This window comes from Manacus candei, unplaced genomic scaffold (genome assembly GCF_025592945.1).
Source record: "Manacus candei isolate 608988 ecotype Guabito, Panama unplaced genomic scaffold, ASM2559294v1 h1tg000028l, whole genome shotgun sequence".
Lineage (NCBI taxonomy): Eukaryota > Metazoa > Chordata > Aves > Passeriformes > Pipridae > Manacus > Manacus candei.
The window spans coordinates 31704174-31848352 of NW_026138076.1; the positions used below are offsets into that span (position 1 = coordinate 31704174).

At 38.5% G+C, this 144179-nt stretch overlaps 1 protein-coding gene across 1 annotated transcript; it reads left to right on the top strand.

Annotated features, from left to right (window-relative positions):
• The first annotated feature begins 18777 nt into the window (after nucleotides 1-18777).
• On the top strand, nucleotides 18778-62504 carry DKK2 (dickkopf WNT signaling pathway inhibitor 2). Its single transcript, XM_051789704.1, has 4 exons — nucleotides 18778-19534; nucleotides 57037-57187; nucleotides 57861-58010; nucleotides 58531-62504. The coding sequence occupies exons 1-4, from the start codon at nucleotides 19277-19279 to the stop codon at nucleotides 58779-58781; spliced, it is 810 nt and encodes a 269-aa protein (XP_051645664.1). The 5' UTR covers nucleotides 18778-19276; the 3' UTR covers nucleotides 58782-62504.
• The last annotated feature ends 81675 nt before the right edge of the window (nucleotides 62505-144179 follow it).

Consider the following 144179-nt stretch of genomic DNA (forward strand, 5'->3'; position numbering starts at 1 on the left):
CTATTTGAAACAATAATGTGAAATCTGTTTTGATGCTGCACAGAGACACATACAGCTTTATTACTGGCTTTCGGTGAAGGTGGGTAGAATATGTTGACCTTGTACTTCATTAGAGCAAGAGCATGGCAGTTAAGTCTGAATGAGAGACATAGATTAGATTTATGACACAGTACAAATTTTGTGTATGTAGACTCCTTTCTTGTTCCGTCTTCAGAGCTCTGCTTAACTTCTTTTGAAGCACAGTTGATTATCCTTTATTGCCTGTGAGGGTGTTTTCAGAGATTTTCCTGTCCTACATCACCAGACTTAGGCAGGAATGCTATTGAGACCTAACATAGGAATGGCATGGGATCTGCTCTTATGATCCCTCTTATCTAGAGGGCAGCAGGTAAGCCTGTGCCAGCATCGTCTCTAATCAGCTCAACAATTCCTGAAAGAGTTTATGGAGGAGGCAAATGCTTCAACCTTGTTCATAACTTTTCAGAAAATGTCTCTTTTATGGACCAGGTGATGTTTTGTAAGACCCCCAAACCCCTCTCTGCCTTCAAGCAGTTAGAATATATAAAGACTTGAACACAGCAGGTAACATAATTTAGTCATCTTGAGAGGAGAGGGTGAGCTGTTATGTCTTCTACTGGGACTACAAATGCATACCTCAGGTTAACTACTATTATTGCTCTCCTCCAATGTGTTTATGTCAGAGCCATGGAAAGACCTTCATGAAGGCAGGGTGAGCTGCAGGATCTCAGCAGCTCTGAAACCTATATGCACAGTTCTTTAAGTCAGGGCACGAACAAAAAGAGAATTAAAACAATACCACAGTCATTCAGAGAAAACTGCCTAGTTTGGGTTTTTAGAAGTTGAATTACCTTAGTTACCGAGATGATTATGCTTAATGGGCTCAAGTTATTTTGTTAATTATCATCCCTGTAAATGTTTTAAAGCAGTAGGGAGATGGTTCTAGACCATTACAAAACACTGAATTAGTGAGAAGGGCTGGGATAAAAGGTTTCAGATGAGAAGAGATGAATGGTAATTGCTGTACTGTTTTATTTAGCAGTTTATAAATTAATTATTTTGGCATATTATGTTGCCTGTCTGCAGGTTTAGGTGAAATTTTAATAATGTGAAAATAACATTTAAGAATGTGACAATAACATTTTCACACAGAGTTAATCAACAGGGAGTGGCAAATTCCAAAACGCTGCTTCTTGCTTAGGTGGAAAGGTGAGGCAGCAGGACTGATACTAAAAATCAATAGGTATTTGTGAAAATGATGTGTGCGCACACCAGGTCAAGGCTGTCTTGTGAAGATTTCCAAATCCCTGAGTTACCTCAGGATCATGAACTTTCCAGTTTGGTAGGGATATAAGGTAGGTGGGAAAATTCAGCAAACCATTTTTAATATAGGAGAGAAGTTCTTCTTTCCTCTCAAGTAAAACGTAGTTATACTTTACCCTGAACACGTTCTGATCTCTACTTCCATGTGAAAGCTTTGGAAATAAACATTCATCTGTTATGAAACCTTCTAATGTGAATAGGAAAACTTCGTGGTTTTTTTCCCTTTGCTTATGAACCATGATGGGCTACACAAAGAAAGGAGACCATATTTGGTAAGGATCAGATTTTGTTGCTAGCAAATTTTATTCATATAAATAATGTGTTTTATTGCTATAAAGTATTGGCTAAAGAGACAGGCTAGACATTGACTAAAGAGATAGGCATCCATCAACAACAAAACTGTGAACCAGACCAACGGAATATAAGCAAAAGAATGGGGTTGTTTTCATCTCGAATCTTTAGATGGATTCCTGAGATTATTTAGTGCTCTTTTAGCCAGTTAAGTTCCCATTGGATTTGTCTTGATCTAGTCCATTCCAGACATTGTTACTTAATCTTTTACATATTCCAAGATGTCACTTGGATTACTAACCAGATTTTTTATGCTATCAACCATAATTTCCCCCAGAATAACTGCCTTGCTGTATCCAGATAACCATCTTCACATGAATAATATTTATTGTTGCCCAATGTGGAAAAATTCCAACTCCTGCTCTAGTTGGGTTGACAAGATTTTCAGACGGCAGTAGTAACTTCTATGTAAATTTCTACATAGAGGATATAGACTTATATCTTATTTAAAATCATATTTATAATCTTCAGCTATTCCCTATGGAAAGGGGATTTTAGAACTGATGCATCTCTTTAGATACGTGAGACCATAGTTTCAAGCTGAAATACGTTCAAGCCATCAGCTAAGTGCACAGCTGAATCTAACATAGCTGAAGGAGGACTTCATGGAAGTGTATGGTCACAAGTTAATGGCTGGAAAATATGACAAAGTCTAACAATTGGAAAATAAATTTGCTATGCTGCTTTTTGGTATGAAGCTGGTAACATGGCAAAGTAGGGAGTGACAGTTACTTGTGTTGCGTAACTGGATACAATAGTTCCTCATTTGTCACAAAAAAATTTAATTAACATTTCAAAAAGGCATTTTATACTTTTCAGATGAGACTGGCAATCCAAATGTAATATATAATCTGTAAGTCAGAAGTTAATTTTCCTGATGTATCATGCCATTTTCTGAGCATATCTAGGGAAACAACATTAAGACTAAATTTTCCTCTGTTTCCTTATTTGTTACTGCTTTTGGAATATTTGTACCACAATTTTTATTAATTATGGAGAATGATAAAAATTATCATAAAATAGGAATCTTATGTTCCAAGCATCTGTAACTTGTATCATGTGGATGGGATACTTTATTATTACCATTGACAATAGCAACATCAATTCTTATTCTTTTCATATGAATCAGGCTTTAATACCATCAAGCCAAATATTATGGATTATGACAGAGTAAGACTCTTTAAGGATGTGGGTAATAATGCATTGCAGGGGCATAAATGAGCAAAAAGGAACTGTGGTAAGATTTGGGTAACCCTGTGTTTTAATTCAATCCTGTAAACTTTGAAGTACATCTTAAATTTTACTCGTGAATGGTGAAGCTGCTGATTGAGACCTGAATTATCTAACTAGAATGAGAGCATTGCTTTAAAGCAGGAGCTGCCAGTCTGAGGCATAGAAGGTACATGTAACCTGTGAAATATCTCCATGTATTTAATGAGAACCCACTGGAGAGGAAGACTGAGTCCTCCAGTCAAGTGTTAGCATTGTACAAAGCTACTTGCTGCAAGCACTATTTCCTAAGCACCAGCAGGCCTCCATTTCCAAATAGCTACTGCCTAACAGGGGACAGATGATCCACCTAAAAGGACATGATACTGAAGATCCTTGCCCAGGTCCTCATTCTAGCGGGGTGATTCAGAAGGCTTGAGTTTAAAACATGCTGAGAGGAAAATAGCACATGGTAGCGTAAACAAGTGTCTCTTCAATGAGCTGACAATTCTCCACCTATCGAGATGCTGTTGTTGTGTAGCTCACTAGAGGGCATGTGACCATACTTTATAATCCAGAAGGTAAAGAAATTCGTATTAAATGGGTAGGGGAGAGGGGGGGAAGGTGAAATGAACCAGATATAGCTGCATTGCAAACAGAAAATGTTAGAATTAAACCCACTTGTTTCAATTGCTCATTCAAGTACATTGTTTGGAAAAGAAGTTTAGATTAGTCTTGCAGTATGCGTATAGTGTCTTGTCTTTACCAGGGAACAGAAACAGAGGTATGCTCTGCAATTTACTCTCAATTCATTTTATCCTATTCTTTTTTCTTACTCTTTTTTTCTTTCTGTATCTCTGGGAAAAAAATGTAGATGTCATACTGATCCCTTCTTATACAAGCTGCCAGAATAAGCAACTCAGATATTCACTATAAATATTTCAGAATATCTAACATTTCTATTTGTTACCACTTAATCTTGTACACATGTTAAAGGAAATAAATTTTAGAAAACAATTATTTTAGGTTTAAGTTTTCTGTAGGCAATAGAACCTAGAGAACCTGGTTATTTTTAATATGCCCCTACCTTGGAGCTTTAAAATAAAGAGGCATTTGGGTCAGTTGTTTTCATCTGCTGTAAAAACAAGCCCTAAATCTCCTGAATTTCCTAAGTATTTCCAGTTGCTTTCAATTTTGGGGGTAGAAAAAGGCATAACCCAAATAAGCCTAGCAAAAGCAGTTTCCTCCTCATTTTTCTGTCCTCTCTTGTATTATGCCTGAGTCCAAAGCTCTTTGTCCTTTACAACTATAGCAACTTTGCATTTGCTGAAGTAAAAGGATGCAGGTATAGTACCTATTAGTTAAGAATGGATGTAGAATGAAATATGGCAGAGGACATTGCTTTGGGAGTCCTGGACCAAATTACAGACTTAGGTTTTGTTATATTTCAAACTCTTACTGGTACAAACAGAACTTCGTTGAGCAGTAGCCTGTGTTTTTCCAAAGCATTGTTCCCCATCATCTACTAACTCCAAGAGCTAGATCTAAAAAGGAGCAAACAAAGAAAAAAAAGTCCAGCAATTCTCTTAGACTTGGCACTGAAGAGCACTGCGGAGGGACTCTATTGTTTGCTGAGGTTATTTGTTGCATCTCCCATCCATATCTAAAGAGGCAAAAGGCGAAATGTTTGTGTGGTCCATGAGTGGCCACTGGAACCTGTCACCTCCTCTGTGGCATGCAGTTCAGTGGAAATATATCTGTTATTTTTTTCTCCCTGCCCCATGTTACCTATCATGGCATTGCTCTCTGTTTTTCATTTGTGTGCTCCAGGTACCAGTGTCTGGTCAGCATCCAACCCCACCTTAGCTTCCAAAGCTCTTTAATTTGCCTTCCACCTCTAATGCGTGCACTGTTATTTCTCTGAGCTCACTCCTCTGCTCAACCACTGAGTCACCCTGGATCTGCCTTCGCACAACTCACATGGCTTTTCTCTCCTGCACTGTTAGTATTGGCTTTGTGAAGTTATAACTATATGTTTCATGGGGGAAAAACCATAGTGCATCCAAACAGAGAATATTAAAAACAGAAGGGAAATAAAAAGCTGAATTTTCCACATGTAATAGCTAAAAATTAGAATTTGTTACCCTCTTTAATAATTGCTCAAAGTTCTCTTTTGCAACAGTGCCTACAGAAAGCCTTTGAGAGATTATATGGTTGAGGCAGAGGAGAGTAGATAATACTATGGCTTTATTTCTAGTGTAAAAAGATGTAAAGCATAAGTATATGAAAGCTAAATAACAATGGTTATATATTCCTCCCATACCCTTCATATGCCATTTTAAATGGCTTACTGTTGGGGCCAGAACCTATGGCCACACCTGGACTGCAGGCTGCAGCGCAGTGTGCAGAGGTGGCTTTGGAACAGCAGGCATGAACTTCAGGCTGGTGCTGGTAGCAATCAAGGTGAGGCAGCTCTTAGCCCAGGGCAAACCACAAAACCTCTTGACTAGCAGGGCAAGTTGACCTGCTTTCTGCAACCAGCATCTAGCCAACCTGCTTACAGATAGCTCTTGTAACTCAAAAAGGTACTGCCATGTGTTCACATAGACGCATCCATCATCCAGAGAAGGGATGTGAAGCTGGATGGCTTGGCAACAGCGACATTAAATAAAAATCTACTCTGGAAGATGGGGACAGTTGTTGCAGAGCCTCTACAAAGCTTATTTGTCGTGTAACAAAAGTTCCCTGGGTGCATTCTCCATCTCATCTGCATTAAGACAGACAACAGCTGGGATTAAGCTGACACACTTCAAAATTGTATTTGAAATCAGCTTGTTACCAACCTAGCTGATACCAACCATCCCCCTACGTTACCTTACATGCTGATTCTGTAAACACAGCAAACTTGATTCTATCCAGCCATAATTAAGGAAAAAAAAAAAGTAAAAAACCCCAGCAGCTTCTTTGCTGAAGGAAACAAACTTTGCTGATTCCTTTGCTGAGGGAATCAAACTAGCAAGAAACTTTTTTTCAATATTGTTTCCCTTATTAAAGAAGAACCCCATTCTGCATCTGCCATGAAGATTTGAATGGTGGGTTGAGATCACACTGAAAGTCAGGGTGGCCTACATCAGAAAAGTTGCATTTCACAGAACATTTGCTATTGATATGTTGGGAAAGTGTCAGACTTGCGGGAGGACTGCAGAGTATTTGCATGATACATTAATAAGAAACAGTTTAATATACTAGATTACTAAAGCATGGTTAATTTTGAAGCCAAAGCCCACACATTCTTAACTTTGTTTCCCAGCTGAAGAGCCAGCAGACTCTTATGTATTGTATGGGAACCAGAGTGTTATTCTTTGAAAGCAAACCCGGTGTTTAGAAAATCCCAAACTGAGCTAACAGCACAGTACATAGGCATCACACAGGATGTTTCTTTAAGCTGTAATGGAGAAATGTCAGTACACATGATATCTCTATTTGCAGCATGTGTGTTTTTTAAAAAGCAGGTTACATACGTTCTTGCTTTACAAGTCCTGCAAAACTGAGATAGTTTCATTTGTCTTGGGAAGCTTGGCATCTGACAGACTGATGGGAGGTTTACTCAACAATTCCAAGAGGCTTTAAAAGATGTAGGGAGATATGCTCCTCTCCTTCAGTTTTGACTGGGAGCTGCTTTTTGAAACTACTTTCCTCATTCTAGGAGCATTTGGAAAAAAAAAATTCTGAACTGCAGAGTTTGACCGAATTTAACCACGTTTGCTGTATAACATCCCTAGCTACTGTACTTGCATTGCTCATCTTTCCCACCTTGAGAAAAACAATGCACCAATAGGAATGTAGGTACTCTAGAGTTAATTTCAAATATAGTATTGACAAAGCAGTCCTGTTTCCTAAAATCATATGAAGAATTAGGACTAGAATATAAGTATATTTTCAGTTTAACCAATGCAATCAAGAAATAATACGACCTCCAAGTCAAAACCAGAATTGGCATTGTTGCTGGATAATGAAAAAGCTATCAAAAGCTGATGTGATTAGCTGGTCACCTGTAAATTCAATGTTTAGGAACTGAGAGGTAATTTTTATAATATTGAAGTCAGAGCGAAAAAGAGTTTGCATATAAGTAAACTTTTAATCATCTTGGTTTGGGTTTTTTTGGTGGTTTTTTTGTCTGGTTTTGTTTTGAGTTTTTGTTTGGGGTTTTTTGTTTGTTTGGTCTTGTATTGGGGTTTTTTTGTGGGTTTTTTTTTGTTTGTTTGTTTTTGAGGGAACTTTCTCTCTTTGATAGTGACTGCATGGTAACAGGTAACAGCTTTCACTGAAGCAGCAGAGCTCCACTGCCCAGACACTTTGTGCTGAGCTGTTGTCTCACAGTTAACGTCATTGTTGCTCTTGAGTTGTATATGGTGTCCTCTGAAAAGTGCCCTAGATTCTTGCTCCTTTTTTTTTTTGTTTGTGCTTTTTAAATCCCTTTTAAAAAACTACCCTCTCTCATAGTAACCACCTGGATTGCTTTGATGATTTGTTACTGCCCATTAATTGGGTCGCAAAATACTATCATGCAATTTGGAAGGGGGTTATACTCCCTGTTCCTGCCCCAGAAATACTAAGTTTGTGATCATCTGTAAAGCAGTAGGGACAGAGGTAACAAAAAAGACATTTAGTAAAACCATCTGAATGTTAAAAAAAAATAATAAAACAAATATATCAGTAAACCCATATTATTTTTGTTTTGATTACTTATAGAATCCCTGTGAAGAACCTTCTCATGTTCAGTTTTAGATAAAATAATATTGTTTTATCACAATAGTATGCTTGTGATGTATGGAGACATAGATATAAAAGATTTTCTCAATAAATTTATACAGAATTTAAAAATTCATGTTAGAATTGATGCTTTAGTAAGAACTATATGCACAGGTTAGCACTCTATTTTTCTTTCTTCATAATTTTCTCCATTTCAATACTGTGGGCTATTTACTGTTGTTTTGTAAAAAATTCCTGAGTAAAAAAGACTAAGACTTAGCATGTATCAGTACCATATTATTTTCATTTTGGATATAAATTTGGGAAGATTGCATAGCCTAGACACAAAGTTTGGGGTGGAAATGAGGTATTCTTTGTACACTATCAATCAGAGCCAAGTCTAGGAGGAAACATAGAAGTAAAAAATTCAAGATTTTGAAAATATAAATGAAATATCCATAATTGATCATAGTGAATGAAAAGAGTCAATGTATTAAGTTGTGGGTCTGAGACCCTGGGGACCCTGCCTGCAGTGCTGTGTCCATCTCTGGGGTCCCCAGCACAGGAAGGACATGGACCTGTTGGAGCGAATCCAGAGGAGAGCCACCAAGATGATTAGAGGACCGGATCATCCCTCCTATGAGGAAAGGCTGAGAGAATTGGGTTTGTTCAACCTGGAGACGAGAAGGTTTCAAGGTGACCTAATTGTGACCTTCCTGTCTGTACATGAAGGAAGCCTGCAAGAAAGGTGGAGAGAGGCTATTTACAAGGGCATATACTCATATTTACAAGGGGGAATGGCTTCAAACTAAAAGAGGGTAGGTTTAGATTAGCTATTAGGAAGAAATTCTTTACTGTGAGGGTGGTGAGGCACTGGAACAGGTTGCTCAGAGAAGTTGTGGATGCCCCATCCCTGGAAGTGCTCAAGGCCAGATTGGACGATGCTTTTAGCAACCCGGTCTTGTGGAAGTTCCTGTCCATGGCAGGGCAGTTAGAAGAAGATGGTTTTTAAGGTCCCTTCCAACCCAAGCCATTCTATAATTCTGTGATTCTTTTTAAACTCCTCTCTCCCACCATAAACCATGCCTAGATTATTATCTGATTTACTTTTTCTTGTTGACTCTCATAGTACTTATTCTCTTTCCCTACTAGTTTTTGCTCTGTTCCTAATAATTTGAATTCCACTGTTTTCATAATTTAATAATTAATTTTCTCACTACTTATACTTCATACAAATTTGAGGTGGCTAGTAGTAGCACCCTTCATTGCAGTCAAGTACTTCCATGGGGATTCCAAAGCTACCATTTTTGAAGAGGCAATATGAGTGATTTTAGTACCTACTATGTCAGGACACAATATTTTAGACTATGAACTAATGCTTCAAGCCTCTAGGGAAGCATAAAGAATCTGGCCTGGGCTGAAAGAATCAGAACCATGAAATGGGAATAATTTTAAAACCGAATGTTTCCATGTTTCCATTAATTCATTATGTTTTGCCTTGAAAAAAAATGGAAAATCAGGTTCAAAGATCAAAGCCCACATAGCTTTCTACACAAACTAGCATTTCATCTAGATTATACATGTAAATAAAATTGCAGCTTTCTCCTAAGACATAAAAAGCAAAGGTCAGATGATGGAAATAAAGGGAAAAACATGTAAATCTGTTTGTTCTGCATTTCTTGGCAGCCAATGTATTCAATATTCTGGTACTTGTTATGCAGAAAAATAGAGCTGCCTATTGTGGATAACAGCAAAAAAGGCAAAGGACCAATTCTGTTCCTCTTATAACTCCATCAGTATCAATGCACTTAAAGAAGGAATTCATCTAACAGAGGTCTTTAAGAAACCACTTGAGGTTCAAGTGCTAACTTCTAATAAGACTCAGAAAAGTTATGTCGAATAAGGCTGACAAGAAAGGTTCAATTAACTCTTTCAGCTGGAAAACTCTGGGACAGGGCAGGCTCTGGAGCGCAGTGCTAGGAAGAGCCAAGCTTTGGGAAGGAAGCTAAGGCTGAGGTTTACATAGTCATTGTCTTTGAATTACCAAGGGCCAGAGTGGGGCTGGTTTACCAAATGCCGAAATGGGAGTAAATTTAGATGTTCCCAGCAGTATTTGTGTTTTGGGCAGTGAAGCAAGCTCCCTTCTCTCCATCGAACTGGGCTGCACACCAAAGAGGAGAGGTTCCCCTTCCTTCCCCTTCTCATCCTTTTTTGTCATTTTCCTACACTGAGAGAAAAACAGGGAAACAACTGCAGCCAGGGAACTAAGTGTAAATGTATACTGGTAAGAGTAAAATTGCAACATGTTGTTCTGACTTGTAACTATTGAACTTCACAGTTGCTCTCCATCACCAGTGCAATTGTCCGGGAATGTAACCTGCATAGTTTATTGAATGGCTATCCTAATTTTACCCTCTTCATGGATTTTAGGGGGGAAAATAGTCCTATACTTCCAGATTTTACTCCTATTTTATTTAGCAGATATATAGACAGCATCTTTAAAAACAATACGGACTGAACTCCTAATTTTTTTCTACCCACACTTGGAGCAAAGAAATGGGGTATCTTTAGGGCTACCTTGAACTTCTTTTGTCTCTGCTATGCAAGATTGGGATAATAATTTGTTCTTTTTTCCATTTTTGTGAAAATTGTATGAGGAACTTCATTTTTTTTTTCCACAATAAATATCATGTCCCCTGAAAAGTACATCTGTGTGGTAAGAAAGATGTCATTAAGTTGGCATTGCAGTGAAAAAACTGTTTCGATAGAAACAAATCAGAATTTTAAAAAAACCCACAACCCCCTAGAAATTAAATCCATTAACAAAACAAGATGTTCCCATTTCTCTTCAAAATTACTTTTTATTTCAATATTTCCTATATTTAAATATTGCCAGATACTGCAAGTATTTTGGAATAAAAGGAATAAAAGTTGATCAGGAATGACATTTAAAACAGTATTTCATTAAGAAGAGAAATGAGATACCCCTTTTTTTGACAGTTACTTATAAAGTCAATACCAGTTTCTTATTTTATCAAATACAGTTGTAATAACCTGTTAGGAGGACAGATTCTGAGTAAATTTAATGAACTAACCATTCATCATAAATTCTTATATTGCAGAGAAGAAATTTTTGCCCTGTCATATTATCTTGTGATTCTCAAGAAATATACTTGTGCTACCAGGAAGGGGGGAGGGGGAAGAGGAACTTATGTTCTAGAATATTTGTCTCTTTATCTTCTAGTTATTTTCTTAGACAAGGATAGGGATTAAAACTGAACAATCATTCAGGGAAGGAAGAAACCTCATTTTTTTGCAAAGCAAAAAAAGTCTTTCTCTGAGAGTGAGATATTTATTACAGCCTCTAGATATATCATCCTAGGTCCAAACTCATTTCTTAATTTATTTAATGAAAATATTTATACATTTTACTCTTTTATACAGTCTTCTGTTGTGACTGCATTTATCAGAAAACATGAGATAAATGCAATAAACAATAATCAACTTTGTCAGTCCTTATTATAACTAAGGTTGCACAATGGTTTCCATTCTAACCGTTTTCAACCTCATAGTTTTCTGCTGCTTTCATTCCTGAGAAGGGAATTTTCCTTACAGTTATTTTTCTTTGGAAAGTTTGAGTAACTTGGCTCTGATATTGCCAAAGATATTGCAAAGAAAATGGGTGTATGTAGACTTGCTAATTATAGATATTTTTCTTGTTTTAACAACTCTTCAACATATGCAGCTGCAGGAGGGAGGGAGACTGAAATTTCAGCTATTTCCATACCAAGTCAGCCGTCTTTCTGGGCTACTGTGAATCTGTGTTTTGGTTTGTGCGTTGTGATCCTCTGGAAAACCATGTGCTGAGCATTCACAGCACAGCTCACATACATCTTCCTCACAGCACTGCATGCTGGGGAGTGCTCTGGTGGGACCAGCATTAATCTTGCATGCAGATATGGGAGGAGGATGAGAAAATACTGCCTGGCCATTGCTGCTCCTCTTGCTCTGCATGTGTGGCTGGCTCCCGTCAGGGAGACTGGAGGGTTTAACTTGTGGCCTCCCAGGTGCGGGACCTGCACCTTCACTGTGTTTTGCTGAAACTTTTCCTTTTGGAAAGTACTTCTTTTTCTAATTAGTGTTAAAATACATATGTCTTTGGGAGCATGGTCAGGCAGTGATTTGTTCAGTGACATGGTGAAGATGTTTTGGGGAAAATAATGAAATGGCTTAAAATAATTTAAATTGACTGATTATTGCATTGGCTTTTGAAGCAATGTTTATCAATGGTTATTAATTTTGCTGGCTGGAAGTGTTTCCCTTTGCTTTGTCATCCTCCCAAGAAGTTGGTTATTCCCACTCCAAAGGGGTATTTTTTGTCAGAGAGGCTGATTGAAATCCTGGACTGTGAGCAACCAAGCTAGTCACAATGTTCTGTGTTGTGAATTAACTCTGACAGTGGCCTGGACTGTTTTAATCGGGAAAAGGAGTTATTTATGTTATTTATAACAGTAACATCCAGTACTCATCTTAAAAAAAAAAATATCATCAGGAAAAAAATTATAAATAAGGGTTTCAAAACAGTTTTATTGCATCATTTGCCTTCCTGCTCATGAGGAGCATGGCATTAGGAATTCGACCCAAAAATACAGAAATCAAAGGATGTGATATTTCTTCTCCTGTTTCTGCGCCCAGGATTGCACACTGTGAGCCTGCCCCTCTCCGGGCTGCGGTTGTGCCTCTTGTTCCGACTGCAGCTGGGGCCACCCGTTGTGGCTCAGCTGGGCCAGGCGGCAATTACACCAGTGGCTGTGCTCGCTGACAGTTTTGGGGAGAGGGTATGCTTTGGAGAGGAAGAGGTGAGCTGGGACCTCTTGATGTGGCTGGGCTGGGCAGGCACGACGTCAGCGGGGGGATGCTCTGCAGCCGGCATCAAACGCCTGCCAGGGGTTGTTTGTGGCGGCAGTCCAGCGAGCGCTGGCTGGCTGGCTCTCCTCCCTAGGCACGCTGGCAGAGCCAAGGAGCAAAATCTGCCACTGCTGCCAGCACCTCCCTATGCCATCCCTGCACTGTGCTGCAGCACATCCCATAGCACAGACTGGTAAGGGATGAAGGCTAAGGAGGAGGAAGAGTTTTACTCAGCTGGCAGTCTGCCCCAGCACCTGCAGGAGGGTCTCCATGACACTTTTGATTCACAGTGTTGTGGTTGTGCCTTTCATGTATCATCTGTCAAGAGATAAAGAGGAGGAGGAGCGGGATGGTTCTTGGAGTGTGGGTCCACTATGGACTTCAATGCTGGAAGAAACATGGCATAAGATCTAATGAGTGGTTCCCCTGATATTAATACAGAGATATTATCTCTGGAGGAGAGTTTTGTGGTGGCCACAAGGATGCATTAGTGTGGATTTCTGGAGCTGACACCTGCCTGTCACACCTTCAGGCCCCAACTTGTCCTCTAGGTGCTTTGCTGGGATCAAAGTCCCAGGACCTGAGGCATTTGGTGCAAATGCTGGAGTGAGGGTATCCCCTTGTCCTTGGTCCCCATCCTGCCAACAGTGTCCGCATGCTCTTGCTATTCTACTGACATGCAAAGCCTTTTCTGTTGAGAGAGTTTGGTTGTGAGCTGAACATAAAAATGGTAAAAAAGGAAAGAAATTAATCTAAAACTCATCTCCATGGAGAGCTGGAGGATAAAAGGGAAGAAGGAACTCCTAAAATGTGCTTTTCTTAAAAAAAAATTTTTATTGTTAATTGTAGCCTTAGCAAAACTTAGTTATTGTTTGATGGTCCTGATTGAACTTTTTAGTCAGAAATTAAATAAAAGACAGAGTAGACCCCAGAAGGAATGCTAGGAGAGATTTGGCCATATCCAAATTGTGAGAGTTGCTATAAGGGGCAATGGAAATTCAGTGCAGCTGGTCAACCTAAAAAATAATAACAAAAAACAATACACCTCTGTGTAATAGAATGTATTTCATATGAAAAGTATTCCTAAATGCTTTATATAGAATTAAAAACAGATTTAATTTGAAGAACAGGTAATTTTATTTGTTTAAGGGAAGGAAAAACATAGGGCATTAGACTGAACTAAAGCTGGTGTAAATCAAAAAGGGTTCAACTAAAGTCATGTAGCTTAAAATATAGATGCTATAAACTAAGCAGAATTTTATTCTGACCCATAATATTTTACATTTATGATGTGTAATTTTGACCCTTTGGAGGAGGTTAGGTAAAGGATCTCGTCATTATCATTCTATTTCCTTTTCATTCCTAAATTGAGTATATTAATTTCTTGTGTTTCTTCATTTCTTACTCTTGTCTTGACTTCTGTTAGATTCTGCCTTTCCCAAATATTTTCTCTTGTAAAACTTTCAGAGTCAAAGGGGGGAAAGGAAGAGGAAGAAAGGTTACTTTTCTTTTACGTGTCTTTCCTACCCTCTCTCCAAATCCTCTTCTTCTCCCAAGAAAAGTTTAAAAAGGCCTACAATTAACCTAATGGAACTCCCTGGCAAAGTGAAATAAAGAGATAGTAGAAAAGCAATTAATATTTTGGTATTTTTCAGTGAAAATGCCACAAAGTTAAATAAATTTCATGCCTTTTTCTTTTTTGTCAAAAATAACTTGTGAAACTGGAAAAATTCTACAAAACATTGGTTACTTTAAGGCCAATCAATTTTCTCATTAACTTTATAAACAAGTATAATTAAAAGAAACACCAAAGCATTCGTAAAACAGAAATATGTGTTTGTGACATTTAAAGCTCCAACATTCATTCAGGGTATGAGTACCTCATTTAGAAATAAAGACAATCATTACTGTGTGGTGTGTCTTCTCTTCATGGGTGCAATTAAGACAAAATAAAAGCCTGCTTTTCTTACAGAAAGCATGCTAATTTAGCCCAAAAGAGATACAAATGCAAATTTCTCTATTGTAATAAATATGGGTTTTATGGTTAAAGGAGAACTGACTGCTTGTGGCCCACTGATGTAGTTCTCAGTGTTTGCACTGGAGGTCTCACTAGCGTTTAATGAGCATGGCCCTCTTGACTGTCAGGCTTCCATGCATGGGTTGTAACCAGCATAGCCTCTCCTTCTGCCTGCTCAAGATCTTCTGGAAGAATTACCAGTTAATGGTGAACATGGAGGTCTTCGAACAACCTGCTTCCTGAGTTTGGGCATAAGTCCAGCCTCTGGAGCATCCCAGGAAGATTTGTTATTATGTGTGCAGTGATAAGGAGCAGGCTCAGCCTCTACAATATGGTACTTGATGAGAGATTCCTTGTGACCATTCCCTGTGTCATGCAGCATTTGCCATTGATTGTGGTTTTTTGGAGTAATGCTGCTTCCATTATTCTTTATGGTTAGCTCCAAAAACTCCTTTTGGGTGCAAAAAATAGTGTGGCTCTGAAAAGTTTGACTAACCACACACAAAGTATGCGGGTCTTAGCTTCTCCAGAACAGGTATCCAAACTTGGTGGAGACTGTCTTCCTGCATGATCTGTAGTGTGACAGATTTTGCTTAGTGCACTCCATGCTCTTGACCACTTCTTTTTGTAGCTGGTTCCTCTGGTAGATCCCCCATAGCACTTAAATGTTTTAGAAGTTCTTGGTGCCTCTCAAAATCTATCTTGTAAAATATATCTTGTATATATTTTATATATATATCTTGTATATATATATATATATATCTTGTAAAATATATCTTGTATAGTCATAAATCTGAAAAGCAGAGATGCTTTTTGGTATTTTTTTCTCCATAATTTCTTATTTGAGTAGATATTGTGAAATAAGTCTGTTTCCTTGAAGGACATCAGAGTTGCAGCAATGAGGAGCATAGGAAATCTATTCCACCTTAGTGTGAAAGTCTGTATTTGACCAGTTTGAAGTAGACACAACATGGGTTGAATGTTAGTTAAAAGTGGGGGAAAAAACCCAAAACAAAATTCCCATCACCAAACTACTAAGTAGCTTGTTTCTCTACAAGTATACTTATGTATCATGATTTTGTTAAGTAGGGCCTGGGGGAGGCAGAGAGGAAGCTCCTCCCCCGTACATATTTAGTGTCCTGCCCATTTACTTCTGATTTTTGTGGTCTTGAGCAGCATGTTGGTCTGGCAGCAACTGCCCTGCAGTGAAGAGGGTTTTTGCTTCCTCTGGAGGGAAATGTCTGTCATGCTAATAAAGAAAAACCTGTTTCCATTTCCTCAGAGATGCTGCAAACTATCTTCCCTTCAGAGCAGTGAGTTACAAGATAGGTCTTGCCCTCTTGGAAAGATACCCATTTTCATTCCCACTAAATTTAAATTAGTGCCTGGTAACTTAGTTGAATGCAACTGACTGATGAACTTCATACTTAGAAGAATCTGGACTGATTGAAAAAATGAGTGTGGGGCACTTGTTCTTAAATATCTGAAAAGCTTTGATCATTCCTCCCAAGTTTTCTTCAACTTTCTAGAACTTATGAATATACAGGGACTTTGTTATTTGCATCTAGGTACTTGTAATGTGGCTTGTATTTTTCATTTATTAATTTAAGTAATAACTTTAATAAGATATTAACAGATATATATTTAATTAATTTAGACAGAATTTACTTACTGTCTGATCCCATAGGTGCTGTGTGCCTCTTTTAATACCACAGATGTCCATTTATTTCAAGAAGAGCTGAATGATATTCGCATGAGGTCATCACATTGCATATTTGTTGTCATGAGTTCTTTGTATGTCTCACTGATTTTTTTGTTCACTTTGTAATCTTCTGTTACTCCAAGAAATTCTGGTGAAGAATACTCCACCACCGACTTAAAAAGTTGTGTTCCTTCCTGGGTAAAAGAAACACGGGTGAGATGATATCAAAAAAATTATAATTTGAGGGAGGTTGCTATTTCTGTCACCAAAGTTAACAAACTTGTCAGTCAATAGACTCAGAGCCCAAGTTAGACATGCTACAAATTCTGAATTTTATAAAGCATATATATGGTGGCATATATAGAGAACACTAGGAAGAGAGATGTGAACTGTACCTTCAGTGATCTCTGCAGTGTATTTATCCCCAGCAAGAAAACAAAATGTGACTAGGGCAGTCCACGGTAACAGAAAGAGGAAATTCAGGATTGACTTGTTGTTAGAAACCAGGGAGTTGTTATTGGTTCGTGTTTCTCCACCTCAGCTTGATCCTACGTGAATGGGTGGGTTCATGTCAGCCCTCCTGGAGGTGCATAATGCTGCCTATGCACGTGTCTATATACACCACGTATGGATGTTTGAGCAGTGTTTCTTTGTGACTGTGATTTAACCAATTTTTTGTGTGAGGGTGGTGTTTATATGGCTCTCTGCCGACTTTCCATGAAATTACCTGTTAGAGCTTTTCCTCATAGCTGTTTGATTTAGGGTTTGGGAGGGCTGAAACACCATGAGGGCTGGGTGTCAAAAGCCAAGTAAAAAAATGATCAAAAAAGACTTGCTTATGTCACTTTTCTGTGAAATTGCAAACTTCTTTCTGATCTTTTAGTAACATTTCCTTACAAATATCTTCAGGAATTATTGAGGGTTAAGTCAGAAAGGTAATTTTAATTTATTTAAGGCTGCACAAAGAAAAAAAAGGAAATGTTGTGAAGAAGGAAAAAACTTACCCAAGGTGGTGTGCTTTCTGAAGCATTCCCTGCAGAGAGCTCCTAAGCCCCCAGAAGGGCTTCTACTCACTGCAAGGGAGCAGCAACACTGGAGGCTGAAACAATGCCCGACTCCTTCCTGGTTTTTCTTGCCTAAGCAACTGCCTTTTGCACAGCAGTTAATAAGGAGTAAATGAAATTTCAGATACACATTTCTTCTTCCATCCCTTCTGCTGTGTGAAACTGCAGAGTAACTGGAAAGGACTGATAGATTAGAGGGGGACCCTTCAGAGGAGGGGAAAAATCTGAAAATTCTCCATGTTGTTCCCAGACAAGGTAATGTTAGTACACGAACATGTAGGATAGCAAGAACGTTGCTTCCCTCACCATTTTTTGTTCTCTCCACACCCCTTTCACATGTCCAGGGGAAAGACGAGGGCTTGTAGCTGCTCCACTGTAGTAACCAAGTGCCTCACGGTGATGTTCTCTGCACTAGATCTTTTGCAGGTAACAGGGAAAAGTTAGGATCTGGGTTTCCCACAGTTCTGCTAATTTTATGCTCTGTGTCGCTGTTTACCTTCCTTTTCTGAAATACACCGTTTTGGTGCTGTAGCAAGGAGATGCCCTGAACCATGTGGGTGTACTTCTTAGCACCTGGGAGTTTTACAGCAATCGGATGTGCGCTCATGCCAAGGAAATGGAGAAGATGAATACAGTGTAAGTGTCTCTGATTGATGGTGGCACTGTGGCACTGGGAAAGGTCAGGTGTGGGAGCAGTGCAGCGCAGCATTCATGGCTGGGCATGCCCTTTACATGGGCAGCAGACTCTGCTGGGTCAGGCACCAGAGTTGGGGGGGATTTGCCTGCCAACCCCATGCCTTCACACCTCTGCGGGAAAAACGGGCTTTGCACTTCCCAGCGTGTCGGGGAGTTGGAGCATCTCGACAAACGTGTCAGTCTGGCAGCCCGACGCCGGGGAGGGAACCCGTGGGGACTGGCACGGCTGGGCTGAGCCCTCGCCCTGGAGCTGGGCACCGCAGCGGAGCGGAGGGAGCTGCGGCCGGGAGAGAGACCTCCGCCTCGGGGGGACCCCACCGGGGAGAGGGGGAGCCTGCCAGGCTGCGGGGAGAAGGGAGCACGGAGGAGACGAAAGTCGCTGTGCGGCGTGACCCTCCTCGGGGCTGGGGAGGGGCACTCGCTGCTGGCGGCTGTAATAATAATAAGGGGACCAAGGAGAGACTGCGGAGACCACCGAGTGCGAGGGGGAGCAGCGCAGGAAGCCCAACGGGGGGTCTGCCTCTAGGACCGGGTCCCGCCGCGAGTGGGGGCCAGTCTCGGGGCTTCCCCACGCCGTCGGATGCTCAGAACCCCTCACGTCGCACCGACAGGGTTGGAGGAGGAGGAGGAGACCGGGTGCTTTCACTCCTGCTGACTGCAGAGGCTGAGGCAAAAGAAAAAGGAGGAGGGGAATAAAAAGTAAAGAGGGGGGAGAGAGTGAAAGAAAACTAAGCCCAGCTTTTGCCGGTGCTGCTTGGATTGGATCTGTTTTGAGTTTCCTCTCTGCTGGCTTGTGCAGCAAGAAAGGAGGAGTGGGGGGAAGTAACTCCTCAGTCTTCCTCTGAAGCTTAAGCAAATGTGCTGCTGCCTGCGCTGGCGGGGAGCTGCCCTGGGTGCAGTTGCCTCGCAGCCTATTGCTCTCAATTACTAAAGAATTGCCTGGACTTCTCGAGGACCTGGAGGAAAAAGACATCACTTCACAGACCTGATAGTTGCTCAGTGCCTGTAGACTTGACACATTTTGTTTTTTTCCTAGGGGATCCTTTTTTAAAATTATTTTTCTCCTCTGTTTTTTAGAACAGCATTTACTTGAGTGTGTGGCATTGAAATCCATTGCTTTGTTAACAACTTTGGGAGATATTTTTAAAAACTTTTTCCCCCCTCTTCTGTTTTCTTTGCAAAAAAAAAAAAAAAAAAGGCAAAAAAAGAAAGGATAATCATTTTGGGGGAGGGGAGATGATCGTGCTGATGTGGAATAAGTGCTCCTGCTGTCTCCTCTTACTAGCCGCGGTCCTGATCGTGGAGAGCTCCCAGCTAGACAGCTCCAGCTCCAAGGTGAACTCCATCAAGTCCACCCTGATGGGGGAGGCTCCAACTCAGGCAACCAACAGATCTGCAGGCATCCACCAGGGACTGATGCTTGCTAGCAGTAAGAAGGGCAAAATGCTAGAACAGATGGGAAAACCTCCCAAGCACTATCACCGGCAAGGAGAGGTAGGACATCGCTTCATTGCTCAAGTGTCTGTCCATCTGTGTGCTATATGCGAATAATTGCTGGTCTTCCCCTCACATTTTTTTCAGAGCTTTAAAGTGTTAAATCAATTAATTTACTTCATCAGGGTTGTCTGGGACGATATCATCTCATAATTGGTGTTAAGAACTGTGGGACCATATCATCTCATAGTTGGCGTTAGGAACTCTGCAAGTGGGAGGTGGGAGGTTTTAAACCATTCGTCTTTCTCTGCAGGGTTAATAACTGATGGAAGAAAGAGCAATCTAAAAAATTATTATCTTCAGCATTTCTTTGTTTGACTCCTTCAAAGGGCTGCTAGAAGTAAAAAAAGAAATTTCTTGTTAACTCTCAGACAGTTAAATGAGTTGAATTTGAATAGGTGAGGAAAATTTGAGCATGAAGTAAAAAACTGTTCACAGCAGCGAAACAAACTTGGTTTTAAAAATCACACCCAGCAAATTGATCTGGTAAAAAAAGCATGATGCGCCAGTGGTATAGTTTAAGGTACAGTTATTTGCTTAATATGACGGGAAACAAATTCTAGGTTTTTTTCCAGAATATTCTCTATTGTTTGCGGGAATTTTCTTTTGTTATGAGAGTTTGAATGTAAAGAAGAGAGAAAAGATTAGAGAAACTTTATGGAAAAAAAAAAAGACCCTGACTTGCTTGTGCAGTCTTCTTTTGTCTCTACCCTGCCTGCAAACTTGGAAGTCTGATAAAAAATAGTCTTCATTCAGCTATCTTTGTGGTAAACTATAAGGCAGCATTTTAAGCTATCAGTCCTCTTCTTTCCTCTCAAATCTTGACTTGGATGATATGCATGCTGTACATTGTGATGGTTGAAGGAGGTAGACTTCTTCAGAAAATACAGATTTTATACTATTGGGTATTATTAGGATCTCTAAATACAGCTGCTTTTCATAAGCAACAGTGTAGCAGCAAGGGAGCTGCCAACATTCAGCATTAAAAAGGCAAAATACTCAATGCCTGAAGGGTCTGTATCTTGCTTACATTTTCCTTAAAGCAGAAGAGAAACTGAAAATTCAAGTAATTCACTGAATTTGCTGAAGTGTTTCACATCAGTTTCCTGATAATTGAATGTTATCATTTGGTTTTATGTGCAGGCATAATAACAGTAGTGATAGTTTTGGTTTTTGTGTGTGAGAAATTTGCTTTTAAAATCCTCCAAGCTTTCTTTCCCTAGCCACTCAATTGTTTTATAATTTACCCAGAATTTGGTTGCCTCTCCTTACCTCTCAGCAAAGTTTAGTAACAGATGCTGTAATGAAGTTTCATATTACTAAAGAACTGTGCTCTTTTCTACTTCGCATTGTAACAATTGCTATGTTGAATCACCTTCAGGAAATAGAGGAGCCCAATACACCTTCTTGTATGTTCTCCTTGGATTTTCTTTCGTTTTCTATGTATTCACAAAACGTCAATGTACAAGTCCTAGTTTTCCACTGAGTGCTATCAGTCTCATGAGTTTTGTGAGGCTGTGCTGTACAGCCTTTTGCCTTTTCGGGAGGTCTTGCCACCCTCCCCTATGTACATCATCCTCAGCACTTCAAGGTGTATTCAGTGCAATGTAATCAGTAATCGATTATAATTCACCCAGTTCCTGAAAAACAAGTTGTACTGCCCACCAGTGGCATTTGCAAGATTTGCCCCTAACTGGCCAGCCTGGACTGGGATTTGCTGGGGACTTCTGGTTACTGGCTAGAACTCACAAGGCACACTTCAAGTGAGAGACAGCACTGTAAGTATCTGTAGCGGTAGAAGAGATGTCATGCATGTTAACATGTCGTGTTTGTAGCACAACCAAAGACCCCCAGAGAACTGGTGGCTTTGACTCCCAGGGAGTGAGAACTGACCTCCCATCAAGGGCTGTCAGCACTCATTTCACCCTCTCTCTCTGAGACTCCATGCCCGGATCCTGCATGGCCTCACACAGATGTATGTGAAAATGACACAGATTTGATCCCAATAATTGTAGATGCTACTTTCGGCCGTCCATCTGAAGCAGTTAAAACAGAATTGCAGTAAAAAGAAGAAAAGACAAGTAAAGACAAGAAAACAAAGAGAAAGAGAAAAGAAGAGAAAAGGAAAAAAAGAAAAGAAAAAAGAAAAGCAAAAAGAAAAGAAAAGAAAAAAAGAAAAAAGGAAAAGAGAAGAAAAGAGAAGAGAAGAGAAAAGAAAAGAGAAAATATTATCTTTTGTGATAATGTTTTCTCTTTGGTGATACTTCCAGTTGCAGGGTTGGTAAGCCCCTGCATTTTTTAACAGCGGTGTCATGTATATCAACCAATTGAGACATGACATTTTCATAATCTTTTTTAAAGTACTCTCTTATTAAGTTAGTGCTTGATTTGTTTAGATTATGGGACTTTGCACTGAAGTTTACTATGCCACTTGCAAAAGAACAGGCATATGCTTTTCTTTCTAAAATGATCTGTTGAATTAGTGAAATTTATAATTTCTCAAAAGTAAGAGTATCCTTTATAACTTGGCAACACTAAGTGGTGAGTTGAGTGTCTTGCTTACAAACTAGGAAATAGTTTTAGTAAGGACCAAGGATATACAAGTTAAAGGAAAATTAATAAAATTTTGCTGTTTTGACAGCTCCGATCTGTGCTTTCAAATCTGCACATACATGTACTGAAAATCAGAGTGCTCTCACCAAAACTGATAAAAGGACCATCAGCCCGTAACCTATTTGCTTTTCAGTTATGTTAATTCTCAGGACTGGGACTAAGTTGGGAGTTTTAATCAGCAATAAATCAACGGATACAATAGTTGATGGCTTATCTACAGTGCTGATGTATTTCAGCTGGTAGTTACAGTGCTTCTGCCCAGAAAGGGAAGATCCAGCACTCCTTTGTCGGGCAAAGCTCCAGTTCAAATTCATGAAAATACATGAGCAAAGCAAGCTGATCCGGCTTGCAGAGAGACTAGCAGGGCAAATGTGGATTTTAGTAAGACACTTTTATGTCTTTCTAAGGAATATTATTTATTTTCTATTCTTATTCCCTTTACTGCCTTGGATCAGCAGTGAATGAGAAGCACTGATGTGCTAAATCGGTGAGATTTCGCTCTCTTCACTGTTCTTCACTGTCTCTCCTGTTTTCCCCTTTCTGCAAACTGTTAATGTTTTCCCATTTCACAGAGAATCAGAAAGTATCTACAGCATTTGCACAAGGGAAAAATATGCTCAGAAATAGACTAACAGTGCATGTTAGTCTAGGTTACTTTGGGGGGGGTCAGTATTTTATACTGTCTGCCATGAATTTCCTTTCAAAACTTGATTTAGAGAAATGGCTTCTAGGGACATCTAACACAGTAGTGTAGCCTCTCTGGGAAATTGTTCTGGATATATCATCTCTCTAGATAATTATGATACAGTGAATAGGTTCATAATTGGCAATGAAGTTGAATTAATTTTTCTGCGTGTTAGCTGTAGCTTCCACTGTGTTTGGGTAACCTCTCCCATGTGAGTGCTCTAGCTCAACAACAGAGATGTAACTTGAAAGGAAAAATCCCACATATTGTAGCTGTGACTGAAAAGAATAGCCATTCCATAGATTCCTAGTTAATGGCTCTGTAGCCTCTTTAACTCACTTCACCATCTTTTTGACTTCTTGCCTCTGGATTATAGTCCCCTCTCTCCTCTGAGGCTTGTTCCCTCTGTCAGTGCTGGGGTTTGGACTCCTTCACACTCACCTGCCTTTAATGATCTAGTAGGCTGTGACCTACCAAACTTTATTTTTAACTGATCTCCTTCTTCAATCCATGGGTGCTATTATCTTTTGCCCTTTCCATGTCCTGGCCACAAACCATTGCTTCAGCTCTTTCCTCAGCAAGATGTGTCTCTTATTCCCTTTGCTGCTGCATAGCTGTTTGGGTTTGTGCTTTTCATTGGAACTGTCCCTCCCCCTGTGCACATGATGGGAGCAGCAGCAATAAAGGGAAGAACTGGGACAGCCAGGAGAGGGGACCCGCACAACTGTGGGGCTGACTAAGAGATAATGTGGTCTGGAAAGGGGAGAGAGGAGTGAAAAGCTGGGTCAAGTTTTAACATGGTAGAGGTGCAATAGATGGCTATCAGATAAGCCTTAGTATTCCAAATACACTTGGTTTAATGTTAAAAATGTGTTTATTCTTTTTAAACTCCACTGCAGCTTGAGCTAAGAGGTTTGAGACCAGAGAAGCCAAACCAAAGAAGCATTAATTCAAATCACTAATTTGATACTGATCTCATACCTATTAACGCATGGACATACGTGTGTTTCTTGGACAGGATGTAGTTACCCACAAAAACTTGCTAGAAAATGTTTGGATGATGCTTTTAGCAAGTAAAACAGCATGAGATGTAGTAATTGAATGCAGTACCCTGACAATGTTACAATAAAATGTACCAAAGACACAAAAAATGTAACCACAATATCTTAAATAACTAGTAACCAAGACAGTATAAATTATTTCTCCATGGCATTAAAAATAAATTAGTTGCAATACCTAGAAATTACATCCAGCAATAGCTGCCTTTTTTTTTTTTTTAATTAAAAAAATAAATACAGAATTGCTAAATCTGCAGAGGTCATCAGAGAATCTATTCTTTGCTCTTGCTGTTTATTGTTAGGAATCTGGGAGACATACTAGTTTAGTGGCAACAGTCTTGCTAAATAACCGAGTGACTGGTCTCTTAATTGCAAAAATGAAATGCAGAGTATTATTTCCTTCCTGGGTCATGCTTGGTGTTCTCTTCAAAGTGTTATTATTAATTGACTTAATATAGAGCAAAGGCTCCCTTTAAAGTATCTTTACTACAACTATTTCCTATTAACTTTGCAACAATGTTTAGAAGTTTTCTACAACTCTCTTGTGCTGCTGGGTGTGCAAGTACTTAGGAAGAGTTAGTTTCTGTCTGGACAGAGTTTAAGAGTGACACAAAAAATGATGAAGCATGATTACATTTTGCCCTCAGAAAAGTGAGTCTGATTAACTCATTATGTTTGATTAACTGATGCTTTGCAGATGCAAATATAGCACAAGTTTAATTTTGATTTTAATTATCTCAACACCGGATGCATCTTGCAAGCACTTCATATCTCACGGTTTGTCAGCTGAGCCTTTGGTCCTTTTACAGTTGTACTTACAAATGCATCATCCTGGAAATGTCATTTAGGAGGAATTTAACTTTGCAAAGGAGGAGTCCCATGAAGCTTCTGCTTCTGTTTGCTTTTTGAGTACTGCTTTCCTCTCCAGGTTTTGTATATCTGTTAATTTTTTTGATTATATCCAAATATGTCTTATATAGATGTAAAAATGATAATTTGGAGAACACCTTCAAAGCAGAGAGCTCCCTTTCCACAGTCCCTACCAAGATCTGCTACCCCCCAAATGCACACACTGGTCATGGCTGGCAAGAGTCAGGGGGTGGTACACTAGACTTGGATCCAGCAGCTCCTGCGTGGCCCACTATTGCCACCTGGCTTGTCACCATGTCCTGATGCTGTGGAGCTTCATGTCGATTTTAGCACTCCAGTCATGAAACTTTTATTATAGATTTGAAGATATTAATTTTATATGACACTACAGAAATGGTGAAGAAAGCTAGAAGCCACCATTCTGCTATTCCTGCATTTGTAAAACTCCAGGTGTATTAAGAATTTTAGGTTTTGGGTTTTATTTTAGTGACTGAGGATAATTCTTTTAAAATCTTCATCTTTCATTACTATGTTCTAGGCTGTGTTTCTAGTACCTTTAGGTTGAAACCAGCTTTTATGAGCTCTATATCCATGGGTATGAGAGATCAACACAAAAGCCAAAAGATCAGAAGGTTTGTTTCTTTTTCTTTTAAAATTAATTTTGTCTTCAAAAGACTTAATTTTCATTCAAGAACATCAACCTTCCTCTCTTCTTTTTTTCATCAAGTATAGGATATGTAATGACAGTGTGTGCCCCAAACCATCACTTTTCTTCAGTGAAATTTTTCCCTTTTGGATTGAAGGGCAGATTTATTTTAATAGAAAATTTCATGAACACTAGCAATTTTCAAATTGCAATGAAATGTGAAAATAGGTGAATTTATTATACTTCCAAGCTAATTGCAGAATCCTTTGCTCCGGAACGAGCTCCATAAAGTAGTGTCGGGGGAGAGTGAGATGGCTTAAAAGTATACACATGTTCATACTAAATGACTAAAGCACAGCAATCTTCATAAAATAGTGAGTTTTGCTCATCTTAGTTACAGTTTTCTTGGGATCGGCCTTGAATCCATCTATGATTTATACACTTGTGTTCACAGAAACAAAACTTGAATTATGAAAATAAATGGGTATAAACAGACAGTGGGAACATGGAGTCCACTCATTCAGCAGCTATTTTGTTCTTACTAACGGAAAGAGCAGGGCAGTGCTACAAAAAGAAAAAAAAAGCTTACAAGTTGTTGGGTTTTCCCCCTCAAAGCACATAAGCACACAGTTCAGCCCCTTGGGACTTTCTCAAAGTTTAGCTTTGATATGATTGAATTTTCATATGCATGGTAATGAATCTTTGAGACATGCATGTTGCACATGTGTAGTGCAAATGGCACCGGTTTACCATTTTTAGCAGTAAGCAAAGACAGACTGTTCTGCACATGCTCGGGAATGAGGTGTTGCTTCACTCTGCAAGCCCTCTGCCTCATTCTCTGTGCATCATGTAAGTGTGAACCAGGCTGTGCATGCTTTTAAAAGCATATTTATCGGTCCACTGAATGAGAGGACAGGGTTCAGTTCTACGTGTTTTGGCAGCTTGCCTTGAGTAAAGCAGTGACTTGCTGTCAGCATGATTTCTTCTCTGCAAGTCTGAAGTGCCTATAGTGGAGATCTCCTAAAGAAATTGGGAAGAAAATACATTTATGTTGCAGCAGGAAACTTTTATTCTTGGAATCTCATTCTTAACTAGAACAGCATCAGAGGAAGTAATGAATCTGATGGGGAAAGAACTCCTTTACTTTTCCTTTTGGACAAAGCAAGGCAGCTTCCAGAATTGGGTTGTGGGGGGCTTTTTTGGTGTGTTTTTTTTTTTTTTTCTGTATATTCCTACAGAAAATGGTGCATCTCTTCTTGACAGTCTGGAAAGATACTAAACTGGACATTTTGCTGTAAAACAAGGTCTATGGAAGGAGGGGAGAGAACTGTATGTAAAGCACTAGCAGAAATGCAAAATGCTAAGCCTAAATAATGTAGTTGGCATTAACTTAGTTCAATTCATTTTCAGAAGTATCAGAAAGATTTAGTCTGTGTCAAAAATTTAAAAAAAAAAAGGGCATTGAGATGTGTTACCATCTTGTATTTGACCCTTTTGCTTTCATTTGACTTGATTTTGTTTTGGTTGTTGCTTTTGGTTTGTTGTTGGTTGTTATTTGTTTGTTTGTTTGTTTGTGTTTGTTTTTGTTTTTTTTTTTTACTGCAAAACTCTAGTGTTTCATGAAGTACAGCCACAGTACTCTGGATGGTCAGCATCAAGAGCCATGGGCTGGCATACCATTTGTCTTTGCAGAGTGTCTCTTCAGTAACAGCTGAGTGAAAAATGGCCAAATGAAGCTTCTGCTGGCCTGTCCTGTCCTCTCAGGGCTGGTATATACTGCAGAGCTTGCCATATTGCTTTGATTCTTTTCTTTCGCCTTGAAAATGAAAAAGCAGAGCCTGCCTCCTATCCAGTTCATTGTGAATTTCCTGGGAGACTCAGGATGCTGTTTTCTATCCTAAAAAACAAAAGTTTGTGTTTCTCTCTATCCTTTGAGGCTCTAGGTTGCCCAGAACACAGAGACTGAGCTGTGTCTTTTCCTGTGTGTACTAGCTGCTGGATACTTTCTTTTCAAACATCATCTCCCCTGTCATTCTTCAGGAAGGAGGGAAGGAGAGAGGAGATGCCAAATGGTCATGTTTTACCAGACCTATTATTCTTAAATTTCAGTTTCTCATCCACTCAGGTAGCAATAATGATACCATCTGAGTCACATAACCAATCATTACGTGTGAGCTGAACACTATGGGGTTGCCCAGCGAGACTGAATGTTGTGCTTCCAGACCCTTTCAGTTCCCATTACTCCCCAAAGACTAAATTTACAATGTATATTATTCATAACCAAATCCTGTAGTGGGGAGAGAGAGTGAGTGTAGATCAGAACTGAAAAATGGAAATTTTGGGAACCAAGGAAGGACTGAGAAACCAGGAGGTTAGCATCCTCTCTCCACACTTTATCCAGGATGGAGCTAAATGTTGTTGCCTCATGTGTCATCTTACAGGTAAAGGGGAAAACTGCCTAGGCTTAAAAGTCTATTTTATGTTTTGGTGGTAGTACTAAACTACTTAGCTGCATAAAATGTTTTCATAATTGTTTAAATAAATACAGAGTTTTAAAAATGCTCTTTAGGAATGCTTGTAAACGCCTGTGCTTGGTTTTGTCCCCATTGTTATCTTCCAGACATCCCACCCCTCGCCAAGAAAATAGTTTTTTAACAAGAAGAATCCTCTGGAAATTACTTTCTGAGGGGGTCCTGGCCACAGCAGCTGCAACAAATTGCAACTGAATTTCAGTCCCAATTGTTTTTTATTGCTAAAAGGATAAGTGACCAAGTGAATACTTGTGTTATAGCTTCATGACAATTTATTAAGTATCAAATTGTAGTGTGTGATGTTGTCTAACCAGAAGATTAAGGTTTTCTCTGTGGAGGGAAATTTCTCTCAGACTTTGTACCACTGCTTAAACTGAAAGAGGCTGGGAAATTTTTGCCAATCCCAAACTGTTCTGTGGTTAGGCTGACTTAGGGTTTTCCTTCTGCTGAGGCCTTCGTGCTGGGGCCTGGTCAGTGATGCCAGCGCAAGCAGAGTTATAACCAGCACGAGGCAGACGAGAAGAGAAGTCACGGCACTGCAATCTAATGCATGCTGATCCACTCCCCCGCTGTGTAAACAAGACTACAGGGGGCATTTTCTGAGCAAGATGTTTTTGAGTAGCAGCATAGCTTCAGCATAGCTCAGATTATGCTAATTGGGAAGCATTTTGGGGATGATTTTCCAAAAAAAGCAACACAGAGTCCAGGAGGGACAATAAAAGATGCAGCAAAATCTTGGGATGGTACAGGCTGCTTCCTTGTGCCTTTCAGCAGGATATGCCAGCTGGAAAGGGGTTGCAGGTCTGCTTGCCTTCCCCTCAACCTCTCTGCTCTAACTCTGAGGCCATTAGGGAGGTTGCCTCGTTCTCCAGGCATGCTGGCCTCACTGTCACTGCTGTATGTTTGGGATTTGGGTTTGGTTTTGTCCATTACAGTTGCAAGGATGATGCCTTCTCTTAAACACTGTCCTCTTAAGTTATCAGTGAAGGATAGATATGAGAATATTTATTACAGGAACACATGTGCAGTGCAGGTGTGAAGGGAACTCTTAAACTGTTTATGAGTGCACAAAGCCCCACAAACAAAGAAGGCAGAAAAAAATGTTGTCATTTTAAGGAAAAATATGTTTTAAGGCCCTGTTAAAAAATAAAACCAAAAAGCACTAATAGCAAATGGACTACAGATTGTCTGTGTAACAGGGATTAACACTCTGAAAATCTTCCGTTTTTCTGAACAGACATGTACCACAGACAGTCCCAGTTAGCCGAGATACCACTCAACAACAGAGAGGGTATCTGCTCTCAGGCTCTTGTCGCAGAGAGTTACCCACAACATCCTCCTCCAATACGAACAAACAGATGAGTAGGATAGCACTGTCTTAACTCTGTTTTAAAGGTTTGAGATGACTAGAAGTCAGGGCATCTATTGTATGAATAGGTATGATAGTGGGGTGTGAGTCCTAGGTCTGGAGTGCAGCTGTCACTCTTGAGTTTGGTGAGACTGAGGTCTATTTTAGAGCTAAAAGATCGGAACAGAAGGATCAAGGATGGCTAAAATGAGAGAAAACATATTATCTTCTGTAACAGCCATGTAACGATGTCTTATTTGGAACAGCTTTCAAGTACATCGAGGGTAACATCCTTAATGGTCATGACAATTCAGTACCCCCCAAAAAGTGATGTAAATCACTCCCCTCCAGCACTGTTTTCCAGCAGATGTACCAAAAGAATTTGGCCACAGACACAAGTTCAAGCTGTGAAATTCTACACTTCAGCTCCTTACTTTGTAAAATGTGCTGTTTCATGGCCCTTCTTATCCAAGAAGTACCACACACTTCTGCACAGAAAGGTTTGACCCTGTTTATAGATAGGATGAATTTGAGGTGTATTTATGTACCTAAGTCCTTGAATGTTTTCAGTGGGAATTAGGTTCTGCATGCATTTAGGGAGTGGGATCATGGCCTTTTCCACACAGGAGAGAAATTCATCTCAGAGGAAATTGTCTGTCTGAGACTCCTGCAGTGCGATGCATGCTCAGGGACAAGGACTTCTTTTTCAACACCTATATGAGATAGTCTGAGTTTGGTTGTCTGAATAATTTGTTATAATTATTGTTACAGAAAACTTAAATCAGAAGAATTTATACTGTTCCATCAACGATGAAATAATTATATGAAAGGTCAGGGATGCATCTGTATCTAATGTACCAAACACAGTTACTCTGGCCTTTCTGTACGGGTTTCAATCTTCATGAAGAGTAACCCTTTTCTTAAACCAGCATCTTTTTTTTTTTTTTTTGGTGTAAAACTGGACAAGGATGCAGAGATGTTGCAAGCAGAGCTGTAGTGCTTGTCTTTAATGAGCCTCTTCCTGACCCACCCTATGTAAAGCAGTTGACACATCATGTGGTGTGCAGCTGGGACAGCTACTCTGGCACATGTATCTGATATATGAACATTTTGACTTTGGCCTTTTGGAAGCACCGGTCCCATGCTGTTCTCTGGAGCTGTGTTTAAGTAATTTCCCAGATACTGTGGATATAGTGGCGGTAGGAGCAAAAGCTGAAGTGGAATTCACCAGTTCAGATTTAGCTGATTCTGTGAAAACAGATTGCACAACAGAGACTGACACTCAGTTTCTGGATTTGATTCTTTCTTTCCTTGGTTTGACCTCCAAGTGCTCCTTCTGTGCTCGATGTGCTCCTTAACGATCTAGCCCTTTAAATTCCAATTTTACCCCTTGGCTGAAGGGCAAACCAGTTTCTGTGAGATAGCATCTGTAGAGCTTGAAGGGCTGCTTGGGTGGCACAGGCTGAAATTCAGCCAGGGTGACCCACACTGCTGAAACAGTAGGAGCAGACAAGGCCAGCCATGAACACAGTTCATGTGCTGTCAGTGGTACAACGCCTGTGTGTGTTACTGCGGTACCAGGAGCTTGACTGCTCCTGATACTGTTGACTTAACTTTGTACTTGTATACTTTAACCATTTGTCAGTAAAATATCACACTGCTTTTACTTTTGATCCCCTTCTGTCCTAAATGCCCCTAATGACAGACAATTAGTTGAAAAATCAGCTACTAGAAGACATTTTGTGAATATTTGCTTCTTCTGAAGTTCATTTTAAGAGTATCTTTCACCTGAGTATTTTTCAGAACAAAAAAAATCTCTAACACTTTTCTGTCCCGATAAAACGTGTGAGGCTGAGGCTTCCCTCTTCCTCCCAGCCTACCTCAAAAAATACCCTCTCAATACTCAACCTTAATCATATATGGAAGTACAATATTAAAGTTAAGGTTTCAAAACAACACACTCCTACCATGCTAATCACGAATCAAAATCAAATTACACTATTTCTGCTCTTCAAATACTTGTTCCAGTGGAGCTGCAGCTCAAATACAAAAACTTTAGGGAAACTGAATTGCCAAGAGATAACCCATTTCATAACTGATTAGAATAACTAGTAACTGATCAAAAATACTGCCAGGTTTCACAGTGCAGGGAGGCTGTCAGCAAAGTTTCACATAAATCTTTCAGGACTAATGCTGTTCAATTTATTCTCAAATGTTCTGGAAAATGGGGGACTAGTGAGCCACTGAAGTTTCTACCAAAATGTATTCAGAACTTAAGTAAGAACTGAAATGGTCCATAAAGAGGTGCAGTAAATGCCAGGATACTGAGCATCTGAGAAATAAACCCCATGGGTAAAATTCCATTTCTAGAAGTATAAAGCAATGCACCCAGCATAATGTGATGGCAGTTAAGCACATACAGCGATAACTTGTAAATTAGAGTCAATTTAGCCATCTTTAATGGTGAAGCGGCAACAGGGAGACAAAAATTAAAATTATATTAAGAAAATAAAATTCAAGTGGAATATCAGGAACTGAAAACAAAACAGAGGGCATTTTTAAACTGGTTCTAATTTCATGGTGCTGAATAACTATCAAAAGATACAAAGGCAGTCAGGATTAAATGGAGAAGGACAGCATGGATGATCAGAATAGCAGAACTACTTTAACACAGGAGAAACTAAATAAGGTGCAAAGACTCATCTTGGAAAAGGGATGCCCAGTGGGAGAACAGGACAGAGAGATATAAAGTAACTAAGAGTCAGGAAAAGGTGAATGGGGAGCAATCACTCAGTATTTGCTGTAGAAGAAGAGCCAAGAGCAGACGGTGTGAAATTATCAGCCAGCCAGGAACTACTTTTTCATGTTGTATAGCTCATTGCCACATGATGCTGTGGAAGCCATATGGAACTCCTCAAACAGAGATGAGACAGACGCAGAGATGAGAGATTGCACTGGTAGGTACTAAACTTCCAGCTTCAGATGCATCTAAACTAAACACAGTGGTAAACCAGCCAGCTTCAGATGTGTCTGAACTGCTGTTGACTGAAGCTGGGAGAATGCATCTGGGAGAAATCCTTCTGTATTGCTTATGATCTTACTCCTTTGAGTATTTGCAACTAACAGGATGCTGTCATATTCACTTTGCTCTCATACATTATAGTGACTTTTATGTACTTATTTAGTTTATCATTTTTATCAACATAGAAATCATTAACAATTTATATTTTATCAGTATCATAAATAGCCCAGCTTGTTAACTCAGCTGATCAGGAAACTTAAGCATATCTGGTTCAATGTAAGCATTTGTGTTGTCTTGTTTACCTCAGTTATGATGTGCATATACAAATATTAGTCAGGCAAAAATTTAACTACTTAACTGAACTCAACCCTTGGGTTGAGCACTGATTTTTGTATTCTCTCCAATGCCCATGGACATCAACGTTAATATCCCATGAACTCCAGTGAGGCTTTGTTATCCAGCAAGACTTTTAGTCAAAATGTTAAATAGTCCAAAGAGATTGCTACAGCAAATGGAAAACGTGACTATATTGAAAAGGAAATGGAAAAATGAAGATATAGACAAAGAGGCTTAGAATAGATTACAAAGTATGTAGGATGCACAAGTCAGGGAGACTTTTCAAAGATTTTTACTACCATTTAGTCAGTTACAGAAGTAAATACCTTAAATTTTCAAAAAAGGGTCAGATTTTCAAGTCATTTATCATTCAGAATGAAGGTTTTGGGTTTTGGGAGGTCGTTTTGCTTTCCTTTGTTATTTCCCCGAGTGTTTTCTTTGCTCATGAGTAAATTCTTCCCTCACAAATTATCATTACACACAAGGCTGAGTATCTTTAAATGTTTGAAAATTCCAGTGTTTCCAAAGTTGTTACGATTTTGATGGAAAGTACTCTCACGTCAGGGAAGTATAGGGTCGGTGGGCTCTTTCTACAAATTGATACAGAAAGCTGAGGACAAAGAGCAACTCAGGATTACAGTCAAACAACCCAAGAATCTCTGATTTTGTCTTTCAAGTCTATTTGTCCAAAGATTTTAGAAGTCTTAAAGACTTAAATAAAAGTCACAATGTTATAAGTGTTGGCATGTGCGTGTGTGTGTGTTGTCTTTTTCTATGTGTGTGTGTGTGCGTGTATGTCTTTCCCTGCTTTCGCCAGATTCTCCTCTGCATCAGGCAAAAGTGGGAGTTTGCTGAGTGTAAAAAATATTGTGTTTCCTCCACTGCTTTCCCCTAGCAGCAGTCTCTGGTTACCATCTCTCACTGAATGAATATCGATAGTATTAAAAAAAAACACGTTTAAACCTCTCCTTTGATCTCCTCTTCCACCTGCAAACTCCAAACCAGTTAAAAGCCATGGTTAACACACATGTTTAAAATACCTTGGCATTCAGATCTGGATTCCAACCACCCAGGTTCAGTAAAAAACTTGGCAGAGCCACTGCCTCTCCACTGTGCTTGAGAGCAAGATGTGATGTCTTGTTACTTGAGTCACAAGTGAAGAGACTAGTCACATTTATCACTAATGCAGTACAAGATTTTTGGCAGATGTGACCAAGTCCAGTCTGCTCCTTCCTTTAAAGAAGATGTAGAAAGGAACTTGCTATCCTAAACTTGTCTGCTTGTTGAAATTTCTGATTTTGGCACCATTTTTGCTAGGAAAAAAACCAACCCAACCCAACCAGTGATGTGTATTTTTTCATTCTGCTGTTTTTGTGCACACAGCATATCGGCTCTCAGAGCACACTGCTTTTAATGGCAGGGGATACAGTATTTACAAGGGTGACAAATGCATTGTTGGTTGGTTGGTGGTTTTTGTTTGGGTTTTTTCAGGCTAATGTGAGGTTGTCAGGTCCCTTTCACAGTTTTAGGTACATAGTCTGATATTTTTAAACTGAGCTTCCAGCAATACTTATAGTTTGTAGCTGGAAGGCACTGGGTGCTTAGTCACTTTTGAAAGTCAAACCACTCCTCTAGATGTCTAGAGAAAGCCTGGGCCATAGCTCCACTCCATTGTCTGTGTCAGTTCTCATTTCAGCGTTTTCACAAATTAATCAAAAACTTCCAATAAAAAAAATAATGTATCCCTTCTATACTGATGAGGTCATGAATGGAGACATTCCTAAGGCTTTTTCAGCCTGTGCACTGTCAGCTGCCCAAGCCAATTCTGTTCTGCATTACCTGGCAATAAAAACATTGTTTTGCAACTTTCATCTTGATACCACAGCATTGCTGTTGCTGTTAAAAATGCACTGGTGAGACCAACATGGATTTGGGTTGTGAAGGTTGGTTTTGATTTTGCAATGCTATTTCTCTTGATAAAAAAAAAGATCATTTAGAAAATGTTTCCGTGAGACCTAATTAGAAATAAGAAGTAGACACTAAAATTTGCTTGATTTGGAGCAGAATTCCACCTCTTCTTTCATGAAAGGCATCTAGCCAGGTCTATGTGATTCAGAAAGACTTTCTACATAGGCAAAAAAAAGTATTTTAAATTCAGTGTCATATTACCCTCATGTATTATTAATATTAAAGGATGCAGAATCACAAGTTAAACTGAAATAGAAAGCTGAGTCTTTCAAACAGTCGTAAGTGCACAAAGTATCGGAGAAAGAGTGGAATTGCCTTCCCAAGACAGTTCACTGTTTCGTGAGCATAAATTTACCTGAATATAATGAAACTTGCTTCAAGAGCTGTATTTAATGGATGACTATCTCATTCAGAAGCATGAAGGGACCACTTAATTCACCCATAGGTTCTTTCTAATTGTCTTATGGGGAAAAAAAAGTGGTATTTTCACAATTTGTACAGATTCTAAGCAGGAGAATATCACAATTTATTGCAGATGGGAAGAGTATTGGTTTTAGGAACCTCCATTTGCTCTTGAACCAGCAGGTTACTGCTGCATTCATTTTCTATTCTTTTCAGCTTTCATGCTCTCTCATCCACCTCTTTTAGATATTATAATAAGCTTTTAAGTGTATAGAAATTTAAGTTCCCAGAACTCTGAATTAGACTGGAACGCAATTCATCTGACAGACTTTTGAAACTGGGACTGTAATTACCAGTTCATTTAGATACTTAGTGATCATTTAATCTCCCATCTGTATTTCTACTTGCTCACTCACTTTTTAGGCAGTAGAAGTCAGTCAATCTTCAGATCAGAAGCAAATGGAACCCCTCAAGCAGACAAACATTTTCCATCAATATTTTGAAGAAAACAAAAATCTAAATAAATAACCCCCAAGGCTGAAAACAGCCTATTCACCAAGCAGTAATTCCACAGGAAAAATAAATGTTCAGCAAAGTGATCTTTCATTTGAAAATTGGATCCAGATTCTACAAACTGAGAAGGGTGAACAACTCTGTCATATGCAGTGCAACGCAGTTTGTCTGCAAAGTATGCTGCCACAAGGTACTAATGTTCTGCTTATGGAGAAGTGCAATCTGAGCAAAAATTAAACAGTTAATCAACAAACTGTTGAAATTATGGTACCGTGAATGTTACCCCTCATGAATTACGTACAATTAATGTATATCTACCAACTAGTTCAGAAAGATACAATTCAGCACAGATTCATCTTTCAACACTTTGTTTAGAAAATTAAGATTTCTATTCTTTGAAGAAAGGTAGTAAGACTGTTGTGTCTGGAAGGCAACAAAAATGAGTCTTTTGATCAAACTACTGATCAAAGAAGATCAGACACTCAGGTCCGTGTTTATCTTTTGTTCCAAAAAGATTGTTTGTCTTATTGTAGTTCCTTGGTTAAATTCATGATTACTGCTTTTATTTTCTCTTTTCATGAGGAAAAGAATTCACTTCTACTATGAAGCTAACTTTAGTAGTAGTATCTTATCGAGGATGGAGGAAAGTGTGTAGGAGTGTAGGGACTTAATGGCCAGTTATCCTATTAGAATGCAGTGTTATAACTGCTGTCTCTTCAAACAGCAATGTCAATTTGAAATCCAAGGTTCCTTTTCTGGAAAGAAAAATCACTGTAAGCTATTATAACTTGGAAAACCTCATTTTTCCTAAGTTGCACTGATTTTTTTCCTGTTATGCAAGTTCTCTGAATTTGAAGGAAATTTCAGCAATACAATACTTTTAAGTTTGTAGTATTTATAAAAGTTAAATCCAGTATCTTTGTGCTCCAGGCTAAGGTGAATTTGTGCTTAAATGGACTTAGCAAGTAATCAGTCAGGCTGTGGAAAAAGATTTTAAAAAGGTAAAATACTTTCAGAATTTTAGCCAAGGATATAATTTTAGAGATGGTATAGTAAGGAGAATGTCTCTGGTTTTCCTACTGTAAGAGCATATCCTAATTTGATATATTTTTTTACGTTAAATCTGACATATATCTGTATATATATGCATGTATATACTAAGACCATTTATGGTACGTGGATTAAGCAGGAAAGTTTTAATTTATTTTCTGTTGTTTTTACTAATATTCTGCTGTTATTAGAACTGCTTTTGCAAACTCTAGTATCAAGAAAAGGGAAAACATAAAAAAGTTCAAGAAGTTTTGATAAAGACACAAAACTTTCAGTTCTTGTTTGGGAAAAAAACCTTCAAGAAATTAGATCTCTTGAAAACTAAATTATTGATAATTTAAGTTTCATTTTTCAGTCTTATTCACTGCTCAAAGCACAGCAACTTCCTTTTTCTAAATAGTTTTTGAAGATAAGTTTGGAGTTTGGAATTAAAGTAAAATTATTAAAAACAGTTTCCTTTAAAAATGGCATTATGTGCTTTCTTATGTATTGTTTTCAAAAGTTTAAATTTAGTCAGTTCACAAATAGGATGAGAATTATTTTATCTTTTGGAGATAAAATCTTTCCTGGGATCAGGCTGTACACTTTTTCTTGTTCACTCATTAACAATAATAATTTTTTTGTGATTGTCTTTTGCTCAAGAATTTTACTTTTGATGTACATGTTAGAGGAAATTTCAGCCATTTAGCTGGATTCGGGTTAATAGGAGTGACAAATGAGTCAAAATATTTACTGTATGAAGGAAATTGAGAAAACAGGTGATTTTAGATGGATCTGATGGCACAATGTAACAAAATCCCTTACTTCAGTGAGCTGATTTCAGGTGGATTTAGCACAATGCCGAGGGAAAAAAATAGTATTTACCATCCTCTTTCCCTTAATACTGTTGCCTTTTGCTCTCTCTCCCAGTCACTCCATTAAGACTTTGAGGAAAACCAGAAGCAGTGAAAGAATTTCCTGAGCACTTTTGAATCAGAATATGATTCCTATAGAGTTGCAGCTCATCACACTGCCTTCTGTTTTAGGGGAAAGCTAACACAGGTGGCACTAAAGGTGGCTAAGATATATATATTTTGCCCCAAAGGCCTGTTGAAGATAGCCTAGTATAAACTAATTTCAACTTGCAGGGACCACTTTGACTTTGACTAGGGTCCCCCAAAAGAAATAATCTTAGTAATAATAAATGTAATATTGATCTTGTATAACTGTGCAAGAAATCTGGATTGTTAAGTACAATCTAACTATTTCATACTACTTGACATATACCTGTGGAAATTGGTGGGAAATTGCCAATTTCCACCAGCAGAAAATCTAGCCCTGCAAGTAACTTTATATTCTTTTAACTCCTTTCATTCTCAAACTAAAACGGCAAAAAACAAACCTGCATTGATTATTTACTTGTATAAGTGTGTATCTTGGCATATCTAATATATAGCAGTAGCTAGGGATGCCAGCCAGCCTTCCACATCTCTTTTTGTAAAGCTGTGTGTCAGTTGAAACTGCCTTATAAGTATGTGTTGTCTTTGTCCTATTCCTCAGCTTTGGAGACAAATTTTAAAACATGGATATAATGCTTGCTTCCCTATCTAGACAGATCTCTTAATTGGTGTTTCTGTCTCGTGTTTATCATGAGAACTCATTGGGAAATACAGTTGGTTATATAGAATTATTTCTAAACCACTTCCTACTTGGTAAGGTAAGGATGGGATTGCTGAAATAAAGAAATGTCCATTTGACATGTGGCTTTGTGACTCACTGGGTAAAACTATTCGTGCCGTGTGACATCAGTAGGTTTTCAAACTACATCAAGATATTTATTGGCGCTGCTGTTTTTGTGGCATGGAATAAAGGATAAATAGTGTAAAGGAAGAGCTGCTTGATGTTCTTTTAGGAGAATTTAAATCCTGTATTTTCCAACAATGTGAATGAGCATGCATTTGAATGCTAAACCAGAAAGGTTTATAGTGCATCTGGTACCTATTTGAATTTTTTAAATGTCTAATTTCTGCTGTGGAAATGGAGGCCAGCTTGAGTTATTTATTGTGGGATGCAGAAGGAAATCATGACCCTTTGCAGGGACATGTTAGAATCCCTGCACCATTCAGCCAGTTTTCTCCTGTCACACCTACTTAAATTTTCAAAAAGAAGCTTTAATGTATTGAGTGTGCTCTGGATCATACTAGTTCTGAGCACTTACGACAGCTTTCAGAGATTGCTGGTGGCTCCCAGAAGATTGTAATTCTAGAAACAGGAGCCTGATGTTAAGCATCACCACCTGTTCTCCATTATTTTCTTTCAGAAGAAAACAATGCAAGTGTAAGATTACATACTAATGGAACCCGTTTTCACTAAATAGGTACATTTGGTCACATGTAATTTGGTGGCCCATTAAAGGAAAAAAGGAAAATAGTATGTTGTTTTCAAAAGGGAGAAGCAAATAAAACTTAAATTAAGAGTTTCCTAACTAGGTTAACTAAACTAAATTCTTACATGGCAGGTATACCAATAGGCAATATGTAAGTATATACAACATTGCTTGTTGGAATAGCTCTGTTTTTAATTTGATTTGTTGACATATCCTAAAAGACTTTAGAACCTCATTCAACTCTTTTTAAATCCACTACAGAGCTGCGTTTGAACCTTTCTGACGTTTGCACTAGATTTCTATTTCTACTTCGCTTAGAACAATACAGGTCTTGTCTCTAACCAAGGTTTCTCTGCTGCCTTTCGGTAAAAAAAATTATAAGCAGATCTAACATGGTTATAATGATACTGGCAAATTATGTACTTGCTGTCATATTCTGTTATCATTTGCCATACACCAGAATGGTCCCATGTTATATCTCTCCTATATATTCATATATATTCAGCTAGATAAGCGAATGTTATTTAAAATGAACTCATCAATGCTTTTCTTATATTTTTCAAGCATGGAAATATATGTATGTCTCCCTCTCTTGAAATCCTGATCATGTCAGCATTCATATAGAACCTGTGACAGCTTGGCTGGCTCGCAGTGCTCACCAGTCCTGGTTTTGGATGCAGACCGGTCTCTAAATTGTACCCCTATATCTGCTTCTTAGCACTTTTTGTTGCTGTTTCTCATTTTGTTAGTATCTTATTCCCAAGACCATTCTAAAAAAGCAGACTTTTTTTTTAAAGATTTTTTTTCCTGCTTGTGATGCTTGGAGATTCTTCGAGAATCCGTGTTAGACTGCTGGTATCATTTCAGTAGTCCTCAAACTCTTCAGCAAAAAGTGGTGGGGTTTTTGAGATAACATGTTTTCTGAAGCATGTTAGTTCCTGTGTTATTCATGGGAAGGCATCCAACAGGGACCTGTGGAGGAGCAATGTTCTGCACTGAAGTTAGATCTGACAGTAGGTGAGAGCTCCGGTGCTATAAACCTGTGGGTGTTTTCTATTTCAGCACAAGCAGCCTTATATTCAAAATACAAAGCTCCTTCCTTTAGAACAAAACCTTCAATCAATAATCCTATCAGGATCAAAAGGGCCACGTGTGAAGGACACTGTAGCTACATAAGGTCATTTTCTGGAGTAAGTTTCATGTATGGAGCAGCCTAAACCTAAGCACTGTCTCAGCCATAACTACCAATGGAGAAAGGCTTAGGATCAAAAAGTAGTCTGGTTTATTCTCTCAGATGTGTTTGTTCTGCAGTACTGAACTGGAGTCTTAACTCTGAAATTGGAACAGGTTTTGCTCAGAGGAAGTAGAAGTAGATTTATGGAGTGCTCTACAGCTGCTTTTTCTGAATGCAGTAATGGTCTAATGACATATATTCATAGACTTGGTTTGTCTGCAAAAGTAGATTATTTAAACTTTGAAAATGTTTCATTTCAGTCATACAAAATGGATTTTTGAGGACATTGTCAGACAATGACATTACTCGGTATACAGATGAGTGGAGTGGATGTGGTGCTTCAGAAAAATTGACAGACATGGTCTTAGCTTTTCCATTAATAAATCTGACCGTTTTCATGCCTCTTTTCAAAAGTTTGTCCAAGTTGCTCTAAAATAACTGAAAGTGAATGCTTCCAACTAACACAAAATTTACATTTCAATAGTTTTATTCTGTCAGATATTGATGACCTGCTCTTGAAATCTTGAGTCATGTTCTAAGTTTGTAATGTGTAAATCTATTTTGAAGCCCAGTGAAACCATGGGATCACTGTGAGGACTACTCACATTAGGGAGAGATTACAAGGTCATGGCTTTTTAGCCTTTTGATTTACCAAGTAACTTTAAATCTTCGTTCTGCTTTGTCTGGGAAAGCCCCTTTGTTGACCAGACACAAAATTTCCATTCATTTGCATCAGGTTTTTTTCTCACAGAGCAGATAACAGCAGTGCTGGATTGAACATCTAAAAGAGCTCTCTAGCAGGGTAGGAGTCTGCACCCAACCCGATGAGTGCTGTACAAATAGCTTTGCTGTTATTCATGTAGCTTGCTAATAAAAACAATGATCTGGGAGAGTCATGAACAGAGTTCTGCCTAATGGAGTCTCATTTAAACAGCAGTTTGCTGCTTCTTTTGAACTTTTCAAGTCTTTCTTGAGTTACACTTGATAGGAATGATAAGGGTACTGCTGCACGTTCCTTAGCAAATCTGTAACGCACAGGGTGTTTTTCCATTTAGATGTGTGTGTATTTATGTGAAAGATGGGCCTAGGACAGAATCTCAGTTCCAGACCAGATGTGCTTAGACTTGAAGACTCTAAGATCATTAGCTTGGATTTTTGGTGTATTGTAAACAACTGTGGCTTAGCCATGAGTAAAAAGCAGCTGACACTGAAAAGAAACAAGGAAAGAAGGTCAGCAAAGTTTTGTATAAATAGCTGGAAGAGGTGCTGGGGAGGATCCAGGCGTTTGTATTTTGCTCCTAGCATACAGTCCCTACTGGCCATCACTCTACAAACAGCTGGGTTTAAGTGGTGTGACAGATCATTGCTCTGCTGCTAAGGCTGATATTTGTCAGTGCCTTCAATCTCCCTTGGCTGAGTTTTATAGTGAGGACTTAAAAATACAGGAGAGAAATAGGTCAGTGATTGTAAGGTGTGTGTAGACCAACTTTGTCATCTGTTTAACAAAAAATGGACTAAGTGTACTAGCATGTGCTTCTTCCTTTATTTTTCCAGGGCTCATGATCAAGCATGTAAGTCTTGTTAATACAAGATGAAATAAAATAAGAAAAGATTTGGAAAGGGGTATTTTAGAGTGGAATTATTATGTTCTTTCAGAATGTGCTAGAAAAATGTTGAAATAGCAATGCAGTTGGATTTCATGTTCAAGAAATATTCTGAAGTATACATAGGCCTAACTGATGGGCAGTACACTTGTATGACAGTCTACTGAGGGACTTATCAGTATCCCTGCTCATACCCTTTTACACAGTCAGGCTGTAGGCTTCAGCATGATTATATTGGTTTAACTGAGAAAAAAAATCTCTTCTATTGAATAAACCTGGATAAATATATTAGATTAAATCTTTGTAAATACACTATGTGCTATCTAAAACTTGAGCGAAGTATTAAGTAATTCATATACCCTATTGTTGCAGCTCAAGATAGCCTGACACCCTCAAACCAAGAATTTTAACTGATCATTTTAATTATACTGATGTAAATATATGTTTTTCCTTTATGACAAATCTTACCTCTCTGCAATATATATGTCCTAGCTGTTAACCCTTTAAGGTAGAGCACTGTCTTGCCTTCAGGCCATGTCCTGAAGTGTCATGTTTAAACAAGGTTTTACTGATTACAGTGAGAAGAGTTCACCCAAACGATCAATTATGGCTTTTCAGGAATAAAACCAGTGTTTGCTATGCACCATACCTATGTATGTCCAAGGTAGATTAATTTGTAACAGCGTAACTCTAGTGTGGCCTCAGAGAGTCCAGGCTTTCAAGTGGCCTTTATGGGAGTGTTCAGAGCAGCAGTTTCCACAGTGGGAAATGCCTTCTCCTGCAGGCATTGAGAGTGGAGGGACTCATTCCTCCTTCCTTTAAGCTTTGCCACACTCAGCATGAGGAGCACTAACACCTGTAAAGCAGGCTGCAGTAGAAGCTGATAGCCTCTGTGCCACTGATACCAGGGAAAATTAATACCAATGAAAATGGCATTTCAGCATTTCAAGGGAGGGGCAGTTCTACCCTGGACAGGGGTCAGAATGTGAAGTTGTAGCAGCAAAGCACTACAAAGGTCGTGTAGTCTCTCCTCTCTTCCCTCCCTACGCATGTAGGAAGGCCAGCAAGAGACTGGCCTCAGAAATTATGGAAGAGCTGATGTTTCACCCCTCTCCACTGTATTCTGGTGGTCATTTTCCATGACTCACAGGAAGTTAATTCCTGAATTAATGAGGCAGCAAGTAGCAACAAGGCTGTACCCCAGTGCTTCAGTTTAGAGAGCTCCTCTTAGTAGGCAATGGGCTGTTTGCTCCTATCCCATATGATGCTTTGAATTGACTTCAAGGAAAATGCATCAAATTTAGGAAACACTAACACTTAAACAGTGATACTTAGTTACTTTATGGGCTGATTTTCCTACGTGGGAGAAAGTTCTGAAGACATGGGAATTGTGCCTTTTTTGAGACTGAGTGGTCTGTGGGAAAGGGATTATTTTTTGGCCTGGTTTGGTTAGTCACAGGTTTTTCTCTGTGTGTTTTCACAAAACATGCAAACACTCAGGTGAATTTAGACACTTGGATATGCAAAGAGCTGTCTGGCGGGTTTTGGAGCTCTTTCAGCAGAGCAGGTGTGTAACCACCACAGACATAACTATTGTTTCAGTGCAGGTGGAGAGAAATCTTCAAGCCAAAGTGCTCTTCAGAGCCCAGTGCTAAAGACATGGCACAAAGGGCACCTTGCCAGGGAAATGTGCTGTCTCACTGTTTCTACTGCAAATTATTCTGAATAGTCTTGTCTCCTGGAGAATTAGAAGAGCAGGAAACTGAAAGGGAATTGGTTGACTTGGGAAATACCCTTCTCATGACTGAGGAAAACCATCTAGTGTTACTTCATTACTTTTCTGTGATGAAGTACTTTTAATTCATATCAGTCTAGTCTGCTTTTCTACCTACCTGCCCTGTGACTAGGAAAAGAATCTGTTGCCTAAGAGATGAATCATGCTTTGTGAACAGTAAACTATCATCATCATCACCATGGCCAGGCTTCGCGAACGAAGATTTGGGGAGGGCTCTACCCACGTTTGTTACAAGCACGCTGGTGGCTAAAAAGGCCAATACAAGGTAGACATGTCCGGTTGCAAAAGGCACAGCAGAAAGACTCCTTAGGTGGTATATTCTGCAAGGCACAATTCTTTCTGCGTTGTCTTTTCTCCTCAAGAGTGATCCTGCGTGTGTTCTCAAAGGCATCAGCAGCGTTATAGATGGTGTGTCTCCAGACCTCCCTATTGGAGGTCAGAGTAGACCAGTTATGGTGATCAATATGGCCAAGGCTGAGATGTTGTTTCAGGGAGTCCTTGTATCTCCTCTTTGGGGCTCCTCTCATGTGGCAGCCTGTGGCAAGTTCACCATAAAGCAAGATCTTAGGGAGGCGGTGGTCCTTCAACCTTGAGATGTGCCCTGCCCAACACAGCTGTGTTCTCAGCAACATGGCCTCAATACTCGTAACTGCTGCCTGGTCTAGAACAGATGTATTAGTCACATAATCTGACCAGTGGATGTTTAGGATTGTACGGAGGCAATAAACTATAGTAAACTATAAAAGATGTGATTATGTTATCAGAAGCATAAACACATGAATAACACAAATCATCTGAATAACTCTGCTGCTAGTTGAACTATCCAAGACTTAGTTCTAAATGTTTTTATCTGTCTAATTCAAATTTCCTTTCTTTTCTTTTTTTTCCTTTTTTTTTTTTCTCCCCCAGAGTGTCATGTGAAGTATAGAGAAAACAATAAATCGCATCTTCTTCACATCTTCCAACAAACACTCTACCGAAAAGCTAAGGAAGGAAATCTTCCTTTGCCATAATCACATAGCCATGGTCAATGAATGGTTTCAGCATTAAGTCTAAGGAGTGCTCTGCACATACCTGTGCTCTAAGAATTTTTGGCAGTAGTTGAATAGACTAAATTTGTAAAATATGCTTTAGGAAATCAAGTTATTTATATAAAATGTGCTTTCACAGGTATCTCCTGAAAGTAGGACTACATTTTTTCTACTTTGCTGGTAAATATGGCCACCTCGATTTATGTTTGTATCTCTGTGTAGAGGAGATTATTGTAACAGACACAGTCAGTTACAATTAGCACATCTGAAAGGAAGGGTAAAAATTCAGAAAAAAAAAGAAAAAATCATATAGATAAATGGATGAGGGCTCAAGAAAACTACCTGCATGCTGTGTACTTCTTATGTAGCCTTGTCATAGCCAAGCCATTTAAACTCCACTGCCTTTTGTTTAAAGGAAGGAATAAAGAAAAGAGAAAAGGCAGACAAAACCAATTAAATAAAATCCTTAAAATCTTTTCTGCCCTTGTCGGTCTTGCTTAGGTAGGCTATCAAGCAATTAAAGAACTGATCATGTAGAATTTTAAGAAAGCATAACACCTAACCTAACCTCTGGGCAAGGTTATAGTGCAAGTAACACTGACAAGAGTAGTTCAGATACAGGTTGACTCTATGCTTGCACTCTGAGGCATCCAAACGCAAAAAATGCTTGCTAATGAAGCATGAAGTCTCATGCTAATTCTACATGAGACTCCAACTCATGCAGAATGAAAGTTGTCAAGAAGGTGGTGCAATATTACCATGGTTCCTGTTTCTTTGGCTTTCCTAACAAGTATCAGATATACACGGAAGTTTTCATTACAGTAAATTTGCGTGAACTGAAAAGTGGTATCAGGTTGCTGCATCTGGCTTAGCTTTAGAAGTGGAAATATAGTAATGGGATAAATGAAAGGGCCACCCACTATAAAGTGTGGGTAACCAGTATAAGGAAAAAACCCCGTATTTAGTGGATATTTATTCTGAAGGCTGTTACAAAGAAATTGCTCTCAGTCTGATGTAGTGCCAAACATAGAGGATTAAACTTCTTAATGGCTTTTTGTTGACCAACATCGAAGACATCTAGGAACAAAGAAGAGATTCCATAACTCCACATAAAGAATATTATTTTCAGACAAGAAAAGAGTGCTTGAAAACATAAGTTGAAAAGATAGGATAAAATGTAGCAGTGAAGAGGATAAATACAAGTCTTAGCTGAAGAATAGCTTATTTTGAGGGTGGAGAACAGATTTACAGTTAATTCATTGTTAAATGCCGGAATTCTAGGTAATTGCATGCTGACAATGACTAGAATAGGACAAGGTCCATTTTGGCTTAATTCAGAAATTACATAAGATTATTCCACTTTGAAGTTTTTGGTGGTTTTTTGGGTGCCTTTATCAAGAAGTGACTGTCCCCTACAGTGAGTCTGAAATTTTTTTCCCCTCTCTTTTTTTTTTTTCATTTTTATGACATTACGTGGCTTTTTCTACATTTTTTTTTTTTTTTTCTGAAATCCTACCATTCTGTTTCTTCTATGTTATGGTCACTACCACTAAAGTAAGTCTTGCTTGAAAATGGAAAGGGGCCCATAAGATAGAGAAGAGGGTGTAGTTGGAGTACGTCTGGAATGAAAGATGGTCCCTCAGTGACTATTGCAGACTGAAACTAAGAGCAGTCTCTACTAACTCAGGGGCTGCAGACATAAATGCAGTCTGAAGCCACCCTGTTCTTGCCTCCTGGATTGCATGTGCTCAGCTCTCTCTTCTGAGAATTGGGATCTGGGTTTGTTTGAATTAATAGTGAAGTCATTACACTATGTAAATATGTTAGTGTTCATCTGGTTTTACTCACAAGTTATTCTTGCCTTGCTGTGCTGCTCCTCTTTTCTTGTTTGTGCAAAATTAACCAGAAGCATTTTAAAAGAAAAGGGAAAAAAGGGTAAATAGTGTTGAAACCTTGATTGCTACGTTATTTACCACAGGCTGAAGTTTGGTAGGCAGCTCTAACTTAATCGTTTAATAAGAGTACAATGACATTTTTAATGAAGCTCTTAGTGGTCCTTTCCCTTTCTGTCATCTTTGACCTTCTTTGAGTAAACTGTGATAATTTGCCTTAATAGCCTAGTATTAAAATTTTTTATTTTACTCTTATTGAGGAGTCGACTGAGCAGCAATATGAGTCTACGCACTTTGTGGAGGTTGCCTGTGCCCTCAGGGGGTTGTGAACAAGTGGTTTTCCAGGACAACTGTGTTTTTGCAGGTAGTCCCACTGCATAAGCTCCTCATACAAGCATAACTGGTCCTAGAACAAGGAGGAGCCATGCTCTCATATTATAGTTCTTCCTGTTGTCACAAAAAGGAAAGCCCCAAGTTACATTATTGACTCATCCTGTTTCTCAGTCTCACTCATGCAGAACAAATGTAAAAACTGAAGAACTATTAACATTTTTTTCTCTTTTTCCTTAAAACTCGTGGATTTCTGCTGCCTAGTCTCTGAATGTTCTGAAGTGCACGAGACTGGAGAGTGGGAGCTGGTGCAGATGTCCCAAAGTTGTTTGTTTGTTCTGATGTTAAATCTGGAGTGACTGATTTTTGATATCTGAGGTGCTTGGGAGTTCAGAGGACTTGGGCCCTCTCAGTTCCCTTCACAATGGAGCAGTCATAGCCATCACGTTGCAGAGGAGATCATGCAGAACAGGAAAACAGGGAAGATGTTTGGAATATCAGATGACAATGGTGGTTTCTGATGCATAGAGAAAGAACTGGGATTGAAAGAGGCGTATGAGCCAGGTGTTCTCACATAAATGACCATCAGGAAGGATACAATAATGCTGACATTTGGTAACAATGTTAGATTGCAGTCGGCAGTCTGCTGAGGTGGAGACTGCAGTTCATCCTTCTCAGACATACAGCATCTGCCTGTCTCTCTGGCTGACACAAACTCGTGTTTTCAAGGCTGTCCTTTTAAATATGAGGACCAGAGAAAGCGCATTTTGAAAAATGGTGCCTTAAATGCTTTGTATTCTGCACTACAAACTATATTTTACAAGGAATACATAAGAGGCATTTCCAGGGTGAGGATTGCAGATGCTGCACAAATGTTTATAATCTGAGAGCATTCTCTCCCCATGCACTGTAGAAGACAAAGGAGAGTTTATGCACTGTATTCAATAGGACAGATTTTCTCCCTCGGTTTTATATATTTTGTGAATGTTTAAAAGCAAAGGCAGTTTACTTGCTTATTAGGTATACTAAAGAAGGTAAAGCTGTCATCTCATTTTTCTGGCTGTGAATACATGCTTGCAGAGATGGCTCTCAATAAAAGCTCCACCTTGAAAGTGTGTCATCATTTGGGGATGTTCAGACCCAGGTGTTAAACAATAACTGGGTGTCAGTTCCCAGCAACGTTATTCTACACCCAACCACAATATCTGAGTATCTACCTCTAGTTTAATGCCTGGCACTTTAGGAGCCATAGGATCTGCTAGCTGTTTTCATCTGGATAGTACTGCTATATTAATAAAAAACTCCACACTTCTAGAGCTAATAAATCCATAAAGAAAACTCTTTTTGGCAACCCACTGTTCATCCCTTGCAGCAAACATGTTGATCAAAAAGCCAGAAGAATTTCACTCTGGAAAAGATAATAAATAGCCAATTAGAGACAAAACTAAAAAGCAAAACCATCAGAAAAGGGGTGGGGAAAAGGCAAACATAAAAGGACAAGAACAGTCTGCTGAAAAGGCTGGACATAGAACAAAGTGCATGCTAGCAAGTCTTTATTCTTTGAGCAGCCTTTGGTGATGCATTTGAAAATGACGTAGAATCAAGATCTAGAGGCTTCCTGTCACATTGATCTAGTACTACATTGTGGATTTCAAAGATGACCTAACATCATTTTGATGGTCTGTTGTAATGCTGCTGCTGGTAGTTCACCAGACAATATGAATCATACACATTGAGACAAAGTCTGCCAAATTTGGGGTCAAACTGGCTGTTCCCCAAATTTTTGTACCTTCTTTAATTTTGTCTTCTGTAAGGCACCAATTCTGTGGAACAGGAAGCTGCCTTCAAAATCAAGAGGTGTAGGTGGCTCATGGTCTCTCCAAATATTGAGAAGAAAACATTGCTATGTATTCTCATGGCCATGACATGAGGTAGAGAGGTAAAAAGCACCTGTGTATGTACACCGTGCATGGGACAGGAAACATAATATGCTTCCTTTGAGATGGCAGGATTCAGGATCTAAAGTTGATAATTTTCCTTAAAGATGGGGTAGAATAGGAAGATTCATAGCTGTGCTGCCTTGGGGACAACAGTGTATATGCTGTGTTCTGGAGACTGTTTGATGCAGTTCTGTGATATAAACAACATACATCTGTGTCTATTTTGGGCATAGTGTGCTGGCCTTTAAATTATTTGGAAATATAACTCCTTTCAGGTTTTACATAGATGAGGAATTGAAGGTGAATGAAGTTGAATAAACTAATAAGGTGAATTACTTAAAATTTTATACTTTCATATCACATGTAAAATGCACTAAATTAAGACAAATTTAATCGAGATAATAGTATTTACCCAGGAATTTAATTGATCCACTTGCAGTCTTTCACATTACCTTCCTCCATATGTCCTTCTGAAGCCGAGGCCAGCTTTAAACAGATACTACCTCCTCCCAGTAGGACACAAAATGTAGGTAGTTCTGAAAGAAAAGGTGTGAAATTGTAAGCTGTCGAATAAGAGGTTCTGCTCTAGACCTAAAATGTTTGTTGAAATCCATCATGTGGGCTAGGAGATCACATAGGGTAGGAGTAAGATTTAATTCAGGAAAAGTCTTCGAAGGTTTTTTTTCTGTTGCACTGGAAGAATTGCCACTCACACTAACACTACATGAAACAGGTCAATAGACCTCCCCTGTTTATTTGAAAGTGTTTGACTCTCCTTCTACCAGATGCAGCTACATACTCCCCCTGAGCACAGTTCCCTGCACCACTGCCTAGCTGGATGTTGTTTTTCCATGCCATTATTGTTGGGACAAGAAAACCTGAGACAGGACCCAAGGGAGCCCTGCAGCCTATTGGTTCAGAAGGACCTCAGTGAAGTTTGTTTTCTGGTTGTTAAGATCTGAGTTTTCTTTGGCTCTAGCAAATCATGAGAGCTGGACTACTGCATGTTTTAGAAATGTTTTTCCCCTGGTGGTCTAACAGTGGATTGAGAATTATTTTGAAACATGCATATTTATTGTTTAATAATGTAGGCTTCTGGGACCATTATCCACACAGTTTAAGTAATGATCTTTAGAAGCTGTGGTATATGCATCCATGATGTAGCACTCTCGGAATCAGACCTCATGGAACAGCAGTGTTGTTTTAAGTTGAAGAGTTAAAAATAAATTATCTGTAGAAGAAAGTGCCTGTGCTTAATCCAGAGGCTGAAGATGATGCTTTTTTCTCTGGATCTGGCAGAGAAGTGGGCCATGGGTGTATTATTTTAACAAGAAGAAGGTTTGGTGAGAAAAATTGAATCCTTAAACTTGTTATGAAAGAAGTAAATCTGTTTCATTGCAACTACTGTAAGTTTTGCTTTCAGGAATGGTCTGTGCCACAGCAGTCACTGAGAGTTGAGAGTTTCTGGTTTCTCAGACTGAGACAGGATCCATGTCTGGAGCTGTCTGAGAGCACAGCATGATTTCCTCTGTGGGATAAATTAACCATGGCTTTCTGCTTGCGCACAGTAAGATCCCTCACTATCATCTATGCCTATGTTGAGCTAAGAATAGAAAAAAGCAACATCAGCAGTGCTGTGGGAAAACTACATTGCTCCAGATGGCTGCTGATAAACTCTTTTCTCATTTGGGATTAATAATAAAATAGTAGTAAATACCAGTCATTTCTCATCCCCATTTTAACGTACATGTTTGCTAAGTAGCTAGGAAAAAGTTAGGCTGAAGTTTGTCAGTTATATGTGAATTTGTCTGGATACACCTAAGAAGCTATTAGTAAGTAGCTTAATTGCCTCGCAGGGAAGGAAAAAAACCCACAACCCAGGAAGAGCTGGGAGTTTGTTTGTTTCATTTGCTCTTTTATCAAAAAGCTTTGAATTCCCCTCTTATCCCTTCCATTTTGCTTTGTCACATTCATGTGGTTCTGAATGAAGAGTTCTTATTTCCATTTTTACAAGGGTTTGTGTCCTGTGAGATCACATTAGGTTTTCTCTTTGACTTTCATAGGCAGGATCTTCACTCTGTCTCCGAAGAGGCAAGTGGGACAAATCTTACATGTGATGTATTCATTTAGCTCTATAGGCCACATGTTGCATGCAACTGTCCTACCAATGCTGCTTTGTTAAAAGCCAAAACAAATCTGAGATCCCAACTCAGAATCAGGCCCAGCTGGGGAGCCAAACAATTACTTGCATTCTTTGTAGTTAGTTTTGACAACAGGCTATTTAGTTATAGCATGTGTTTGCATTTCCTAATTTATTGGCATGCTTTTATTTTGGATTACTAATTCTTTAGAGAAAGAGAAAAGCAAAAGAAAACATGGTACCCCTGTGGTTATTTCATATGTTTGCTCTATGGGGACCAAGTCCTTCCTCAGAAAGACAATTCTGTCCAAAGCAGGACAGGAAGGAGAGACTCTTACCATGACTGAGCTGGCTGGTTGCTTCATTGTGTCTGATGGCTGTGGAATATTAAGCAATATGCCCAGGACTAAAGGACAAACAAGATCTATGGTTCATCTCTTAAGTGGAGGTTGGAAACTCTATCCTCTTGCCTACAGTTCAGGACAGTTTTGATCATCTAGCTAGCATATTGGCTGTAGAGAGGTCAGCTTCAACTGCCTTTACAGTCATTAATTTAAAATTTACAGAAGTATAATTAATTGAAATGTTTTTTGTGAGTAATAGACTGAGTTGCAGTTGCATTTGTGGTAAGCTGTCTCACAGGCATGGTATGAATATAAAAGATTTTGTAGATATGATATGAAAGATTTTAACAGCAGAAAAAGGCATTTTTGTTGTATGTGGTAGCATAACCTAGTGACACAGGTATTTACCTAGGATATTAATAACTAGGGATAGTATGTACAAGACTGAGTAGTAGCCTAAATTAGATTTCTAACTCACTGGTACAAGTGAGTAGGTAGGAAGCAAGACCATTCCTGGGCTAATATATGTGTCCATTTTCTTGAGTCACTTGTCCCACCTTTGCATTATAGCTACTGCCTTTTTGCCAAGTGAGAGAGGATGATGGATTGACCTGGTAGCTCTGTAGAGCTCTTACTTTCTGGGTGTACAACTAGTTGTGGCTTTTCTCCTGTTCTTCAGCTCAGTCCCTAGTACCTTCACAGGATGATTGTATGGACCAAAGCTGGTGGAGTGTCCAATAGAGTAAGTGCAGTGATACTGTCATTTTGTGGTACATGAGACTTCAACTCTCTTACTGAGTGCTGCTCTGCATCCACAGTAAAAGGCTAATGCACAAACTCCACACTGTGTCTTCTGCTGGGAGTGGTAGCAGCCATGATCTCCTGCCAGGACGGACTCTGGACTTGGACTGTATGATGTGTTCAAAAAAAAGCAAGTTAAATGCTTCTGGGGGAGTCACTTCTGGTATCTGTTCCACCTAAACACTTATTTAGGCACAGCTCCTTCCTCTTAATGTTCAAGGTGGTTCTGAAGCCAGCAGTGTCTAGGACTGCATGTGCTAGGTAAGCGATAACACAGCCTAGGTAAAAATGCCAGTGGCTCTTGCTGCCTTCCACTGACATAGTTTGCTACTACAGCATGGAGTAGCTTCAGCGTAAAAGTGAGGCTTCATAATATGAACAAATGAGATCCTGGTGACTAAGACACTGGCCAGGAATACTGTCTTCAAATATTTGCTGAAGGCTATGCTGAAATTCAAGGCCTTATCTCCCAAAGCTCAGTAAAGTATGTCGACCATCAGTCTCCTCACCCTTCAGCACATTACATCTGTCTTACTCTCCCCCTCAAGTGCTTCTTCATTATATTTTATAGCGCCAGACAGAGAGACTCAAACTATTTGACTTAGCACAATAGTCTCACCACTTAGTATTGCTACAGCTGTCAGTGAAACTCTGTGGTTCATATGTGTGATAGCAAATGACTCTAGCAAAAATATGAAGAAAACCTCATTGCACTGAACAAAGGTGCTAAATGAGATCACCTCTATCAAAAGGGGAAGACAAACATAGACATAAACCTCACTGCTGCACGCTTCTCAAATCGTGGGAATGACATTACCCACTTAGTCACAAAATCAATACAGTCAGTTCCTTATTCAGCCTTCCTGCAAAGTTAAAAAGAAGATCTTCAGTAGCCTGGAAGGACTTGTTCAATTGTAAAAATCCTCAACTTTTCTCTCCTCTGTCAGCTACATCACTTTCCTTGAGTATTTCTGTCATGCAGTCTTGGAATTTTGAATATAGATTCAGGAAGGGAAGGAAGGGAGATTTATGTTCTCTCTCTCAAAAAGAGAAGTTTAACTTTTCCATTTTGCTGTGACGTGATTGACAAAGGTTAGTCTTGGTGGACTGATATAGGCAACATCTTGGCACAGCATGAGCAGCACCCATTTCAATACCTAGTCTGAATCCTCCAATATTGAAAAAAACACAGTACATCTTTGCTGTACGTTTTTTGGACAAGCATTCTGTATCTCTTATACAAGGATACAGAAGTAATTGGAATGCTTGAGGAAAAAACATGTCAGTAAACAACGCTCTTGATCAGCCAACACATTCTGAAAATGTGACTCATTATCACAGGCAAATCTAGTTTATGTCATGCTATGGGTGACTTGATTGCCTGTAATCTGGGATAAAAAAATTAATTAAGACTGTTTAAATGCAGCTTCAGGGAGTGCTACATATTTTATCTCAGTTTCATCTGGTTTCCCATGATATCAAAGCTGTGTTTAGTGGATAGAGATTTACAACCAGAAAATGATATGTATAGCTGAAGTATGTGAAGGAATGATGTGCCTTATAAAATTAGTTATCATTGCTGGGGAAATAGAGCTGGTTTACAGCTTGCTTTTCCCCTCTCCATCTGGGACTGATCTGTGTCTTTGTGTTCTATATAGGAAATGTTCTCTGCAATTCTCTAAATGTGAAGACTATGTTCCAAGCACTGCGTAGGAGATTTTGAAAACCTTGACTTATGCATAGACAATTGTTGACGTGTACGTTTTTACAAGTATGTTGTCTTTATCTTTATATTTAAAAAACAAGTATACCTAGATTGGCTCAGCAACTGCCAACAATAAGAAAATTATGGGTGCATTTTCCCTTCTGTTAGTCAAGCCAATGGACACACTATTTTATTTTATTTTTGTGTTTTAATAATGAATGCTACCCAGCAATAGAATTTACTTTGCTGGGAGCAGAAATTATTCCAATGAATGTTGGAATGCAGGAAAGAGACACAAAGCTATGTAGGTATTTTTGTTTCAAGCTCCCTGTAATTGATAGCTAGGCTAGCAACGGATGGTGGTTTTGGTAGATCAAGGCAGTTGATGGCATCAGGCATTTGCAAGAGGGTTTTTCAGGTAGCTGGCTGGCACCTGATCTTTTGGGGTTTTGAATGGACTTGCTAGTTGTCTGAGCTACATGCAAAACATTTTTTTTTATGTGCTGCGGTAATTTGCCTTAGGTAGGTCAGTATTTTGACTTATTTTTTAATTTAAAAGGTATCATCTTTATTTAGGAGTGGCCTCTAGATTTGGAATAAAGGTTGGGTTGTGTTGCTTTTCTTAGCAATTTTTAATATCAAGTTGTTCTTTGTTACTTTTACCATTCTTAAAGCCAGAGCTTAGAGTTGACAATTAGATGCATATCTTAAAATATCTTTTGCACGTCACTCAGCTTAAAAGCCAAAAGTAAAACAATTGCTAGATATGGTATGTGAGAGTATTCATTAGCACCATTAAGGATCAGGGAACTCTTTTTTTAAAAAGCTATTTGAGGAACCAAAATAAAACTGCAAGTAGGCTTCTTGCTGACAAGTTGCAGGTGTATACCACATGACCATATTGGAAAAAAGATGTGGTTATGAAGGTCTTGATGACAGACAAGGGTCTAAAATGCCTTCATCTCCAGGTTTTAGCTAGTCCATCTGTTTTTTATTTGCATTTTCCCCAGTTAGCAGAGTTAGTATTTTCCAAGCTCAATATAACCATGCACAAGTCTACATAAAATCCTTTATTTTTTTGCATTGTAAGATACTTAGGTTAGTAAGGTATCTTTTGAATAAGGGAAGTCTTACTTTTATGGTAACTGTATTATAAATTGTGAGTCAGTTTTACTTCTTTCTGGAAAAATTAGGGAAAGGAATGATGAGATTGAGGGAAGAGTGCTCTAGTTCTGCTTTGCTAGAATAGGTAGAATCTGCTTATGCCTTAAGAGTACCAAAAAGGTGAGAGCTTGTCTTTTATTGATACTCCTAGCTTACGAGATCTGGCCTTCTTTGATGTTCATCCTCTTGAGGATATTTGTTCTTAAGGGAGAAAGATTTACACATACTTCAGATCACTCCAAACAGCTGCACCCTGGAATAATTCTCAAAGACGCATATTCAGAGGGCAGAAGTAATGAGGCAACAGCACTTCAGAAATATCCAGCCAGGACTTTTGGTACTGTAAAGTAAATTTTGACAAAGAAAGCAACTCATGAAGTCACATGGGAAATGGCTTGGTTTGCCCTTCCACTACTGACACTAGAGAAACTTGTTTGGTTTTCTTATCAAACCTCTTGTTTCTTCTGTGATTCTCAACTGAATGGCATGAAGATAGAGAAACAAGAGTTTCTCCATTTGAAAGAACAATTTTCAAAACAAATTCTCAATGGCCTCAAAGTTTTTCTTTTCTGAAAACAATAAAATCAAACCTTGATTTAAGATATTATTATTAGAAAACTAATCACCCTACACTGAAAATTAGTCAGCTGAGCTTTTTGTTTGGGGTGAACAATTAATTGCAAGAATCATTTTGGAAACAGTAAAAGCAATAGTTTGATTTAATTCAAAATACTGGATAAAATTAGTTGAAAAAGTGTAAACATAATTTTCCAGGAAGTGCTCAAAATTTATTGCCATCTTTTTTATCCAAACAAATTCCTTAAGTATAATTTTGAGGAATGGAAAAAAAAATCTATGATTAATTTAACAGGCAGTCAAATTAGATTCAGACAGCATAGTTAGAGCTGTGTGGGAGTCAGCAGAAGGGATTCTGGAATGTGGCAGTGTGTGCTGTTACATCTCCTTCAATCATCATGTCTTTCCCTTTTGTAGGAACAAACTTTTCTTTATCTGTCTTTATGGGAGAATGCAGTACTTTCACCTCTTCAGGATTTTTTTGTTGTTTTGGTTTTTGTTGTTTTTTTATTTTGGGGGGAGGGGGGGGATGTTGGGTTTGTTTTGGTTTGTTTTTTGGGGGGGTTTTTTGGTGGGTTTTCTTTTTTGGGGGGGTTGGGTTTTTGTTTTCTTTTTGGGGGGGGGGGTTCTTTTGTTTGTTTTTTGTGTTGTCAGTTTTCCTGTAAGTTAATTCTGGTTTTGGTGAATATGGAAGAATTGTATACATGTGTATCTGCTTGCAGGGAATTACACATACAAGGCATTTTGTGCTCTATAAGATGTTCCATGCTGCATATCATAGAGTGGTGTGTAGCAGGTGGCAAGGACTATACTAAGACCATAAGCAAAGTAAGGGTTATCAAAGAGAAAGGCTGACCAGCGATGTTTGTTCACTTCCAAGGAGTCCCACTGCTGTAGGCCAGTGGTGAATAGTTCAGTTGCAAAGACATTTGTACCAATGTGATGCAGATATTCACTGTGACAACAGTGAACTTATTACCAATCAGTGTGTTTGAAAACTGTCAAAGGAAAAATGCCTCTTTGGAGTTTAAAACAAAATGTTACCTAATGGAGGGTGTGTTTCAGTATATTTACTGACTTTTATGGTTCTATTGATTCTTCATTGTGGAGTTTAAAGCTCTTGTCCATGAATCAGAGGCCTGAATCCACAAAAATACAAGATCTCATGTGCCAACATATGTTTGAGGCAAGGAGAGATGAAACCACACATGAGCTGGTTGTATCTCCCTTATTCTTTAAGCTGTTGACCAGCAGTAGTGTGAGCTTAAGGGGTGCTCTGTGGCTGCAGAGAAGCATCCCTAGCTGTGTCTCCCAGCTCCCACAAATTGTTATCTCAACTATCAGTTTCTTTGTTTGTTTGCAGGTTTGTTTGGTGGTAGTTTGTTTTCTTGTTTTTTGTTTGCTCGCTTTTTTTTTGCAGAGCTTTTTTGGGGGTTTTTTTGCAGATCTTTCTTGGTTGTTTTTTTGGTTGGTTGGCTGATTGTATACATTCATTGCTCAAAGGACTGCTTGACTGTAAATCTTTCTTTTACCCACCAGGCCTATCCTTGTACTAATGACAAGGAATGTGAAGTTGGGCGATACTGTCACAGTCCTCATCAAGCAACGTCTGCATGTATGGTGTGCCGGCGGAAGAAGAAGCGCTGCCACAGAGATGGCATGTGCTGCCCTGGGAATCGCTGCAACAATGGTATATCAGTCATTTCTTGGGTTTCCTTTGTAAAAGCAGCATTTTGATAGCATCTATTTCTCCACATGTTCCCAGCAACAGTATTTCAGGGGTTTTTTTTCTGGGTGACACCGCTTCTTTTTCTAAACCAAGAAAAATTTTCTACTTCATTCCACAGCACCTAATTTTTTTTAATAGTGTTTCTATGTTTAGGGCTTGTGTACTACCCAACTTTTTCACATTTTGTGGTGGGGAAACCCAAAAATGCTGCTGCTGCCTGAAATCACAGCTCTACATTCAATGTGGTTTGATTCACTGGAAGACTGCACAGAAGTTATATTTTAAGGAAGAAAAGGAGACTTGATGAATCCTTGATCTACTCTCCCTGGGGAGGGTTATAACCATACTGTTTGCATTTGCACACTCTCCTCTGGAGACTGGAGAGAGGTGTCTACAAGGAAGTCTCCAGGTGCTCAGACCATAAAGCCAGAGTGACAGTGAGACTGTCTGACAGTGAATGAAGCAGAGCTGTGGTAAAGTTAAGTGCCAGGAATCAGAGACAAATGTGTGATTAGAGCTGAGCATCACTGAGGCCAAGTCCTAGTGCTTTCACGGTCCTGATCCTGGTCAGTGTATGTCTCTGTGTTGCTTTTCCTCTTATTCAGATCTTTGAGTGATCACCTTTTCCTTGCAGGTATTTGCATACCAGTAACTGAAAGCATCCTTACACCCCACATCCCTGCTCTAGAAGGGCCACGCAACAAGAAGAATGGTCATTATACTAGCAAAGATTTGGGATGGCACAACCTAGGGAGGCCGCGCTCCAAGCTGTCACACATAAAAGGTAAGACCACATTTGGATGACACTGCTTTGTTCCTTCATGTCAGGAATCATGCTATTGCTCCTAAGATACAGCAATGTAAACCAGAAATAAGCAGTAATTTCACAGGGAGTGAATGTCTGTTGTCAGAATTCACAGCATGACTCAGAAAGTGATGTAATGTCAACCAAAGTTCCTGTGATCGAAACAGCATCTGCTTTCTTCTCTGTATCAGATGTGGACTGACAATCCATTTTATCAGTTGCGCAAGACTGCACACATCGTCCTCTTGCGACAGCCATGTAATTGAACACTTGTAGTTCTGCTTACAATCCCATAGCTGAATTTCTCCTTACTAGGTCCCAGTAGTTCCTCCCTGGAACCTTCCTAATTAATATCTCTCTTGTGCTTAGATCCTTCAAATAGCCACAAATGGAAAAGCCACCTCTCCTTTTTCTGAGTTTCATTTGCATCAGTCTGCACTCCATCTGTACTTTCTTCTTTTCCCGTGAAATAGTAAAATGGTTTGGTTGCTCTGTTTAGGACACGAAGGCGATCCCTGCCTACGGTCATCAGACTGCATAGAGGGACATTGCTGTGCTCGCCATTTCTGGACCAAAATTTGCAAGCCTGTGTTGCATCAGGGGGAGGTGTGCACCAAACAGCGCAAGAAAGGGTCCCATGGACTGGAGATTTTCCAACGATGTGACTGTGCCAAGGGGCTGTCATGTAAAGTATGGAAAGATGCGACCTCCTCTTCTAAATCAAGACTTCATGTGTGCCAGAAAATCTGAATGAGGATTGGGAAGACAGTAATAAGTGATTGTGGCTTTATGTGTTTAATGCATTATGGCATGGTGGAAAAAGAGGACTGCAAATGGAAGAGGAATGGCTAAAGTAGAATAAGAGTAAAAGTCACAGCAAATGCATTTCTTTTGAGCTGGTGGTAGACGCAAGTGTAGCTGGATTTCATCTCCTGTCCAGTTCTTCTGTAAATAACTTCTACAGTTTGTGGGAAATGCTAGTATGCAAACAAGTAGAGTGGAAACGAATGTCACTTACCTTGCTGTATTGTCCTGTGATGTTTCAGGGGTTCAGTGTTAGGGCTAGAGTGGGTTTCCAGTGTGGTAATGACTGCTAAATGAATTGTATGCATTGTACTCCATAGGAAGCAGTGTATGCCAGGAAGACTCATCCATCAACACGTGATTAGGCACATTGCAGGTGTAAGAAATTGAAATAAAGTTACTGTGAATGTCCACATGCCCTTGTCATTCAGGGCTGTCACTTCAGCGGAGAAAGCACTCCTGCAGGACAAGAGTGCTATGTTTTGCATGCCCTTATGAAGGAGGTAAAAACTTGCCATCTCAAAATTTCAAGAAAGTAGCAGTTTCTCTAAGAGGAGGCATTTAAATGGGGTTTTGTTTCCTATACATGGGTAAATTGAAACTCTTTATGTAGTTCAATGTCATAGTATGACACTTAATCACTTGTATTTGCCTCAGTTTACTGCTAATACACGTTGTGTTGAACAGATGAAGATAATATGTGTGCATGCTGAATCCAGAATTATATATAGGCAGTTCCTCATTAGTCCTAAATATACTTTCCTTGCCTAAGCATTCTTGCATTATAGACATTTCCAAAGGAAATAGCAGTGTTGAAGTGCCTAACATGAAGAGCTATGAAGTTCTTTCTTTTTGCTGTTATAATAGATGATACAGACATTTGCTGAGGTGTTCAGAGCATACTGCTACAAACTCAAATTTTTACATTTTATTAGTAGCAACAGGCTACTGATGGCACTCTGCAGCAGTATAATGGATTTGTTCTTAGAGACAGCAAAGAAAATGGCGCTGGGTCTTGTGAACATCTCCTCTCCTGCAGAAAAGGAAGTAAGAAGAAGGTATGATCACAAATGACTTGCTAAACATCATGTGATGTCACAGCATACCAGCCTCCAGCATGTATTCAGCCTGAACTTGATGTCCTCTCATTCTGGAGTGTTCTGCCAGGAATGATGGAAGTACAAAGACTGTAGAAACAGCTGCCAACCCTATATTGTTTGTGTACTGCTTAAAAAATGACAGCCTCTGTCCCTTGCCTTGTCTCCCAGGTCTTTTCAAAGCTTTTTAGTTTTACTTATTTGCAAGTATTCCTTTGTATAGACTTAAGAGAACAATATTATTTTAAAGAAGCCTGAATCTGTAATTGATCTACCGCTAAGTTGTAATTATCCATTTATAATTATCCATTTTCATATTCTGTAATACAACGGACTTTTCTGTTTATTCAGTTCTGAACAATATGGGTAGACCAGTATGCAGTTTAACTTCAAAAACCATGTCACCATTACCTGATATCTTTTGGCACCAGTGGGATGCTTTAAAGCTATAGCTTAGCTACACCACCAGATTCAACCTTTCTAATTGGAACACAGACCTCAGCTACATTGCCCTTATCTTCCATAAGAGTCTGAATAAGAAGAGTATTTCACACACCACTTTCCCTACTGGAGTTAGTTTTTATTGACCTAGAGGGATGTTCAGAGACAGGGGCTTCTGTTTTTTAAGTCTCAGTCAGAGCTTTATCTTGGAGTCCTATCATTGCAACTCTGCTTATTTTGGAGTTTTTTCAATGTAACTGGAACAGGAATAAGGCTCAGAAATTTCAAGATACTAAAAAAGTGCAGGAACCAATTTTACAAGTTTTATTTACACTGACACAGCACATACTCAGCAGAGGAATTTTAGAGCTCTCATATTCACTACATATAAAAGAAAATGAAACCCAGTCTGAGCAGGGGGGTTGCAGAAACGGGGTCTCAGAAATTTTTAGCTCTTTCTATCATTGGCCTATCCCTATTTTGCTCTTGCAGAACATAGTTATTTGGGATAATTTATTTACAGGAAATGTTTAATGAGATGTATTTTCTTATAGAGATATTTCTTACACAAAGCTTTGTAGCAAAATATATTTGCAGCCTGTTGACTTTAATGTAGAAAAATGTATAATAAGATTAAATATATTAAATGTTCTTTCCCATTCCTCCCCAAATATTTTACCCATGTTCTTTTCCTTTCCTGCTGCTTAAAAAGAACAGTTTTTTCTGGAAAAACATGCAAATCAGTTGAAAAAATACCCCACATATATTTTAGCTATAGGAGTAAAAGCATCTGATTGTTCTTGTGTCTCAGAGCACTATATGGGCTGAGTTTTGGTAAAACACATGAAGGTGATCTTAAAAATCCTTTTTCATAATTTCTACAAAACTGGCTTAAGTGACAACTGTCTATACGCTTCTCTGGGGTCAGTTTACACCAAACACTCAAGAATATGTTTTGAAAATAATGCACCTGTTTGCATAATGTAAAATCAACCAGGTTAAACAGGAAAGATGTCAAGACATGTTTCCTGGATAGTGATACATACCAGAGGGACTCATGACAGATAAGGGTAATATTCAAGTTACACAGCATTTTGCTATAGGTTCCATACAGCATGTAAATGTGCTGCTGCAAAATTTATAACTGTCAATTCTGAAATGGCAAATTACAGCATTCAGCTCTAATAACATGAAACAATCCATGTGACACAACTGAAAATACTGTTACTAAAACCATCCAAGTTTTGATCCCAGGAAAACTCCTGCAGAGCGCAATAAATATTGCAAAATAATGGTTGTGGTTATTGAGCAATTGTCTTGATATCTTTGTTACTTATTTCTGGTAACCCTTTACTCAAACAGATGCACATTTGGAGGATGGAATGGTCTCCTAATTACACTAGTGTTTCTATAAAATAAAAAGTTTTAGCTACTGTTATTTGCAATATTTGATGGGTAGGCCTTTGAAAATTCTAGCACTTAGTATGAACATAATAAGGTTGTGAGTATTTTCAGAGCCCAATGACTTCAACAGAGACTACCAAAGCCTTCAGAGATTTAATCTGGGAGCAAAAACAATAGGCACAGGCAGTTCCTTGCACACCACAAATACTGAGCCACATAGCTGAACAGAGTAGCATGCAAGTAGTTTTGTAAGACTGAAGTTTGATTGTTTAGAAGCCATTCAGTTACTGTTTTGTGAAAATATACATCAGTTTGAGAATAAAAGAGCAGCTAAATTTGGGGATAATTGCTCTCACTCACTATGTCACTCATCATAGGAATTAAGAATGACTTTGGCTCAGTAACATTTCAGAAATCTGCTGTCATGACACAAGAACAGAAGATGTTGTTGCTGAACAATTCAAATACTTTTCCTATTAGCCTAGAATAGCCTCAGCAATGCAACATCTCTTTGGAAATACTTATTAGCTTTCCTAAAAATAATGGATTTCTACTCTATAACAGCGTATATTTGATTTACAGTATAAAGTGGGCATGTATCTATTACTGTTCTATTTGCTTTGTCTTACATTGTTTGCGACCTATAGTATTTATGACTTTTAATATTTTTTAATGAAAACAATTAAAATTGATTTATCTGCTTACTTCTATACAATACTTTTAACATCTAACATCTGATAGCATCTGACACCTAAACAACAATTCACCGGAATTCAAGCCATCTTCTGCATATTCTGATTTTCCTGCTTATTATCTCAACAACAGCAGGAAAGCTCTCATCAAACACCATAAAATACCTTGGCAGAGGCTGAGAAAAGACATTCCTAAACTGCTCCTTGTCACCAACCTCTCTGCTTTTGCTTGAGAGCTTTGCATCATCACCCCCACTTGGAAAAGTAAATGCTATCAAAGAAAATTTGTATTTCTCATCCCTTCCAGTTTCCTTTCCTTCTAGGAAACCCATTTAAAAAAGATATCCTGAAGGTCAAAGCCAGTAGAAACTCATAAAACAGAGACTCTAAGCTGAGGCTCTAGGAGTCTTAAAATCAATTCTCTAAATTTCAAAAACTTAAATGCTAAGAGAGTTATGTAATATCAAGACCACGTTTACAAAAAACAAAGAAACCTAGTTCTTTGGATTGTCAGTCACGTGCTGAAAATAACTGTCCACAGTGGGGAAGAAAAAACAAACTCTTCCTTCTCACCCAAGCAACCTAATCTGTAATCCCTGACAAACTGAATGCAGTTGGTTTGGGCTTCTTTTGCACTAGGCACAGTTTCACTGCACAAAAAGGCATCATTAATTTTGTTTTTAAATCACAGTAATAATAAAGTTATGGTTTCTTACCTAGCTCACCAGTCTGAGGCATGGCACCTTTCTTTTGCTACATTAGATGGGAGTGAAGGAACAGAGCTAGTCTCAAACTCTGTGTTCTCTTGTTTAAACCCTAACACTTCAATGGAAATTTCAGCTCAAGTGCCTTATCAGCTAAAACAGTTTTCCACTTGCTCACCACCACCAAAGAGTGCTTACAGTACGACAGAGACCCCATATCCATTCTTACCTTTTGTTTCCACTTCAACTTTACGTGACTGCTATCAATTACTGATGTGCAGCAAATGTTGGCTGCAGTCCCCTCTTACTGTGTGGAAACACAAATTTCAGATGGGATTATTCCATTAACAATTTCTGAATCAAAATGAATACATAGCATTGTCCTGCCTCACAATACAACAGTTTTCAAATTGTGGTCCATGAAACCCCCATGTTCAGAGACCTTAAACTAGGAGGCATGTCAGTAAGTTGGAAAAAAATTAGGAGTTTTCAAATCAAAAAGGCCAGAAAAGTACTGTAAAAAACCCCAAAACCAAAAACCAAGTGAAAACCTCATACTGTTCTTAAAGGTAAGCCTGTTACAGGCTCTGGGAAATTATTCCATCTTTTTGGTAAGAACATGAATCAAGCAGCAGGTATCTGGGAAGACACGCTGCAAACACAAGCAAGCTGCTAGAAGTTCTTCATTGTCTTTTCCCAGGAAAGTAGAACTGCTGCTTCTGTGTCTGCACATTTCCATCTACAATAAGAATACTTTAAAGTGTATCTTGCCATCACACTTGATATCACACTAACCGCAGAAATTCTTATTATCTGCTGTTTCCAACCGCTGAAAAACACGTGACTTCACTGTACTGGTATTACAAACTGCTCCTAAAGCAATGTGGTAATTTAAATTCCGTTTCCCATATGGGCAAGACAAACAAGCTGTAGATGGACCTTCCAGTTACTCTTTTTTTTTTAATAACTGATGCATGATGGTCATATGCTAAACTCATTTGTCAATCTAGTTTTTTTATCTATTGCCTGGAAAATGCAGCAACTTAACCCTGAACTGATGGAAGGGATACTTCGGGACTGTGAATTAAAACGAGCCTGTTAGGAAAAGTGAGGACAGGTGCTGGCTTTGGCCAGTTAAGGAGGTGGAAGAGTTGACTGTGGGAAGGAGGGATCTAGACAGAACCACTAATTAGGAAGGTGATAAGAACAGGGAACTTTGTCAAACCAATTTCAAAACCCACAACCTTTCACCTGAAGCACACTGGTCTGAGTACAACCATGACCAAGGGGACTCTGTCTTGTCCTGATGATGTGATGGTAAAATGACCCACACACATGGTGATCAGAAGTCTTGGACCTATTCCCAGAGAAGTAGAGTTCTCAACTTTGGTCCAACTGGCAATCTTAGTTTTGTTATAATGAGACCCAAGGCAGAAACGAGCTGGAGAGGTGCATTCTTTCTTTCTTCCTGACAAGTGCCTCTCAAAGGATCTGCTCTCACACTGCTGTGGCCATGTGAGTTGAGCCATCTGCTCAAGCCATACCGAGCTAAGAAAGGGAACACAACCAAGCCGTCACACAGCACATCAGGAGGGGTCTCCTTAGGAAAGGAAGAGGCAATGTACACTTTTAGGTTTATAAAAAACTCCCTCAGGAGCACAGTCTGTCCCACATGGAAAGGCAGAGTGATTTTGTTCATAACCAATGCAAGGCAGCCCTTAAAGAGATGTGATAGATAGGCTGAGTGGTACAGTCCACTGCACTGTTCACTTCTCCTGGGACAGAAGAGCAAGTGCCTGCTGCATGTAGAAGAGCTTATGGGCATGTGTCTCCCTACTCAGACAAAGGGACACAACCCCGACCCTGACAGACCCATATGGGTGTGACTGTTCATGAACCCATGAAGGTTGGGCAACTTGGACTTGTTGACCAATGCCATGACAGCAGTTTGGTGCCCTGCATGCCAGGCTCATTCATGTGGTTTTTAAGAGCCATTCATCTACCAACTCAGGAGAAGTAAATAGGTTCAAAATAAACTTTGTAATACAGGAACTCATTGCAATATATGAACTAGAGCAAGATCTAAAGGAAAACAACACTTGTCACCCACAAACCAAACTATCACATCACTCCTTCCCCTGAAGGGCAAGATTTCTGGTCAAGGTGAGTTTCATGGAAGTTTTTTTCCTTAAATTCCATTATTTTTACTTTTTGGAAAGTTGCTTTGGCTCAGAACAGTTTTTTTCTCTGCTCTTTGATTGATTTTGCAGTGGAAAGGGAAGGAGTGTTTAGACACACAAACTGAGAAGGTTGATGCTGTGGTGGAAGGACTTTTCAGGTATTTTCTAGGAAATCAGGCTATATCTTTTGTTTGCTGGTATTTACTGCATCAGAGGAATATGAGGTCAATGACTCATAACAGAGTTTATCTGTAAACATCCCTTACTCTTTGCAGCCAATCTATAAGTCTATTACTTTCACTGTCTTCAAAACAATCCTCAAAGGACTAAAGGGACAAAATCTAGTTCATTGCAAATCCTGAGGTAGTTCACCCATTTTTTCACCCAGATAAAAATATCATGTGGCAATTAATTTTTTTGTTATTTTTTGATCAGCTGTACCATCATGTGTTTGTTTATATCACTTTTTCCACTGAAAAAAACCTAAAAAACATTTTCTCTTTTAATTGTTTTTAAAAGGTCCATTTCCCTCAAAAAAACCGCAAAAACAAACAAGTGCACCACATTTCTATATTATTTAAAAAATATTCAGCCTCTTTTGAAAATGTCCAAACATTGTCATCATATTTCTAACAAAAACCAAAAAGTATAGTTCTACTTGTATTAGTTTTGTATCTCAGAGCCCTTTTCACTGTTTTCCAAATGCATCTGAGCTAAGAAAATCAATGACAAAATGAAAAAATATGTATTTAGTGACACAAATTGTGAAGCAATATTTTGGAATTGGTTTTGATTGGTGAAGGGAAAGACATTCACTTTAATGTAACATGTAAAAATGTTTTTGGAATTTCCTAGACAATAAACAGGATGAAGAAAGATTTTTACACTGCTTAGCTGTTCTAAAGCAAGGCATGTTCCTAGCCAGTATTTAAAAATACAGATCTGACAATCCAATATCTATATTTTGAGCTTAATAAAAAAAGCTTGCACATTTAAATTAGTTTAATCTTATATAAGAAACGTCAAGGGCTAGGTTCCTACTGTGTTTTATTCCTGTATATGCAATAAGTTGAACTAATATTCTTGCCTTTGAATGAGATCACACTTAAATGGTTATAATGATTTAATTGAATTTATAATTCTAGAAAAATAAACAAATATCACAGTATTTATTTCTACATTATAAGTGCTTGGCAGAGACAAAACACTTAATTTAGGAAAATTAAGAAGTCCTAAACTGCCAGTCCTGAAATGGGGGACATTTTTGATTTGTCGTTTGTCTAAGATGTCTAATGAGGTCAAATTAAGTGAGACTTTCAGGAACCTTTTAGTAATTTTCCTGGCTTTTTGGTTGAACTTTTCAATAATTTTCATTAAATATTTTTTTTCTTATGACTGCTGTAATAGTTACACTGCTGTTGCAACCCTTGCACCTGTCATATCATTAGCAGACATAGAAGAGAATTTAAATCCTATTGATAAACTTCTAATAACCTGGATATAAAAAGTATCCATTTCCTTCTGTAACACTTATAAATCCTGCATACTATACCACACTTTTTACTCAAGTTCAAGATACACTCCACATGCTTAAAAGCCTTGGGCTTTCTCACTCCGGTTGGGAAAACAGCTTTTCAAGGACTTAGTCTGGAGGAAAGGAGAGGGTGGGAGTCCTGGCTGCAACAGCCTGTTCCCCCAGCCCTCAGCATTGCATGCCAGGGTCTTGGACACCCACTGTCAAAGGCAATGCGTGTGCCACAGAACAGACCTTCTCTGACTCAAGCCACATGAGCTCTGCAAAAGAAACTGCATGGATTCAACAACCAGGCGCTGACACCAGCAGAGCAGCTGTAGAAAAAGCTAAAGTAGGAACTGCTTGTAATGAAGAGATTTTTTTTTTTATTCTGACAGGACTTCAGCTGTCCTTGACAACTGACATTTGCTCCAAGCTTGTTCTGCTCTCATCTCAGTCCCTTCACCTCTGCAGTGCTCCACAGTTGCCCTTCTTATCTTCCTCTCTTCCCATATTATTTCCTATTAATTTCCCCGTTTCCTTGTCTTTCTAATCCCTTCTGCCACAAAGGGAGAATTAACATGTCATTTATCATCACAATATTGATAGCTATGTACTATCCCTCTCCCTCCCCTTCCCATTTTGTCTATTCATATACTGCTCTTCAAGGCAGGAAGGTTGCCTCTTACCCTGCTGTTTGTATACAGTCCAGAAAACTCTACCTGGCTTTGGTTGGTTCCACACAAATAACACGACCAGTAAAACCTCTGCAAGAAGAAAACAAGGAAACTTCCTCACCAGGACTTTTGACATTGATCTTTTCTCAATCTGAACTCTGACAGAAAGTACCATGGTATCACCATACAGAAAATTCATATCTTTAGACTGAAATGGTAGAGCTGTCTATACTCCCAGAACAGGTTATAATTCTTTGCTCATGGCCTAATAAAATGCTTCCATTTCTGATGTTTACTACCTTTCCTCTTCAAATTTCTCTGCACTACTCAATACAGCTACAATGTTTGGTTTCTTACAAACCTAAAAATTAAAACGCAACTCAGACTTACTTTCATTTGTCCCAAATTCCGGCATGTTTTGTTTCTACGTTTTTTTAAACCGCAGAATTACACCAAGATTCAGATAATCCTTGTAACATAATGAAAAATTAGACAGTATGAAAAGAGCGCAGCATTCTGGAAACCTGTGAAACTTCCTTTGACAAAGCTATAAAACAAACTTCCAGCAGTGTTTGCCAGGTTTTCTTACGTTCTTACCCATTAGTTTTCTCAACAGGCACTTACGGCTTTTCAGAGCTTCTATTTTCACTGACCATCATTCTTCTGCATGGTCCTACACAGCAGTGGTTGAGACACCTGTATTGGCACATCTCAGTGCAGATCCATTACTCAGTCACTGTACCTTTCCTAAGCCATGACTGAAATATGCAGCAGACCATCTGATTCCTCAGTCTTCAGGATTCTTGACTTGCCCTTCCCTGAACCGCTGCATTTACCCTCCTATAGACACCGTCCCTTTCTTATTACCTGCAATAGCCACAAGCCCTGTGGGTTTTATGCTCTTGGCCAGGCTTCAAGTTTCAGCGCTTCCCTTGTTTCTCACCCTCCACACACTAATCAGGAGTTCCCTAGTGGGGTCTGGGATGTAGATGCCTGTTTAACTTCTGTCCTCAGCATTTCAAAACCATTAGTCAGGGCCTGGACTGTGGCCATCAGAATATGAGTACTGTAAGGTAGACAGAAACTCCCACATTCTCCTCACCCCGTGCATTTGGAAGACAAATAATGAGTCCCACGGCGTATTGTTTATTCTCATCCCATGTTAATTTTATTTATAATGATAAGCAAATAGTGCTTTTCTGGCTATTAGGTGGAGTACAATGAGGTACCATGAAGCATGGAGATGGGTACCCTGAGATGGGAGGATGGCTAACCTACGCCTTCACACACTTCACCATATTCTGAACTCTATCTCCAATTAGTAAGCCTGGTCATTATCACTCTAATGAGTTACCTGTGACAGTTTGTATTATCTGCAAAACAATCCAGAACAACCTGTAGTTAGAGCAATCTTCCTTGAGTTAAGCTCCACTAAATCCCCAGGTGATCATGTGTCTGGCTGTATTGCTATAAATATACATCTACGCTGTTAAGTAGCCTAACTGTTAAACTCATCTGCAAGTACCATGCCTTCAGCTCATCACTGCTAATTCATTCAGGCTTCCTTCTTCTTCATTTTAGATAATGTCAGGTTGCTTCTCCCTTGGATGAGATACTACTATGCTTAGTAATTCCCAACTTGTGGGAAGGACAGGAGACAAAGGGAAGACAACAGTCAGAGAAAATTTGAAGACAATCTGCAGCTCTCCTGTCAGTGTCAGGCTTGGGGCAATTGGGGTCTATCGGTTTGCTGAAATTTTCTTTGGCAACAGCTGCCTCCTAAGGTGTCCTTTATATTCTCTGATCATACCATATCATTTCACTTTTATATGCGCAAGACACGATGTTTTCTTCATTTTAACTTGTCCCTTTGTTTACCAATATTAACTTTTACTGAAGACCTGCTTTTTACTCTGCATTATGCTCACATTTAGACTACCTAAATTGTGTAAAAATATGTTAGATTTTAATAAACTATATTAAAATATAGACAAAACTACATAAATTTTAGTAAATATCCATAACAAAGTTTTAGGGTCTCTTGTACTCCTATCTGTTTACCTAGCCAAACCTGCCCAGCCTCTTTATCATAATGACAAAACCTGGTCCTCAACAGGTGCCTGTGAGACTTCGGTGTATGTAAATCAATTTGTTTTTGTCAATATAATACCTAATCAGGTTCTGGTACACATTAATGGCAGTCTTCATCACAAAAAAAAAAAATCAGTTAGCATGTGAAAATGGAAACAGATACTTTTCTAACAACCATATTAAAGAATACCAATTTACAGAGTAGAAACAGCTATTTGCATGGTCAACAATGATGTAACAGATCATGTATTTTCTGCTGTATGTTACAAACAAATATCTCCTTTTCCTCATTTATGATAAAGGACAAGGCTCTTACCCAAACAGGTAAGAGAGGTGAAGGAATTATACGGGAGCACACTTTTTTTTGATGTTATGCTTATATTGTTTTTAATGTTATAATCTTTGTCATTCACTGGTAAAGGGGAAAAAAAGGTATATAGAATGAAATAGTATTTTTGACATTATCTATCGTTATTACAAAGGTTACAAATCATAAAAATCTTGAATCTTGTGCCCATACAACATGCTAAAAACTGGCTTTGATTGCAATGGAAACCAATCCTTTCTTAGGATTGGTATAGACTACAATGATTCAATACTTGGGAGTTGTAAGGACTTAAAAATCACAGCTGCATGCCTAAAACAGTGTTTAGGCCACAAAAGGACTTTGCCATGAGATAAGCACAGAATAGAGAGACCAAATGGCACTAAATCCAGGCCTGGTGGAAGCGAGGTCTGGCTAGCACATCTTGGGTAATGCATCCAGACAAAAATTCCCACTGTGGTAAATTGCGTAAAGAAGCAACTGCTCATATGCATATCACTGGTAAAAAAATAAAGATCACCCCAAGTTATGGGACAGATGACATCTGGGACCACCAACGACCACTGAAGCCCACTACCCCAAATATGCCTCCATGGATACATGAAATTTGGACTGTAAGTTAAATCACCACAGAGGGAACTTGAGATAAGAGAAAGGTGGTACTATTGTCTGAGTATTAGCTCAGGCCTAGGGGGAGGTAAACAAAGTGGGAGATATGAATGTACCACTGATAATGGCAGACTTTATGGGCCACAAGGAAAGCCAACTCAGCAACTGCTTTGAAATCAGCTTGAACTGGGTAAAAGGTAATACTGACAGGGGAAATCGTGACCGCCAACTCATGCTGAACGAAACCCATTGAATCACAAGAAGAGAAAGACTGAACATGGGACTAACTAACATTAGAAGCAAGGGAATAATTTAACCAATAGAATAAGAGAACTGTGTAGCCAATGAGCACGAATTCCTTTGTCTGCAAAACTGTATAAATAGGGAAAGTCTTGAATGATCTCAGGACCCCCACCACTGAGAAGCCCAGGATGAAGAAGGACCAACGGGACCCTGCTGGATCCACTGGTGGTGACTATCTTCTGCTTGATCTCTCTCTCTCTGTCTCTTTCCCTCCCCACCCCCTTTTGTATTTCTTTCCATCTCTCTACACTACATTTACTGTTAAATAAAATCTATATAATTGAGTTCTGCATATGGTCTCATTTGTACTTTAATGGAGGCAGAGGCATCTCTCACTAATTGGATCTTAATGGGGGTCGAGAATTTTTATGGAAAATCAAAGAAACAAGAACTAAAAGGAGCAGAGAAATGAAACTATATCTAACATTTCAACAAGAGGCAAGATAAAGACTTATGCCTCAAGATCTAAACTACTGTCACATCTCACTCCCTAGATAAAACATGCAATCCCTTCCCACCCCGAGACAGGTAGGAACATAAGACCACAGATGAAAACAGTTTTACTGGGAGAGTTTCGCACAGAAAATAGTTGTACAAAAAGAGGCTTGTATGACACAAAGAGAGTTCCTTGGTGCTTGACAAACTGAAAGTGGGACAGCACAGTAAGAAGTTAAGCTAGAAAGAGAGAAAATCAAAAAATCAGAAAGCAGTTACTGGCAGTCAGCAGAGAAGAGCAAGTAAATGCTCTCTGAGGATGTCCACCACAAGCCCCTTGAAGTTAACAGGACGTTAAATTAATCTTTGTGTAACTGAAGTATAGACTGAAGCCAAATAATTTTGCCCTTAGCTTCAGCACTGTCAGGATTTCCTCTTACTTGAATGCATCATGAGCCTAACAATAAATTTAGCCTTGGTGCTAAACTGCTTAGTCCACATGAGGGAATGTCATCCAGAATCTGATGTGATATGGAGCTATGCTGATTTATGACGTGCAGATCCACCAGTTTCAGAAACAAACCTTCAGCTCAGAAATAGTAGAGGAACCTATGCTTCTTACAAAACATCTAAACCAAACATTTACACTAGGAAGCTGGGCTACTGACAGCCCTGGAAGAAAGCTAAGTTCTTAATTCAGGTGGTCTGAATTATCACCTGGCAGGTTCCCCCCACTCTGCAGGAAGCATCAACACCAAGGCTTGGCAGCCCCTTCTGCCATGTCCTTGGAAGGCTCTCTGCCCAGACACAAAGGTAGCAGAGCATTGCACAGATCCTCAAGTTTTACTGAATTCCTTTGCTTTTTCTCCAAACATTACTTTTTTGTTCTCACACAATAAAATTAAAACATATTAATGAAGAAACCTACTTAATTAGTATGAATAAAATTGCAGTCATCTCTCAATTATACAGTTCAAGTGTTACATAGCTTGTGCACTGAGCACAGAACAGCTCTGGCACAAGCGTTTCATTGGATTTCCTCCCCTAAGGAACAGATTCACTCTCTCTCTCTCCTCTCTACAAACGGATATAATAATGAAATAAACTATCCTGGGCCAGAAAATGCAGATGTGCTGCTCTGCGTGCTATTGACACCCAGCGCTGTGTCCAGCGAGAATGAAGCCAGAAACATCCACCACACCCAAGCCATCTCTGAAGAATCAGACAATTATGCCCTTCCTCCATTAAATAAAAAAACTAAGAATTACAGGTTTTATTAACTGCTTTCTCCATTTTTTTTCTTTCTTCCCTGTCATCCCATTTAGCTGAATGAAGGCTTCACCAAAGATAGCTTCTAAAAAAAAAAACATTTCTTCTCAGAGACATTTAACATTTTTTCCAAGAATCACACTTAGGCTACTGCATGGTCCATCTTCTGTTTTGCACACTGCTCTTCTTGGAGTAAAACAAGAAACAACAATGATTGTGGGGAAAGGAATGCTAGAGGGAAGAAGTGGCTTCCAAACAGAAAAATAAAAAATTTCTTGAAGTACAAGTCCAGTCACTCTTTGTTCCCTCTCCCTTCCTACCTGCTTCTATCTCATGCACACACAAACATTGTATTTTGGATAAATGATCAAGTTTTGCAAAGAATAAAGAGCAGTTATTCTTACTGACAGTACTATATGGAGCCAGTAACTAGGAGTAACTGGGGTTAGATCCTTTGGGAAAAAGGTCAGCAGAATTCCAGAGTGTTTTTTCTGTCAGCACTAAGCAATCTATAGGGAGTAAAAATTTATCATTATACTGGACTCATGCTTGAACCTATCAACTTTTTCTTCCAGGAACTTTGGTCCATATATAAATATAGACTAAATATATTCTTGCATGCTGAAATATTTGGCTTTTGTTTTTGCCACAGGCATTCAAATACAGTCATAAGAGAATAAACATGAGGAAGTACATAGGGACATATGACCGAGAGTGCATAAAACACAAATCTGTGGTCTAAGGAAGTAATTTTTTTTCATGTATGACAAAGTATGAACCTGATTTTACTGAGAAATTGTATTTACTCATTTTACATTTGCATGCAGCATTATAAAATTAACCTAAGATTCTTTATAAAATGAATATAATTTTTCAATCATATGATTTTGTGAAAACAGATTTTATGGAGTCACATGGGACAAAAAAAATCAAAACTCTAACTGTGCACATGGTCAAGGAACTAAAAATTACACACAGGGCTTCACTGGTAATAAAACAATGTAACAATGTTAGCCTGTTCTTCCCTTTTGATGGAAGGGCAGCAGAAGAGACATAATCTGAACTTTTACTGAAACACCCAGAAAACCACCACAATAACCCTGTACTGGTTTTGGCTGGGCTGGAGTTAATTTTCCTCACAGTGTATGGTGCTATGTTTTGGATTTGTGCTGAACATAGGGTTGATGATATAATTTTGTTCCTGCTGAGCAGGGCTTACACAGAGCCAAGGCCTTTTCTGTTTTTTGTACTGCCATGCTGGCAAGGAAGTTGGAGGTGCTTGGGATGTTGGGAGGAGGTACAGCCAGGACAGATAACCCAAACCGACCAAAGGAATATTCCAGACCATATGACATCATGCTCAGTATATAAAGTGGGGGGAGAAGAAGGGAAGAACATTTGGAGTTATGGTGTTTGTCTTCCCAAGTCACCACTATGTGTGATGGGACCCTGCTCTCCTGCAGGAGATGGCTGAACACCTGCCTGCCCACGGGAAGCAGTGAATTCATTCCTTGTTTTGCTTTGCTTGTGTGCATGGCTTTTGCTTTCTCTATTAAACTGACTTTATCTCAACCCATGAGGTTTTGACCTTTCACTATTCCAATTCTCTCCCTGATCCCTGTGGTGAGGGAGTGAGCAAGCAAGGGTGTAGTGTTTGGTTACTGACTGGGGTTAAACTATCACAAACCCATACATTCCCATGGCATAAGGCAACCAGTTCCCCTGTATACAACTGCCCCTCAAATTTGCTTTCTAACTCTTTTTTCCCCCAAAATTAAAAAACAAAAGCCCAGAGAAGAGGAGACTGAGGGGAGACCTCAGTGCAGTCTCCAGCATCCTCACGGGGGGAAGCGGAGGGGCAGGTGCTAATCTCTTTGCTGTCATGACCAGTGACAGGACATGAGGAAATGGCATGAAGCTGCCAGGGGAGGTTTAGGTTGGATATCAGGAAAAAGTTTTTCACCCAGAGGGTGGCTGAGCACTGCAACAGGCTCCCCAGGGAAACACCAAGGAGGTCACAGCACTAAGCCTGTCTTAAGTTCAAGAAGCATTTGGACAATGCTCTCAGGTACATGGTATGATTTTGGGGGTCAAGGGGTGACTCTGCAGAGGGCCAAGATTTTGACTCAACAATCCTCATGGGTCCCCTTCCAACTCAGCATGTTCTGTGATTCTATGACTGAGTTGCTGGAAATATGGAAACTCACAGATAGCTAATACATCTTCTTCCATTTTAAAACCAAATCAATAGCCATAAACTTTGTCAAGTTTCCAAGCACTCAATCTAAACCGTGGGCTGGTCATGTACTTTGGTATCGATCCAGTAAAGCACTTTGCGCACGTACTTAACTTTAAGCATATGAGCAGTTCCATTGATTTCAGTGGGACTTCTCACAGGTTTGATGTTAAGCAAGGGCAAAAGTGACTTACCTGGACCAGTGCCATAGACTGGGAATCTCGCGCCACTGAGACCAAATATTTTCATATATGAAGTGCCTGTCCCATTTTGTGTGAATGGATACTTAAAGATAATGATAACAATCACAAGAAACTCTGCTATTTCAGGTACAGTAGGGAATGGAAGATTTTGTTGGACAGAAGAGAAGACAAACCTCCATCTAAACTGGTACAACACCCACTATCAGGTGTTGTGTCTGTGTTTCCTAGGACAACGAAAATAATATTATTGTGTTTCCACAGCAACACAAATGCATATGTCATGATGCAAAATATTTTCACAGTATGCAAGGGAAAAAAATGTCCTATACAAAGTAACATAACATATGAAAGATCCCTATCCAACTCAAGTACAGTTTTTCCTCCCAGTAACCTGCATAAAAACAATCTAAAATTTGCATTTCTCTGTTCCTGCACTGTGCCCCGTGCACTTTCACACATCTACTTCATGTCAATCAAGCAACCCACAATTTGCTGGGTTTTGAACATAGGTGCTTTGTGTTGCATGGTTAGTCACAGGCACCAGCCAGAAACTGTCTTCTTCCTCTGCTTACACATGTAAATTGAAAATGCTTTCCTGACCCATTCGTTACTTCTTATTCGGTAAACCTGGAACACTACAGAATGTACAAAAGATAGCACTGTGGGCAAAAATTTAAGCTTGATACTTTAGGCACAGTTATCATTGACTTTGGTCTTGGCTGTCAGACTTAGGAAGAATTCAGTACTGCTTACATGCAGACTAGCACTGTGACTCATGCCCAAGTAACCAGCAAAGTGTGAGGAGTGCAGCATACACCAGCTGTGCTAAGCTTCCTCCCTATGCCAAAATCAACCCCCCATGGTGTGCAGTAGACTCAGTCCCAGGCTGGATTTGTTGGACTCATTAGAACCACCTTACAGAGATGACTTACATGGACAAAGGCTATGTTATGCATATACAATAACTCCTAAATATATCAGATACACGAAAGTTGCTGTCCCATGTACCACAGGCACCTAAATTTTTGTTCAGGGTGACTCTGACAGACATATAATACCATTATCCATCATATATGGAAAACCACAACTGAAGCGGTCACTCAGTCCTTGGCAGAGGTGCCAGGAACTGAGAGGGCTGGAGCTGGAAGAACTGGTTTTCCCTACAAAACCGCTGAGTTGAATGATGACTTTATTACTCTAAAATCTGAGATCAAGTGTGAGTGGCATGTAACTGAACCAAATTTACCTCTGCTTTCATAAAGTTATAGCCAGCATCTTGCTAGAAGGAGTAAATTCCTCATAGATGTGTTCTTGATTACTATGAAATGTCAGCCTCAGGTTACAGAAAAATTGAAATAGAACTGGTGGGACAACATAGCAAAGGTTGGCTGGCTGAACCATTTGTGAAATATAATAATTTCATTTTTGATGAGAATAGAGTGATCAGGGTCACAGATACAAGTATTTACAAGTGCAAGCTATTATCCTAAGAACTCTAGGATTTAGCTAGGGAAAAATACATTTACTGGAATGAACACTGACAAGTAAAATATTTAATCCCTAAAGTTTTATTTCCCCCAAACATAAAATAATATTACCTTGAATGGTCCATAAATAACATTAATGGAGAGATTTTGAATGGTAAATCTCTAATGATATACGAGAGAGGACTTAAATAGGTTTAACTGGGCTCTTTCTCAAACTTGGCAACTGTGTTACAAATGGTTTTGGTTTTTTTTAAGCAGCATTATAATCTGTTATCTGTTTGGATCAAATCCTAAAAAAGCTTTTAGTTCCAAATTTGCAAACACCACCAATGCAGAAGCAGCTACAGGAAAAGTATTTTTACTGCCCTACCAAGTTTAGAGAAAACATTATTTTAGTGTTCTGTGCTGTGATGTAAGCTCTCTACAGATGTCAATGGATGGTTGTGCAAACCCTCAGTTGTGCTTCAACGTAATGTACTCAAAGGAAGGCTTCAAAACAAAGTTCTGCTTATAGAACTTCTAGTCAAGTCTACATCCATAGCCCAAATGCATTAAATGCTGCTTTTCTAAAATTAATGTTCTAACACAGTGTTACTCGAAAAAGTTTGAGATAGTTAGGCTTTATTGATCATATTTTTATAAGTTAAATAAGAGAAGCAGAAAGATGGATAAGCTGATTTGTTCAAATTAGCATAGGAATGCTTTCCTCCTCCCCTCAGCTGAGGCCCTTCTAGTCCTCACCTCTGTGCCTCAAGCAAAACTAGTAATACTGGGACATAAACCACAGATCAAAATTTAAGCTCATGTGAATTGACAATATTACCCCAACATGATAATTCTAAGCAAAATAAAAATTCCATCAGTGATGAGTCATCAACAAAGGTTCAGTTTAAGATCAGAAACAGGACTAAGACTGTTGCTGGAGTGGGAATAGAGACCAAAGCACTGTCTTAGAAAGAGTGCAATCGATTTATGTGAGAAAGACTTTAGCCACTCACACTCACAGCAAAATTGTGCATTAATCTAACCCTCCCTAGTTTCCATGCTGAAAAATTTTAAACACAATAAAATAATAGTTAAATGTACTGAACTGATGACATATGTATGCCGTATAAAACTGCATCTAATGTAATGTAGACAAACAATTCTGAAAAAGCATATTGCATGTAAACAACAAATCTAAATCTCTCTAACTAACAACCATTTAAGCACATACAAGAAGAGAATTGTTCAAGAGTATAATTATAGATGGAAAATTTGATAACATGTCACAAAAAATATTAAAATAAACCAAATTCTTTAGCTTTGTATTTAGTATATGTCATCTTGGTTAAAATGCCATATACAGAATTTTACTAAGTTAACTTTAAGATGTCTTACTTTCAGCATTAGTAAAAAACACTATTAAAAAAATTCAGTGAGATTTCTACTCTGCTATAGAATTTCTGAGCTACCTAGATCTTATGCTTGACAAATATTTCTACACAGTGAATACAAATTAAGAAAAGAATCCACCTGCAGAAACTCCTCTTCTCCTACTTCCTATAATTTACACTTCCAGAGTAACTTTCTTTCATCTTTAGCAGCTTTTGTACCCAAATATTTTTTCCAAAAGGCTTCCACCTTGTAACTCCCCAAACTGTGCATTAATCTCTTTGTAGGTCTGTGTGTTGTAGCAGTTTTTACATATAAAACAGCAATTATATGAACAGATCTAATATATCCATGGAAAATGTGCAGTAAGGAAGGTGCTGATTTAAGAATGCCTGAGAATATAAACCTATCCGGATTGACTCAAAAAAGTAAGCAATAAACATTTGTACAAAAATAATCCTATATTTTGTGTTTGTATTGAATGCCTTTTTTTAGCCAAAAACTTCTGAACTATTGAGATTCTGCCTAAGAATTGAGAGGCTTGAAAGTTTTGTATTTGAATAGGCATTGTTGTGAAATAAATACAAAATAATAACTGTGCGGATTTATAAACACAATTTTATATTTTAAAATATAAATCAAAAAATATTTACACTCGTGACAGTGAGCATCTTGAAAGACTGGACTGTTTGTTCTTTGCTATTTTTATCAAGCCTCATAACACCTTGTTTAGGGTGCTAAGTAACAATTGTGACATAATGAACTTGTAGAAACCACATAGATAAACTAGTTTAAATTGTTTCCTACAGGCCATATTTTCAGTGAGATACTGAAACAAAAGGGTTTTTGACTACTTCAAATTATAATCAACTGAAGTACGTGGTTTTAGTGCAAATAAGAATGGATATTACATTAAGCAAAAATTATGCCTTTCAAAATTCCAGGAAAGAGTTATACATTTAGAATTTAATTGCGCATTTGCACAATCAGGAAAACATAGAATTTGTATACAAATCAAACTCCTGGGCAAGGTATTCTGTAACAATAATGACAATAGTCAGCTCAAATGAGATCAATTTGTACTTTTACTCTCTCCCTCAATTAATAATATTTATTTCTTTTCTATTTCAGTGTAATTAATCATCTAGGTGAGCTAAACTCTGTCATCAATGAAATCAGCTCTAGGGAAGAAAAAGTATTATTCAGTGGAACCTTTTCTCCGGATGCTTACACTCACAAAAATCAAGAATTACTCCTCTGAATAGACTTACCTGGGTACACAATTAGCATGAAAAAAGAATTCAAAGCCAGTGGCTGAACAGACTTTTTGCACACAAGCTATCACTGTCGTTTATTTTTTCACATCATGAAATAAAATTTACAAGGTTTGTTTTTCTCTAACGGCAACCATAAAATAGAATACATTCAATGTCATTTTTTTTTCTTATATTTAACTGTGGTATGAAAGAAAAACAATACTGAGCCTAAATGACATCTGTTTGCGATCATAGAATTTCATATTCATATATAATCTTCACTGCACAAGACTTCATCAGTTGCTGTGCCTCATATAATAAGGACAATGATTACTAAGAGAGTTTTAACTCCCCTCCCAAAATCAAAAGCAGCTCTTAGAAGCCAAATTAGAGGTATTGGAAATAAGGTACGGCAAGTTCTTTACTAAAAAGAAACACCTTTTATTTAAGTTTTAAATACTCATAACTTCGCAATCTACTTTTCACTTTACAGAAAGTTTTGTATTTACTATGCTTTCATAAAATTCTTCCATTGATCTTGCAGCACATAATTATTGCTTTGCATTCAGATAAGGAAAAGTATTAAGCATTTTAAGAAAAATTTAAGTGTCTAAACCAAAAATGCAGGCATATGTCCAATCACTCAAAAAAAAAAGATGTCTGCAAAGTCACTCACGTAAAAGAGAGGGAGTTATATATGGTAACATTGAATAGAGTATTTGAGAAGGAATTAAAGAGAATGAGATCATGCATCTTTTAGACAGGTTATGAGGAATGCAGACGGGAAAAGAGAGCAGGCAGCACACTATGCTGAATGAAAGACTCATAGAGCTACAGAAAAAAAGTCACCTACCATATTTCTCCTTCAATTGAGGAAACTATGCATCCTATATTTGATTTAGGTCATCAATTTTGCTTCAAAGGTCAATCTATTAAGCAAATATTTTCTCCAATTTAGAAACACTTGTATTTTTTACTAACTAGAAATGAAGTTTCTAAAATTATTATGCTTATGTTCTGACATTTTCATCTTCAGTCCCTTTGGTGGAAAATTTTGATTCTTTAATTAGCTGTTCAAGGCAGTGACCTTACGGTTAAGCACAATACACTTATTTTTACCATTTCAATTAAAGTACTTAAACAGAAGAAAATTATGAAAAAAAAAAACTATACACAAATGCTACCATTCAAACCTTTTTGAACCACACTAAATTATTACCCCACAAGTTCCATGAATGATGTTTGCATGACTCCCTGCAATAACAAGTGATATGATCAAAGCAGTTCCAAACCCTTTTGCAGAACAATTAAAGTCTTGGTTATAACTCGGAGAGGGCAGGAGGTGGGGGGGTGGAACCGGGAAACACAAACAAAACCAAAGAAACCCTTTGTTTGGTGTGTAATTTTTGATCGAATTTATGAGACATTGTTATAATGGTAATACCTCTCCTCAAGGAAGGCCTCATTGAAGTCACTTTTCATTGAATAAAGAAAACCCTTCTGCCAGAGGAAATATATCTGAATACAGCTTCTATGTTTCTTCCAGTTCAAAGACATGTTCAATGTGTGCTGAAGGTTCAGTTTTGCAACACCTTGAGCCTGATTCAGTTGGAACTAAATTCAGTGGAACTGTACCTCTTCCTTCAGTTAACTGTTGGATCATATCCCAACACAAGACAAACTATTCCCTATGATTAACACTTGGGAAATAGAGTAATAGAACACTTTCAGTGCCACAAAACATTTACAGAAAGGATTGAAATGCTTTCAAGATGTAAGAAGTAAAATTAAAACAATGAAGTTTCAAACAGGAACAAAGATACTGTTGAGCAAATATATCATAAAAATATATGAGATAAAACCTTATTTTTATGTATTTCTTTTGATTAATCAGAAATACTGATCTGGTATCCCATAAGATTAAAGTTTCCTTACATCTAACTATGGTAATAAATCATCTGTATTTTTAGCACTTTTAAAAGTGTTGAGTTCCCTCTGACTCAGTCATAGAAGTTCAGAATTTTCCTACATTTAAATTAAGATCTTTGTCATTTCCAGATTCCTTCAGGAATCTTTTCTCATAGGTCAGATTAAGATGTTTCTAGTGTGCCAGAATCATCATCTTGTTCTGTTTGTTTGTTTAAATGAGGATTCCTGTAGGAATTCTGTAATATGTCAGGATAAAAAAATTTTATTTCTGTCCTTTGACTGGAGTAGGGCAGCTTGAAAATTCCTAAATTCAAACAAAACTAGCACTTCTCTTCCTGCAGGAATTCCTGCAGTTCCTGTATTCCTTGATTTCACTTCATTTTTAAGCTATTACAGATACTGTTTTATGAACTGATATATCTTCACAACTATTTTACAGGTATTTTGTACTTCAGAATAATTTGAAGATTGAATCTTCCTCTTTCACTCAAGCTCAGAGGTTTATAACATCTTCTTGTATATCTCTTTGTTTAGTTACCCAAATATATTTTTGAACTATTTAACTGGAAAAAAACCCAAACACTACATCTCAAAATAGACTAGAGTGTGACCTAACTCACAACATGTAAATCATTGATAATGATACAAAAAAACCCAATATAAATTCAATTAGATAACAATGGTCTCTCTTCATATACTTTGATATAGTTACCCCATTTGTTTTTCTAAGGCTTGCCTATTAGCTGATGGTTCAAATCATACTTTGCCTTGTCGTTCAAGAAATCAGCCCACCTCCTTTACTTGGTTTTTTTCCCCCCTCCATTTTCATTCATCTGTCAGCCTATTAAGCACACTTTAATTACTGGTATCTTCTGAGTGTGCTGATGAAGCAGAGCCTGGAGCCCACACTGAGTGCATGAGTGGGAGAAGGAGGGCTGATACTCCCAGCTGACTGAGCCACATTCAATGGAAATGGTCTGCTCAATCTGCTGATTTTTTATATTGGTCGAAAAGCTACAACATAAGTGATGTGCTTTACTCCAAATGTGAACTTTTTCTCCCAGGTCAGAAACAAAGACTTCACCTCTGGTGTGAAACAGTGATAAAAAAGAGAAAAGAAAGAGGAAAGGGAAAAAGAAAAGAGAAAAAAGGTGGAAGCTGGGGAAAAAAAGAAGGAAAGAGGGAAGAAGAAAACAAAAAGAAATTAAAAAGGAGAAAAGGAAAAAATTTTAAAAAAAAACATGGAAAGAAAGGAAAAAAAAAACAAAACAAAAGCAAACAAAGGAGAGGGGGGAGAAAAAAAGGGGTGTTCACAGCATTCAGTTTTGTCTCCCAATCTGAAGCAGCTCCAGATTTGGACACAGGATCACAGTTGCTCCAGGAGTGTTTCTGTCCCTATCTAATCACCATGTATCAGATAACCACTTACATTTAAAGGGGTGAATCTCCCTTTGCGAAGTTGTAAGAATCTTTCCAGTTACACCAACAGAATCCCGATCAGCACCATTATGAGGAAAACTACCAGAATTGTTAAAAACATCCTAAATTCTATCTCTTAATGAAAGAACTCTAAATTAGGTATATTTGTTGCCTTGCAAAGGACTTGCTCAAACCTGTGTAAATCAGCACAGTCCTTGGCTTACACTATTTTAATAAGACCCATGTGTATTAAACCAGATTATATGACATGTTAAGGTTCATGTTTGATATCAAATTAAGTATGTGGATGATTTATGGAAAAGAGTTCACCTCCCTTTCCCCACATGAGGTTTAAGACTAATCTTCAACCAGCTCTTCCAACACTTTCTGCATTTAGGCCTTCCCCACTTGAAACCTTCAATGTTGTTCTTATTATCACAAGAGACCAATACCCAGCCTAGCATCTGTTATTATTCCCTTACCTTCTCTCCCCGGGAGAACGTATGAACCTAGCATATATCACCGTGATTACTGGATACCGCTAAATTTCTAGAAAAAAAGCAGCATTACTTTCCTCATAGAAGGATTTGATTGCACTATTACTCTATGCTCTAATGTGCTGCTTGGCTATAAAGGGAATCGTGGAGTAGTTTCTTAAAAAAAACAAACCAAAACAACACAGCAATAAACCCCCCACAAATTCCATAAAATAAATGATCACCCACCATTAGCTCTTACCCAAAAGGATCAGCATAACAAATGTATTGATAATGACAGACATCTGGCTGGAATAACTCTGGGAGGCAAAACTGTGAGTTACACCTCTCTCTAGCCACCAAGATGCTGTGCATTAGCATCTATTATCAAAAGCAAAGGCAGGTGATGCTATAGGTGGTCCACCTCCTCTTGTCATTACCACTGTCAGAGAAGCTTCACAGATCACCAGGGATATTAACAGAAATTATCTCCTCAGAATGAAATAGGAATTCACTACTTCATCAGATAACCCTTGGGCTGCCTGTTCTACTCTTTCCATGCAGTCGGTGCCATGCTTTGAAGTGCATTAGCCCATTGTAACCCTAAAAAACTCATTCCCGTTTGTTATTTTTTCAGGTGTTCCAATAATCTAATTCCTGGTGCCTCTTATAGCCCTGGCTCTTTCCCCACCCCCTCATTTCTTCCTTTTGGAATGTTTGCCCCAGTTCTTTTTATTTAAAATAAATAAATATATATATATATGTATATCTGTAGGTACTTAGTCAATAACATAATGAAATCTGATCTTGTTTCAACAGCATATGCACATTTGTTTTTCCACTGTTTTCCATTTTCCTTGAGAAGGGAAACCAGCCTGGTGAAGACCCTGTTGCAAAATTTCCTTCTTCCTTGGAACATAGTATAAATGGGTACAGACAGGTATGCCACAAATTCCTATAGGCAATGATCCTATTCAAAGAAAATAGTTTCAAAACAGAAAATACTTTTGAATACAAATAGAAATGTATTCATATATACATATACATATATATATGGGCTTGTATGATGAATTTCAATCAATGCAGAGACCTGGCATTAATTAACCATGTGTTGTTAGTTTCAACAGACCCTGTCCTCAGTGACTGACAGCAAACTCTAGTCCTACTTATTTGTCTGAGTTACTACAGGCCAAAAAAGATGTTCCCATAAGATTTACTGCCTGAATATCCAGGCTGCACTGAAACCTTGGTATTTACACTGGATTTCAGTATATGCATATCACAAGGTTCATATCCCTCTTTTACAGATGGCTCTTCCAAAATAATCTGACAAGGGTTAAGTTTCTTGCATGCTGAGAGCACGTGCTGTCCTGTAGACAAATATTCTTTATTACCCTCCTCTATTATGTACATAGGATTTTCCTTCTTCTGCAAAGACAATAAATTCTTACAGTTACAGACTATCTTTTCGTGCTGCATTTTGCTGTACTTCAAGCAACGGGAACACACTGAGTAACAAGGGTGAACAGACTAATCAAACTACTAATAAATTGGGAATTCAAATTACTTGATTAAAACACATAGAAAAACCTAATGAAAATGCTGTGACAGCAAAAGACCTTTCTCTGTTCTATATGTACACAAACTGCTTCTTTCCTCAATGCACCTCAGGGACTTGCATCCTTTATCCAGTGTCTTAGAATGAATTGGTCACAGACCGATTATATATAAATTGTTTACTCCATGAGATATCAGTAGTGTTTCAGCCTATGGGACCACTTAAGTAGAATCCTGAACTTTTCTGTTTATCTACTCTACAACTTGTATAAATATGTTAGCTAGAGAAAAGTTAGAAACAGCCCAACAAAATTGAAGGAACATTCATTACGTAATTTTTGCTTGCATATCTCCATTAAAAGCAGATGCACAGTTAAATACCTTTTCTGGTCCTGACTTTCATTTGACAGGCCAAGCCATTTTAGAACAATGCTCTGTTACTGATAGCAATTTTATTCTATATGTTTTACTGATAAGACCTTAAACAGAGGATGACAGTGTATATTACAGGCAATATATCCAAAGAATTACAGATGACATTTTATCTGTTCACAGAACGCTGTGCACATTTCCTTAAACTATCTTTGAGAATCTAGTCGTCATCATCTAAATATTTTTCAAAATCTTATTTTAATGAAACACATTTAGAAGCTTGTTTTAATGAAACACATTTTACCTTCACATGCACTGAAATGAAGGAAGCACTTGTTGTACTGAATACTCCCCTTAAAGGAATCAAAGGCAGAAGACAGTTTCATCACAAAAACGGTAAAACCACCTGCACTTCCAGTTGTCTGTCTCATCCCTCCTTCATTTCCTCTCCCTGACAGCAGGCCATTTTATATGCCCCCCAGATGAAAAATAAAGGTACACTGTTCTTATCCTTTGAGATCAGGACTTAATTTTGTGTACACTCCTATGAACTGGACTTTCAAAGCCCGATTGGCTAGCGGAAGTTTGCCTTTTGCACTGATGCCCTTCTAGAAAACTGGGTAGCTATAGGAGTTTAAAATTTTTGAAGCATAGTCGCAGCTATGATGAAACCATCTATCTCCTTCTGTCGTGGTTTAGGAATGGTACCCCCCAATTTAGTGTTCCTACTGAAAAACTCCAAGCCACTCGCTCCTCACTCCCCTCTGTGGCAGTCTGGAGAGGAGAACCGGAGGCACAAAAAGCAAAGATCATGTGTTGAGATAAGAGCAGTTTACTGGAAACAGTAATGAAATAAGAAAATGAACAGTAACAGCAACAATATTAATAACAAAGTGTACAAGAGAGGGGAACAATTCACATGCAAATGCTCACGATGTAGAGCCCAACAATATCTGACCACTTGCTTCTCTCTTTGTGACTGAGACCCCCTTCCCCCGCCTCCAGAAAAATGACATGAGGTGGTATAGAATAACGTCTGGGTCCTAGCCATGGTCCCTCCTGGCTACTGCAAAAATTGTCCCTGTCCTGGCCAGAACCAAGACACCTTTCAAGCCTGTCAGCTGTAGAAGAGTTGCTGACCACATGTCCTCCATGAGAGGTGCAACAGCGAGGAAGGTGACTGTCCTTGTCAGTTGGGAACCTCATACTTACATTCTCAACCAATATACAAATGCCAGAAAGACAAGTGTGACAGCAGGGTCTAACTCTGCAAATGCTTTAGCACATGGCTAAATAAACAAAGGCAACTCAAATTTTTGCAGAGTCTAGCAGATTACAGCCAAAATGCGATCACAATCTACCTACAAGCAGTGTGCAGAGGACCAAGCCTACCACAGTGTGAACAACATGCAGCCACTTAATTTCTCCCAGCTCATACCCAAAATACAGATATGACTTGGAGGACATACATTTTCTCTCCTTATATGGAGTCTGATTAATCTAAAGTAACAACAACATACTTGAAACTTTTTTTTCCAGTAGAATTCCTTCCTGTTTCATTTGCAATTTCTTACACTTGTAGATTGGAAAATTCTAAATGAAAATGGAAAAAGGATTCAAAAGATAAAAATAATAAAAATAATAAAAATATTTCCAAACAAGCCCACTGTCAGACAGAAAAATTTTGTAAACACTATACTAAAAAGCTTTTTACAAACACTGTAAAGTTCTCACTTTCATTCTTTCTATACTAAAATGTCCCCACTGAATGGATCTACTAAAAGATAAAACTTAATAAAAAAATTAAAAGAGATACAAGGATTACAAATATGAACTTTACAGAATGCAATAAGACGACATATCTTACATTGCTCAGTCAGGACTTGAAAAAAGAGTGCACAACATTATCGTCAATTTAAATTGAAACAAGATCAGACTAACATGCAGAATTTTTACAGATCCCACCCTCTGAAGAAATTTCCCAGGAAATTATTTCCTTCCAAGGCAGAAAAACAGTCTCTGATAAACTGTATACAGCACATCTCAATTTGGGACAGTTCTCTGACATAATCTTTGTCTCTAGTCACTAAATATAAAAGATGGATAGATCTAATTTATGAAGGTCACTCTATTAATTATACCCATACTTTAAAATATGCACCTATTAGTTTTTACAGCAACAATACTATAGCTCCACCCAACCTTCACTATAAAGTTTCCCTTATTGTAGGTCCAGAGGACCAAATCAAACTCCAGGAAAGAAAGTTATCAAATGATTTCTTTAAAGAATTTAAAAAAACCCCCGAAACATCCAAAAGCTCACTGCTGAACACTCCAAATGAACTAAATAATGGGAAACACATTTACAATGTCCTTTAATGGTAAGCCTATCCAATTTGTGATTTAAGAGGTCAAACTATTGGTTATTTTTGCATTCCTGGTAATTTAAGAAGAAACAGACTGGGAAATGTGTACTCACAGGCCTTATAAAACTGCCTTCCTTATTTTGAATAATAGACATCCATTGTAAAAAGCTTACTAGTGGAAAAGCCCCCCTCCATGTTTCTATGCTTTGGCTGGAGAGCCCGTTGCCCATGAGGCTCACAATGAAGAATGAGTGTTTAAAAAGACAAAAGCAATCGGCCACAAGAAATCCTGCCACCCATGTGTCTGGAAAATATGAATTGCTGCAAGAGTTGGGACAACAAGAATTGCTGACACCAGATGGTTACGTTCCCTGCGAGAGTACTGCACCACGATCTCGTGCTGAGAATGAGGGCTTTTCTCAAGGGCCTGAGGCTAAGCCTAATAACTGGGCAAGCAAGAGGAAGGAAAGGACAAGATGGAAAGACATCTACAGCTCTTGGCTGGGTCAGCCCCAAAGACTTCCACCCTCATTGCACCAGCACAGGCTCCAGCCAGCCCACCCACAGAAACCATCAGCCTGGTTTTACCTGGGCTTACAATTATTTTATAAGACTTGAGAGCTGCTACATTGACGTCAGTGGATTGCACCCTTCTATGTGAAAAAAAGCAAATTGAGGCAAGTCACAACACATCTATAAAATAAATTAAATTTTTAAAGTGTATGAAACACTTGATTTCTTTCCCTACTCAAGGACTACAAACAAGCACGCATGTTTCATTCTAAAAAGGTAGTTGCACACCTAAAAATGCTTGCACAAACCACTGAGCACTTCTTAAGGAATGGAAGTTGACTAGGAAAACCAAAGAGCAATTAACAGATTTTACTTACCTTTCCATTTTCAGTTTAGTGCTTATTTTATGTATCATTGTCAGTAAGCGTTTAATAATTTCACAATTTGGTTACACAGCATTGCCACTCAATAATTAGTGCTAGCTGGAACATTTCTAATTAAATTTCATTTAGTCACAGTCAAATTGGATCTTGCTCATTTGAGGTTTTATATTACAGCATGAGTGGAATATAATAGGCTATTCAAGTTAGGACACTAATGTGAGGTGTGGAACAGTGAATTTCAGCTTCATTCACTGCCTGCTTATGCACTGCCTGCATTGATCCAGCTTCAGAAGAAGTCATCTGCCTGAAGTTAGCCAGGAGAAGCAGCAACAGAAAATGGAGTTATGTTCACTAGGTATCTAAACAGCTATACATTTTAAGTCAATTTTGTTCTTCAAAAAATCAAGTCAATGGATTCTGTGTCCCTCTTTAAGTAATTCGCAGGACAAGTATCACGATCATTTTAATTAATTGGTTGACAAAACTGAAATTTGACACAAGTTCATAATCATCCAAACTCTGAAATCAGATTAACAACTGCCCATGAGACCTAAGCCAAAAGACAGCCTATGTTTTCTCCTGCTTGGAGCAAGAGGAGAGGCAAATAGCATTACACCCTTAACTCAAGCAAATGCTAGAGCTGGTTTTGCCTTCTGTGCATTTTAAATCAGGATCAAAAAGGCACTGCCCCAGTAACTTTTCACTTTTCTGCTTTTACTTTGACATCTATTGCCACCTTGGCCTCGGAGAACAGACTATACAACAAAGAGAACTTTCTTTCAACCTTATTAATTTATCTAATGATACTTTCCCCTAATGAAGTCAGACTTGCTAAAACCAAACCCAAACTACAATCCAAATCCAAATCTCAATGCTCTCTTAGGAGAATTCACATGGCTGTTGGCAGGGATCCGCAATGGGTGAGGAACATCTGCTTGGACTGTTGGACTGTGTTTCTGTCCATTTTGGTAGATTATGTAAGGATTGAGTCTGCTACAGTCTGTGATGATGCACCCGCTACTTTTGCAGGGAATGAATCAGGATTACCTCTTTGCTTGATTTTTCCTTTAAGCCTAACCAGAAAGTCAAGCGAGATGAGTTTCAAACTGTTGGGTTTATCAGGCAAATAAGAATAAATACTCTAAAAGCTTCTTTTCATAGCTAAACAGAAGGTATTTTGTAAGTATTTTACACTTTTTTTCACAATACTACTTTTTTTAGGTGGAGATGGGTACTCTGATCTCAGATCTAGGCAACCAAAAGATTTCCCAAAGTGTTTAAACAATCTGTCACCATATAAAGACATGTAGTAATTTGATAGGCACAAAATAACTTAAACAGATTATGAGACTATAAATCTTTAAACTACTGATATCAAAAGTAGATTTCTTTGTTATACAGAAAGTGTGGATAGAGACTGTGTGTGAAAAATAGCAAAACTGTTTTAAGGCAAGGAGTAAAACATTCATCTGCTGTCCTCAGAGTAAAAGTCCACATTGACGAAATGTGGTCTGGCATTAATTTTCTGTAGACTATGCTGCACCGGTTCCTTTCTGTGACTCCAAAGGAAAAGGAGACTTAATTTTTTTTTGTTCCACACAACGCTAGCCTGGCTGTGTCAGGTGGTAAATAAACTGAGGTACACCAATTATTTGCAATTGTAAGGACAAGAAGCTGAGAGACTCACACTTTATGTTAACTGCTCATTCCCCAGTAATCAGGGCTCAATATCAAAATGTCAGCTACTCCAGGACAGGCAGGAAAAGAAGTATACTCCATGTCTGCTCAGTGGAGAGCTCTCCACCAAGTTGTGCTTGTAGCACATCTGATCTGTTCCAATTCCTTTGACCCCACAAAAATTTACAGTCAAACCCAGTACAACTTTAGGTATGACAGCCTTCCGCAAGCTGCGTCTGCAGAAAATAAATTAGCAGCAATATATCCTTTGCCTCAAAGGACTGCACTGAGTCTTCGTTAGTCAAGTTTGTAGAGTGTTAAAGATCACTGAAAAGGAGTTCTGCACAAATGCAAGGCATTACAGCATTACATACTGCAAAACCTTGTAGAGTTACAATTTTTGTGGTAGCCTGGGGATTGCCATGGTCAGAATCAACTATGTCACTCTGTAGTTTTGGTTACTAAGTAAAATAAATAGATCAAATGATTTGATTTTAGCAAGGTACATAAGTTATGAAGCTATTTTGTTCACTCTTTACTTGCTGTATCCCTTTCTTCTGCTGTCCTCATTTAGGCCTTTCAGGCTGCAAAGGACTTTGGGAGGCCATCCACCCAGCCCATCCTCCCACACAAAGCAGTCCCAAGTCTGAATTCACATCACATTGCCCAAGGCTTTCTCAGACTTGGTCTCCCCCAAGAACGGGGACCATATGGCATCTCTGGTCCAATGCTTGGCTGTCATAGTAAAATTCATTTTTCTGTGTCAAATAGAAACCTGCCCACTTTCAATTTAAGCCCACTGTCTGTCCTCCTCTTGTCATGTACTTCCTTAAGGAGGCTGATGGCATTTCCTCAGTAGCTTCCTTGTAGGCACTGGCTGCCAGGGATCCTCCAGGCTGCCTCTCTTCCAGGTCGAACACACTCAAGTCCCTTTGCTGTCACTCTCAGGCTTCCTGCCCCAGTGCCCCGACCATGCTGGTGGCCCTCAGCTGAACTTGCTCTAGTCTATTAACATCTTTCTGTCCTGAAGCCCCAAAGCAGGACACAGGACTCCAGATGTAGTCTAATGGGTGCTAACTAAGGTTTTCTTTTTCAATATTCATCTCAAAAGCAATCTAACATTTCCAACATTGATGATCCCTAGCTTCAAAGAGAAATCACAGAGATCAACTGCAAAAATTCCCACTGAAATAGTTTAAAATATTTCAGCCCTTCCATGAACTTACCCCTGGAAAACAGTTTCAAACTCAATAGGCTGAATTTCAGAAGATTGTTTGGATTTAATAATTTATTTTTTTTTTAAAGAGAACCAAACCTTGCTCTAAAACCTCCTCATTTCTCTGTACACACCGTGACAGCTATGCCGCTTTTAACCACTTTGCCAAGTTCACCAGCTAGAAGCACCTCTTCCTTTCCTGATCTTTGAGCAGCATTAATCAGTCGCCATTTCTCATATCCTGTCTGATTTATGGTTTTCCTCCAGGGCAAAGACTTCAACAATTGACTTTGGGTTTGGACCTACAATCCGACATATGTTAAACATTACCAAATTTTCAGGTGTCGTGGGGTATAGGAACTGTGCAAACAATTACTTTTTTGGATCCATGACTGAAGCTATTTTTAATAAGACTTTGTTTGATTTCTCAGCCTTTTGGACTATCTGCTTTCATTACACTTGTAATGCATGTCTGGCAACTGCGCTCGCCTTCCCGTATATGACAGGAAAATTACAAATGTCTTGATCATACAGTATGATTTATAAATCTGTTAATTAGTACCATGGATCACTTATTTTAGTCCTAAGGCTTAGCTGAGCTGTATATTGGCACAGTGAACAAATGGAACAAATATCTGAAAATAGTAGTTATGTTAATTATTCAGTTTTAAATAAGCTGAAATTAAACCCTTGTCTGTTCCCTTGACATAATTTTCAGACTAATCAGGATGGGGCACAGTTGTGAGTTGGAAGAAACGGTAAATACTTAACCGTCATTGATTTCAAGTGGTGTTAGGTACCTCTTACCGTACTCAGGTTCAGCCTGAGCCTTCTTGCTCAGTACCTCAGAGTATCTTTTTAGTTACATAGATCCATTTATAGAAGTCATTTCAAATGGCAAGGATAGCAAAGATTTGCAATAACATGTTGTCATGCTGATACATCTCGATGGCAGCCCCTTTCCCTTGCTGAATTACAAAAGCACACTAAAATTTCCTGCCATTTAAAAATAATCATTAGGAGGAATTAAAGACAATATTCTTACTATCCAGAGACTCTGTCTTCCCCCTGACACGTCTGGGCTTCAGTACAGCAGTTTTCTTCTTCTCTGCCAGACTGCCTGGGTGTCAGCAAAGAAAACATTTGCTAGTTCTGCTTTCATTTTTTATGTCCAATATCTTCTCAAAAGATCACCCTCCTCAGCAGCCTGGTTGGCAGCTGAACCAATCACTTTAGCCAAAGCGAATATTGTGTTCTACCTTAATGCATCCTCAAAAAAATTCAATCTTGAAAATCTTGAATTAAGTTTTGGAAGAACTGAATCAATTTTCCTAACTTTTTTTTTTTTTCCTTGAGCAAAGAGGGTGAAACGCAAGAATTGAGGAAAAGGCTGGGAACTTCAACTCAAAAGTCTTAAGTTTAGCAAAGGGTCAATCTCTTCTGAAAGTATCTTCTATCAGGAACACTGTGCAACAGTAGGCAGAACAGGTTATTTACTCTACCTATGCAAAATGAAATAGAGGAGCAGAAAACTGGCTATTTAATCTATTTGCATGGTGGTGCTTTTTTCTTCAAATGCTGTGTCTTCTCCTGAATCCTCAATACCTGTAGGATTTGAAGAAATCAATTTTTCTTTCACAAGCTAAATTTCATATATGGTTGATACTGAAATGTAACCATAAAAATCATTTTCTCATGTACTTAGTGTCTTGTGAGCAGAAACTGGCTACGGACCAGGCAGTTTAAAAGTAGTCCAGTTTAAAAGGCAGGCACATCTATCTACTACTGTTAACAGGAATGTCAAGAGAAAGATTCTTTAGTACCATTTGAAGCCGCCTAATTTATTTCCTAAATGCTAGGAACTGGTGATGAATTTTGATCATCAAAAAGCAATTTGGCACGCCACATAGTGTATTCTATTGCTTTACTAGGGACACACCTGGAAAGCACATTTTCCCATAAGATTTAAAAAAATAAAACAGTGTGATGCATAGGTAATGCTTTGTTTAACAGTAGTTTCATGGGCTATACAATGTTTAAAATATTGATGACATTTCTAGAGACACATGAAGGAAAAGCATATTGAGAATGCTTAGTATTACCCTTCAAATGAAACCACTTTATCCATCAGCATTGCAAGTTTTTCTTAAAGCTGCAAGTGGTAGCAAAGGGCTACGAACATTTGAGAATAAGTTATCTAATCTGGCATTTGTACAAATAGAGATTACACAGTCAAGACAAAGAATATGTCAATCATAACACTGGAAATAAAGCAAGTTTACTTTTTAATTCACTGCACATGGAACCTTTTTACAGTGTGTTTCATATCATTGCTTCTCATCCCAATTATCAAAAATCTTTCTTTCCCTATTCACTATAAGCATGAACAATAAAAGCAAAACTGCAGGTGGTTGCCAAAGAAGTTACATCACTGGATATAAGTTCGTAGTTTCAAAATTAATATTTACTTTGGCTTGCCTTAAGTTTTTTTTAATTATTTTCTCCCTAACAATTTAAGACAGAGTAGTACAGAGTCAACTCAAGACAGCATGTAATGCTGGTCTTAAACTACAATAGAAAAAAGAGAACCCTATCAATGATAATTTGGTTTGCCTTGTGAAGAGCTTTCAGATTTATTTTTGTTTTGTGTTTTACCCCTTCCTCTCTTCTTTCTCCCAAATCAATTCTTCAAGCTCTTATGGTACAGCTGGTTGTTAGCTTCAGCTACACATTAAGAAGTTAAGCTAAAGAAAACTCCTTGACTGTCAATTACAAGGTGATTTTAAGGTGAGTAGATTTCATTTCTTTGCTTATATGTGTGGGAAAACAATAAACAGAAGGGAGTACAACATAAAACATTCATCTGGATCTCTCTAAATGATAAATGTTGTGATTTTTTGCTTTCATTTTTTAATTCCATAATCCTGGACAGTCACAGTATTCAGAAATTATTAGTGACATCAACATGTTACTGTAATAATTTTGTGACTTCCAGACAACTGTTTATTTTCATATTTCTAAAGCAATTAGACTACAAATTTAGCAACTTTGAATGTATCTGCCACCTCCTAAACCACCAATGTAGCATTAAAACTAAGAAATTCCCTTTTCCCCACATTTCCCTTAAATAGGCCTATTCATTGGATACTATTGGTGTAAACCTCCTCAAAGCAGGTGAAACATCAGGTGAAATCACAGACAATGCTGGAAAAAAGCAGGTATAGTTATACACAGCATATGTCAGACACCCAACGAATTTGGATAAGGTCTTTTGGTCATACTACTGCTGTGCGCTGACACAAAGAAAGCATCCCTTCCTGCATCATCACCAGAAATACTGTATTTAGTCATTAACCCTTTGCTTATTAGGTGGCATTTCCTGATAAGGGAGTGTTAATGGCTCTCACATTAACACATACAGTGAGCATCCATGAGTGATGGGCAAGGAGAGGGTTAAAATTAATTTCTTTATGCATATGGTTCCTGTCTCAGCTGTGAGATCAGTTATAGGTCCCTGGCCAAAGATAACAGCTAAAATACAACAGATGCTGGTGCTTCCACAGACGAAGTGAAGTATTTCCTTTCATCCTCACTAGTCACTGATAATGTCCCAATTCTCCATTCACTGGAAATGTCGAGGGCACGAGCAGGTTATTACAACCTGAAATGAATGGGCTGTTCAAATTGAGCCCGTGTCTGTGCACAGTGTGAAGTTTCTCTAGTCCTAAGAGATTAAAACTCGTTGGGGAAGACAATGCTGCGGTTGCAAAGGTAATCATCGGATGCTGAAAGCTGGAGTCCCTTCTAGTAGGGGACAAAAGGGGAAGAGGGAGTTGGCTGTCATCATCCTGGTCTTCTTGACAGAGCCATCAGTGAGGAGCTGATGAGCAAATACTCCTCCCTGTGGCTATCTCCAGTCAGTCCTGGCCCCTCACTTTTTCAGCCCAGTCAAAGCAAAAATATTGGATTAAGTAGTCACACTGTGTGGACATAAATACTGCATGAGGAACTGAAGTAGCTTTTCCAAATTTGAACTTTCCTAAGCGTTTCCAACATTTTATAACACTACCTAGCACTCATTCATACAGAGCATTTTTACAGCCATTTGAATACATCTTAACCCATAGGGTTGTGTGTTTGTGTGTTTTAAGACACAATCACAAAATGTTGATACATCTCAAATCTAGTCTACACGTAACATTTTTCAAGTGAAGTTAATGAGTTTGGGGATCTATTAGTCCATTAGGTAATTATGCTGGCAATCAAGTTGCTCTGCACAGGTATAGATGAAATAACTTTATAAGATATAGTGCTGGCACTAGCAGCAAATTCTTGCTCCTGTACAAAATTAAAAGCCTAATATTCAGTATGTATGCATAAATATATTCATACATCAGGGGAGCTGGGATATACATAGCTACACAAATTTGGAGAGTGACTTTTTTGCTGCTTTCCTGCACAGATGTTTGTATAAACCCAGTGAGTTCTTTTTTCTTTCCCCTCCCAACATAATTAACCAAATCAAACCTAGTAACATTGCTACACCACTACAGGAAAAAAAAAAAAACAACCAAAAAAAAGAATTCAAGTGCAAGATGATCTATGGTAAATGAGGATAGAATTGGTATGTGCATTTCTGTAGTAACAATATCCTGGGAAAATGCAGTTTCCAGTTATGCTTACGCATACATGGTCCTGTGCAGGGCTAAGAGTTGGACTCAATGATCCTTGTCGGTCCCTTCCAACTCAGCATATCCCATGATTCTGTGATTCTGTGATACAGAGCTGCAATGCCAGGAATCAAGGTGGCATAAGAACACTGATGTAAATAATGTTTCAGTAAAAATCACTTAAAGACAAAAAGGAGACTATAAAAAAACAAGTTAAAATTAGCAGGTTGTGGTGTCTTGTATCAACCACAGTGTATCTTTAGAAGAAATTTAGAAGATTATAAAACTTAGATTTATGCTGAAAGTGTCTTGCACTCTGAAATTGCCTTGCCAAAAAGCCACAGAGCTGCAATGGCAATATGCACAATTCTGGATTTCTCAATGTCATCTGGCCATGGGTTTTGTATGCGTCTCAAATTCTGTTTCTGTAAAGCATGCATCTTGATTGCTAACCCAAAATAACAGAAATATTGTATGTCCAGATAAACAAACAAACGAAAAAGTAATACCATTAAAATTAACTTTAAAAACAAACAAACAAACAAACAAAACCAGGAAAATCTTAAACTTCACTAAAAATTAAGAAAATCTTAAATATAATCTATTAGTAGGAGAGGGCTGTGTGAGCTATAGGTCAAGATGGATCTGTATGGATATTCATTGTCCTTATCCTTTCATTGGGATTATCTGGGTAACTATCTACTTTGGTAACTGGCACCCAAAGACCACCATTGTGAGTGGAAAAACATTCATTCAGCCTTAAAACTCTTGCAGACGTAAGTTTGTTTTTCCAAGTAATGGACACGTTTCTGCAAAAACTATCATCTTTCCATGGGAGAATACTGATAGCTCACTAGAAAGCATAACAAACGAAAATCTAGAAGTAAGTATATATTAGTAAAATATTATTGTTTGTTCACCTACATATGTAACTGTGCCTTGTGGAAGTTACCAATGACACTCCTCTCCAGGTTGGTCTGCATTCTCATGATACATCTGTTCTTCTCACCAGAAGAGAGGCCATGATTTATCATACATGTTGTAGTATGACCAAGAAATCCAGGTCATAGGGAAGGGAGCATGAGATAGCCAAAGTACATTTGTTCACTTGGAATTGGGCATTGTTTCAGAAAAGCCTACTCGTGAAAATACAAAATATTCTTGTGTTTATTACTGTATTTTCTCTTTTGGCAATAAAATGTCAAACTTCTTTTTTTTGGACAGTTTAAATTACTTTTTATGGTTCTAGTTTGACTGCGGGGGAGGCCACAATATGCAAGCTGAAGGAAATTTTGATTCAGAAGAGTAGAATTTCACCTTTCAGGAAAAGATTACCTTTTAAGTTACTCTTTAGAAATTAAACTGTGGGGCAGGAAATCTGCCTCAAAACTTAGAATTTCTTAAAAGAATATCAAAATAAAAGGAGAAGGACAGGAAAGAAATACAAGCAAATATTAATGTCAAAGGCTAAATATAATATCAAAAGCAAATAAGGTCAGAAAGGTGTTTATTTCACTCAATATTTAAGCCAGCATCTAGAAAAGAAGTTGCAAGCAATTACGTTTACAAAAATGTACTTTAAAGGAAAATCTCTATTTGAACAGCTGCACTGAGGTTTACCTGAATCTGATAGGGGAAACTAAGCTCTAAAATACAAAATTGAGCTACCTTTTCTGATGAATTATTGCTAAGATGACCAGTAACATAAAATTCAAGTTATTTTTTTTTAATTCTTTATTGGTGCAAGGCAAAATAACACCCATGAAGCTACAACAATGCTGTTATATATGAGACCACGCAAGCTCTTATATACCATATATCATTACTATGTCAGTAAAGCACATTTTGTTGATAGTATCCAGATATGAGAAAATGAACAGCATTCCGTAATTGCTCTGTGACAGTGACATGGCATTTTGCTTTCTAATGGACTGAGGACAGCTGAGGAGGTTAAACTCCTGCAGATCCAGAGTTGGCATTTGAAGTGGCAGGCATTTCAGAGTGAAAGGAACATTGAACCATCTTTTCAGCTATTCTGTAAATAAGTATTAGCTACTGATCAAACACTTATCCAATAATTGTATGAGAATATTGAATTGCCTTACTTCCTTGCAAACACCAAATGCAGTAATACCTAATACTTCATCAGTGGCAATCGCTGACAGGCAAAATGCAGTGTCTTAAGCACAAAGCATCCTTTCCATGTTCCCAGTGACATCTCCTCTTTCCCCTGTGAGTGCCAGATGGCTAGTATTTGAATCTCAGAGTTCCATTAGGCCCACTGAACATATTCGAAAGTGCTTCTTGCTACCTTATGGAAACATCAAGTAAGATTATCTCTTTTCAAAACCTGGAAGAACAATTGTAGCTGTTCTAAATTTATTTTTCATAGAAGTCTGTTGTGGTAGACAGAGATGGACCATCTTTCCCCTCTTTTTTTTTTTTTAAACAACATGTGTTAAAGGTATTATTTCATAAAATATATGTTTATTATGCAGTTATCTCAGCCTGAAGGCTTATGACTTTCCAGCATGTATAAAACTACATAACTATAATCCATAGAGACTCTGGGCTTATTTAGGTCTCTTGACTCTCAGCAAAACCACCAGAATAGCATAAGTAAATAGAAGGCTTCTTGAACGTAAAAATCTTAAAAATAAACAAACACATCTTGTAAGCAAGCCCAGACCAGCACTATTGTCTAATTTAAAGTTCCAAAGTTTGCAATCTCTATCCAGAAACTGGTAAGAGTTATTCATATAGTTGTAAACTTACTAGTTTCAGCCATGCTTTCCAAATAAATCATGTAACCATACAAAGATACTTTAATAGCCAGATGTACTTTGGTTCTTCAATCATCTGAGGTAGTAAGAAACATCTGGTAAGGAACCTGTCCAGAGAAGTACAATTTGCCTCCCCATAACAAACATGCGTACACATACGCACAAGAAGATACCTTCCAGCCTCAAATATGCAGGTCTACCTCTAAATATTACATCTGCTCATGTTTAATGACTCTCTGTGGCTCAATATTTAACTATTTTAGCATTTAGTCATATGGACAAGTGCATGTGCTTTTGTACTCAGCAAACTACCACTAGGAATAAATGATAAAGAATGATACTCTTTACTGATTGTATCTCAACCAAACACTCGGTCAAGGAACCAAAACAGATGTCAACTTCTGAATCTCAGGAGGTGGATGCAGGGGGAACCTGCTGCAAAAGCCAAATAGGTTTTCACACTTAACATTTACCCAAGGAGCTTCAATGCTCCCTTTGTTGAAGCTGACGCACAAAGAGAGTTAAGTGCTGTTTTTGCAAGAATAAATCTATTGCATCCAGTTTTAGTTCTCTGTGCAAACCATTAGTGTTTTCCCATGAAATTGAGAATGTAAAAAAAAAAAAAATTGGAATGTTTTTGGAAAATCTGGCAGTCTTCTGAAAATGGATTTGGCAGCTTGGAAAACACTCTATCACTTCATCAAGGATGAAAAAAATGAAGGATAATCACTGATATCTAATTTATCCAGACTAATTTTCACCAATAAAAGGATTCCATTCTTCTTCAGAAAAATCATTGAGTCTTAAGCATTAGCAGTATCACAATGGCATTAACGAGCAAAAGCATTATTATATTTGTGACAGAAAATTGTTTCTAGTGACAGAGGTGACTTCAATTTGTAGGTTTATTACTGTAAGAGATAATTTATCTCATGGCCTTTTATTTATAGGAATTTTTATTATTCACTTGAAGTGTGATAGGGTGTTTTCTGGTTTTTTGTTGAAGAAAGGATTGATACAATTGCAGTATTTCCTTTATTTGCATATATCGCACTGATGCAGCTCTGTTCAGATCTTTATGAATAAACACTTGTTTTCCAAAGAATATGCAGTAGGATACTTGGTTTACTGCCAAGCTGATAATTGCAGGCAACTATTAGGAATCCCAGATACACAATGATAATAATTTCTTTTAATTTTTCAATAGAAGTTTTCTCTGTTACTGAGACTTAGCAGAGAGATATTTCCTGTTAAAATTATCTGTTAAAAGGTTGAAAGCAAAGACCGTGGCCCTTAATTTTAGTAGTAAATTGTGCAGTATGATGACTAGACCAGATGATTCCAAAGCTATGATGCAAATCTTATTTTTAGAAGGAGTCTTAGAGAAACTAAACCATGAGAATGGAGCCAAGTGATTTTCAGTAGTTATTTTATAGTTCAAGTAATAATAATAAAGACTCTTTCTTACTGCAAAGTAAACTAAGGGAAGCACTTCTAAACACTTTCATGTTTTTCCTCCACTTGTGCAGTAGTTACTATCATAGCGCCACTGGATATCCAAGTTTAATATAGAACAGACAAAACTCCATGAAAATCAACTCAAGTAGTACTCAATCAACTCAAGGGTAAAATTTTAACAGTATAATAAAAGCAGATTACAGGTAACATTTAGACAACAGCAACAACAAAAATGCAAAATATTCTATTTGAGCACAGTTCTTATCCAAAAATCAGAAAGAACTGTCCAAAGTCAGTAAGTCATAATCTTGCAGATGGCAGCACAGTCTCCTCAGCCAAGCTTATAAACATGTTTCAGATAGCTAGCATACGTCACCTTATCTGATAAGGTAATTCCTTTTCTAGACAAACGAAGCACAGAAAATCTAATCCACTGGACTTCACTTAAGTATTTGATATGGTGCCATATGGGAAGTTACTAATTCAGCTGTGAAAAGTGGAGATTAGCACCAGAACTGTAAAGAAATAGTGGACATGACTACTAATTGTGGGGGAGTACTGAAATTATGAGTCTAAAAGGAGGTTACCAGTGTAACTCCTCAAGAGTTCAGTCTTGGAGCTGGTTATTTTCATTTAGTGACATTTTCACAAACAGGAATAATTTGTTAGTCAGTCTGCCAGCAGCATAACTGCAGTATAGGGTGGAAATATCCTACAGGAAAAAAATAACAGTGATCTTAGGGATAGACATCATACAAAAAAAATATTAAAAAAAACCCTACAAAATAATCAGAAAATCAGGAACAGGATTACTAGATTTTTACTGTGACAGTTCCACAATGATCTGGCTACATTTTCCAAAGATGGGGTGACTCTCACATCTTTATATCATCTAACCCTGTATGTACCTTTAGGATTTTCCAGCAGGGAGAAATATTTTTATTTGGGTAGAAGACACTAGCAAGGCCTCTTTTGGAATACTGTGTACACTTACAGCCAGCCAAGCTCATAAAAAAATATATTTAAACCACAACAGAGCTACCAGAACAAATAAGAGGGTTAGGATGTTAGAAACACAGGGGTGCTTATTCAGCTTCTTTAAAAAAAAAATAAAAATTAGAGGGACTTCAATTTTCCTCTGCAAGCAGTCAAAGTCATTAGCCCTAGCAGGGGAGAAAAGCTTTCCCGGTCCCTCGTAACACAGGCACAAATAACTGAAACCAGTCCTCTCCCAGCGCATATTCCTCTCTCTCCCACTTGAACACCTCTCCACTGGCTCCCCAGGCTGGCTCTGTGCTGGCACACCCAGCCTCACTCAGCTGAAACAGCCAAATGGGTGCAAAGAGAGCCTCAGCTCTTCACATCACCCACAGGCTACTAATTGTTAGGAATGGCTTTCCAAAGACAGGGACGCTCATTCACAGACTCCCTGCAGAGTAGGCTCCTGAAGAAGCTGATGCTTTGTATTTACCTGCGCCTTTGTAATTATGGAGGCAAAAATGTCCCATGCACAGGAGCATCTTTCACTAGATCAGGTTGCTCAGGGCCCCATCCAACATGACCTTGAACGTTTTCAGGGATTCACAGCTTCTTTGGACAACCTGCTCCATCATCTCACCATTCTCATCATAAAAAAAAAACCAAACAAAAACCCCTATGCAAGAGCTGGTTTCAAAACAACGAGCAGCTGCAAGTCAGCTATAGCACAGTAAAGAATCCAGCCTGGCAGCCTCTCCTATAGCATAATAATGCCACGCTTGTGCATAACTTATTCCTATATCAAGGGAAAAAGCTTTTGCAGCTCCAGGATTTTTTATGTAACCATGCAGTAAGGAAGATCACTAAATATGTTCAGTCATAGGCTAGCTAAGATGCAAGGAATGATTGTAAAATCATGCTCAGGTCACCCAATGATTTTGTGGAGCATCTGAGTGCCATTAGGTTGGCTTCTTTGAGTCTAATTATATTGCCAGCCAAGTGGTTTCCCCATAACCTGCATTAATATAGTTATTTTGACAGATAATTGTTACAAACCAGACTCAGAGTATCAAAACATGACAATTGGTCTACTTTTTTGCTCATTACAGCACCCTATTACTGACAACAACATAAAAGCAAATGATGATGAAGTATCATGCCCTTATTATTTTCATTACCACTGAGCCCTGGAGCCCCATCACTAGAGAGGACCCCACTGTGCAAAGTATTCTACTGGCAGAGTGAAAATGGCCCTGGACAGAACACAGTGCTCTGTAGAAAACCAGAGAGAGCAGTTAAACAATAACTTATACTGGGATGAAGCAGATACAAAGAGAGAGGCAAAGTAAAGAAAAGAACAAGCAAGAAAGAGGTTCTGGAAAGAAAGAGATGCCCTATTGTAAGGAAAACAGAAGAGGTGCTGTAGAAGGAGAATAACAGAAACCCAGAGGTAGCACCTGCTAAGACTCAGGAATATTCCTAATTTTGTCTATTAGTCCTAAATACTCTTCAGTTACTAGTTTAGTTCTACTACTGGTACTGTGAAAGCAGTCACAGAAAGTTCCTCATATTTTGGGGTGAGCAGTCCTGCTCTGCGTGGAGGCCTATAGTGGCCTCTTCAGAGACATGTACCTGCCAGTAGGACACAGTAACCAGTGTGACTAATACCAATCACATGCAATTCCTCCCCTCTCTCATCCTGCTACCAGGGGACCAAGTGAGTGTGCAGGATATGTTTTGTGTTAGCAGGACTTGGGTTTCCCCACCCGTGCACACAATGAAGAAGACAAAGCCAGCTGAAAAAATACATTTTTACTTTGCAGCAGAAATGTAGAGGTTTAAGAAAGTTTTTTGTTCCCGTAAAAGTACATTTGAAGCTCATGCACTGACCTAAGTGCAAATCACTTAAAATTTAAAAATGGCTTGTCTATTTAATTGGGAGTCACTAGATTATCTCACCCTCTACATCTTTGAGAGACCTAAACCTACAGGGACATAACTACAGCAGGTAAATCAAGTAAACAAGAAGAAAACAGTATTTTCTCTGTATGCACGTGTGCAAGCGATCTAACAAGACAAAAAAGATCTGAATGCTATTTCTCGTGCAGCCAGTAAAGGAAAGGTGTCGTGAAAATGAAACCAGGGCTATAGACAGACCCACAAAGCAGAAACACTGTTGGTTGCCTTCAGCATATGAATAACCCTGCTGCATCAATAGGCCAATGCTTGCGCTCTCAACAACACCTGCAGCAGTACAGAGCACACAGTGATGGCCCACAGGTTCTTTCAGTTTGCCTTAGTAAGTACCTCCTCCATTGATACCACTTATGCACACGCAAAAATGACATCTGGGCATATAGGCAGAGTAGGCAGCCATGGGCTGTGGTGTTTCTGGCTGGTTCAGTTGGTTGGGATACTTGCTCAGGTAACATTTCCTTCACTGTGCAACCCTCTCTGCTAAATCCACTTCCTTTTGTGCTTTGTAGCACTCTAGGATATTTTAATCCCCTTATACACCGCCTCAGCTCTACTAAACTCCTAAACAACGGCCAGAACATTGCATCCCATTTAATCGACCTATCCTGATATAAAAAAATAGGCCCAGAAGGGCTAGCGACCCTTCAACTCAAAATACATTGCTCTGTGGTGGCTGTGATGAGCTAAGGATATAAGCAAGGCAAGGCATATATGGAAGAGGTACCAGCAACATTTTTATTAAACCAGTTGATGCAGCTGAATACCTTATCTTAGCCATTCTTTCATTTCCTGTTGTTCCCTGCTCACAGCCTGTTTTGATTTAATGCTTTTTATTCAGGCAGGAGTACTTCACATAGGTAATATGAAGTTTATAGGACACAAAATGTGTGCGTGCATGCATGCATATGCACACTTGCCCATTATTCCCACATCTTCCATATCTGTAGTCTAGGCAAAGCTACAAGAGCCAGAAGTGGGGAACAGGAAAGGGAAATAAAAGGTGAGAATTGTATCAGTGTCACCAGAGCCTAAACTGGGAAAAATCAAAGTGAAAACTTGAATCTTGCTCACCAAGCTGGGATATGACTTTCCATCAACCCTAGTCCACATAGACTCATAAGATATTAAATCACCTCTGTAGCAGAAGCCCAGTAATCAAGAGTCACAGTACCCTAAGAATTAAGTTGACGCATTGATTTGCCTTTGCTTTAACTACAGGATCTAAATAGCAGCTGATGCGGTGCCACAAACAGCTATGATGAATCTACAAAAGAAAGACGGGGAACTACAGTAGCAAAAGGGCTTCCAGAGAATGTTTAAAGTCCACAAAATCAGTCACCCCCCATTTCTCTGCTCCTTAAAAATGGAACAGAGCAACAAACCACACATGGAATAGGGTGGAGGGCATAGTATTAGGGCATGATCATGAACTACTTTGACTACAACCTTGGTTATGGAAAACGAAGTTTCAAAAAAAAAATCACTTATTTTCTATTTATTTCTTTGATTTACCCTGCTGGAAAAACAAAATAGGCAGTACAGTTTCTTAAACCACAAGACTTAACCACAGACCATCTCATCTTTGTGCGGGTATCCAAACACAACAGGCATGGGCTATGCCCCTTCATCTCTTTGGGTGGTAAATTGTTACTCAGTCCATGGAAAACAAAAGGAACAGATGCACAAAACAAAACCGTGGTTCTCAGCTTTGCAGGTTGTATGAGGCAGTCCCATCCCCACAGCAGCCTGCTAACCCTATGGAGCAAACCCTTTCCATGAGGGTGTTGGTGTGAATGACTGACAACTGCACTGCGGTAAATACACATTAACGCTTAGGGGTTGAAAGCAGCCAGGTTGAGGAGAGCTCCATAGTAACAGATGAGTCAGCTTTGAATGGATCCTAATTGAAGACAGCAGCGTGGCTGGACGTTCTGCTCCAATGTGCTGGCCACCTGCACACAGGGTAGCAGAAGCACCAGGCTGTGCATCTTGTGCATCTTGAGAGGGGAATATTTTTCAAATGTTAAGCAAGCTAATGGACTGAGTGACTTCAACTAAGCACAGCCATAAGATCTCAGGGACATTTCAGCAAAACGACACTGGAGTATAAACCTGCTGTTATTACAGAATACATAATCTATTATGTATGGATTTAAGCACAGGGGATAAGGCTCTCTTGAAACCAACTTAAAATCAAGCCAACTCATAGCTAAAAGCTAGCCATATATTCTGAATTTAGTTGTTTTGTTTTTTAACAGAACTTTAGGAACAGTAACAACTTCAGCTTTTTGGTGATTGTTCATTTAATGGCAAAAGGATACGGACTAAATTTGACACAATGCCTTACTGTCTTGTTCAGCCATTTGTAGTGAGGACATTACTGGTGATAATTTAGATATGTTCCAGATGTGAGAGAAATGTTCACTCATTTCTAAGATTCTTGTGTTATGCCAAATACACGCAAATAGAAATTCATACCAGAGGGTGCATAATTTATTGTTTTCCAGTCCAAGAGGCAAGAAAAATGAAAGGCATCCAGCACAGATACCACCATATGCATTGCTAAGAGAAAACATTGTTAGTTAGTTAGTTCTGAGACCCCCCAGTCCTATACAAAGACAAATGTAATGTTGATGATTGCACCTACTCTAAAATTATTTTTTGCTATGAATTCCTATATATACTGTAAGCCTTCTGTTATGGCATTGTCTTTTAAATTGCATTGTCTGTTTGATTTTATTACCAGTCTGAGATTTGAGGTCTCTTGTTCATCAGCCAATTCACTTGTGTGCTCGAATGACTAGTTTTATGTGTACAGAAAGAGTAACATTATGAGCAGATAAAAACACAATAGCACACATTTATCCTCTGTTACACGATCCTATTTAACAAAAGATCCAGTAAGCATACTAAGCAAAACAGTAGAAAAAATGTTCCTATTTTCATTAGCTGAAATGTCTACGATAATATTACAACTATTATTTCCTCATCCACCTCACTCCCCATGCTGACTGAAGTGCAATGCTTAAAAATGACATCACAGAAGCTTTTTAGAGCTTTGCAAATTTCTTTGTATACAAGTGATATTTGACATATATTTCAGGGATGCAGTTTCTACAGACAAAATTGACTTGTAGCTTGATCTCCCTAATTCTTCCCTCTGCGTCTCACTTGAATGTATATACATTCATTAGTTACACACAAACAAAAAGCTTCAGATCTGGAGTATGTTTGAGATAATGATAATTTGAACTATCTAAGGAAGATAAACCCAAAGAGAATTAATTTCAGACTTTCCACCAGTTGTACATAGATTTTCCAAAATACTGTATTCAAAACTTAACTGAAAACAGAGTAGTAGAGAGGGTAGGAGAAGGAAGAGAAGGAGAAGGCCATGAATTTTCACCAAAGGGCAGGGAGTGGCATTTCAGCTTTAATTTATTTTTCTTAAAGCTGGTAAGTTTAATTAACCAGGTATTTTATTAACAGGTATTTCATTACATTAAAGCCATAGTTGCATACAGCTGCTCATTTTGCTTGCTAATACTGAAAGACCCCCTAATGTGCTGAGTTAAATTCCACATGAAATCCCATTGTTTGCTAAGATTTCCTGGTAGAAACCCTTCTTCTTTCTCTCTCCTCATCCCTGGGGAATTACTGTAGGAAACAAGATGTTGCCCAATGAAAGTAGCACTATTTGGGTTTTGAAATGCAAGAAAAATCCTTTAAAATGTTACTAGAATAGTAATCATTACCACAGCTCTGACCTAGGCAGAACTTACTGACTTGGACTTCAAGTATTATGGGACAACTGCTCTAAACATGTTTAAATCACAACAGCAACACTGTTGTTTAGGCTGCGTGCACCCTTAGCAAGTTTGACCAAGACACCAGGCTGTGTGGTGCAGTTGACATGCTGGAAGAAGGGATGCCATCCAGAGGAATGGCTTGAAAGGTGGGACCCTGCAAATCTAATGAAGATCAACAAAGCCAAGCGCAAGGTCCAGCATATGGGTCTGGGTTTGGCAGAGAATATATTGAGAGCAGTCCTGTCTCCCTGCACTGCTGGGGAGGAGGTAGAGATTCGGGAATGGAGTTAAGCCCAGGAAAGAAGGAGGGTGGGGCTAAGGTGTTTTTTGGGATTTTTTTTACTTCTCATTGTCCTGTTCTGATTTTGATTGGAAATAAATTGAACTGATTTCCTTATGTCAAGTCTGTTTTGCCCATGATAGTAATCGACAGTGATGATGGGGAATGATCTCTCCCTGTCCTTATCTCAACTCATGAACCTTTCGTTATATTTTCTCTCCCCTATCCAGTTGCAGAGGGGAGCGATAGAGTGGCTTTGGTGGGCACCAGGCATCCAGCCAGGGTCAACTCACCACAGAGGACCTACAAGAAATCTGGACAGGAACTGTTTACAAGGGCATGTAGGTGATAGGACAAGGCTAATGGCTTTAAACTGAAAGAGATCAGTTTAGATTTAGATTAGATATTAGGAAGAAATTCTTTACTGTGGGGGTGGTGAGGCACTGGAACAGGTTGCCCAGAGAAGTTGAGGATGCCTCATCTCTGGAAATGTTCAAGTCCAGGTTGGATGGTGCTTCCTGGTCTAGTGGAAGATGTCCCTGCCCATGGCAGAGGGCTGGAACTAGATGATCTTCAAGGTCCCTTCCAACCCAAATCGTGATCCTTTAGTACCAAGTCTACTGCTGAGGGGTTTATCACTAAAATCCCTATGTAACAGGAACAGAAATTCCTATTACATGACCCTGATTAAATACATTACTTCAGCATTTGAAGAGGTTTTTGGATAGGTGAGAAGAGATGAAAGGTGCAGCTATCACAGAACGCCAGGCTAGAGCAATATGCAAGACGTGCTGGGCTGACCTTGGCTGGATGCCAGATAGCCATTAAAGCTGCTCTCTCACTCCCCTCTGCATCCGGACAGAGGAGAGAAAATACGATGAAGGATAAGGAGATAAGGACTGGGAGAGTCACTTACTGATCACTCCCACGAGCAAAACAGACTCAAAGCGGGAATATTAATTAAATTTATTACCAACAGAATCAGAATAAGAGAATGAGAAGCAAAATAATCTTAAAAACACCTTCCCCCACCCCTCTTTCCTTCCATGTTCTCTCTCCTCCCCTCCCAGCGGTGCAGGGGGACGGGAAATGTGGGTTATGGTCAGTTGTTGTTTCTGCCGCTGCTCAGGAAGAGGAATCCTTCCCCTGCTCCCGTGGGGTCCCTCCCACAGGAGACAGTCCTTGATGGACCTCTCCAGCATGAGTCCACCCCATGGGCAACAGTTCTTCATGAGACTGCTGTCCTGTGGGTCACTTCTCCATGGGGAACAGTCCTTCAGGAAAAAGTTGCTCCAGTGTAGGTTCCTCCACAGGGACCACAGGTCCTACCAGGAAAACCTGCTCCAGCATGGGGTCTTCTCCTGCGGGTTAACAGGTCCCTGCCATACCCCTGCTCCATCATGGGCCTCCCACAGTGTCACAGCCTCCTTCGGGCATCCACCTGCTCTGGCATGGGGCTCCTCTGCAGGCTACAGGTGGATCTCTGCACCCCTGTGGTCCTCCATGGGCTGCAGGGGCACAGCTGCTTCACCATGGGCTGCACAGTGGGCTGCAGGTGAACCTCAGCTCCAGCACCTGGAGTACCTCTTTCCCCTCATTTCTCACTGGCCTTGGTGTCTATATTGTTGTTCACATGTTCTCACTCTGCTCTTCTCTGGCTACAATTTTCACCTGCACAATAACTTATTTTTCCTTCTCAAATAAGCTGTCCCAGAGGCATTACTATCATTCCTGATTGGCTTGGCCTTGGCCAGCGGTGGGTCCATCCTGGAGTGAGCTGGCATTGGCTCCACCGGGCATGGGGGAAGCTTCTGGCAACTTCTTACAGAAGCCACCCCTGTGGACCCCCGCTACCAAAACCTGATCACAGAAAGCCAATACAACATGCTTATCTGTATATCCTAGGTATTACAAGAAGTGTACCCATGAAAGCCCTGAAACAGTTGACAGCAGGCAGCCTTCAACCTATCCTCCTCTATATACATTGAGCACAGCATAGGGAAAACATACCATGGGCAAAGGTCTCCAGAACACCAATATATTGTTATCCCATAGGTTGACAGTTTCCACCTACTGTACCTGAATTATAACTAAGTTTGAGGGGTTTCTCCAGATCACCATCTGCTGACACCCAAAGAGCTGAAGCTGCCCTTCGCTAGAAGATGATGGTTACCAACTTGGTGTTTTAGTGGAGACATCTACCTCCCAGATATTCTGATGCTGTTCTAAGGTAGCTCACCCAGGGGAGACATTCCTTAACTCTTCTCTGCCCTCACAGAGTTTCTGTAGAAGAGAATCTGGGATAATTCTCCCTACTCCTTTCCATCTGATACCAGCAGGTATATGGCTACTTGTGTTTCTATCTGTCACTATCTTTCCCGGTTTCCAAAATACTTTTTTTTCCTCTTTTTACACCTCACCAGACCTAGTCCACACTTTCAAATTTATATTCTACTTGAAGTCTTATTGAATGTAAATCTGACAGAGAAATCTCAAATTATGAGTGCCTTTAAATTCAAGATCTTATTTTAGAATTGCTTGGTTTCATTAAACTGTAAAAATTCAGTCTGAAATTATATAAAATTAAAAACCAAAAAATTAAAACCCTGATTCATATTTGCAATGCACTGACATAATCCCAGTGGTGGTGCTTACACCAGTGCAAAACCAACACACAGAATCCACTTGTACTCTTTAAACTGTTCATTCTCCCCACTCCAGACACACTGAACTTATTGTTTTAATAACTAGCATTAAAAAGCCAGAACTTTAAAAAAACACAATAAGCATACAAGTAACACAATCCACATAAAAGACAAAAAGCATTTGTTCTTTCATTAGATTGACTTTTGCTTAGATGCATTTAAAATACCACATCATATGTGAAGAGACCATTTACTGCATGAACAATTAAACAGTTTTCTCTTTCTTTATTTATTTGTATAGGACTGGCTACCCCAAAAACCACTTGGCCAAACAACCTGTTGGAGTACTTCCAGGAAGCATTCACATCCACCAAAATATCAAAGGCTGTAATTACACTTTCATCATATGTTCCAACTCATCCAAGAATAGTCAAGAAACATTAAAGACAACGATCTCATCTGAAGCTAATTACTGACAACTAGCTCAATACTGCCTATAGAACTCATCATCTTTGATTTTATTAATTAAAGAACAGTCTCATCAGTTCCCATATTTCTCAAAGTATTTCTTGAAACGGTTATAACTTTGTGGCAATTAATTCCAGGTCCTGGGCTTCTGAAATTTTTTTTAAGTCCACTGTCCTACTAGGTTCTTCATAGTTAGTTCAAGTTTGGTCATAACTCTATTGACAAAATGACTGGTTGAGTGGGACAAAAAAAACCATCAGAAGTGAAGCACTGTTAAGTTAATAAAGAAGTTGTGGGAGTTTTTTCCCAGAAAATTTTAAAAAAAACCTTCTAATCAAACATGTTTGATAGTTTCTATTCCCACTAAAATTTTCAGAATATTTAATTATTTTGTTTTTACTCATAAATCACTGGTTGTTAAAAAAAAAAACAAACACAAACCAAAAAAAGTACTATTGCTCACATTTTAGGATAGGGAACTGAGGCACTTTGGAAAATTGTAGCAGAACAGGGACTTTTAGCCCAGTCTCCAAAATACCAAGCTGGTCTTTAAAATACTGATGATCCACTTCTATTCCTGTTCTCAAACAGCAGCTGCAATAACTTCAGGCTAACCACATTCTGGTTGAAGCTGTGCTGGAAATCAGATTGATTGAACCAGTGGAGACATTGCTAAGAGATTTCCCTAACCAACACGATCAGCTAATTTTCAGATTTTGCCCCCCAAGAGGGATGATGGACAAGCTATTTCAAGGAGACATTTTACTACAAATATTAACCAAGCTTTCTATGAAATCAGTACTTTGTTCAAAATATAATAAAATTAAAAAAAAATATATAAAGACCAATAATAGCGCAGTGCTTTTGAAAGCCTCGCTTTTCCCCTTAGTGATTCCTTTGGCTAAAGAATTTCGCTTAAGTAAAGCATGCTTTTTCATGTAACTAGTAGAACAGGACCCATGGGGACCACTCTCCTTGCCCAGAGGAGAGGAAGTCTTGGCAGACCACAGACCGGCTATTGCCTCCTGCAGAAAACACAAAGAGAAGGCACTCCAAGAATCACTGGGTGGCAGCAAGGCGTGCTGAAGAGAGTCTTCAAAAATTTCTGAAACTGGCTGTTCTTTAGTATTTAGTCTATATCCTGCTAAACCACAGTCCTGTAACTGAGACATATCAAACACTGTGTTTTCTACCACTGATGTCGTATCAGAAAAGCGTCTACACTAAGATGATGCTCACTTACATCGTTACACTTTCACATCTGAAGATGCACAAAAGTAAACTGAATCCAGTGCCTCATTTCCTTCCTCATGCCATGCTCAACCCTCGCTGTTGAATCAGCCACACACACTTTTGCTTCCTCACCCACCTCAGCTTTCCCTCTCAGTAATCCCAAACACCATGGCTTCTGACATTTTTCAGCTCTCTGTTGTAGGCCCATTGCACAGTAAATATGGTGCTGCCATTGCTTGTAACCAGCCAAGTGTTATCCTTGGTTTTGCACTACTCTACCAGTGAAGGTCTCCGTACGTGTCAGTCGGGACCTGCTTGGAGTTGAGCTTGAGCTTGTTTAGTTGTAAGAGCAATGATCTAACAACTATTAGGTGACTGCTACCTACTCTGGTTTACCCTCAGCCTTTAGCTTAAGTTTGCATAACAGCATAGTGCAAGGCTTCCTTTCAGGTAGCAGATGGCAATAACAAGTACTACTTGGGATTCTAAACCAAAAAGCAACATGGAGGGCATAGGACGGAAGCTCAACCTTGTCAGTATGGGCTCAGGATGACCCTGGAGGTCCCAGGGCTACAAGCTACTGGCAACCAGTGGTCAGTGACTAGCCAAGAGAGGGATGAATCCTGGGAAGCTGGGTAAAACTAGCTAGAGGTAACAAAGAACACAAAGGACAAGTCTCAAACATATGTCAAAAAACATCATATACAGCAAATTAAAATGTAATATGGCATTACAAACCAGTGAAGAATGAGATAGATGCAGACCATGTTAGCAAACAAAAATGCCTGCAAGCAAATCCTAAAGTGAAGGAGAAAGAATTTGCCCAAGGATGTAGTTGGAATACTCAGGATGCAGACAACTCATCAGAAACTTCCCCTTCTGCCAAGACTGAAAACACTGACCTCCAGACCCAGAGTGCCAGTGGAAAGGTTAGTATAACTTAAGAGAAAGAGGTATATAGAATTTATATGATTCTATAAGTACTAGAAAATGTGTGTACGCATAATTCTATCTGTATTTACTTTGAAGTGTGTCACTGTTATTGTAACTGGAAATATAATAATCCTTTAACTGGACAATTAAGATTTTAATATACTAATGATAAATTCTTCTCTTTGCATATAAGGGGAGTTCTTTTTGCCTGTTACAATATCTTGAATGTGACAAATTTATGGGAATTCAAGGAACCTGTTCCGTAACTGGGATGCAACCATTTCCTAACAGTAACATGCTTGCTGGTTTATCAAATTCAGATAAATTCTTCCTTGGAGGTGGAGCAAGAGTGTTTTGGGGGAGTCAGAGCACTTAATAGGCATCGGTACAAAGAACATGATACTTACAGGAGTAAAATTGTTGACATCAACTTTTTTCCAGCTTTATAGCCTCAGAAATGATATTTCAAAAGTGATGGATTTCAAATCAATACAAAGCACCAACTCAAACCCCAGGCAGATGATACACATCACAGAGCACCATTAACATATGGTACTCATAAACTACACTACTACCTTTTATGGTTATGTTCTACATGAAGTTATCTTGTCTTAAGGTATCATATAGATAGATCACAGCAACAAGATCTACACCTAAGAAAAACCACCAGTCTCCTGGCCAGCTCCAATTGTGAGAAATGCTAAAGAAATAATGCTGTTTCCAACACAGTCAAACTACAGCAGGAAGGGCTTTGTGAATTCCTCAAGGCTACACATCTGAACAAATGTCACAGTCTGAAAGGGAGAGGTCAGCCTCATGCTCTGCCCATGGCTTTTTTCTTTGTTTGCAGCTGATCATCATTATTAGGTTTTTCATCCTTCAAGTTTCCTTCAAACAGGGTGTGCAGTCATCTCACACAGCACCTGCAAAGTTATTTCAGCAAGAGAATCTGGCCAGATCTAGCACCTCAAAACTGAGACCCTGCTCAGCAAGTCAAAGGAGGTTTGCCAGGATTTTACACCACATGACAGGTGCTGCCAATTAAAAAGTCTCAAACTAGTGGAATTTCTGCAATTATATGACTAATAATATAATGTATAATTTAAGAATAAAAAAGATGAATACATAATTAATTTTGTTGAATAAATGGAAAATATGGACCAGCAGTGGAAATCAATATCAAACACGACTTTTAGTTCTTATTTCAGTGTAGGAGTTCTTAACTTTGGAGGGGTTGTTTAAAATAAGACCTTATTAATTGAGAATCAAATCCCTAAAAATTGCTCATTTTTCTTTTACTCTTTGTTTTATTGTTGGACTAATGCACAGCAAATTTTGCCAAGAAAGGGTAAGATCCTTTACAATATAACTGCCCTAGGGATAACAAGAGGTTATATAAATCCTCCCAAAGGAAAGGATTTGTGTTTTTTTTTTTTTTTTGTAGAAATATAGAGCAAATGGAATTGCTTAAGAGTTGCTATTTGCCCTGTTGGTTCTTGTTCATCTTGTAATCTAAACGCAATAAAAGAACAAAAACTATTTTCCATTTTTAAGGATCATTTCTCCATCAGAGCTGCTCAGAAACAGTTTATTTTCCAGTGGGTGAATTCAGATTGAAGAGGTTTCTGTCTCTCATCCCTCTACTTGGCACAACTACTCTATTTTTGAAAAATACAGTATCGTGTCAATGCTTTACACTGTAACTTTAATGCAAGGCAAAGCCCTGAACTTTGCCTGCTGAGGAAAATGAACAAAATATTTTAGAAAACTGATAGAGGAAAATTTGAAATCACTTACATACTCCTTCATGGAAGCTCTTTAGGAATTATTTTAGAACAGTAAATACAGTAAAGAATTTTAGTATGCATCCAGCAACTCATTCCTAATATACATAAGCCAGCAAATATTTTTAAAGGAAACCAACAACAAACATGACAAATAATTTAGTAGGAGGTGTTGAGTGCTTACTACCAGGAAAAAAAGAGTTATTTATTTATGTAATCATTTGTGGATCAGGATGGGTATTTCAAGTTTTGACGAGGGCCCTTTATAATCAGACTGTGATTATTTCAGACTGTTGTAGAAGTATCTGTACAAATTTATTAAACCTACATCTATTTTTTCTTTTTCTATGCATGCAGACAAAGTAAAAGTGAAAACTGAGTTAATGAGAATAAATTTATAGAATTGCATTAGTGATCCATGTCAACTCAGAATAAAAGGGCAAATGTTAATCATGCAGTTCACTCTTCTGGGTTTTCCTGGTTTGTTTTTACTGAGTAAATATATTGATGGAAATGGAGAGTCTTTAGAGAAAGAGGTACAAAATATGCAAGATTTATCCATCATGCAGAACTGGGAGGAAAATAAAAATTTTTGATACCTATGAGAATTTTGCAGAAAACACATTTTCCTTCTTCCAGACTGGAACACACACACACACGTACACTCCCTATTCTTAAGGTATACATGTCTGAGTGAATTTGAAGGAAAATAATCCTAATTCATCCTCAGTAGTATACACTATTTTGTCTCCTTAGATTATTTTTTAAAAATACTGGTGACAATTCTTATCAAAATTATGTCTGTTGAATGTAGTTCTATATATAACCATTCAGGAAGATTTTTTTGGCTACTGTGAGTTCTGCTTTATCCCTTTGTATCCCTTTATTGGGCTCAGACATCAGTTTACATAACATCACATACACCGTTAAGCCATCTGAATCATGTATATTAAGTGAGAAGTAGAGAGATTTTCACAAGGCACACTACTGGGCACAGTATATTCATGTACTTTTTAAAGCTGTTATGTTTTTGTACACCTTTTCCAGACATACCTTGAGGAAGGACCATAATTTTTGATTCAATTAACTGCAGAAATATCTTGAAACCTCTTTGCAACAATTTGTTAGGACCTTTCATAAATCAAAACAGTGTTGTTTAGCAGCCAACGAAAACATCTGTCAGAAGACAAAGAAATTAGTCCATGCTCACATGCAAAGATGATTAAAATCAAATTCAGACATTAATAATTGATCCCAGGTGTCCCTATATTCTTTGACCCATAGTTGCCAGTTGTCACTGATGTAGTTAGATGGTTAGAAAGCTTTTTGGTTTTTTTCCGTGGTGATCTGGCAAGTTTCTAAAAGCTTTTAAGAGTCAAATCTAGAAAGTTATGCAATAAATATCATTATTGTAGAAGCCACAACAATTAAAACCTTTTTCCAGGACCCTTAAATCATCTTAATCTGGAGTATTATAGATGATAAAAATAGTAACTGTTTGGGGATGACATTTTCTGCACTTTTTCTCTGGAAGCTTTGAAACAGACATTAGAGGTATGTTGTAAAGTCAGCAATATATTGTGATCATTCATGTATTATGCAGATGTGCAAATACTCAAGATGACATGCCTTTTTTCTTTCCACAAAGCACAGACAGTTTAATGGTTGAAGAACAGTAATTACCAAGTTCATCAGTTAAGAATCACTATGGGTCCATAACAGATTTTCTTAATTCTTGGGCCTATTTACTTGGGGTTTTTGACCATTTCTCTTTATCTTCTAAAAAACAGATCAGCCTGTTATACACAGAGCCTACTAATACCTACAGCTGCAATTTCAAAAGACAATCCCTGCCCACCATATATAAAGGGAGGAGAGTGGGAAAATCTGTAAGGAAGCTCTGTTTCTGAGTCAGCAATGAGTAAGCACCGCTCTCAGTTCAATATTTTGGATTAATAGTTATAAACTGATCACTGAAACAGCAATAAAAATGTTACTGGACCTTACAGGAAAAATGTTCAAATTAGCAGTCAACTTGTCATAGTCTTTCTTTTATTATTCACACTCAGATGAAGACTGTTAACATCTAGACACCCATATTAACATTTATTCTGTTAAGCAAACAGAATACTTGCATTCTATATTTCAGGCAGGAACAAAATGGATAAATATTGTCTTGAATACCTACTTGCTAAGCCAAAACAAAGATTTTATCAAAACAGAAAGAAAACTGGTAACTGTCAAAGGTCATGTTCTAGTAAGATAATCTGTTTAGAAGTGATTTACTCATAAAATGTTTAATCTCCATGCTTTGTTCTGCTATTCATGGAGGCCACGGAGCTGTAGATAATAATTTTGAGGCAATATATTTAAGCACTCTGTGTCTGTACACCCTGAGTGGGACATTTTTGTTTTGGATTTGATTTGGTTTTTTTCAAAGATTATGTTGTGCTTACTAGGTACATCACAGTGAACCCATTCTTGTCAGAGTTTTTTTGTCAAAACAAGTTTCCATAATCAAAACAAGTGCACCCAAGGCAAGTGTAAGAAGCGATGGCCTATTGTTTTGAAGATCCATAGCCTTGCTGTAATCACAGAATATGTCAAGCTAGAAGGGACCCACAAGGATCATCGAGTCCAATCCCTGGCCTTGCACAATCCTAAAGTAAATTTCCAAGTCAAACATATGCAAATGGGTTATCTCTTATTTGATTCAAATTGGCAGCACAGGAGCAGCATTTCTCATTAGCTGTTTAATTAGTTGGAGAGCCTTTCTCAGCAGGTCTCAGCTAAAGAACAAAGGAATAGAACTTAGAACTTCCCTTCAACTCTCCCAGTTTCCTGGCTCTTCTTTTCTTCTCTAACCCTCACCATAACACACAAAATGTATAAAATTTGAAAACACAGAAAATAAAAGAAAAATTGTGGAGCTCCTTCCTATGATTTTCAAAACTCATTCAACTGCTTTTCATTTTTATCTTCTATCCCACCCCTCACCTGTTTGCCTCTCCCATTTGGACTGTGAAACTCTTCAGAGAATAGAATGAATGCCTTCCTCCTAATTTTATGAAAAGTTCAGCAAAATTCATCACTCTGGCATGCCATGAGGCATCCCCATCAGGATGCCACCATGCTCAAATATAAAGATTCATGTTACAACAGAGATAGCTAACCCACCAAAGAGACTGGGTCCACATGGTGATCCTTGTGGTGACACAAGGTCTCAGTTTTGGTTTGCAGTGCATCATCTGGTCAGGGCAACCTCTCAGTCCATAACTTATAAACAAGAGTTTATAGAAATCAGTCTGAAAATGCTCATTTCCCTTTATAATGAAGCCTTACAGTCTTTCTTCACACACACACACAAAAGCATGGATGTAGAAAAAAGTCATCCAGTAAGAGAAAAATGACAGTTCTCAACACACAGTGACACTGTGTCTTACCATCTCATTATGTTTTTTCTTGTTACATTGCCAATTGAGGTAATTTCTAGTCTTTCCTATTTTTCCTAGGATTCTGCTCAGGAAACCTGCAACCCACTGTGCCTGGCAACAGCAGGCTAACCCCAGCCCAAAGAGAAGACTAATAATACTCCAAATTAACAGCCAAAAGCAAAAGAATCAGAGCGTCTTAGCAGCAAAAAATAAAGTGTCAGAATTGCATCAAGCGTACTCAACATGCTTAGGTAATGCAAAGAGAAAAGGAGAAGTTTTGTCCACAGGTGAACTTCTGACATTTCCTTTGGCCCCAAAGGCCACACGCTCACAAAAGCACTCCAGAATACAGTAGCAGAAAAGACTTCTCGTAGGAAGCATTCTAACACATCAGAGCCCACTGTGGCTTATTTAGAAGAGGGCCATCTATGTCTTGCAGTAAAGGAATATGCACAGGGTTACATGAGAACTTAAACTCACTGCCTCCTAACTTCACAGTCGTGATTGTGCTGGCAGCTCCCAGGCTCTCTTGCTTTTCCATATCCAGCTGGAACTTCATACGAAGAGGCAGATTTCCATGATGTAATTAAAATCTTGCTGGAAATGAGATTTCTCATATACTTCATCAAGCTTAAAATGAGAGGCAAACTGACTGCATCTTTTTAACTCATGGACAATATGCAGTCTTTTATTCTACCAGCTGTCATCATTATCTATACAGAAGGACTCTACAATTATTATTAAATTAAATAAAGTCCACAATATTTTATGCTATGAGCAAAGTAGGTGCCAATGTTGAGATTGTGTGAGGCATGGTCCACAAAAAATGGGATGGGAGCTAGAGGAAATTCACAACATCACTGTCAAATAAACTGGATTACTAGTAACAAAGATGTTACCTGCTCTCAAGATACTACCATTTCTATCTAATTTCATTCACTCTAGATTAATCTTACAAAAGAAAATATCCTAGGTTTCTTAAAAATGCTTCCCATCATTTTTCTCTTCAGAAAAAATCACCCAAACAAATATTTCTTTTTAAAGATTATATTCTTCTGAGTAGTATAATCTAAATGAGATCCTTCCTTAGCCTTTAGAGCCCTCTATGTTATTATCTATTATGCTTTTCAGTAACTGAGGACAGGATTTTTCCAGAAGCACTACTAGGGTCCATGTTAACCATTTTTAATGGTTTTTTTTCAGTCCAGAAGAGGCCTGCAGTGCAACATGGAAGTGTTTAGCATGCACACAAGAGTTAGGTAAGAGTATTTTACCCTTTTTTCTTTTTAGTGCCTAATTGTTTTCAAACGCCTGACAAAGCAAATTAGACAGAAAGAAAATTGAGAAAAAAAATTGTACTGGCATTTGGTATTCTGAAGGTCCTGTTCTTAATTTCCTCCATTCTTTCATGTAATAATAGCTTTGGTTAAGCCTCCGGATACACGGTAAATTGGACTGAGTTTGGGTCCTTCCTCTTAATAGCTTTTCTTGTAAAAGAGTCCAATGCGAATAAACACAATAGGTCCCATTAATCCATAAGTTATTTGGAGGGGAAAAACACAGAGTAGAAGTTGATTAAAACTTTGCAAAAATTCATAGCTTTACGGAAAAAAAAAGGTCCATTCAGTTCTTTGCTCATCTCACCTGTGATGCATGATGATGATTCAAACCCACCAATGTGTGCACATGGAGAAAAGAAGTACTGGTTCTCCTTTCCTTTGACTCATTATATTCAAAAAGTAATTAACACTCGAACAGTCATGACTATGTAGGTGACTGATTACATTACATGCTTTCTTAGAACCTGAGGTGGCTTTGCAGGGTAGGCTAAGAATGAGAAACATCTTCCCACAGCCAACAAAGGAAGCAGGTAGACAATAGTGTAACTTCTAGCCACAGTCAAATGCTGAAAATTCTGTCTGAAATTTGGGGTTTCAGTTGATGACAGGAGCTAAATCTCATTGCATCTCCAAATAAGTCACAAAGTGTTTTCAGTTTTTGTGCTAATATAGACAACATTAACATACCAAGTTAAAAAAAAATACATGCATATATACAATAAGTCACAAGAACATCACAATTTTCACGGGCTCAGGAGCTGTCTCTGCAGAGGACACATCAAAATCTTACACTGCTATAATACATGTTATTTTCCCCACTTTTAGCTTCTATTTTCCTCCTTTAATGACTATTTTCTTACCCACCCCTCTCCTGACTGCTCTAGTAACTCTTCACCCATCTCCTTTACTTTGCCTATAAGCATGCATGCATTTTTGATCCAAGTTGCTTCAATTTTCTTAGTAGCACTGCACCTGAAGAAGTTCCAGTCTCCTACAGTCTACTACTTCTAAAAGTTATCCTCCCACTGATCAGCCTGTAAGAGAATTCTCCAGCTACTTTCAATCAACACGAGACAGATTAACGAAGACATACAATTTAAACTAATTAACCTAGCCTAGATCCTTTTAGCCTAACCAGGTATGGGGATCATCCACATGACCAGCTTAGCTGGCAGCTGTGAAAAAATGAAAACCTCTGGGAGGAAGGATGTGTTGAGCAGCCAGTAACTATCATACTTCCTCTTCCAGCTGCATCCACAGCTCTCCTGCTAAAAACCAGTCCTGATACCCACTTGCAAAGGGTCACTTTTTCCTTTATAGACTAATGGAACGTGCAGTCATTACTAGCAGGCTGAAACCTGAGAAGAGCAACTCCAGTATAGCTCTTCCTTACACTGTCACAACTACTCGTACCAGTCTCTGAGGACCTCCTCTGGCTACAACTTGGCATTTGTAGGCTGTTTTCTCCTCTATTTGTGTTCCATCAACTCCATTTGATGGTTCTTCTTCTTAATGTTGTGTCCTACCCAAGTTTCCATAACTCTGCTCTTATCCTCTTCCTCCCTAGGTGCTCTGGTCCTGTTCCAGCTAAACTGCACTAAGTAAATGAAATCATTTGGGTGTCTTCACACAGCAATGTGTGGCCACTCCCTGGGACAGCCTCCTTCGCTTGTTCAATTAGACTGAGAATAATTTGAAATGAAACTTGCACTGAAGGTGCTTGTAAAATACCAGCTGCTACAAAGTCCGTAATTACTAGGCATCCCTGAAGCATTAGCATGCCTATGTTAGCTGAAATAGCCTCTGCAAATAGGCTCCCAGCAGTTTTCTTCTGTACCTTTGCAATATCCTATTTTATCCTTAACTGCCTTAGTACTTAAATACAGAACACCTGAAAAAAGTAATTCCAAATTTTTAATTAAAAGTCCTTTTTTGCTACTTCCAATTAGGTAGGAGAGCAAAAATCTCTTTTTCCCATTTATAGAAACCCCTCCTTACGCCTCTACTTTTACAAGAAATACGGGAACATTGTGAAGTGTTCCCCAAATGTGTCATCATCCTATAAAGTTCCACATGTGCTAAAACCAGCCTTAAAACAGAGTTTCTAAACTGACAAAATTATAGCCAGCAAGACAAAACAAAAGATACTTAGGTACAACTTAGGAATCCTGTTACTTGCCACTGAAGGAGAGTCCAGGGTATAATGTCAGAAGATCAAGAATGAAAGCCCCTGGCCAATATTATAATAGAATTCCCAAACACATCCAAATGAGGTTTTATGTCATCTTGAGGAACCCCTTTGACTGTGACTCTTCAGGTCCCACTAAAAGACTTTCAAGAACATGAACTTTTTGCCCTGCAACCCTGAGGAGGAAAGACCTGGAGTGTATCTGTGCAATATGAAGGCTGGGAGGAAACCGAAGAAGGGTGAGCTGTGGAGGAAAAGAATGCAGCCTCTGGTGGGTTTTGAACTATCACAGGTGTGGTGGCATGAATTCCTGGTAGGATTTATGCATTTGTAGCAAGGAAGATCCTGAGGAACCAAATTTAATTATCAAATGCTGTAGAGAAAGACTCTATTCCACAAAACACATAATTACATAACCACATATGTTTTACAGATGGTGAAGAAGTACAGCACCTTGTCAGAGACTTCACTAAGCCAAGGCCTAAGTAAGGTTATCCTTCATAATATGTTTCTGATGAGTCTTTTTTTCTTCTAGGTCCACTGCCAAACGTGAGGACTAATGCTTTCACAGGAAAAAAAAAAGACTTAAGGCTTTAAGGCATTGTCATCAGACTGGTCATTTTACCAGCTGAGGAGCCCTCTGGTTAGTCCTGCTGACAGAAAAATCAGGTAAGGTGTGCTAAACAAATATGCTCTGAAGCCAAGAAAATATTGTAGTGCTTTAAGGCTAAACACTGTTGGTACCAGCATGATTTATTTCAGTGAGATAAACAAGGGACGAGTTAACTATTTTTCTCCAAGTTTTCTTCACTGTTCAAAGCAACATTGAAAGGTCTTTATTAGGTGCTAAATAGTAGGAATAAGAATATAGACTAAGAATACATTAGTAAGTGGTGCAGCACAGTAGAAATACACCAATAGAGAGAAGCAGTTGGTGGTGAAGATGAGGTATCCTCAATGTTGGACATTCAGAGACTTGTGCTTCTGACTCCTAGCAGTCTGGTCCTGTGAGCTGAATGCCCACTAGAAGGCTGGAATGTATTTTTTGTTAGTTGCAGCCTAAGGAAATCTGGTTCACATGCTGTCAGGCTGCTCCACAAAGCACGATGTTGCATTTTAAATGTGGATGAGTGGATGATGTGTTTCAAGGCTCACTAACACACTAATGGAAATGTTAAACACAGAGGACCACAAACCTAAGCCACCTTTAGGACTCCAAACCTCCAGGCTACAAGATTTGCAGCTTTCTTCTTCATTGATTACTGGCCATTGTGGCAGGTTTATAGATTTCAGTGATAACTTCAGGAGTGCCTTCACTCTGAAATCTAAGCCATTTTTATTGGGTATCTAATTTTAGGACTCTATATCTGATACTATTTATTTACATGTTTTAAGAAATGGGAAAGTGTAGCTGAGGTGAAGACATGTGGGAAGAGTATTCCAGATGGTCAGAGCTGTAGGGGAAAGAAACTGGATTACACTGGTGTTTTATAAACCCACTGGGAAGAAATTAAAATGAATAAGTTAATGATAAATTATGAATGAAGTATGTGCCATGAATATTAACCACACACACTGTGTACACTCTGAAACTGTCTGTCTCCAGAAGAATAGTTTTGTAGCCACAAGACAGTATCAGTTTATTTAGGGGACATGGGAACTCTGTAGAGAGTAAGAATCCTACAGAACTAAAGAAATGTCCAGTGTTGTGAAAAACAGAAAATTATTCCTGACTTATACAGCACACTAAATAACAAAGACATTAAACTTTTATGGCACTCCTAGGGATGGATGGAAGCCCATTTCAATAGAAGATTTAATTCTCTCCAGTTATAAAACATCAAGATTTACATGAACTTGGGGAGGCAGGAAAGCCAGGGAGATACAGACGAAGCATCACATCCCAGTACAATGTTAATTAATACATAATGGAAGTGTACTGAGATTCCAAAAACGTGGGTAGAAGTATTAATGTTAGTAAGAGATATTTTTGCAGAGGATACCTATGTGACTTAAAAATGATGGGTTTTTTAAGCACTGAAATGGAACTTCCACATGTCAACAGTAAAAATGAAAAATAAATTGTCACTTTAAATTTGCCTTGCTAGGCAAGCACCTTATGTCAGACCCTGTTGAGGGGCAGAGTGGTAGGGAGCAGAGAATCCACTATTTGAACTTTTTTAGGGAGTAAAATAGTAGACACAGACTTTAGCCTATAGTTCCCCATCCCTTGATAAAGTTTATACAGTAACATCAGATATGAAGACTGTGTTGGCACCAGAGTCTGAAAACACAATGTTCCTGACAGCCTTTCTGAAAGCTCAAGTGTTTGTGGTCAGACACTTCCTGATGTAAACATCTAACTTTCCAGATTTCCACCGTTGTGGCACATGTGCATGGTAAACAGGAGAGCACAGCCTTGGAGGTCCTCACTGACCCAGGGAGAGCAAAGAAATCACCCAGCAACATCTGCTGGTGCCTGGCTCAGGAACAGGCATATTAGCTAGTTTTCCTCTTTGTTTTAACAGCCACAAAGAGGCTAAACCAACACTGGTCAGAGCATAAGGTGTTCATATTAACTGTTGTGAGCAAGTCTAATGGGTCAGGCAAGTAAGGACACAGTCAAAACCACATGCTTTCTATTAGGAGTTGGGCTGAGCTGCTGATGGTGAGCACATACAACAGGTAAGAAGTGGCTGAGACGCAACCCAGGGCACAGACCTGGGAGTAGTGGCAGTCAGTCTCCAGCAGCTAGAGAAATGAATCACTTGCTACAGTGCTTAGAGCTCACTGAGGCAAGAATAAAGTTTAAAATGTACTTCCTGGCTTTTATTTTTAGGAGACTAACTTGCCTTGCTCTGTATTACATGCTTATTTAAGACATCCAGAAGACTATGCTCCAGCCCTGTGTCTCAAAACATCACACGTAAAACCTACTATAAACTTCTACTCCGCTCTAAAAGTGCCAGTGATGTCACTTTTAAGGCAAAAATTGAAGGACATATTTCCAAATACATGGAATGTTATACAAGTTATATCATTGGGATAATGGGGTATAAATACAGAGCATTTACATTTACTTCAGAATAAAAAGCCCAAAGAAGTCAGGATGTGTAGTTTACAAGTTTGTCAGTAATGAAAGAAAAGCCAATATGATAATGGCAATAAAAATCACATGCACTAATTAAGAAGTGACTTCCTCCTTACTTCTCTTTAAAAAGATAATTCTACCTAGGTACAGAGAAAAACGTAGGTTAATTGGACACAAGCCATGTATTTTACTCCACTTTGAAAATACCCCAAATTTTGTGTTGGGTTGTTTGGGTTTTTCTTTTTCCCTTGTATTTTAGTTTTGGAAACAGCTAGGGTATTCTGGCATCAATTTATTCAAAATGTCTGCTTCAGCATGGGAAGATAATGGCTGCTTTTTGTTATTGTCTATGCTAAAAAACCTTTTACAGATATTTTATGGATTTTCTGAAAATATTGCAACTCTTTGAAGAAGGATTTCAAATTTAGAAAGGAAATGGCACTCATAAAGAGGAAGTAACATCACAGTCACAGGACAGGATGCTGTGCCTCTTTTGAATATTATTTTCCTCTCCACACGCAGACAAATAGAAAGATGATTATAAAATTTGCTGCTATAATAACTTAATCTAGCTAACAGCAGCACCAATCATTCAGTAGCCTGGACTTCAGTGCAGTGCTGTAATGACTTGGAAACTAGTGGTGTTGCACACATGCTCTAGTGGTCAGCAAGACCTAGAGCCTCTGTTGCAGCATCCTGAAGTGCCATCACCATTGTCTTCAGCTTGCTGTAGAGATGTAGGAGCCCTGGAACAGACCCACTGAAATGCCACATGATACACTTTCTGAGTATCTGTTGTGTAGAGATATTGTTATACAGGATAAAAAAAAATAAGGCTAAAAGCAAAAAAGTAGAACAGATTACAAAGTTGGTAGTGTTTTAAAACCACTCACTCCATATCAGCCTGGAAAGTGAAAGACAGCACAAATTCAGGCAGCTCTAAGTCAGGCAGCAGAGCCAGGATGAGTAGTGGGGGAGGCTTGGCTGTGTAGCAGCCTAACCTCCCTGCACCATGTGTCTGGCTGGGGAACCTGCATCTGCAGCCTCTGGGGATGCAAGTAGCTCAGAAGGCCACACACAGCTTCTAGTGGATAAAACTTATGGTGAACTGTGCTCACTATCCTGTTTTCCAGGGACATCAGAGCTCAACAACTATTTAACTTGTCACTTGTTCACTTGTCACCTTCCAAAAGAAGCCCTAATGCCATCTTATGCATATCAGGTAGCAGACACAGAGTATGTGTGTCCTGGCAAGGATAAGCTAAGTGAGTTGAAACAAATGAGGTGTTGCAGTCTGTGACACAGGAAAGCAGGCAAATGATTAATAGTCCAGTGGAATCTTATCCTCATCTAATACGTCCACACTTGTGTGAAATCCATCCCAGCTGCAATTTAATGTAATTGCTGTCTATTTGGAGTTCCTAACAACTCTGCCTCAACTACTTTTGTAACTGTTTACATCTATTTCCCAGTAATCTTTAAGAATTAGTATAAAAATACCTTAGAGATCTAATGATTTTAAGCTAGAGTGGTCAAAATACTTTGTTTTCCAATTCCAGATACACAGAATGGTAGCAAAACCTTCTAGCCTGAGAGATGATGTCAAGTCATAGCAAAGAGAAAAGCTGCTGCTCAAGTGGAATGAAGACTCACTTCAAGGCTAAACCCCTTTCTGTATCTTAAGGCAGCAGCCAATGGCAACAGAGTGTGAGCATCAGTCAGACCATGGAGGGGAGAAAAATGCCTTTCTTATTCGCTGTGTTCTACTTCCACAAGGGAGGAAAAACACAACAGGTTCATACCACTAAATTTTCCCAAGGCAGAATGATCCTTCTGACAGGATCATTTAACCACACAGTCATATTCTACTGGAGGCACCAATACACACCATACAGGAAACCAGTACATTGCATCTAAGGAATTTTTCTTAAAAATATACATACCATGCAGAACAAGTTAGGGTCTATGAAATCACAAAGGCAGCTTTCAAAATACTGATCATTCTGCCTCATGCTTTCTAAATGATTCTTTTCCAAATCCTCCTCTGCAAGAGTTTGCCACTACCACATTTATGGATAAAGGAGACATTCAGAATTTCAATTACCTTTGTATTCATAGGCAGGTTATTCAGGATACAAAACACAAGAACCCAGGATATTCTCCTTTAGAAACAGAGGTTAATCAGCAACATTTTAAGAAGAGGTCTAAAATCTGATACAACTGAAAGAGGGATTAAATATGCAAGTGGACAGTGAAATAATTTATATTCTATTTCTATTATTTAAAAAAAAAAAAAAGAAAAAACAACAATAACAACAAAAACCAGCTTAAAAATATGAAGTAAAGATGGGCCATGTCCAGTGTGAAACCAGCAATTTAGTGGATTAATTATTAAGCATCTTTTTATCTTCTCATGTCTGCAGTGGCCAAAGATTACATGAAATTTTCTGTCCTATCTTTCTCCATTCATTTCTGACACTATTTAAGGTAAGCCTCTGCAAACAAATCAGCAACTCTTACTAAAGCAAAATAAAGTTTTTCTGCAGTTCTGTATTATCATTAAGGGAGGAAAGGCATGAAAATTCACTGTAAAAATCCTCTCCTAACTGGGCTACTATTGTGGTATACATGGAATAATCAGGGGGAAAAAGTGGTCCTTAACAAGTCATCATGAAAACTCTGAATTCTTGTAAGATCTACTACTCTTTTTTACCAGTTTTTCCATGACCATCTCATCTACTAGAAGCAAGAAGAGTTCATTACTTTCTGGTATACAAGGTAGATGAGAAGGTAAAAAAAGGAAAGAAAATAGGAGCTCCACAGGGGAGTACCAAGATTTGGTGATGTTCACCTAAGAGGAAGTTTAGAAGGTCAGGGTGTATAGGGACAAATGGTCCCTGCTCATACAGAAAGCTCTGTTTCTACAGGGAAAAATCAACTGACTACTCCATCAGTTATCCAGGATGACAGAACAAATCGTCCTACATTTCCTTCCTCTTTCCGTTAAACTTTGTGTACCTTCTGATATATTGCTATTCTACATAGTAACAGGTGTCCTACCTTATGGTAAACTTTCTAAGGAAAGGCCCAAGGAAAACATATGACAAACCTGAAGACATAACATTTTTGGGACCTTGGGGGGGAATCTAAGGGGAAAACACTTTCAATCTGTGCCTCCCACTCCTCACTTGAGTGGAAAGACTCAAGGAGAAAAGACTTAAAGACAAGCTTCTCCAGGGAGCTGGAATACTGCACCTGCAGTGAGTGCAGAGAGAATGCTTTATGTCAGTGCAGTTATTAAGACCTTTGCAAACATTCTTGTAACCACAGTTCTGGTAGGATTTTTTTTTTTCCCCCTCCTATTGGTTGGTTTTGTGGGGTTTTTTTTCCTCCTTTTCCTTTGTCTTTTATCTTTCAGAATGAGCGGGCAGTCAAATAATCATCTTAATATTCACTGGTTATAAAGATAAGCTATTAATAGATAATGGGGAGGAGGCTTGAACTAAATATCATACAGGAAGTACTGAAGAGGTATGTGTTGTTACAGACACAGAATGAGAGGTTCCTTTGAAAAACATTCCTTACTAATAATTTCTCCTACAATTAAGGAAATGTTATGATCCTTCCAGTTAACCTCTGAACATAACCAGCAATCATTTATATCTCTAATTTCTTTGTCTGAACCAAACTGAATCATAAGAACAGTAATAATGCACACTGTCAGAGCTCAAAGCAAGGAATAGTCCCCATAGTCACTACAACTCTATTCACAAGTTATTTTGTAAACTTGTCTCTCTGGGTGGAAAAAAAAAAAAATCTTTGTGTCACAACATTTTCATGGAAATTTTGTAGCATTTTGTTTTCTGAGGTTTTGTGTTAACTATCAACGAAGTCAAATGAAGCAAAGTTAGCAAGTAAACACCTAAATATTAAATTAGTCCATTATTCCTAGGTTTTGTCTTATGACTGGGTCAGTCTTCAGTTGTTACTTTCACAGTATGTTATAAAACACTTCTTTTTTTAAAATGCTTCTGGTTTCCTTTAAATAATCCAAATTTGCTCTTCACTGTGGAAAACTAATTTTGCCTAGTCAACATGATCCTTCATTTACCTCAAGTCTTTAAAGCTTTCCACCCTTCAAGTCAGCCAGAACTACCAGGTTTCCCGATCTGATTTCATCAAATCATGGGTTGGATATTTTCTGAGCAGGGATTTTAACAGGTTGAACACAGCTGAGGAAAGGAAGTTCTATAGACTAATATTTCAGCTAATGCCTTCTTCATAAGGCATTCAGCCAAGACATTCATCTGCAGAATTTCCTTCCTAGTTATAGTGAGATTTACCCTTGAGTGTTTGTAGTGATAGATAGAGCTTTCAAGAGACCAGCTCTCACTAACAGTCTCAAAGGCAGGGAACAAGAACTACAAACAATATATAATCCACACCATGAACATCTGTACCCAGTGCCTTTGCAAGTTTTCTTCATTTTGTCTGACTGCTCATCTTTCTGAAGCATTTTTCAGGAACTAGCCACCTTCTGCTGGGGAATTCCTTCTCTTCTGTTTGGTTCGAACACCTCTTCTGTTCCTTGTGAAGCTACAGATGGCAATGACAGCATTTCAGTTCACTTAGGATTTGGTTAGTGAGTGTTTAGTGTTTGATCAAGCTTGAGGAAAAGTTATTTAAGGGTACATTTCATCATATTTTGCATGTTTATTTTGGGAATAATTAGCCCTCAAAAAAGTGTGTTTCAGCTCAACTGATATTTATGACACAAAACAATTTTAACTTTCCATAAAAAGGCAGCACTTGAGCCTTACCCTACCACACATACCTTACCACACATAACTCAAATAAATTACTTTGTAAAAGTATCCTCTGATTTAGGATGAAACATCTGAATTTTAACTGTTTAGGTCCTGTCTGAGTCTTACATACTGAGGCAGCTCCACTAATTTTGGTGGAACTATTCCAACTTTCAGTAAATATACTATCAGTGTGAGAACACGGAGAAAATTCCTTTTCTTCAGGAATACAGACAAATATCTAGATATTTTTCCTTTCATATAGTTAAAGTCCACATTAATAACCTAATTCTTATTTTAAAAGTTACTCCACCTAGATTAGACCACAGATGGTGTCCCTGTCTTAAATGAAGTATGAGTTTTGTAAGCAAAGCATCTAATACTGTGGGTAAAGCAGGATTATACTGGAGACACTGTTAATTTAAGTGTCAAATGCTTTCAAGAGTTGAAAGTGTTCACTCATAACTGTTATGAATTCAGCATATGTTATAAATTATGTTCATATAATCTAAAAAACAGATGAATTCTGCATAATGTCTTTTTTCAATTAAGACATTAATTGGCCAACATATTACCAAAAAAAACAAACAAACAAACAATATTAGGATAGGTGAGGCTGCTTCTGGTTTTAAAAAAAAAAAAAAAGAGATTTAGAGGAATCAACCAAAGAGTTCCCTGGTAAAATCAAAATCAATAACTGTATTGGGAAAGGAAAGGGTCTGTTGTTTGATGATTCAAAGTCATTTATAAATTACACTTGCAGTGAATTATTTTTTAAAAAAAAACATAGGTGTTTGTAAAAAAATAAGTATCACGTTGTTGCTACTCTATAGTGGCTGAAAATCTCACATTCAGATGAAAATTCACAATATTTCCTTCCTGGTGGGACTGGACAGCAACTGGATATTTTGTCTTAATGCTTTTTACTAACCTGATACCTTTACACTTTTTACTGTCCCATGTGAACTGTAAAGCATTCAAAGCCTATATAAAAGGGCAATGAATTTATAAGGCCTCCATTCTGCACCCATTTCTTACTGAAAAAAAGCCAAGCAGCTAAGAATATCAGCTGTACCAATTTAAAATACTTTTATTTCCCAGGGAAAACAAACAAAACAACCAAACCCACCCCAGGTACACGAAAAAAACCCCACCAAGGTTACACCAGAAAACCCTTCAACTGACCCAAGCAGCTTCTCTGTAGCTACTGGGATTTGGCAAAGGCTGTTCACAATGACATTTCCTGGCTAAAGAAAAACTGGGCAAGAAGAACTGAACAGTGGTGAGTAGCATTTTATGATTCAGACATAGATAAATTGAATTACAAGTCTGGAACACCAAATAACAAGGAGCTGTAAATAAAGGTCATAAATATTTCACATCAAGATATACACAAAGAAGCTACAAAGCAGTGTCTTTTATGCACTCTATCCAAGCATACATTAAATGGACACTAGGTTTTGTCACAGTGCTTTCCAAGGTATTAAACATAGCAAGCGAATAAACAATTATAGACCCTCCAGCCCACACAAACAATTAGGATAAAGATTTCTCATCTAGTGACCAAATGAAATCTCCCTCTTCATTCTCCAACCCCCACCAAACATCAAAGTAGTTTGTTCATCTTTTCTGGCAATTTTCAGGTATTCGAGAATTCATAGAATCGTAGAATCAACCAGGTTGGAAAAGACCTCTGAGATCATCAAGTCCAACCCTTGATCCAACACATGGTGCAATAAGGTTGATACAGTGTTTACAGGAGAGAAAACAAGCTGAATTTAACTTCTCTATAGGTCTAAAACAGGCAGCAAAACCTAAAATCAAAGCCAAGGTCTTCCAATTCTCACTCCACTATCCAATCCACTAGGTCTCAGTTGCCTTAATTTGATGCCTCAAAGAGAATTCAAAGGACGGACTGCTTTTCAATTTAACATACATTGGAAAAGACCTGAAGCAAATGTCAGCCTTAGCATAAAAACATAACCAACTGATGAATGAACTGAGGGGTTTGGACCCAAATTTAACTGAGCAGACCAAAAATCTCTTTCAATGGGCTTTGAATAAAATCTTTAGGGAGGAATTCTAGTTCTGCTGGAGTGAGTAGAAGCTCTGAGTTCCTTAAGCAATGAAGTCAACAGTTAAGCAATGAAGCAAACAGTCCAGAGTTTACCACAGAAAATACTCAGAGCTTCTCACCTCCAAGTTCAGCTTTCACATTTAAATTCTACTGAGGATAACCACAGTAGTCTGCCAATTCCAATTTGCAGAAAGGCAAGTGGAGCCAGCCAGACTCCTTCTGTGCAATCTACTGGAGACAGCATCACAAACTTTCTGTGCCTCACTTCACATCCTCTGAAGTGGCAGACCACCACATCCGACTCAGGCACAGCACAGGAATGTCTCCAGTCCCAGTGATACAGGTGCTCAAACTGCTATGGTAAGGACCACAAACAAAACTTAAAAAGAGAGAGGGGGTGTCTCCAGTCCCAGTGATACAGGTGCTCAAACTGCTATGGTAAGGACCACAAACAAAACTTAAAAAGAGAGAGGGGGAAAAAACGTCCACATTTCTCCTGTTTACACAGGAGACACCATGCTGCTCCCCAGGAAGCCAATGATAAAACACTCACTGACGTCAATGGGAGTGCATTCAAGCCTCAGTTTAGGTTAAATTTGAGAAGTGTTCACATTGTAGTTTTTCACTTCCCCTTTACCCTCTTTATAAAAGTGACAACTCCATCCTCACTAAATCATTGTCTTGTTTGTCAGCTTCCTGCCTCTCCCTGCATGGTGGGATCCAAGCAGCCAAACTGTTTATAGATATACACAGACTTGTGTATGATTTTAATTTTCTTTGGCTCTAAAGAAGAGTAAGACTTGCCAGGGGTGGTTTCTGACACTACAGGATTCACTAATTTTCTTCTTGCTCCTCATACTTGCAAAAGCAGTGGAAACGCATTCAAACTGTAAGACTCCTGTGGGTGTGGCAGGAGATATAGTCCAAAAATATTTGTGGGAGCCCCTATAAGCCTTCTATACAGTTTTAAGAACTTAATTAAAAGACTTTCAAAAAATCACTAAGATACCCATAGATACAGGAAGAGATCTTTTCAGATCTTCAAAAAGCATTAGAGGACATGGATACATAATCCCCCACTGATCTCAGAAGTAATTAGGTACATAACCTCCTTGGTTAGAATTACAGAACTCTCTAAATCCTGCTATCATGTATTTGTGCCAATACCTATTAATTGTACAGAAAATGTGGATTGCAGATCCTTGCTCCCACTGACTTTTGCTGAAGCATATCTGGCCTCTTAGAAGTTTGTATTGGTGGTGCCTAATGGCCCAAAAGAGATGATTTGGAAAGCATTGATACTATTGAGATACCAAACACTGACATCAGAGTTAAGTGTGAATGCTTACCTTCAACACTGAGTTTCAGTTCAACAGTTACAGCTTCAAAAATTTGTTTCCCAAATGCTTCAGTCCCACATGCATTCATCTAGAGATTTCCAGACACTCAGCAAGGTTCCACTGAGTATCTTATTTCCTTTGATTTATGAGTTTCTCCAATAGGCGAGAATTGAGACAAAGCCTGAACATCTTGGAGAAAGTCAGAGAGATATCATAAATATGCTTGTGTTTGTTTCAGTATGTGGCATTTGCTACTTGTTGAGTGAGCGAAAGTCTCAAGGAATATAGTAACTGGAAAATTAATGAAGGAAGCATGCAGGGAGCAAAGCAATTATGAGTATATTGACCAAATATCCCTTCTTCTTTCTCACATATTATTTGAGAATAATCAAAGAAAAAGATAGGTATTATGCATGAAAGCAAATCGAGTCACTCTACCCAGTCTTTGTTGCATATTCGTCTTTCTGCTTAGGGGGACAGAGCTCTTTCAGAAATCACTTACTGAAAATTTCAGTATTGTTTGAGTTTAATGTTGAGACCAAGTCATCTAAAATATATGACTTCCTGAATAGCTGTACATAGTTCTTTGACAGCATTTTTGCCTCACAGAGATGTTACAAGGGTGGGCTCTTCCCCCTCGCGTTCCCAAATATTTTCTTTATTGTGATCTGAACTTCAGAGAAAGATTCAGAAGAGTAGCTGTGGATCAGTCGGGCCCCATGCTGGCTCTCCTTTGGGGTGGGAAGCAGGAACTCCAAAGTTATCCTGCATGGCAAGTGGGGTCTGTCCTAATTACTAACAGACTGACATAACAGTCACCAATCTGAAGATGATTAAGTCTCCCCTGACATCACTCCAAGAGACAGTTACTCACCCTCCTCCAGCTTTCCCCTTCTTTTATAGGTGAAGAAAGGCCACAGCTAACATCACTGCTTCTGCAGTAAGGCCAAAAATTAGAGGAGAAAGTGATGGCTAACCGCACAGTTTTATGGTATAAACTTTGTTAATGAATATAAAGCATTCCTAACGTACAGATAACAGTTGCTGCTCCTGAAACCACCAACATCTGCTGATTTATCATTTAGTTTACTTACCACCATTTTAAAGCATTATATCTTCAAGAAAACTAGGCAGATGAGCACTTTGCCTGTTGTCTCAGTTTAGTACTTAGTTTTTGGATGCTTTTAGCTTATTATCTATTAAAATAAAGTGTGCCATGTAAACTAACACTGAATTCAGCTTACTATTTGGGTGAGCTGGCTTGGTTTGCCAAGATTTCCTGTACAGACAAACTGCATAGAGGGAGTGAACTGGAAGCCTCCAAGCATTGCAGTCTTCTCAGATAGTACAGCTTTGTCCATAGTTCAGTGAAACGGACCTGTCTGATATGGGCAGACAATCAGTGAGATGTCTAGGAGACGACAACTGTTCAGCAGAGAAACTAGCAAAACCTGAACACAGAGGCGGCTTTGGCACACTGAATAAATTCTGTACAGTCACATCAAAGAATATTCTCAGACAACCCAAAGGAAGTCAGCAGAAACTCCAGAAACTTAAAGAGTGCGAGACCACAATATAAGCTGTTGGCATGTACAGAAATTACAAACATAAATCAAAGAAGAAATAACACTTTTAAAAATAATTTTATATATTAATAAACCATACTTCCATAATCTAGACCATACACTGGCACAGGTAGAAACCCATCAATTTTCACCTTCTCATTCCAGACAATTTATGGTTTTAAAGTAAAAGAACATGGAATTAAGATAAGTGTCTAGTGAGTAGAGCATTTTCTTTAGAGAAATGAATACCAACAGGTAAGTCCTAATTAAAATAGTTAAGCAGAAGGCAATGCAGAGAGGTCTGTCAGATGTCCATAATGTTGTCAGTGAATTGGTGGTTCTCAAGCTTTACTGGACATTTTCCAGCAATGTACTTAGCATGTGACCTCTCTGTGGCTCCACAGCTTCCCCAACTGTTTTCATAGCTCATAAAAGGTTTAGGAAGTGTTTATAAAAACTGCTTGAGGAAACCGTGCCACAAAGAACTTGAGCTTCACGTCTCAGCAGTCCCAGCTTTGATTTAGTTCTCTTCGATGGGATTTCATTTTGCAAATGCCCCAATAACATCTGCATGCAGGTCCTCTTGGGATAGCACCGAGACATAGTGCAGTTTTATGTATATTACTTGGCCAAGTTCCTCCAGCATGTGATGGTTGACTTGCCTCCCTCATGAAATCACACATGCAAATGTTCCCCACACATACACTTACTGATGGCCACTTTCAGTGATCTGTGTTGGGAAGAAATATTATGTCATAAACAGTATTGCAACATCTGCAATGGATCCTTTTGGAACCTGACACAAACCACCAAACCCAGAGAGTACTCTCACATCAGAAGTCCATGACTGACGGTGCTTGACCTACTGCCCTGCAAGCTCACCCCAGCTTTTTCATGCATGCTCAAACAGCCTTTGGAAACACGCAGCCAGAGAAGTGTCACAGACAAGCTCTCAGTATATAGCTCTCTAGAGAATGTCTGGAGAGTCCAGCCACGAAACACGATCGTGCAAGTACAATGAGGTTTAAAACCAACATTTTACCACGCTAATTAATTAAAGCCAACATTCAGAGCATTCTGGTGGAACTCTAGTCTTCAGCCACACGTCTTCCTGTGCCTTGGATATTAATTAGCAATTATCAGTAGCTTGTGAGTACACTCAGGATAATGAGATTCACCTCTACAGAAAGACCCTCCACTGATTTCCTATACTGTAGCTTTCAAGTTAAATGTCACCGTTCTACTGAATAAAGTAAGAAGTTGTTCAGTCATCATGTATTTTTCTTACAAATGAAGAAGACAATTCTGCTGGTAAGCAACAGATGCTCTACTTACATACTTTAAATAGAGCCATCAGTAACTTCTTTTAAGTATAAAGGAAACATCAAGTGGCAAACTGATGGCTCTGACCACTTGTCTAAATAGTCATATGCTCCACCAAGATCATCCCACAAGAGTTAGTTAAGCAAAAGGGACTTCAATCCTATTCATGTACGTATCTCCATGCACCTAAACTGCTTACTAGGATAGCTTGTGAAACAACACCAATACTATGCAATAAAGTGGCACCAATAACTACGGCAAAGATTGTAGCCTCTTTTACTGGTAGAGATTCAATATCCTTCCTAACAGAGCAAGAGAAGCCCTATTTGTAATAAAAATAAATTATGGCATAGACATAAAACTTTTAGCACATACTTTTGACAATAGAATTTCTCCAGTTCAAGGCTGTTTTATGACACCAAAAAAATGTTATTCGAACCCAGGAATCGCTTATGTGATTTTTGAGTGTCTACTCAAGTGTGCACATTCTCACTCCTGTTAATTAATTGTCCACTCCTAAGCAGTAAATAAGAAGCAGTCATTACCCTTGAGAAAAAAAGCAGGACATACGTATCAGGTGTTAAACATAAAAACCAGCTTCAACTGTTTATTTCGTTCCCAGGCTTAGCTCAGGAAATCAAATGAAGCAGTCAGTGAAAAACAGCTACCCTGCTCCTAGCTCCAAGAACCATAGGACTCTTTAGGAGTTTTCAGGCAACATAATGGTGCATCTTTCTTTAGATTTCAAGTTACAATTAAGGTCAAATCATTTGGCTTTTGACTCCATCTAGACACTGTGAGATGGACAGAAGAAAAATGAGTGCCCCTTCTACACGGTCTTGACATAACTTCAGAATAATGAGTAAACCATGTTTGTGGCATTGAGAAGAAATTGCAGCATACGCCACTAAATTTTTTAGAAACCTGTTATTGGCTACCTTTTATCAACAAAGACCTCTCTGTAGTGCACACATATGCCACACTACACCACCTGCTATACCTCACTTTTCTTTCCCACTGAAAAAAGAAAGCCTGCAAAAATGCTCTCATCCACCTTAACTGGATGACCCAATACAGATATTTGTTATCCTTTTGATGGTTAAACAGGGATATAAAAGGCACAAGCACCCAGATCTGAAAAATCAGGTGAAATGAGAAAGGTCTCAGTTGTGGCAAAGTGTGATCTTATTACTTATGGTAGTAATAAGTAATTTTAACTCCTTTCTTTGAGCAATCAGCCGCATAGTGTGCCTACGGGTGGTTACAGTCTATATATTTGAGAACATCCCAAAATTAACTTATTTAACTTCACAACTATTGCTTTTGTACTAGAAAGAATGGCCAACAGACCTGGTAACAGCTGCAAAACTCAAAGCATAAGTTCTAAAATTCAGGTTTTATGTGTCCTTTGCTGCTGATAAGGTTAACTGTGAAAGCATAACTGAGAGGGCTTACTGTGCGAGCATAGAAGAAAACAAAAATTATCATTCTACAAAGATGAAGGAAGGCTTCGGGATATTATCAAATACCTGGTTATGAAAACCATTGAGAGAATATAAGAGCTGACACATTAGTATGCAAAAATATATGTAGTTCCTGCTCTCCATGTCTAAAATCCCTACTTTGCAGCAACCGTGTCTCATGAGTCTTATTTCCAAATGGATGAAAACAGGCAAGAATCACATCTGCCTTGTTCAATGGAATGGACTGGAAAGTCACAATATTTTCCAGTAATTGAAAGCCTACGACACAAAAACCCCCACAAACTGAACAACAACCAACCAACCAAAAAAACACAAACAAACAAACAAACAAAACCCCCCAAACAATCAAAAAAACCTCTACCCCAGAACATGAGCTTCCTGTAAACATCCTATGACTTCAAACAGGTATGGGCAAAGCCATTCAGGATACCTTTGTATTGACAGGAACAGGGCAAAACAGCACAAGCGTTATTTCCCATTTAAAAGAAGTCACATTTCAGGTTCATTTGAGGTGGTTACCCAGCCTGCCCAGGATCCATTGCACAGCTGTTTCCTTTGCTGCCTTCCTGTTTGCAGAGAATAGCGTAGTCGATACGTGCACAGATCTATGCCCCGAAAGTCTGTGCTCACCGTCTTGAGAACTAATGCATTTTTTGATATTTAAAAGTCATGTAGTCAGATAATAAGTAAACACATTGTAATACTAGCATTAAAGAGGACACTTATAGAAGTCACATTGCCTAATTCCTCATTTCTCAATTTACAAAACTTCTACTGACATCACTACTCTTCTCTCCCTAGTATCCACCTCTGTGCTTGGCTGCCACAGAGGCAGACTAAACATTACCAATTCTACATCACTGTCACATCACATCACTGTTCATTTTACAAATGCCTATAAAGCTATAATAACAAAGAAATAAATATCACCTTCAAGGACCTTCCATTCAAATATATGTTTGCTTGCAGTAGTTTCTGCAGATAAGTAGTTGAAACTTATCTGTGTGCTTCCTCAAAAATACACATGGATTCATCAAAATGTAAGCCAACCTACAACTGCTGGAAGGGATAAGATACCTGAAGTACATGATTTATGTTTACTGTGCTCAAGAGGGGTAATTCCCTCTTTGCTGAGTTAAGCTGCAGTCCTTCAATCATCCTTGACAAGCAGGAATGAAAGAGGCAATCATCAAGAAACATTGTTAGATCTGGAGAGCAATTCACAGGAGGAAATGTGCTGGGAAGGCTCTTTTTTATAAGACACGATCCTTTGTGGTCATAGTGAGACTTTTCTTTGCACTACTCAAAGTTCCTCACCACACTACAGATTGCTGAAATTTAATTATTTCTTTTCTGTATGAGAAAACTCAAGTCTATTTAGGAAATCTGACTCCAGTTACAACACATTTGCTTTATGACTATGCAGTTAATGCTGTAGACAAACACTCACACATCTACAAAATTAATTCACTGACATGCTGCAGCTACACTAATGAGCTGTAGCTGAATAGTTTTCTTTTGGGGTAAAATAGATAGAAAAATATTTATTTAAAGCAAATGTGCATTGTAATTAAAAACTTCTGAACGAAACTCTTTCTTCAAGGGGGTTAAAATAGTGAAGTTGAACAAAGATGGGAGAAAGAATACCTAGGCAGAACCAAGGCTGTCTAGGGTACCACTCACCAACCAACATTTCTGCAAAGCCAGCAGGATAAGTATGAACTCTGCTCACAGGAGCATATCCACTCTCACTCCACCCCTACAAGTGGGTGACCTGCATCACCCCTTAACTCCTCCAGAGCACCTACCATTTTCTCCATATAGCTGAACCAGCAAGCAGACCTGTCCAAGTTAGTTGCTTTTAATGTGCCGAATTCATGAGCAGTAACTGAAAGAAGGGTATTTGATATCTCAACAAGACCAAAATCATAACGTCATTCTTTCACCTGAGCTGACAAAAGGACTGATGTGTACTTGAGCAGAATTCAAAGAAATTTTTTTAACATGTCATTTCTCAGTTATGATGCATTCCGCCATTACCTTGGGAATTGTCTTACAATTTTCTATCCCATAAAAGTACGATATTTCAACTGATGTAGAACACATCTAACTGGACAGCTGCCCACTACTTAAAAAGCACCTTGCTTGGTTGACTCAGTTATCTTTCTGCTGACCTTGGAGCACAGACAGCCTGGTCTCATGTGGTTTTACTTCTGTGTTTGTTTTTCCCTTTATTGCAGATTCCACACCTGAATATGTAATCTTCAATGGTGTTGTGCATGCTTGGCCAGAACTAAAAAATTTCATGCTCACGCCTTGCATTTCCCAACACATGGATGAATACAAAGGATTTACACAGAGTACTTCTGACCTTCTGCTGCAAGTGGTATTTCAGCAAGACATCTTTTTTTGAAAGAAGTGGTGGGAAAGGGAAAGAGGGAATTCCCACCTTTTTGCAATGAGTCTAGGACCTCAATAATTTAAGGTATAGTGATCAAATGACAAACAGAAGTGTCCCATGACTAATACTTTTGCAAGACTAGATCAATTTATCTCAAACCTTCTTTCTTTCACTTCCATGCTTTTAATTTTTAAATACCATCATGAAAGGATATCCAATTTTTTAAAAAATGACCATATTTGTTTCCAGGCTTAAAGGTTCTTGTCTAGTGTTTAAGAACAAAAATTCAAAATGTCAGTGAAACTAGATGTGCTCTGCATGCTATCAAATCTGATACAGTACCTAGTATCTCATTGTCTGCTTTCACCAAAATATATTTTTTATCAAATAATTATTGGCCTTATAGTTTTATATTTGTTAAAAAATGAATTTTAAGACAAGTCTTGTTCCTCTTCATGATTACAATAGCACAAAATAGATCAAACCTAACTTCAGTAAGTACTCAGTAATTACTTTAGCAAAAGCAAAATGCCACTCATATATCCTCTTTCTACATTCCTCTGAGCTACTAAAGCACCTGATCTTTTGATTATATCATTGTATAATCAAACAAACATGAAACAAATTTCAGTATTGTAAGTCCTAATAATGTATATATCCTTTCTGAGGGACTACAGGCCAAGACAACACTCTGCTTGCATTTATTTGTATCTCTGTTGCTCTATGTGGCAAACCTAAAGCAAAGTTTCACAGAATTTTGTGACCTACATTACACAAAGGAAGTTTAAGTCAGCTCTTATGAGTGCTCTGCCTGTAGAGGAGAAATGCTGAGTGATAATGGCTTACCATTGCTGGAGTAAAAGTCATTAACTCAAACCAAAAGCCAAACAAATTACAAGAGCTTTGAGAGGAGTTTCTCCCCAGTACATCCTTTCTGCCAAATAGCAGAACAGTGCTACGCCCACAATGATTTACAGCATGAGCTTCAGTGTGAATATGGACAAGAAGTTCTAGTCCTAAAGTTATTCTTAAGTTTTCAAACACATGATTACAGAGAGTAAGCTTGTTTAGGTGCAGCCAGAAATTGGAGCGGTACACAAAAGCCAATGCTTTGAACACCTGATCTCAGCATGTTTGTGCATTCCAAACTTAGCAAGTTATTGCTTCCTCGCTGATTGCTAATACATCTGTATGTTTGCATTATGCCTGAGGGCAGCTATAGGTCTCCAGCAGCATTTTAATAAAATATTATATATGTATTTTCTGAATTCTATTAAGGAATTTACCATGCAAGACACTCCCAGGGAATTGCGGGGAGGAGTGGGGGGGAAGGGGGAATGTCTTGGGGTGGGAAGGGAATGAAATCCAGACAAAACAAAACAAAAAACCCCCACAGGTGCGGTCCAGCCTCCAACTGTCAATATAGCATTAAGGTTACATTAGATTAGATCACACTGAGGAAGGACGAAACCTGTATCAAGGATAAAGCTGCACACTGATAACAATTTAGATTTTTCTGTAAGAGCAAAAGCCTGTTCAAGAGTTAGAAGGTATGGAAAGCTAAGACAATGAAAGAGCTGCATTTACTTCCACAACTAGAGCTTGGCTGTTGTTCCAAATGACCCACTTCATTGTTTTCTAGAGTGAGATACATGAAAAGGCACCAATATGCCCGTTAATGCTCCATTACTCCTGAATACTAGAGTCCTACTGACCCAGTATTATCTGCAGATTACAAGCAGGAGACTGTCAGCTGCTAGGGAGAATGCTGTATGCTTTAGCATAAAGATACTCATCTTTTTTATTGACTGATATGGAGGATGTTTTCTTCATGTACTCAGAACCACTTGGTTGCAGTGACATGTATAGGAGTACATGGTAGTTAAGTAAATGTGTTAAGTAAATGTGACTTGCCTGATGAGGAACAGTGCTTTCATTGAGGAGAGACAGCAGTGTTTCTAGATATACAATTCATTTACGTGTTTTAGATCTGGGACAATCTGTAAGTCACATACTGATGCAGACAATGGCATGTTTGTTATTGAACTCAGTTCAGAGTACCTCCTACACAGAAAAAAATGTATTGACTGAGGGAAAACCTAATGGCACAGTTTCCAATTATTGAAGAGGGAGCCATGAACATTAACAAAAATACTAAAATTCATTCTAGGAATCTAACAATTCATCTGAGAAGACAAGTATTTTAAATTTATCAAGGTTTACTGATTTCACAAACTAATGACTTTTTTAAAAAACCCTCTAAATGGTGATGAAGTTATTGTAATTTACCTAAGGAATTTCAACTATGTAATTTCTTCTAGGATCATGTTGAGCATACAACACTTCTGAACAGCTTCCAGCTATTGAACACCAGCCTTGAGGATAAGTAATTATTTAACCTTTCCTTTGCACATGGACTACAAGACAAAAACCCCAACCTATTACTCCCATTCCTCTTCTGCTCTGCTCACCTTTCCTCTAGTCCTCTCCCTTCCTGAGGTATTTTGCTATATTATTTTATTCAGGAAAGAATCAAAATAAAAACTAATTGGGTAACTGGACAGTGTACTAGGTAAGATCTTTTAAGTTACACTGGGTGCAGGCTCACCCAAGGGTCTGAAGCAAAAGAAACCAGGTGGTCTAACCTAAGTCCCGTGGCAGAGATATGCTACATTGCCAAAGCAAAATAAGTGATCCCACAGAATCTGAAACATATCTGTTGCCTCTCTGCAGAGAAATGGAAGTTGACATGAATGGAAATTAAATTATCTCCTTCCCCCAGAGGCAGTCATCTTCCCAGGTCAGAGGTATGCAAAGAAAAAAATGAAAGAGTTCCCATTTCATGACTTGCACCATAGCTGTGACTAGACAGACAATAGCTCCTATTTTTTCTCCGACCCCACAGTCCTGACTTAGATTTTCCAAATATTCCTCATAATAGAACTATTACAATACAGAGGAGAAAAAAAAATATATATGCAGATTTAAGTAAAGCATTACTTGTGGAAATGTGCTGAAACTGAAAAATGGGTGATTTTGTATAAAGGAAGAGCATAGTTTCACATAAACTCATTGAAACATACAGTTTGCATTGATTCTCAAAAATGATAAATAAACACTAGGAAAGTCACTATGAAATTTTTCAGAAATTTTTGGTAGGAATTGGAAAAGGAGACACAGCAAAAGAAAACAGATTGTCCAATTTGCAACCGCAAGCTAGCTGAGAATAGATACTTTTAAAAACAAGCTTATGTTTCACAAATATTTACAGAAAATGAAAAGCCTAAAGGCACTTAAGAAAAGAAAGCAGGAAGAAGTGCTGTTACATCATTAAGGCCAGCATGAAAATTTCTAAACTTTAATGAATTTGCAAGTCCTGCATAGGCTCCTCTCAGCGTTTTAATGAGAATTCAAGTTTGGTATTAACAAAGAGGAGTTCTACCATATGTGTAATCTGTAAACATACACATGAACCAACAAATGTAAACATTTTAATTCTGGCTATATTTAAAGAAATTAATTTTTTTTCGACACTGTGAAAAAATTATCTTCCAGATGAACAATAATTTGTCTTGAAAATTTATCCTGTTTCATAAGCATCCAGAAACAGAACAAGTTCCATGACAAACCTGTTACTGCTTTAACATGTACATTTTTAGTTCATGAAATTGAGAATTAAATGTATTGGCCTAAGATACGGCAGCTATGAATCCATCAATTAATATTAGTTTCTTTTCACTCTAGACAAAAAACCAGATACACAACCAATGAAAAATACCTGCTGAATACTAGTAACTCATGAAGGATCAGTAACACAATTACTTCTGATTGTTCATACGTGCCCTTCAACCAGCTTGCTCTGTAATTAAATGTTTTTATCCATGAAGATGGGAACAGAATCATTGTCATGTAATTATTTGTCATGTCATTGTTTGTTTTGCTGACTTGACCCAGGCAGTTTATTCATATAAAATTGATACCAATAATAAGGCAGTGTAAGTTGACTGAATTTCTCCCCTTTCACAACATTTAAGAAACAACCCTATATTTAAGCTCTATTTCATATAGATGCAGGGATGAGATCAATTTTCTTTTTGTTGCTTAAATTTTGTCACCAATCTCAAAAAGGCAGGAGTTTGAGGTTTACAGGAGGTAGTAACCCCCACTGTTCTTACTAGGACTACCATAGTGCAGGACTGGTGACCTACTCTCTAGCTCTGCTCTGCATGTTCATGTATCTGACCTTTTATTCAGGAGAGAAACTTAGTTCACTCTAATCCAAGATAATTTCCATTCTGTGTGCTGGAAGTCTGTTACTAGTAAGTCCAAATTTGACCATATTGTTAAGAATATGTAAGCACATTTTTGCAGGAGTTGTATATTAAAAGACTTCTAAGACAACAGGAAAACAAAAATGTGAATATGGCAAAAGAAATTTCCCAGGGAAAAGACACAAATTTTTAAAAGCTTGCTTTCCTGGATCCTTTATGACATGATTTGGATAGAAGCAGTGAAATGGCAGATGTACATGCTGCCCATAGCACTGAGCTCAGCTGCATGTTAAGCTACAGTGGGTTTGTGATTGTATATGCAAACAGAGCCTGACTAACCACGTCTGTCCTGTCTTTGGGGTCTTCTACGGAGAGAAGCTGATGACAGCTCAGACAAATACATGCCATTTCACTGCGGACAAATCCCTCTGCGGCACACACGGCCATTATAAGACTAACAATAACAGAAATGCTCAATCCAACTGGAACATGCCAAGGCAAAAAAAAGTGAGTAAACTGGCTCCTCCCTCCCCCAATAACCCCAAAATGTGTCCAGCTAGAACCTAGATCCTCCACTGTTGCAGCAGTATGGCTTTTGGTCATCATGATAGTTGAATTTATCCATCTTAGCCTGAATTTACTCTCTGGCATGGAATTGTTCATCCCATGAGACTGGTTTTACGTTCAAAGCATTCTCAAAGCTTTGTTTCCTTTGTGGCACATTCTGTATCCATCAACATCAAGCCACAGGCTCCATTTTTTCCTTGTTAATTATGCCTATGCTGCTCTGCTCTGGCTTTGTT

Excerpts from the sequence above, each read along its gene's own strand:
- DKK2 (XM_051789704.1), top strand. The coding sequence starts at position 19,277 with ATGATCGTGCTGATGTGGAATAAGTGCTCCTGCTGTCTCCTCTTACTA. Across the intron at positions 19,535-57,036 it reads ACTATCACCGGCAAGGAGAG|GCCTATCCTTGTACTAATGA; the intron begins GTAGGACATCGC and ends TTTACCCACCAG. Across the intron at positions 58,011-58,530 it reads CAAGCTGTCACACATAAAAG|GACACGAAGGCGATCCCTGC; the intron begins GTAAGACCACAT and ends TGCTCTGTTTAG.